We start from the raw sequence: 113749 nt of genomic DNA, 5'->3' as shown, positions 1-113749 counted from the left end.
CACGCATGTTTTCATGGAACGTTCATCTTTATACATTTGAATTCAACAATAGAAAATTGACTCTATTTTTCAAAGTTAACCTGCAGTAAACATATGTCACTCATTCAAACCAGCTTGAATATATTAAGATTGACACAGTCAATGCACGAACTGGAGATTTTATTTTTTTAGGCGAAAGAGTGAATGACAATGAATATTTATTTTGTGTGCCATTAATTGAGAACCTCAACTCATCAGTTTATGGGGGGAAGAGAACAGTTGAGGTAGTTATCTAACTAAACAAGACGAGTGGACTTTGCTCATTTAATTCTTTACTAATCACGAGCTTTGGAACCATCAAACTTGGCCAAAGCCATCGCACTGAACTTGTGTTTCAAGTCAGAGAAGTGATTACTCAAAGGTTCTGGTCAGACAATAATACACCCTTCTATCAACTTGTTGTAGGGAAAAATAATACACTTTAATTCGAAGAAAATCTTCACCTAAATCCTCCAAACCTATTTAATTGAAGTGAACCAGAAGTACCGGACGCAGTCAAGCCGACCACGGCAATGACTTTGCTTGGCGTACTCTGCATGTCCAGCAAATTCTTTTTAATTGCAGCCATCCAAGGCTTCTTATAACAAGATGTATGATGTACTGCAATAGCATATGATAACAACTGATTAAAAAAGCTGCCTGGAGACGGAGAAACCTAAAACCAAATCTATGTACAGAGACTCTAGACCGTTTTTGAGTGCTTTGCGTGAAACATTGTAGTTCAGCATCATGGGGCATTAACCCTCATGCATGAACATCTCTTTCAATCGTTTCACTCGTTTCAAGACTAAAACTTCATTAGTTTTTATCATTTCTCCTACTCGATGGATTGTCTTGGGAGAATGAATGGAGTTCCTCTCTTGCATTCTCTCGTGCTAATTAGGGTTTCTTTCCTTTTTTTTAACTTGTAACTGTATACTGGGTACGTACAGTTATCGGGAAAATTATCCAAAAAATCCTAAACCTATTATACGGCGGTCAATTCAATCCTAAACCTTTCAATTTTGCCAATTCAGTCCTAAACCTTTAAAAAGTTGTCAATTTAGTCATAAACCTTTCAATCGTGCCAATTTAGTCCTAAACCTATTGACTATTTATCAATTTAGTCCTAAACCTTTTAACTAATTGCTAATTTAGTCATTCCGCCTAATTTTGTCAGGAAATCGCTGACGTGACGGTCCAGTCGACGCCGGCCATCCTACGTGGCATTGACTTGGATAATTTTCTATTTTTAAAAAAATAGAATTTTTATTGATTTTTATTGATTATTTTACTTTTATTCTTTTTTTTTTCCTTTCTTCTTCTTCGTTGAGCTCGTCGGATAAGCGCCAGCGGAGGTGGCCAGCCACTAGGCAAGGGCCGGCAACCCCCGCCGGCCCGGGGGCGAGGGCAACGAAGCCTTTGCCGGTCGTGGGCGAGGGCCATGGCGCCTTCGCCAGATCTGGCAAGGCGAGGGCATCGCGGCCCTCGCCCAGGCCGTCGCTGGCCACAGCAAGGCGGGTGAGGGCTCATGACGCCCTCGTCGGCCGCAATGAAGACTCGCAAGCCCTCGCCCAGGCTATCGCCGACCGCAGCGAGGGCGAGCGAGGGCCATGATGCCCTCGCCCACGGCCGGCGAGGGCTTGGGCAAGGGCTCGCGACACCCTCTCCGGCAGCCCTCGCCCAGGGGTTGGCAGGGGTCTCCAACTGTCGCCCAGTGGCCGACCACCTCCGCCAGCCCTCGTCGCCGGCTCAATGAAGAAGAAAGGGAAAAAAAAAGAATAAAAATAAAATAATCAACAAAAATCAATAAAAAATTTGACTTTTTTTTTAAATAGAAAATTATCCACGTAGGACGGCCGACGCCGACTAGACCACCACGTCAGCGATTTCTGGGCAAAATTAGCCGGAATGACTAAATTAGCAATTCGTTAAAAGGTTTAGGACTAAATTGGCAAAGAGTCAATAGATTTATGACTAAATTGGCACGATTGAAAGATTTAAGACTGAATTGGCAACTTTTTAAAAGGTTTAGAACTGAATTGGTCTCCATACAATAGATTTAGGACTTTTTGGACAATTTTCCCAACATTTATCTTTCCCCTTTCTTTTTGCCTCCGTAAGTGGTAAAACTTCGAGGACACAGGTTTTGAACTCCGCAATTGCACAAGGATGGATCTATATAAGATCAAGAACATTACAGTTTATTGTGATCGATAACCTTTGTCGGATTTTCTTCACCAAACTAGGGCTTCACTGAAGTGGAAACAAAGAATTCAGTTACCTAAGCTCGCACGTATACATGGACTGCAACTGAGACAAAAGGTATCTTGTGATGAGAATATAATCAACTCATACTCAACAAACTTTATGAAAAGTTTAAGTCGGCCCCGACAATACAGTAATAAATAAGCTGATAAATATACAACAAACAACCTGAGTACAATCTGAATAGAGTTTCTGTTGGGGAACCGAAAGATGAAATCGGGAGTGAATGAAATTGGTTGTGTGACTTTGAGATGTGTAGGATCACTGTTTAAAAAAATCATAAAATCTACAAATTCACCAAGTCATAAGAGAAACCAAACACTTGTGATTTCCTTTTGAACTTCTCGACTTTTATGAAAAGTTGAAGATGAGAGAAAATTTGGAAATCGGTGAAGAGCGATAGATCAAGTGTTAAAACATTAATCCATTGCTCATATGACAATTCTATTCCGTGCAAGAGTTACCCATGAGTGAAGAAAACGATCTTTCCACTCAAAGAAACCTTATCGAATGGGATTCGATGACTTACTTTCGTTAGAGTTGGATTTTGAACATCTGAGTATTATTTTAGATGTGCCAAAATGAGCAATTACCACTAAGCAATTTGTTCATTATCGAATTCATCGGCACTAACTATCGACACAAATCCGTGCATCTTTTGTCTTTCTTTGTGTTCATATTCAGTGTATTTTCATTAGCCAATCTGTTGATTTGGTGTGTATAAACATTTTCCTTCTCTTCCGTCGACCTAACATTACATAAATAGGAAACCCTGTGTATGTGTATATGCAAACTAATGAGATCTCGTGCGTGCATGTTCTAATTTTGTGGCCAGTTACCACTTATTTTTCGCCGGCAAGTAGCGTTGACATCTGACCAATGGACCTGTCTTTTTTTTTATTTTAATGAAAAGGTTGATTTTCCTTTTTTGTCTATTTAAGTATGTGTTCCTTGTGGCTACGGCTCTTCATGTAATTGACCCTTGAATACTCCTAATGGTCGGCTTTCGGTCCACGTCCAAACCGCTTATTGAACTCTCAAGTTATGGATTTGAACTTTTGACATATCTATTTTGTTCACCGTCCATGTTAAGATCTAATTGTGTGTTCATTTGAGATTCAATTACTGTATTTATGTATGAATGAATTTTAATTGCACGCATAGTCAGGTCTTGAGATCGCGTGTGTAAAAGTTATCTTTTTTCCTATTCGACAGTGGATAAAAAATAGATAGTGATTATTATATTACTAAGTGGTTGCCTTGATACTAAATTAGGGTCCCGACCACAACAATGATGTGGATGGCAATAAGTCCACGAATTTAATAATGTTCAATATCATCTCCACATCACTGTCATGTATTAAGTTTTCATAAAACGTAAATGACTTTCCAAGGGGAAACAAGGTACCAGACAAGGATTGTCGAACTAATCCTGCCTTAAAGTTTTTACAAGAGAGAATGTGGAAAACTATTATTTATTATCTGAACATGACATGTAAAAATCTTTTTGGCTATGTATGTAAAAAAAATCAAACTCTAGCTTTCAGGGTTATGCTAAATAACATATATATATATATAGGAAGCACTTGCAACATCTCATTGATATTCCAATTACTTTCTTGATTGTCCTCAGAAGCTACCACGACTGATTGGAACGTTAATTAGGGATATAAAGTTCTAAACACATAATGATATGGAGAGTTGATTAGACTTTAGTCAACGAATTGGTAATCATGTAATTAATTATTATTATTTTGCTTATCAAAGATAAACAGAGAAAAAGAAACCCTTGAGGATATAGATGAATTTCGCTGGCAAAATAATGGGGACAATGGGGGTGGAAGTATCACAAGTACAGCAAGTCATTGCTCGGTCTAGACAAGGTCATAATCATCTTGTCCCTCGAGCCGTGCCCCAAATTACGGACACTAATCAGAATCAAATCAAAAGGGGAATAATTATTCAGTCAAGTATGCCCAAAAGACACCCAGGTGGGCAAATGGAGTTACAGGTCATTCCCTAATATCAGAGAAATATATTATTCTTTTTCTCACTTTAAAAAAAAACTACTATATGTGCATACCGAAATGAAGTTACAATGGATTATTGAATCAGCCAACATGATATAGCCACAAGCATGGCCATGGACTCGATTTCCTCTTTTGAAAATTAATGCCGGCTAACATCGATATGGTGATAGTGAGATCTTATAAAGTGTCACAAACCTATGGCACAATCCCAATGCTTTATGGAGCCCATAGACACCAACATCTTGAGATGAAATAACAATTTAAGGATGAAGAGACACATATGTACTAACAGATTAGACATCTGATACACAATCGATTCTCATGTTTTCAAACGCTAGGATTTGCTTGTTTGAACTACTTGCTCGAGCTTCGACTTACATCTTATATGATTTAAGAGATTAATCTCATACAAAGTCAACTTCCTCGTCATAGTTTAATAAAAAAAAATGGGGAGTTGACAAAGTAATTGACAAAATTATAACTGGTGATGTCCCCTTCTATTGAAGTCACCAACTGCGGCCTTGCTTGAGCCCTCGAATCATGCCTACAAATCAGTGTATCCCGTTTAGTAATATGCAGCACGTTCCACACCTTTCGCGGAAAAGCCTGCCCGATCGATCTTTCTGTCTTAGTCAACGGCTTGGGTTGGGGGGCTACCAGATGTTGCCACGTCAGCTTGATGAATGGTAGTCGGCAGAGGTTTGAATTACAAGACAACCACATCACATTCATACAAAAGAATAATAAAGTGAGAGGATGTAATTGCCAATTGGGTGTGTACTTGACTTTAATCATAATGATTATAGTTTAATAGAAGCGGCAGCTTTTTTGACAACTTTTGTTATGCACTGATTAGATTAAAATTAGAAACCCAATTTAAGAGGGCAAGATAAGGAAAAATTGCAATACTTAGCTCGTCGGGGGTTAGATATAGAAATTTTATATGAAATTTGATAGATTATAGCACATATTGCATGAGAATATCACTGAAACATCAATAGGCTAGACGGTGATGAGCCTTGCCGGCCTCATGAGAGTAATGTCATAATCATTGGATCAAGGCTAGGTGTTAGCTAAGGCAAGTATCGTTGAAAATCATAAAAGTTCCATTAAATTGTGCCTTTGATGTTAATCTTTGATCTAGTACTTAAAGACAATGTTAAAATTAGTATCCTTACCAAAAAAAAAAAAAGACAATGTTAAAATTAGTGGGTGTTAGCTGTTTTTGGACACGCTTATGTTGTTAATCATTGCATAGATCAAAGTTTCATGGATAGGAAATTGAATGTTAACTATATACAAGGCACTTAAGTTAGGAGTCTCCTCCACTGGAAATACAAAAGAATAAGCATGACAAGCATACCCTACCTTTAGGTTTACCTGGAGAAGACAAAGCTACATCTAAAAGTAGAAAGTGGAAATATATAAATAAAAATAAAATGAAAAACTAGGCTGAAGTGTCCCAGGTGGCAGAAGGGCATACGTAATATCGTTGAATTGAAAAATAGAAAATAAGTCAAAATTAGGAAAACGAGATGCATCACTACCTGAAGATGAGTGCTTGTGTTGTGAATTACCAGTTTTGAAGACCTTCCTCCTTGCAAGCATTGACTTTTGGGTCATTAAAATAAAGGGTCACCGTCCCACACCTTACCCCTGATCCAACGGTTGCCTTTTGACAAAGAGTTTTTTTTTTATTTTATAAAATAAAAAATAACAGACAAATATTGTGTAGAGTTGACAATTCAGATGGATCCTAGATGGCGGGAGTGCAATATAAATGGAGACCTGCACATCTCTGTTTGCTGCATCAGAAACAAGCTTCATTTCACCATCAGAAAGCAAGTAGCTTGAGCAGCCCTCTTAGAGTTCTCTGTTACTTGTTTTCATTCACATATAAACTTCAAGAAATATTTACACGTCAAATGGCGATTCCGGTGATTGATTTCTCGAAGCTCAGCGGCGAGGAAAGGGCCAAGACAATGGCGCAGATTGCCAATGGCTGTGAAGAATGGGGATTCTTCCAGGTACAACATTTCATCCCATATTCATCTTCACTTGAGACTTTGATTGAGGGAAGGAAAGTCGTCAGTTTGATTTTCTTTCTGAGTGCATGTAGGCGCGCGCCAGTATATCTTTTTGGGTTAAGTTCAGCAATGTTCACCCAGATCTTGGTTCGGAACTTTTAAGTGTGTCCCTGAAAAATGAAAATGCCCTGATTTGAATGGTTTCTCAATCATTGAAGGAAATGTTTTGTTCTTACTTTTTCAAACCTTCTACATCTTTATCATTATTTTCTTGTTCCCAGTTCCAATAGGACAACTATCCAATAGGGTAAATTATTCCCCTCTAAAACATATGTTCTAATGGTCGTCTCTCAACTGTCGAGAAACGAGGCAATTATGATATGACATGATAGGTAGACAAAAATCCTGGTAAGACGTACTAGAAGATACTAGGTGGCTTCATTAGAGAAAAACTGCGAGATACGTAGTCTGATTGCATGTGTGCTCAATGAACTAAAATATGATGATCTAATTTCACTTGAAACCTACATGATCTAATGGCTCCTGTAAAAGATACATGCATTACTTTACGCTAAAAAAATATCCAGAGCTAATGATTCTGATCGTGTGAATTGATGATTATGTAATGATGAATGCAGTTGGTGAACCATGGAATACCAGAGGAGCTGCTTGAGAGAGTGAAGAGAGTTTCCACTGAGTTCTACAAGTTGGAGAGAGAAGAGAACTTCAACGAGTCAACCCCTGTGAAGCTGTTGAATGACAGTGATGGTGAAAAAGTAGAGAACGTGGACTGGGAGGATGTTATCACTCTCCTTGATGACAATGAATGGCCTTCCAACACTCCCGGTTTCAAGTAATTTTCATCTCTCTCTCTCTCTCTCTCTCTCTCTCTCTCTCTCTCTCTCTCTCTCTCTCTCTCTCTCTCTCTCATTAGGTTAATTAAGTGCAACAACATATAAGTACGTTCACTAAATGACTGCACCCTTTTTATAAAAGGATTTGTTAATAATTTGCATGAGTAACTTAACAGGGAAACAATGGCGGAGTATCGGGCAAAACTGAAGAAGCTTGCCGAGAAGGTCATGGAAGTCATGGACGAGAATTTGGGCTTGCCAAAGGGCTATATCAAAAGCGCCTTCAACGGTGGCAATGACGACAGCGGCGACAGCAACAACAACAAGGCCTTCTTCGGGACTAAAGTGAGCCACTACCCGCCCTGCTCGCAACCTGAGCGGATCAACGGCCTCCGAGCCCACACCGATGCGGGCGGCGTGATCCTACTCTTCCAGGATGACGTCATTGGGGGCCTCCAGATACTCAAGGGAGGTGAGTGGATCAATGTGCAGCCACTCCCCAATGCCATCGTCATCAACACGGGGGACCAGATCGAGGTCCTGAGTAACGGCAAGTACAAGAGCATCTGGCACCGCGTCCTCGCCATCCCAGATGGCAACCGGCGCTCCATCGCCTCATTCTACAACCCGTCCCTTGCTGCCACCATTGCCCCTGCGCCGCAGCTGGTGGAGCAAGCTCGTGCTTACCCCAAGTTTGTGTTTGGGGATTACATGTCGGTCTATGCTGAGCAGAAGTTCCTCCCCAAAGAGCCTAGGTTCCAAGCTGTGAAAGCCATGTAATAATGTACGAAGAAATATTTCTTTGTATATTATTAGAAGAGAAAAGCATAATTCTCTCTTTTTTAGGGTTGTGCAACAACTATGGCCTTTTCTTCTCTCAACTGCTGCTTGTGTGGAGGAGAAGTAAATGCAAGTTGTTTTCTGAACTCTGAAGTGTGCGCGCTTTAGGTTTGTAATAACATGTGACCATGAGATGCCATGAAATGCACCCTGGTCTTTGTTTTATGTTGTAATAGTATTTGCACTTGTCTACAGTCTCTTATCTTTAATTTCTCTTCTTTTCCCCTTAGATGTGACCACTCATTGAAAGCTGTGGAACTTACCCAGTCTACTAATAAGGGAAAAATTCGAGCTTCCATCTACGTCGAATGTTGAGGTTTAGTAGTTAGTAGTACTACGTTTTTGAAAGTGAGGTCGGGTGGCATGGAAACACCGGACTTCTCCAAGGGTAGACAGTTTGTAAGTTTTCCTAAAGTTTTGGAAACAATTCGAATGCGTAATATGAGTAGTGGCATCGAATTGTGTGATAACCCATTTTGATTTTCCAACCCCATGAACATACTCTCGGTCACCGTTCGACAATCTCAAAGAGAGAGTTCAAAGACACGTCATTGATATATGTACTGTTATCTTGTTAGAGTCGTGTTAGTAAGTGGATTAGAGATAGAGAAAAGGTTTCGCTTTCCAGAGAATAAGGACGCATCTCACAAAGCAAGTCCAGTAAATTGAGAATTGAAAACGATCTGTAATGATAACCACAACTGCTGTCCAGGGACATCTGGAGTTAGGAAAGTCCGAGAAAATGAAATGAAATACTCTGATACCCCCGCTAGAACAAGCCAACAGGTTAGATCTTCATTCTCGCCCAAAAAAAAGACTTGTTTTATACAAAAATTTAATTCCCTTATAAAAAAGGAAGAAGAAGGAAATGAGTAAAAGAAAATGGCACCCCAAATCAATGGGCAGCCTATATGGTGTAAATTAATAGTATGTAGCTTTGGTAAGTAGGATTTTGTACTACCAGTTTAACTTATATCATGTACAGATGTGTACATTTACCAAACTCGATGGGTCTTGAATGTAGTAGCTTTCTCCTTGCTTTCCAAAAACTGAAGGAGCTTCAATCATGCCTTACATTCCAGTTCAAGCATCGTATTTATCAACCAAATATAATATTATTGGTTTTGGAACCCTATCTTTGAAATAGAAAGTTTTATATTTTATGTATTTCTTTCTTGCAAGTCAAGTCTTCTAGAATGTTTTGACCAAAAAAAAAGTCTTCTTAGATGTAGTCTTGGGTATATAAATACCCACCTAAGCTTAATGGAAAAACATAACAATTTCTATCTCAATAGCTACAATGACTCCATCACCTTGCACCTATATGACAAGGTTTTATTTGTGATTGATGGAACAAAGAAATCAGTTCACTACATAACAAGTTTCGTATTCCATTCTTTCCTGTTTAGAAGCACAAAATTTCCTGTTCCATTTTGATATGAAGTCCGCTTCATGTTTCTACATGACGTTTACCATATATGTTGGTGCTCAGAAGTTTCGACTAAGATAAATAGAGTCTTGTCAGTGGGAAGAAAATGTAACTAGACATGTTGCCCAAGTTAAGACCAAAATGTTAATATCCTTTCTCCCTCCTTTCTTCTTTTGGAGAATGAGTTCACTGACTCACCTTTGTAATAAGGGCGCGCATGGTAACGTTTTTGTTCCCCGGATGAGTTTCTGAGCAAAAAATACGCATTTGATAACGACACAAAATTTCTGTTTCCGAAATGAAAATTCGTTTGATAACGACACAAAATTTCTCCCTTCCGAGCGGTGGGCAGAGGACAGTGGATGGCGGCGGGGGGCGAAGGACGGTGGCCAGTGGTGGGAGGCTGCCGGCCGGCCACGGTGGAGGACGGCGGCAGGCGGCAGGAGGCGGTCGACGACGGCCGGCGGCAGGAGGCGGGAGGCGGGAGGCGGGAAGCGGCCGACGGCGGGAGGCAGGAGGCGGCCGACGGCGGGAGGCAGGAGGCGGCCGACGGCGGGAGGCGGCCGACGGTGGGAGGCAGCCGACGGTGGGAGGCGGCCAACGGTGGCAGGAGGCGGCCGAAGGCAAGGGGATGGCCAACTAGTAGCGAGGGCGAGCGATGAGAAGAGTTTTTATTTCTCATTTCTGCTCCAGAAATAGAAAACTAGATTTTTTTTTTTTTACTTCTGATTTCTGTTCCAAACCTATTTCTGGAGTAGAAATTTGTTCTAGAAATAGATATATAAAATTGCGTTATCAAACGGATTTTTGTTTCAAATCTGTTCCTGAAAATAGAAAATAGAGAAACAGAAATGATTTCATGCGCTGCTTAAGTCTGTCGTGTTCATAGCATTCTACCTTTGAAAGGTGTGGATCAGAACCCCGATCGACAACCTCATTTAGGACATCAAATACTTTGACAGCCATGGCTTTACTATTTTGGAAGATTTCACAACGCAGACGCATTTTAGGAGTTATATGAAACATCATTAACTGTATTATTCCTTCAAAAAAAAAAAACCTATATTATTCCCATGAATGACCTGCCTCAGATTGTGTCTACAATCATCAAACCGCATCAAAAAAGAAATAATGATTTAAAATGAAAAGAAAAATCCTGCTGACACAATAAGAAGAAAATTGAATTGAAGAGCTTTCCTTGTGGGACGTGAGAAATCCATGAGACCCAATACTGAAGGATACACCAGGGGGACAGCATCCCTGAATAAGTTTGATGCATGTAATATAACTCCATCTCCTCCCAAGCAAGCCACGAAATCAACCCTCTCATGAAGATCACTAGATAAAAACACCACAAGGCGATCAAATTACATAAGTCAAAATTACAGTGAAAAATATTGAAAGTCTGCCTGAAAGTTCTTTCACTGCAACGGCAACTACCTGGTATCATGACTACAAAATGTTTGAACAAACCCAAAACCCGGGATTTAGGCAAATACGTCGTGCACGTCAGGTTCAACAAGAAATTTCATCTTCTGTTGCTAATACAAGAAAGACACAACCTGTATATGAGGTAACAAATCATGAAATTTTGACTATGCGCAGTAATATAACAATACAGCAGCTATTATGATAAGTACACCGATACCCTAACAGATCGAAAATGGCATTAGGCAGAATGGCAGCAGCAACTAATGAGCCGCTTCCTATCAAATGACAGAGCTCCTATGAGAGCTCTTAGCTGTTGCGGCGTCCTAGCTCAATATCCTCCTTTGGTGTCAATGGACTTGAAATCCTCATCAAGTCATTGTGCTTGCGTCAGCAAACTTGTGTCTCAAGTTGCAAGCACTTTAATTAAGTCCGAACAAGATCTTGCTTTTTACTTGTATCAGAAACTGCAGGTGGGAAAAACAAAGGCGCACACTAGATGCTAAATAGCTAGTTCTAGTTGTTCCTAGATTTCTGTAAAATTATAAATCTGCTTCCACACATAAAGTTTCGTGCATGTGAATGAAGATGATGCCCATGCAGATGCTAAGAGAACTGTTAATTAACATGCTTGTTCCTTGGTCCTAGCCCAGAAGAGTATAATCAGTGCTGGCAAATCTGGCATAGCATTTCTCAAACAGTGAAGCTGTATCATTATGTCAAGAAAATATATCTACCCTTTAGCTTCTTCCATGAGTTCTAGCCTCGGCTTTTTCAGTAACAGAACAGTTTTTGGGGGTAGTTTTCCACATAAACATCTTTCGCTGCGTATTAGGGTGAGAAAAAGCCAACGAAGATTCAGTAACTTTCTCTCTGGTACGGGAGAAACCATCTGTACGAACTAAAAACATCTCCGCTTTCTGTCTTGACTGCACCCGCACAACACCAGTGGCCGAAGCACACATATTCCCCTCATCTTCCGTGTCATTATCACCATTAACTAAGTATGATTTAACATTTCTTTTACGGTCTCCCCACAGTAGTTTCTGGTTTAATAAAAATTAGGTACAGGGAATATGAGAACACAAATAGTTTGTGAACGATTTTATGGCAGCAATTGTTTTCATGGCATACTAATCTTAATACATTTGAATCTACGAGATAGAAAATTGATTCTATTATTATACTCATCCAAACCACTTCAAATATGTTAATTTCTATCTTCTGTGCCATTAATTGAGAACCCCAACTCATCACTTCATGGGAGGAAGAGAACAGTTGAGGTAGTTATCTAACTAAACAAAATGATTGGGACTTTGCTCATCTAATTCTTTACGAATCATGAGCTTTGGAGCAATCAAACTTGGTCAAAGTCATCACATTAAATGACTGCAAAGCGAAATGAACTTGTGTTTCGTGTCTAAGAAATAATTAGTCAAAGAATCTGGTCAGACAATAACACACCCTTTCACCTTGTTATAGGGAAAAATAATACACTTAATTCGAAGAAAATCTTCACCTAAATCCTCCAAACCTATTTAATTGAAGCGAACCAGGAGTACCGGACGCAGTCAAGCCGACCATGGCAATGACTATGCTTGGCGTACTCTACATGTCCAGCAAATTCTTTTTAATTGCAGCCATCCAAGGCTTCTTATAACAAGATGTATAATGTACTGCAATAACATATGATAACAATTGATTAAAAAAGTTGCGTTGAGACAGAGAAACCTAAAACCAAATCTATGTACAGAGACTCTAGACCATTCTGAGTGCCTTGCGTGAAACATTGTAGTTCAGCATCATGTGGCATTAATCGTCATGCATGAACATCTCTGCAATCGTTTCACTCTTTTCAAGACTAAAACTTCATTGTTTTTTATTGTTTCTCCAATTCGATGGAGTGTCTTGGGGGAATGAATGGAGTTCCTCTCTTGCATTCTCTTGTGCTAATTAGGGTTTCTTTCCTTTTTTTTACTTGTAAGTATACTTGGTACGTACGATTGTTTCTCCCTCTTCTTTTTTTTTTCTTTTGCCTCCATAAGTGGTAAAATTTTGAGGATATAGATTTTGAACTCCGCACTTGGACAAGGATGGGTCTATATAAGATCAAGAACATTACCAGGCTTGATCAATAACCTTTGTCAGTTTTAATTCACCAAACTAGGGCTTTACTGAAGTAGAAACAAAGAATTCGGGTACCTAAACTTGCATGTATACAAGGAGTAAGAGTAGAGAGGAATTCTCTAAGTTTTGATGGACTGTAATTGAAAAACAAAGGTATCTTGTAATGAAACTGTAATCAACTCATACTCAACAAACTCCATGAAAAAGTTCAACTTGGATCTGGCAATACAGGGATATATAAACTGATAAATAAACAACAAACAATCTAAATAGAGTTATTGTTGGGGAACCGAAAGATGAGTTTGGGAGTGAATGAAATCGGTTGACTTTGAGACGCGTAGAATCACTTTTTTTAAAATCCATAGTTGCCCCAGATAAAATCTACAAATTCACCAAGTCATTATACCGTTGTAATTTCCTTTTGAACTTCTCTTAACTTTCATGAAAGGTTGAAGATGAGAGAAAGTTTGGAAATTGGTGAAGAGCGATCAATCAAGTGCTAAGACACTTATCCATTGCTCATATAATCATTCTATTTCGTGTAAGAGCTATCCATGAGTGAAGAAGACAATCTTTTCACTCTGTTAGAGATATATTTAGGAGATTTGTATATTTCCATTAATTGGTCATTACTAATTTTAATTGTTTTGTTTCTACTTTAGAGGCTCATGTATTCTTCATTTGGTAATGTACATAATATTACACTCTCTTTTCCATCTGAATTCTCAACTAGGCATCATAGCCATCATTGTTACCTAACGAGTGCACATCGAGTTTGTTTCATAACTATGTTAGCCCCATCGGTCACCTTTCTAAACGGTGGTCATCACGATGACAGCTACATCACTCTTGTTTCTTCACCAAGTCTACAATTTCAGCTGCTGTTCGAGACTCTTTCATTGCTCATTTCAAAAAACAGACACCACCATCAAACTTGCCGCCCTCATACGATCTAGATCCTAAAATTCTGATGATGACAACCTCCTGCGCGACGACAGCTTCCTACCGTGCAGCCTGCACAACAGCCACGTAAGTAACGACATCAACGTCAGCTGATTCTCTCTCTAGCACACCGAATTGCTTCGGCGATCCACTAAGAAACTTGTGCATTATATATACATTCGACATCTGGCATCCGTCCAACAAAGTTTGTCAATTGTGTCAAGCATTATATGGCTTGAAATGGGCTTCTCAAGCGTGGTATTCCAAGTTTAGCTCAACCATGAAATCTCTTGGCTTCAAATCTAGTCCCAATGACCATCTCTTTTTGTTCAACCCATATTTCGTCGGTACATCCTACTACTCTTATATGTGGAAGACATGTTTTTTATTGGCAATGATCATATTGACATTTCAAAACTCAAGCAATAGTTTAGTCAAATATTTGAAATGAAAGATCTCGGGCGACTCATCTACTTTTTAGGCTTGGAGGTTAATTCGGATTCGTCTCATTGTTATCTTTTACAAGAAAAATATGCAACTGATCTTATTTCTCAAGTCGGACTCACTAACAACAAGGTCACTACAACTCATATTGAGATCAATGCCAAGACACGTCCACCTAGACTTTTATGGATCTTTTCTCCAAACTCAAGTTAACCTCCTTCAAATCGCCTCAAGTTTAAGGGGATGTTAAAGATATATTTAGAAGATTCTATATATTCCCCTTAATTTGTTCCGATTGATTGTAATTGTTATTTTACAACTTAGATTATCATCATGTAAAGCCTATAAATATGCTCATGTACTCTAATGTAAAGAATGTTACACTCTCTTTAGCATCTTAATTCTCAACTCCCTCAAAGAAACCTAATTGAATGGGGATTCGATGGTTCATTATCGTCAGAGTTGGATTTCGAACATCCGAGTATTATTTTCGATGTGTAAAATGTGCAGTGACCACTAATCACTTTGGTCCTATTCAAATTCATCAGCATCAACGATCTACCTTATCAGTCATTGACGAATCTGTATATCTTATGTCTTTCTTTGTATTCAGTGTGTTTTAATTAGCCAATCTATTGATTCGGTGACCATACACATTTTCCTTCTCTTTCGTCGACCTTAACATCACATAAATAGTAAATTCTCCATGTCTACGTGTATATGCAAACTAATGAGATCTCGTGCGTCTATACTCTAATTTGGGGGCCAGTTAACACTTATTTTTCGCTGGCAAGTTGCGTTGACATCTGACCAAAGGACCTGTCTTTTTTTTAATGTAAAGGTTGACTTTCCTTTTTTGTCTTTTTAAGTATGTGTTCCTTGTGGCTACAGCTCTTCATGTAATTGATCCTTGAAACTCCTAATGGTCGGCTTTCGGTCCACGTCCAAACCACTTATTGAACTCTTAAGTTATCGATTTGTAGTTTTGACATATCTATTTTGTTCACCGTCCGTGCTAAGATCAAACTGTGTGTTCAATATTTGAGATTCGATTAGTGTACGAATGAATTCCAATTGCACGCATACTCGAATCTTGAGATCACATGTGTGAAAGTTATCTTTTCCAATCCAAGAGTGGATAAAAATAAAAACTGATTAGTATATTTACGATAGAGATTAACTAATCGGTTGCTTTAATACTAAATTAGGGTTCGGACCACAATAAGGATGTGGATGGCAATTAGTCAACGAATTTAAAAAAGGTCAACATCACTGTCATCTATTAAGTTTTCAGAAAACGTCAATGGCATTCGAGGGAAAAAAAAAAGGTATCAGACATGGATTATCGAATTAATCCTGCATTAAAGTTTACAAGAGAGAATGTGGAAAATAATTATTTATTATCTGAATATGACATGTAAAAATCTTTTTGGCTCTATATGCGAAGAATGTGAGGCTCTAGCTTTCACGGTTATGCTAAAAAAACATATACAAGAAGCACTTGCATCATCACATTGATAGTCCAATTACTTTGGTTGATTGTGCCCTGAAGTTACCACTATTGATTGGAATGTGATTATAAAGTTCTAAAGACATAATAATCTGGACAGTTGGATTAGACTTTAGTCAACGAATTGGTAATCTTGTAATTAATTATATTTTAATTTTTGCTTGTCAAAAATAAACAGATAAAAAGAATCATTGAGATATAAATGGATTTCCCTCACAAAATTATGGGGAAAATGGTCGTGGAAGTACCACAAGTACAGCGAGTCATTCCTTTATCAGACAAGGCATAGTCATCCGGTCCCTCGAACCGTGGCCAAAATTTCGGACAGTAATCAGAATCAAATCATCCACCAAAAAAAAAATCAGAATCAAATCAAATCAAAAGGGGAATAATTATTCAGTCAAGTATGCCCAAAAGCCACTCAGGAGGGAAAATGGTGTCATTGATCATTCCCTACTATCCAGAAACATATTATTCTTATTCTCAATTTAAGAAAAACACATAATATTCATTTATACCAATGTTAAGTAATAGCGACAAGCATGGTCATGGCTTCGATTTCCCCTTATGGAAATGCTCCAATGCCTCCATCTGGTTATAATGAAACCGACCAAGTGTCCTAATGACACTGTTTCGCCGGGAATGGCTTCACGCGACATTATACCTTTCATTGAAGGTTGCATCTTCCATTTTTTATTTTAGTCGGGTTACATGGCAGTTTGGACAGGAAGTGTTAAGCGTAACCAAGAACAAGAACTATAACTAATTACTCTAAAACAAAATAAATGAAGAAACTGGAAAGTTAATATCCAAACTAGAAGTTACAACCGAATATCAATGATTTTCGGCTCCATGATCACGCCCCATAGCCGCATGTTCATCTTATTAGTAAGAGGTTACAACTCTTCAGCTGTCACTGGGCTCAACTACATGTTTGCAATTTCAGGCTCCATGATTGCACGTCAATCATCTCAACGAACTGTTTATAATACCTCAATTGGCATCTTTATCATCTTTAGTTTTTCCTTCAACACTTAGCTAAATCTATTCTAAGTGTTAGTCATCGACCAATCATCACCATATGTTGATAATAGTATTTGGTCATCGATACTCATGATTATCGACAAGCTCTTCTGCCATTGATATCCTCTCAATAGTCAAATCACTCGACACCGAGCTTTTATATCCGCCTTATGTCCATTCATGGACGAGCTTCTCTACCGTTAATTGTAATCATTCAACATCAAGCTCTATATCGGTGTCATATCAATTAAAAAGATTTGGTCATTTTTGGGTGTCAACAGACACGATCCCAATGCTTTGTGACGCTAATTGATACCAACAGCTAGAAAAGAAATAACAAACTTATAGAATTGACTTAACTACGAAGAGACATATGTAGTAGTAGATTAGACCCACAATACACGGTCTATTTTCATGTTATCAAGCGCCAGGAAATGCATGTTTGAACTATTTACTTGAGCTTCCACCTACATCTTATATTATTTAAGAGATTAATATATCTAACACAAGGTCAACTTCCTCGCCATAGTTTCTTTAAAAATTGGGGAGTTGACAAAGTAATTGACAAGATTGTAATTGGTGATGTCCCTTTGTATTGAAGTCACCAACTACGGCATTGCTTTAGCCCTCGAATCATGCCTACAAATCAGTGTATCCTGCTTAGTAGTATGCAGCACGTACCACACCTTTCACGGAAAAGCCTGCCCGATTGATCATTCTCGGTCAAAGGCTTGGGTTGGAGGGTCACCAGATGTTGCCACGTCAGCTTGATGAATGATAGTCGGCAGGGGTTTGAATTGCAAGCAATACAACAGACACCCACATCAATTTCATTCCAAAGAATAATAAAAGGTAAAAAAAGATGTGATTGCCAATTGGGTGTGTACTTAACTTTAATCATTTTAAGTATAGTATATAGAAGCAGCAACTATTTAACAACTGTTGCATGCACTGACTAAACTTAAAAATCAGAAACCTAATTAAAAGAGGGCAAGATAAGGAAAAATTGCAATACTTAGCTCATCGGGGGTTTGATATAGAAATTGTATAGGAAATTTGATAGATTATAGCACGTATTGCATGAGAATTGCACCGAAACACCAATAAGCTAGACGGGTGATGAGCCTCTCTGGCCCCCATTCGATCCATCGTTATGAGAGTCATGTTTATAATCATTGGATCAAGGCTAGGTGTTAGCTAAGGCGTGTATAGTTGAAAATCATAAAAATTTGATTAAACTATGCCTTTGATGTTAATCTTTGATCTAGTACTTAAAGACAACGTTAAAATTGATATGGGTGTTAGATGTTTTTTAACACACTTATGCTGTTAATCATTGCATGGATCAAAGTTTCGTGGATAGGAAATTGAACGTTTAACTATATAAGGCAATTGAGTTGGGAGTCTCCTCCACTGGGAAAATACAAAAGAACAAGCATGACAAGCATACCCTAGGTTTAGGTTTACCTGGTGAAGACAAAGCTACATCTAGAAGTGGAAAAAGGAAAATAAAAATAGATTTAAATAAATAAAAAAATAGGCTAAAGTTGCCAGGTGGCAGCAGGGCATACGTAATATCATTGAATGGAAAAATAGAAAATAAGTGAAAATTAGGAAAACAAGATGCATCGCCACCTGAAGATGAGTGCTTGTGTTGTGGGTTACCAGTTTTAAAGGCCCTCCTCCTTGCAAGCATTGACTTTTGGGTCATTAAAATAAAGGGTCGCCGTCCCACACCTTACCCCTGATCCAACGGCTGCCTTTTGACAAAGAATTTTTTTAATTTTATAAAATAAAAAAGAACAAACAAATATTGTGTAGAGTTGACAGTTCAGGTCGATCCTAGATGGCGGGAGCGCAATATAAATAGAGACCCTGCACATCTCTATTTGCTGCATCAGAAACAAGTTCGGTTTCAACATAAAGAAGCAAGTAGCTTTGAGTAGTCCTCTCAGAGTTCTCCGTTACTTGTTTCCATCCACATATAAACTTCAAGAAGTAGTTGCGCGTCAAATGGCGATTCCGGTGATCGATTTCTCGCAGCTCAGTGGCGAGGAGAGGGTCAAGACAATGGCTCAGATTGCCAATGGCTGTGAAGAATGGGGTTTCTTTCAGGTACAACATTCCATCCTCTATTCATCTTCGCTTGAGTCTTCGGTTGAGGGAAGGAAAGTCTTGAGTTGGATTCTCTTTTTGTGTGTGTATGCGCGCGTGAGTATACCTTTTTGGCTCAAGTTCAGGAGTGTTCACCTGGATCTTGGTAATTTACGAACTGTTGAGTGTCTCTGAATTATGAAAACGCCCTAATATAAATGATTTCTAAATCATTGAACGAAAATATTTTGTTCACTTTTTCAAGCTTTTTACATTTTTATCTTATTCTTGTGTTCCCAGTTCTAACAGGACAATTATCCAATAGGGTAAATTCTTTCCCTCTCTAAATCCATGAAATTGCAAATGGTTATCCGTCAACTGTCAAGAAACGAATTATGACATGGCATGATAGGTAGACAAAATCCTCAATTAGATGATACCATTAGGAGGTACTAGGTGGCTTTATACGAGAAAAGAGTTGCATCATGCATCGTCTGAGTAAATGTGTGCTCAATATATGTCAACACTAAAATGTGATGGACTAAATTCACGTAAAACCCACTTGATTTAATGACTCCAGTTAAGAATACATGCTCTACTTTACACCAAGAAATAACAAGACCTAATTATTATGATCATGTGATTGATGATGATGGAATCTGAATGCAGCTGGTGAACCATGGGATACCAGAGGAGCTGCTGGAGAGAGTGAAGAGAGTGTGTAATGAGTTCTACAAGTTGGAGAGAGAAGAGAACTTCAACAAGTCAACCCCTATGAAGCTGTTGAATGAGAGCAACGGTGAAAAAGTAGAGAACGTGGACTGGGAGGATGCTATCAATCTCCATGATGACAATGAATGGCCGAACAACACTCCTGGTTTCAAGTAATTTTCATCTCTCAGCTCTCTCTCTCTCTCTCTCTCTCTCTCTCTCTCTCTCTCTCTCTCTCTCTCTCTCTCTCTCTCTCTCTCTCTCTCTCTCTCTCTCTCTCTCTCGCAAAACTTCGGAGGTGGAAATATATTTGTAATGTCCAAAAGAGAAATGCGAACAAGTTCTACTAGATTCACATCATATAAAATAATAGGTTTTGAAATTCCTACATTGCTCCTTCACAAGTATAACATTATATAGATCCACTCTCTCATCGGACAGTTTAATACAGAGATAGTAATATTTCCCGTCCTGTGAATATTTAAAAATTTCTCATTTCCAATATTCTTGTGAGGTTAGCTAAATGCAACTATATATACGGACGTTCACGAATCGATTATATGATTTTAATAGAAGGATCTGTTAATAATTTGCGTGTGTAACTCGACAGGGAAACGATGGTGGAATACCGCGCAGAAGTGAAGAAGCTTGCTGAGAAGGTCATGGAAGTCATGGATGAGAACTTGGGCTTGCCAAAGGGCTACATCAAAAGCGCCTTTAACAGCGGCAACAACGAGAACAGCAAGGCCTACTTTGGGACCAAAGTGAGCCATTACCCGCCCTGCCCGCAACCGGAGCTGGTCAACGGCCTCCGGGCCCACACCGATGCGGGTGGGGTGATCCTACTCTTCCAGGACGATGCTGTCAGGGGCCTCCAGATACTCAAGGGTGGAGATTGGGTCGATGTGCAGCCGCTCCCCAACGCCATTGTCATCAACACGGGGGACCAGATTGAGGTTCTGAGCAATGGCAAGTACAAGAGTGTCTGGCACCGCGTCCTCGCCATCCCGGACGGCAACCGGCGCTCCATCGCCTCATTCTACAACCCGTCCCTCGCTGCCACCATCGCCCCCGCACCGCAGCTGGTGGAGCAAGCTGGTTCTTACCCCAAGTTTGTGTTTGGGGATTACATGTCGGTCTACGCGGAGCAGAAGTTCCTCCCCAAAGAGCCCAGGTTCCAAGCTGTGAAGATCATGTAATACTGCATGAAAAGAAATTTCTGTGTGAATTACTCCAAGGGAATAGCATAATTATCTCTCTTCTTTAGGGTTATGCAACAACTGTGGCTTTTTCTTCTCTCAACTGCTGCTTGTGTGGAGGAGATGGGTGTGCAAGTTGTCTTTGAACTCTGAAGTGTGTGCGCTTTAGGTTTGTAATGATTTGTGACCACGAGATGCTATGAAATGCACCCTGGTCTTTGTTTTATGTTGTAACAGTGTTTGCACTTGTATACAGTCTTTCATTTTTGTTTTTTCTTCTCTTTCCCCTTGGATATGATTGCTCATTTCAACGCTGAAAGTTGTGGAACTTACTTAGTTCACTGATAAGGGACAAGATCAAGCTTCCATCAATGTCGAATGTTTGAGGTTTTGCAGTGCTACATTTTTTAGAGGGAGGGTGGGTGACATGGTAACACCGGACTCCCGTCCATGGGTAGATAGTTTGTAAGTTATCCTAAGTTTTAGGAAACAATTTGAATGTCTAATATGGGGTTGAATGAAATTTCATGTAGGTCTGATCGATGCTTGACTATCAACCTCAAGCCGATTCACATTTATCTAGCCCAATGACTACTTAGTAGATCGCAAACCAGATTAATATCTTCACTGTTTCCCCTATAGGAAAACATGAGGGAAGAAACACGTTTCCTAATTTATTTTTTTTGGTCAGAAACATGTTTCCTAATTTAATGAGTTCACTTCTAGGGAGTTTTTTTTTTTTTTGTGGGAGCATAAACTTTAATTTACAATTTGAGGTGTTTAAGCCTAATAGGAGATGGTAAGCGTCACCCTCTAGAGTGTTAAGCGAAATCCTCGAAGAGTTTCCAAGGGGTTCTGACACAATGCAAGGACGTTTGTCGTGAGTTACAAAAATTGTGATAAAAACCCACTTTAATTCACCGACCCCACGAACGTAACTCTTGATCACTGTTCGACAAAATGTCTAGTAAATTGAGCAATGAAATCGAATTGGAATGACAACACCAACAGCTGTCCAACGTCCAAGGACTCCTGAAGTTAGGAGAGTCCGAGAAAATGAAACGAAATATCTGATAATCACGGCTAGAAGAAGCCACCGGGTTAGATCTTCATTCCCTCAAAAAGAATATTTCTATACACCAATTCAATTCCCATTAAAACAAAAATTGAAAAGGGAAACGAGGAAAAGAGAATGGCACCCCAATTCCATGGGCAACCTATATGGTGTGAATTATTATTAGTATGTAGCTTTGTTAAGTGGGATTTTGTATGAACTGTTCGACTTATATACTGTACAGATATGTACATTAACCAGACTCGATGGGTCTTGAATGTAGTAACTTTCTCCTCGCTTCCGAAACCTTCAAAGAGCTTTCTGATCAAGCCTCTCATTCCAATTCAAGCATCTTATTAAGCTACGGAACCAGTCTCCAGTCTGGTCACACTTGTTGACCGTTGGGAGCGGATGCTGGCTCATAGATATTCGAACGGAGTCTCCTCTCGAGAGTTGCTGCCTTCTCTTCCCATCAAAAGAAACCCATGCATTGCTTCGCGCATCTTCCGGAATCTGTTTGTTCACCAGAATGGTTTAAATACTTGAGAAAAAGCTCTATTTTGTAATACGATTATGCATGTAAAGAGCTACTTAGAAATTGCTCTACGTTGTAATATGATGATGCACGTAAAGAGCTACTTCTATGATAGAGAAATCCTCAAGATGACACCATGACAAGACATGCCCTATTATTTTCTTGTTGGCTCCTCAGAGTCATACATGAGTCCGGTTGGGCGAAAGTGATGGTTCGATGGGGAAAATTTGAAAGAAACTTCGAAATCTTCTCGAACATACAGCCCCTAACATGCCAAAGTCAACAAATTAACCATTCTTTCGAGGCTCCAGTTTTTGCCAAGCATTTCTCCACTTCGTCACACACAAACACATCATTTTGCAGGAACTTAAGAACTGAAGTAAGCCCCTACGAGCTGAAGAGCAACATGGCAGCATGAAAGACACTTATATTGAAAAGAGTTTTTTCACTTTCCATTATGCACAATATACAGCATCACTCGACATATATTAAAATCTGCAAAGGCAACGCTAGTAAAGCAATTGAAGCAAAAGTTGCACCTAGATTTTAGCAGCGAGGCTCATAAAATGAGGAATAATATTGTTAAAATTTCAACAGCATAGTGAATTCACCTTTAACTCAAGCCTAGCAGAGTCAGGGAGTATGACAGGCCTGAAGGAAAGAGAGTGTGGGCAGATCGGAGTAAACAACATGCAAGGAACACTTGGATGCACCTGCAGTCAGGAGATGTCACTATCAGAAAACCAGCGAAAGTAGAAAGGTAACAACTTCTAATTCTTTTGGCGGACTTTTTTTTTTGGTTGAAATTTCAGCAGACTTCTCTTGGCATTTTTCTAATTGACATACCAGATTCATACAAAACCCGGGTCGACATGCGCATGCGTGCGTGCATGTTTGTGCGTGCGCTCATGTGAGAGAGAGAGAGAGAGAGAGAGAGAGAGAGAGAGAGAGAGAGAGAAGAGTAAAACAAGTGCATATCTCCATCAGCTTCTGTGTTTGAAGCAAATATGCTATCATTTTGGTCCAGCGAGTGTATATGTGGTTTTTTTTTTCTGGGGGCGGACAAAGAAAGATGTAAACATATATGCCTAAAGATGCATGTATTTCCGGAAATATCAAATATGTAAATAAAGGACCAATTATAAAGTTTTAAGCTTTATTCCTTATGGATACAACATCCACAAATAGACAAGGGAAATGTACTACACAAGCTCAAAAAAAAATTTACCATAGAACCTCCTGCAGCAGTTGAATAAGCTGTACTTCCTGTGGGTGTGGCTACAATGACTCCATCACCTTGCACCTATATGACAAAGTTTTACTTGTAATTTGACGCAACAAAGAAATCAGTTCACTGCATAACAAATTTCGGGTTCCATTTTTTCCTGTTGAGAAGCACAAAATATCGTGTTCCATTTTGACATGAAGACTTCATGTTTCTCTATGACATGTATTAGTGCTCAAAAAGTTTTGACTAAGATAAATAGACTCTTGTCAGCAGGAGGAAAATGTGACTAGACATGTTGCCCCAACAAGAGCAAAATTTTAATAACTTTTCTCCCTCTTTTTTACTTTTGGAGAATGAGTTCACTGACTCACCTTTGTAATAAGCCGATCATGCTCATAACATTCTATCTTTGAAAGGTACGGATTAGAACCCCGATCAACAACAACCTCATTTAGGACATCAAATATTTTGCCAGGCATGGATTTCCCGTTTCGGAAGATTTCACAGCGCAGACGCAATCTAAGAGTTATATAAACACCATCAACTGTATCATTCCCATGAATGACCTGCCTCAAATCCAGTCTATAATCATCAAACTGCACCAAAAGAGAAATAATGAGTTAAAATTTTAAAAACAAATCCTGCTGAAACAATGAGAGGAAAATTAAATTGAAGAGCTTACCTTGTGGGACGTGAGAAATCCAAGAGACCCAAGATTGAAGGATACAACAGGGGGGACAGCATCCCTGAATAAGTTTGATGCATGTAATATTACTCCATCTCCTCCCAAGCAAGCCACAAAATCAACCCTCTCATGAAGATCACTAGATAAAAACACCACCAGATGATCAAATTGCATAAGAAGTCAAATTACAGTGGAAAATAATGAAATTCTGCCTGAGAGTTTTTTCACTGCAACTGCAACTACCTGGTATCTTGACTGTAAAATGTTTGAACAAATCCAAAACCAGGGATTCTAGCAAATACGTCGTGCACGTCAGGTTCAACGAGGACATTCATCTTCTCTTGGTAATACAAGAAAGACGCAACCTGTATATGAGGTAACAAATCCTGAAAACTTGACTACGCACGGTACTATAACAATACAGCAGCTATTATGATAACTACAATTTCATTAGATTACACCGGCACCCTAACAGACCAAAAATGGCATTAGGCAGAAAGAAAGCAGCAACCAATGAGTTGCTTCCTATCAAATGATACAGATTCTATTAAAGCTCTTGAGCTGTCTTTGCATACTTGCTCAATATCCTTCTTTGGTGTCAATGGACTTGAAATCCTTCATATAAATGTTCACATCAAGCCATTGAGCTTGCATCAGCATATTTGCGTCTCAAGTTGCAAGCACTTTCAAAATCTTGCTTTTTACTCATATGAAAAAGTGTAGGTGGGAAAAATAAAGGTGCACACTAGATGCTACATAGCTAATTCCAATTGATACCTGATTTCTAAATAAAAAATACAAATCTGCTTCCACACATAGAGTTTTGTCCATGTCAATGAGGATGATGCCCATGCAGATGCTAAGAGAAATGATAATTAACATGCTCGTTCCTTGGTCCTAGCCCAATAGAGTAGTAACAGTGCTGGCAAATCTGGCATATAATTGCTCACACAGTGAAGCTCTATTATTATGTCAAGGAAAAATCTACCTCTTTAGCTTCTTCCATGAGCTCTGGCCCCAGCTTTTTCAGTAACAGAGCAGTTTTTGGGGTAGATTTCCACATAAGCATCTGTTGTTGTGTACTAGGGTGAGTAAATGCCAACGAAGATTCAGTAACTTTCTCTCTGGTACAAGAGAAACCATCTGTACGAACTAAAAACATCTCTGCTTTCTTTCTTGACTGCACCCGTACAACACCAGTGGCCGAAGCACACATATTCCCCTCAACTTCCGTGCCATTATCACCACTAACTAAGGATGATTCAGCATTTCTTTTACGATCCTCCACAATAGTTTCAGTCATAAGATTCTCATCTACATTAGTTTTCACACCGACGGTGGTATACACAAAAGATGGACCAGTAGAATCTAAATCGTCGTCTATGGCACTCATCCTGTCATAAGCTGGTGCTTTCTGGGGCTTTTGGGAGGGGCTCTTGCCATTAAGGGAACCATTGGGACTTCCTGAATCTGCAAAACTTGAGACTGGACTTCCCTTAGCAGATTCGTCTGTCTGCGCTCTCCAATCAAGTGCTTCTCTTGAAGCTGGGGTTGTTTCCAACTTCTTCGGTTGATTAATGAAATAAGTAGGAGGTGAGATCTTTTTTCTATTGAGGAACCTCGACATCTCTGTTTTAGAGAATATGTTGGTAGGAGGGAATTGAGACTTAAGAGGATCGATGTTAATGAACGAGTTATTTGAAGATTCTGCATGTTTAATGTCTGTTTCTAATGATTTCACAATGTCGCTAGAGCAGAGGGGACCATGTGTCCCATTGACATCCTCTTTGCTATTATCCTCATTGGGAAGGAGTTTCCACTGAGAAGCTCCATTTGAACTGTATGCCATTTCCAAGCTTTTCCTCAATGATTCATCTTCATTTCCAAAGAATATCCCCTCTTCACCCACGAGAGGTTCATGATAATCTCCAATGCCATTCGTTGCTTCAGAAGCTGCATCCTTAGAAGAGGCGGAATTGGCCTTGAATCGGCTCATGTACTGTCTCCATCTAGAAACCATAGCAGAAGTTCTCCAAACCCCTTCTTTACTGTGGAGATAAATAGGCTTTTTGCCACAATCTGATAGCATCGATGCAAATTTTTCCACCTGATCCATTGTAGGTGCAGTCCCCACTTCAACTGGAATTTTGATCAGTTCGATGTTCCCAGACGAAACAGCCTCATCTAGGGCCAATTGATAAAGGTTATCCTTTATCGTCTCTGCCCTTAGATCAACAATAGTTTTAAATCCATTCTCAATCAACCATTTTAGACCCTCATCAGTCACCTGACCGCCCTTCCAAAATGCAACCTCAGAATCTAGGTCCTCTCTGGAAGGGGACAAATAAACAGGATTCCAGTTAGCAAACAGCAGGTGAGAAGGATAGCCATCCCCACGAGGGAAGCCCGAGTCGTAACAAACATTCTTCAGCCTTTGTAATTTCCTCCAGACATCCAGGCTTTGGTCATCATCAGGTGTCACAATATTTTCAAGAGCAACATGAAGACTCTCACAACATCGCTTCATCTCACTTCTGAACATAGCGAGGGGAGGAAGCTCATCATCCTCCATCATGCTCACATCCCGAAATGAGTTCATGATAGAAGACCTTCCAGAAAGAACATCTTCTCTCCCCTTGTTCAAGAGAGATAACACACAACCGAGGACAGAGACTATTTTATCTTCCAAAAGCGGTTTTTCCTCCACCGCGAAATCGTAAGGAACAGTACATTCTCCGGTCAACGGATTGCACAGCGTGTCCATCAGCGCGGCATGAAGCCGCTCGGCAGCTCTGAAGATTCTGCAATACGCTTCGATTTCCGCGATATCCCCAGGAACAGGGCCTATCCACGGCAACTGCGACGTGTCCTGAGAGTGGCCAATCTTCTGCCAAAAGAAACAAATCTCAGTCTATGATGCACCCAGACACCAACTCAAGTGCCATCGATTCAGTACTCTTCCAATCGTGCTAAAAAAAAAAAGCCGGTACTTTACTAGCGACGAAGCAAAACGCAACCTTTCTATTCTCCAACACAAAGGGTGATAAGAAATTTGAAAAGCTAAAGCACTACCATAACGAAGCCGAAACAACCTTCACTACACACAGAAATAACTCTTTCACTAGGATTCAAAGCAATCCCTGCTACTTTTCATGCTACGAAATGATAATAGAAACTTCAAAAAGAAAACAGAAAATCGCAACTCTCTCGTACATATCGACCAGCGCCGAACCCGTTCTCCCCAAAGAATCAACTAGGCGAGTTCGCCACTCACCTGCGAGTCGAAACCAAAACCGGGCGAGAAGCCGCTCCGAATCTCAGCGCACACGCAGAACCCGAAGCGCCGCTTGAACCGGACCTTCCCCCGCGGCGAGGACCCGCATCCCAGCAGCCCGGAGCTCCGATTGCCCAGCAGCGCCGCCCGGCACGGGCTCAGCTGCAGGGGCCGAAGGCGCGGGGGCGAGTGGGGAGGGGCCCCACCCGCGGCGAGCGGGAGCGGCGGAGGGGAGGGGCGCACCTCGGCGGCGATCGCCAGGCGGCACGCGTGGTGGGGGCAGCGCGCCATGGGGAGCGACGGGGAACGGAGGAGAGTTCCAGGGTGGAGGATGATTGAAATCGATGGTGTTTTGAACCGTTGGATTGAAATGAAGGGCGCGATGATGAATCGGGCGATGTCGATGTGGATAATATCGGCGGGGGAATCGTTGGCGGGTAGCGGCGGCAATTTGGGTGGCTTCAGTTTCTTGGTGTTGTCGCTTCTTGTTTTCTCTTTTGCTGTTTTGCTTTGCCTTGAACAGTTTGCTTGATTCGGACAGGGCAGTTTTGGTTTGATCTTCTGATGTGATGTTGTTGTTTATATATATATATTTGGATGGATTGTGGAACATGTTTTTTTCTTTCCCCCTCATTTTCTTTTATTTATATATTTACCCTTTTTTTCGTTATTTTCTCTTTTTTCTTTTTGTGTAGCGGAAAGTGTGGGAAAAATTCTGGCACAGGCTTGATTCGCTTGGACTCGAGTCCGGTTTGGGACTTTCCAAGACTCATCGTTTTACTGAACTGTTGAAAGTAATATTTTCAAGGGAAAGTTAATAAGCACGTAAGAATTTTACTAATGATTCACCCATTTTTATACTTACTTAGGAGCACCTCTTCTAATTTCTTATATAAAAATGTTGCTAAATCTTTTTTTTATTAACTCGCTTTTAACACTTACGAAATTACTCTTTACATTGAAAAATCACTAAACCCCCAGATCAACTCGCTTTCTTTAGCTTTAGAAAGTTACCAGCCTCCTTTCTATTAGGAGGGAATGGAGAGGGAAAATTTCTTCACCAATATTATCTTGTTTAGTATGAGTAATTAAGATCAAATGTACAGACTGAAATAAGAAAATGTCTAGTTTAAAATTCGCATCAAGAAAAAAATATATTAGAGACGACATCAAAGAAATTAATAAATGTACAAACACGAGCAACTGATATTTTTACAAAAAAGATTACCATCTCAAATTTGAATATTTTTTCTTAAATCCCCTCAAACCCATGCTAATTCTCAAGAATTTGGAGGGGTTTGGATCAATTAAGACAGCTGCAAGAACACTTTAATCGTTCTCTCATCGATGCCCCTTAGTTTGCCGGTAATATTAGAAATTTAGAATTAGATTCCTCTTCATTCTTTGCTCTTCCCTAACCAAACTTGGAAGAACCAAGTTCCCTTCTTTTCCTGTCTTTTCTTCTCTTTACGTCATCATCAGAATCCCTTTCATTTCCTTATAGTCAATCCATCCAAACAAAATGTGAGTGTCACGATTTGGCTATACTTTGCATCCACAGACGACAAAGCCTTGACCTGATAATCAATATTTTAGTAACACAATTTCTTACTGAGGGTGACCTTTTGAAAATAAAGTCACAAGATCCAGGGAACACAAATTGCCGGCCTGGCAAGATTGTAACAAAAGCATTCCACAGAAAACAGCACCAGTTTCTCGCAAATCAGACCGTCTTTCGATGGTTGTACAGAAATGCTGAGCTTCATCTTCGCAGTAGCCTAGAATGGTTACATGATGTAACATACTATACAGTTGATCTCATCAGAAAAAAGCTTCTATGTCTAGTGCATACAGATCATTTATTTTACAAATCTATACCATATTAGGCACTAATAGCTTATTACAAAAGCATTAATGTGTGAAAGTTAAATGTCTCATTTTTCTTTATGGGGGCAGCCCGCCATCCACATCTCATGATCTGCTCATCTCTCTAGGACAATCACAATGCATAAGTGTATTCTGGCCTCGCATTAGCCATAAATGGCCTCAGTTTAGTATAGCCTTGTCCTTTCACTGTATCAACTATCACCTCTTAAATTGATCCATTACACAAATTCGGCCATGCTTAGCTCATACTGCTTTGTGTTCGAACTCGATCTATAATCATTTGCCGACCTGACAAATCTTCCTCATAACCAACTACCTGCAATTGATGCATCATGCTCAAATATAATTACCATAAAGCTAATGGTGCTAAAATAGATTTGAGCACATGACTGACGGCTTTCGACAAAAAGTAAATAAAACATTGCTAAAGAGAAGTAACAGCAGCAGAATGAGTTGAGAGGAAACCTGAGAATCAGTCTGTGTCTCACTAAAACCATCAAAGGTGTTTGCATTTCCAGAAGGTTTGCAGATATTCTCATTCTTCTGGCTCCTGAAAAGATCACAAGCTCACAGCTAAAACGACGACAAGAAACAAGATGTCCACGTATGTCTTCTCTCATTCTGGAACTCTCTTTCCATTTATAGACGAAAATAAAATTGGCCTTTGCATAATCTAGTGGGCTTGAAACATTCCAGGATAAAGGAAATATAATTATGGCTTCAGTTATTTATGATCCAGCACCATACTTTATGACTACAAAAATGTTGCTGCTATCACGGTAGTATGAAAACTTGGACCACATCACCTTTTTATTCATGCTTAAGCAACTTCCAATTAGAAAGATAAAGAAAGGGTTATACTAATAGTCATTATTTGAGTGTCAAAACCAAGAGTCACAAGTTAAACATAAGGTCCTTGAGTCGTGTTCATTTACCTGTTACTAGCAAACCTTAAATTCATTAACTCCATTTTGTATGTTTATATGCCGATCTACAATTTGCAGAATTCAGTCTTGAAATTAGAGGATGCCATGAAAAATTGAAGCCCATAAGCTAAGTGAGAAATGCACCAGTCCACCACTGTCTAACCAATAGAGGAGCAATCGGCTAATATTTCTGCATTTATACCCTAAACTTTCTTCTCAATTCAACTCAGATAGAGAAGAGAAACTACTTTTCTTCAAAACACTAATAATAATATTAACTCAAAAATAATCTGGATATACAACTTGAGCATGTGATTCAGTCATTCTTGCAGGCGTATATCCCAACAAAAAATAAGCTATGAAAAATGCAGGAAAACAAAAATCTCAGTGATGCAATTCAGATGCATTACAAAGTTCACCTGTTTATCCAATGCTTGGACAACCCAACTACTGCAGGAGGCTCTGGATGCTCTTGGCCTAGAAATGAACAATGAGATGAGAAAAGTTGTTCCATAGTCAAGGATCCATACTAACAGAAAAAATCCCTATGTAGAGCTAAAGAAAGACCTGATAGAAAGGAGATGCTTCTATCACACACAATCCTCACTGGAGACTTCAGATCGTGAATCTTGCAGAAAAAGAAGGTGATTAATTCAACAAATGAAAAGTCGTGTCCAAATGATCTAAAAAATGAATATAATCTCTTACCCTACTTGTCTGCTCCAGCAAATCCTCAATGGCTGCAGCAACATCAGGAACAGCATCTGCACCTTCCCCAGAATTATTCAATTTCTCTCCTTTACTGCAATCACTATTGCTGGTAGGGTAACTAACATGTTCCCTAGATGAGCAAAAATCTTTGGGGGCATCGTCTGGAGTGACTCTTGCCTTTTTACTAGAACTTGAGTAGTTCTTTTCTTCCCAAGAGAACTTGTGTATGTTCTGATTCTGGGTAATTTTCGAGTCTTGAGATTGACTTGGAAACTGTGATGGATGATCTCCAGATATTGTTTGGATAATCTGTGAAGGAAACTGGGTCATAGCACATAATCCTGCTTCTTGTTCAGAAACTTCTTTTGGGCAAAATTGATCAGAAGGAACAAGCTTGTTCTGCGAAGAAACAGATTATATTAGGATCTTCCATAATTTATCATAATTCACATTTACACATGCATGAGACAGCACCATACATACCTGCCTGACACACTCATATATCCAATCACATGTAACTGACTTTATACCCCATTTACACGCTGCCTCATACTTTGGCCCATTTCTGAACTTGCACAGTAGATGTGTGACTTTTCTAGTCAGCTTTAACACAAACTTAGCTCCCAAAGTAAAACACAAATTTCTTAGTAAAAGTCGATCTTTCTCTTCATACTGGGAAACACAAAAGCGGAAACTCTCGAACCCTGGAAGAGGAACCCGACAAGGAAGTGGAGAATAGAGGATGTGACTATCAACATCCAGCAAACATCCACCCTTCAAAAACAAGATTCACTTGCATTAGCATTCAGTGCAAAACGCATCGCAACAGGTATCTCTATATAAAATTGGCTGATTCTAGACGAAGTGTTGAAAATGAAAGAAATTAAGAGACAACCAAATATTCAATCAACTGCAGGTGAACCACTAAAATAGAATTCTCTAAAGAACAACACTGAATCTGACAAGAACACAATGCTTCTCATTATAATCGAGAAATTTTCTTAATGGGTAAAGATCTGTTCTAGATCATGATTATATGACGCCATATAAACAAAATCAAAGGAGAAATACATGAACTTCATCATGTTTTAATTCCTTCCTTCTTCCTTTTTTTTCCTGTAAGAGGGATCCACGCTATGATAAAAGATTTGAGCTCAATCCATGGACATGTGTCCTCGGTTGGGGTGGGGAGAGAGAGAGAGTGAGAGGAAAAGATATTGCATGCCCTCAGAACGGAATAGCTAGTGCTGCATTCAAAAGCATCATGAGTTAAAAACATATTCACCAAATTTTAAGATCATCTTTCAATCAATAAGGGTGCTCAATATCTGTTCTCTTTCCATGTCTGCTTGTGACATGGTTATGTCACAAACCTGATAGCCTAAATAACATTGCTCCAAGTCAAAGATTTATACTTCTCATCCATCCCCAAAAACAAAACAGACAAAATACTGAAACACTTGGACTTTGTTAACCGTTCAATGGATGCATAAAAGATTCGAAGTTACTCGCAAGAAAGCCCTCTTCTTTCCTCTGTTTGACGAACAAGCAAGGACAGAATTTAAAGAACTATTTATTCGACTGTCTCGGCATTGAATAAGCCATGTCGTGAAGAATGATAGAGGCTATAGCATTACGGGTTTAAAATTTTGAATTCATGAATATGTGTCAGTAAAGTATATAACTTCTTTCATTGCAAATATATGACAATGACACAAGATATAGGAAAAAAAACTCCATGCTAAAAATTAAAAGAAAAGCTGCACAAACCAAATTGTCAAGCATACCTCTAAACAACACCGAATCCAGTGGCTGGATACACAAATAGTTCGGGTGATATCGTCTTTGGGCTTTACGCCGTGACACTCAATGATGAAATGAACATCCTGTGTTTCATGATCACCCACCACCACACCTCCTCCTTGATTTACCCATTCAATAATTTCATCACGCTGGATAGGGAAAGCATTCCAAGATTTACAACAGTAAGAAAAATGTAGACATGTAATATACAAACAGAATAGACAATCAGTTTCAGATTCATCGGAAAAATTAAACAGGCAACTTGAAGAGAGAATGCTCTATCAGAGGAAAAAAATAAAATACTGCTAAATAGACGTAAAGCAAGAAATTCCAAGGAATTAATAGTTAGATCAAGGTGACTAATCCAAAAGGGAGCGGTTGCGAATCGATCTTGTTACGCACAATAAAAAATCAATGACAGTGGCGGGGTCCTCTCTGTAACAGGCAAGACCAAATATAGATAACTAGTCTAGATTAGCAACTACATTGAAAAGCAACCCAATGGCACAAAATGGGCATGTATAATACAATTAGAGAAATTTGTAAACTATCGACGCTAGAAATTGGCGCTTCAGCAAGCATTGAATAGAAACTTAGACATTAAGAAGTAGGACCGCTCAACTTAGTGGCATGCATCAAGGCCCATGCACCACAAAGAAAATATCTAACCATGCAGCCTTTCAATGGTTCCTTCATATAGAAATTCAAAACTCAAAATCAAATGCTTATGAATTCACACGCCAGTTAATACATAAACCAAAAATGGTAAAGGCTCTCTGCAGAGAGGCACTACTTAGATCACTTATGTGAAGAAGAGAATCCAGGTCAGAAAGGTTTCTGAACTCCTTTCAGGGGTCAATATGTAGACCAAAGGGCTTAAAGGGGGAATCAACCAGACGCAACAATAATCTGCTCTAGGGTATGAAATTTTAGTTCCATCCTTTAGCCATGTCGGAAAACTATGTTGAATATTCATAAGCTACAACTGGCACTTTGGAGAAAGTCGGACCACTTTAATCTATTGCTTAATAATTTTAAGAAAAGTCCAGCTCTGTAACTCACCCTATCTTCAGGAAAGGTTTTGGAGAAATGAAAAGTTCTCCCCTTAAACATGCCAGATGACTTCCCATCCTGAGTAAGACAGTTACTCCACGTCTTCTTAAGGACTTTATCCTCATTACTTACAGGAAGAGAGACGTTTAGCTCCAATAGTTTTGCTACTCCTTCAAGACTGGTTCTGCCGTTGGTAATTCGCTCCTGCTCATGTTTATCAAGCGATACTCTAACTTCACCGTTAGAATTACTCAACAGCTGATCAGCAGGAATTCTAGGCGGAGCACAGTTGCTGTTTCCCTGGTTCATGCCAATTGTGTTGATGGCAGGTCCCTTGCTGAAGCACATAGATCCTGTGAATTGAGGTGTGTTGGAAATAAGTTATCGAGTGTAAATCAACACTCCTTTACAATTCAGTACTAGCTGAAAACATAACTCAAAAAGTATAATAAAAAACAATTAGCAAACCTTTTGGGACGAGTAAATCAAGGGCAATGTGCTTCTGCAGGACAGGAAGTTCCTTCTTTTCACGGTCGCAGTCTTCAAGCCAGCCTCTTTGCACCACATTAATAAGACCCAGTGAGGCAACGCTTCTTACCTCCTTTTTCTCACTAAAGAAATCATATGAGCAAAATAGACTAAGCTTCAGTACAAAAAGCAATTAAGAAATCACAAGTAAGATGCCCAAGGAAGGTGCATCATTGTACTAGTGACCTCAAGCTGACATAGCCAGACACTATGTGCTCTTAGCATGCAAACCACATTAAAAAGGCCCACTCAAACTAAGTGCCAAAAAATCCGGAGTTTGTTTTCTCAAAGGATGCTATAAAATTAACTCACCTTTCTGAAGGAGATCCAACTACAATGTGCGTCAATCTTTCATTTAGAGTTGTATACCGGGAGGCTCCACCTCTCCGCACCATATTGACTAGATTACGCAATTCAGAAGACTCAAAACCAACAAGCGTTAACCTACATTCTGACAAATACAGGTCATTGTCTTCATTTTCAGAGTCTTCAGCAACACAACCATGAGGATTCACTTCACCATTGGATTGCACAGCTGGCACTTCACTATGATCCTCTTTTGCAAGGAAATGGGGATCCGCAAACATTGAAGACACATTCTGTGAGAGAGTGGTTTCTAAATCTGGATCGGTATGGTCAGTAGCTGAAATGGAATGGAAGTCCCGATCTCCAACCGTTGAAGAGGGGAGAGACTGTGAACTTCTTATGACTCTGTCCTGATTATGCTGACTACTTGCAGTTTTCATTGAAGACATGGAACTACCCTGAACAGGATAGGACTCCTCATTAAGACATGCTAGTCAGCAAAAGCAGACAAAATTAGAGTCAGACAACTAGATGGCTCAAAACGAACATAATGTTCCTACAGTTGACAGCAACAAGGTATATTAGTAACTGAAATATCACCTTTCCTGGAAGCTGATTGATCAAACCATTTGCGATTCACAATATGAATGTGACCCCATCTTTTAGCGACCTTGTATTTATCACCTTCTGGAGCTTACAGCCAGTCAAGGGCACAACACAATCTAAAGAACGTAGAAGCATCATAGTGGGATTCACAGTGCTACAAAGCATCATCTATGAGGCCAAGAAAAAGATTCAACGGTAATAACATTGCTGAGCAATGTGCTTTGAACAACCAACAGGCAGTCCTAACTGACACTGGAAAAGCAAGAACTTGAAACAGAAACCGAAGAAATTGAGGATCTTTTAACATTTGGCGGTTCAAAGTGTACGTTGTTTAACACCTTGTGTCCTTGAAACACAGAACACAATTCTTTAGAACTGACTTAGAAATCAAAGTCGATATATTCTCATGCCAGGAAGATTCACTGTTTCTCATCTGAGTAATCAAATTCCCAAGTAAAAGGATATTACCAAAAACCAGGATAAAATCAAGTATAGCTATTTCCCATTTCAAACGTCAATTGACAGTAAACCTTGAAATGATACAGATTTTCTTTTCAAACTCCTAAAAGTGTTTTCATAAGCAAAGACAAGATAAAGATATGTGCATTTTCACATGGCGATCAGATATCAAAGGGAAAATATGCAAGCAAATCACTGGACCTTAATCTTGAAGAAGAAAAGGATATTTCCGCAATTAAATGAGTGCACTTCCTGGTCAATTCTGCAGAATATTTCCCACCATTTTGTGTAATATGCTTTTGAATCTCCTTCCGCCCATCTGAGATAATGTAGGACATACAAATTGAAGAACTGATTGACAACCAAGAGCAGCAGCTATATCAAATAATCAGTACCTGCAGGCATTCCGGTTACGCATATCGTCAATCCAGAAAATGGAAGAACTCTGTAAGACTCCTGAGGTACAACGCGGTGCTCATTACGGCATTGGTATAACCAATTGATGGTGACAACAGGTTTCTTCAGAACATTTAAAGCCCACTGCACGATGACAACATCAATTGATAAATACAATTAATCTCTCGAGGATGGGATTCATAAAAGAATTTGCACAAAGGATATTCAGAAAAATATGGATGGAACCCTTCCTCTATTCAGCCAACTCAAGCAGAGTGCTGCCCACGATGCTTCCCATACTTAGCGAGAAAACATAAAGGATCTCGTTTAAAGTGATTTAACCTTAATAATATACGACAAATTTGATACTCTTAAACTAAATTCAAAGTTCCAACCCAAAAAAAAAAAAACTAAATTCAAAGTATTAACTCCAAGACTCAAACCTTGTATTTTGCAGCCAAAACATTCTTCGCAATTACAAAGCTAACATCCGCTGAAGTTTTAGTCTGTAGAACTCCCCCCATTGAAGTTACCAATTTCTCGATCTCAGCCTGCAGATTCATGGAAATGGTGAAACAATAAGAGAGTTCAGACAAAAGCATGTCTGAAGGCAAAAGAATCAAGGGGTCACATAGAAGGACACAGGGGTAGAGGATAACTGACAAGCCACACTAAATTTGAGAGACGAGTAACAACAAAGATTACACCCTAAAAAATTATACAGGGCCAGGCCTATCTAGGAACAGGCATACCTTCTCGTCCATCTCAAATCCAGATGCAAGGACTTTGACACCATCCATTGCAAGACAACAAGTGTACCCTTTTTGAGGTAGAGGTCTCCGTTCTTTCGCACACGAAACCACACACTGCGGACCTGCCAAGAAACAGATATAACTTCCATCAATGGATGCGTTTGTCTCGCAGAAAATGAATGGTTTGGAAAACATTGTCTTAAAAGCTTATATCGCTTACAAAAATGATCGAACGAAAAATATTTTCAGCATCCATGTAAATGTTTAGACAAAAATTGCTGCCGATAACAAAGACATCCTTCATTAACTAATTAATTCGAGCGACACAAGTAATCATTTTTAGGAAAACATTTTTCAAATCATTTGTTTTCAGCGAAACAAAGGGAGCTAAAATCGACATTTTTCCCCAAGCAGAAGAATTACTCTCCACTTGCTCATCCAGTGCATTGACCCTCAACGCTTCCGCTTTCATTTCTCAACCCCAAGTCGGGCGCGCTTAGCATTTCGCAGCTTCGAGTGAAAACCAGAAAACGAAAACCAGGACGAGAGCAAGATCTTTTTACCCACTAGCTTACACCCTTTGGCCCGGAGATCCTCGAACTTCTCCTGCGAAAAACAACAAAAACCAACCTCAATCCCCCCCAATCCCTCGAAAAACTTTTCAACCCCGACATCCGAAATGCCCCCGAATCCCCAAACGCAAACTCACGTGGTCGGGGGAGGAGATGACGTGGAAATCGGAGGCCCCGTTCCTGGAAGGATCGCAGCAGAGGAAGACCTCCGCTCCGTTCAGCTTGAGCGCGTCGTGCAGCGTGTCGAACAGCTCGGGAGGCACCAGGCTCCTGGACACGAACACGCTCGCCCCCTGGAACGGCCTCGCCTTCATCATTTCCTCTTCCCTTCCCTTCCCTTCCCTTCCCTTCACTTCCTCCGGCGGCGGCGGCGATTTCTTCCAGCAGACGATCGGTCTCGCTGCCGAGATCTCGCGAAATCCCAAGCGCGTGCGCGCGAGGGGCGACGATGAAGGCGGAGGAACGAATCGAAGGTCGGAAGAGGGATGATGGAGGAGGAGGAGGAGGAGCGAATTGGGGAAATTTGAGTGGGAGTGGAGCTCTCTGAGTTCTTCCCCCAAAATTGGGGGTGATTCCTGATTAGGGCGTGAGAAAGCGCGGGAAAGGGTTTCTTCTTGGGTTCTTTTTCGGATTTTCCCTTTTCGATTTCCTTTTTCACTATTAATTTTGTGGGTAATTTCTCAAAACCACCCCCCCCCCTTTTTCTCGTACGGTTTGCTCCCGAACTTTGAGAAAGTTGCGGTCCATGTTCGCGGCCGGCGAAGGGCAGAAGAAAAATAAAATGGAATAATTAAAAAAGTGGGAAAAATTGCAAACATTATACATCCACGTGAGCAATTTCATATTAGAATTGGCCGGAAAGTCTACACTAGCAAATTATCAAAAGGTTTGGGATTGCATAGAACAAATTTAAAAATTTATGACTGAATTGGCAGCCGTAAAATAAATTTGGGACTCTATTGGCAATTTTACTTGAGAAATCAGATACATGTCTAGATGGAAAAATATTTACATGAAAAGTTTAGCATTGACCCATAACTGTAGAAAAATTTATAGAGTTCGACTAGAGATTATATGACCAACCAAAAATTTTTAAGACACAATTACAACGCAAGTCCTAAATTTTATCCTTACCAAAAAAAAAGTCCTAAATTTTATTATGATAACACACTTGAGTGCCAAAACTTTCATCTCATTCCATCTTATTTGAGTCCTATTAATCTCGATAGTTTTAAGTGGACGGAAAGTAAATTTAGGGCTTAGATACCCGAGAAAGTTTTAGGATTCAAATCCATTATCATGACCTTTGTTAGGTTGACTTACAAATTCAACAATGAGGATACATGTCACCAAACACCGACAGAAAATTATGATCTACCTGTCCATAACACAACTTCGGAAATACACTTGCTATGTCTGGTTTGGTCCGTACATTGAACGTTGGGACAAAAGTACAATAAATCCGAAAATCCAGTGAATCAGCGCGTGGCACCTCGGGTCGCACTTGAGTATCGCGAAATCGGATAGCATATTATAGGCCCGGTCAAACTTTCAGTATTACAAAACGAAATAGTGAGAGCAGCAGTAGTAGACGTACAATTAGATCCGATCTATACTTTGGGACTTTGGAACCTGTAAACGAGTACTTGGAACCCCTAAATTCCAACGCACCCTCATACAGAAAAATATTTGGAATGAGCCATCAGGTCGCACATAAGAAATGAACAGCTATCATGAACGATGACAAAGTTAAACCAACCAATTCAGTAGGATCCCCACATTTCATTATTCATGCTATCATGATTATCATCAAAATGTTTACTTGAAAACATTCGACTTCGCAGAGGCCCGCCGCAGCCATTTCAAAAAGGCAGGTTTGCTCTGTCCACTCTTTGAATTAGATATTGATTCTGAACAAAGGGAAAGGAAGGTTATGGGGCTTGCATAATTTCAACAGAAATGCATACGCAAATCACAAGCACACACCGCGCGGGAAACCCACGTCAGGAAAATTGACACCATGTTTGACCACTGTATGAACATGCTTGCACCGTGACCATAGAAAATCTTATAGATCAGCACTGAAATGAAGTATCCGCGTCCAGATAATATTACCTGCAAACTATGGCCATATACACAATCATGATGGTTTTTTGTAAACACTCCGCAAAGATGAAGCACCAAGAATGCAACGTGTCTATAACAGCCAGACAGCAATAAGAAAAGTAATCTTTAGTATTTGGGGCAAGGCAAGTAGTACTTGGCCCGTGTCCTCATCGAGACAGTGAAAACATGAAGTCAACTCGACAACCGAGATTAAAAGTAGCTTTGTAAAGCATGTATGCAATATAAAAATGCAGAAGAAATATGCACATCAAATAACGGTCATAGTAGAGATCACAAATCTTGTTCTCCATTGCAACATCCATATGCAATATAAAAATTCAGTTAGTCACGTGATCATTCAATTTTGCCTGGTCATGTGCACCAGCAGTGAAACCCATGAAAACAAGAGGGCAGTGAGGGGCAAGAAATAACTGAGCTTTCATAGCTGATTAGATCCCAAGAAATATTCTGACACAGTGTCAATCTCCTCCTACCCCCTTGTGTCCCGCCCAACAAAAAAATGACACAAAAACCCAAATCCCATAAATAGAACAGCAAGAAATTGGAGAGAAGAGAAGGGAGGACACAAGAAAATGAAAAAAAGCATACAGATTAACGCTTCATATGAGAACCAGAACGAGGCAACAAGGTAGAATACAACATCTCATGTTAAAACAAAGCAAATGTGAAATTCAAATCGAACATCCAAATGTGGCATTTAGGAAATATGGTCACTGAAATAGCTACATGTAAGGGAAAAGTCTATGATGCAAATCAAACACGAAAAACAATGTCAAGTTATGAAGAAAAGTACGTAACACGACTGATGAGGACCTTCAATTGTCAAAGGCTAGATCTTGTGAAGTTTCATTTTCTTTTGCATGCACACAGGCGCATATGTTCGCTTGCGGTGGTGGAGCGGGTGGGTATGCATTGTGGATGGGTTGGTGGGAGGAAACATTAAGCGAAAAGGTTCAACACAATGTGAACCTTAAAAGCCTAGCCCCTCTAGCAAGGTGGGATCAGCGAGATGAAATCTGCAGCCTTAACACCCCTTGAGTCTATCACAAGAGAAACACCACTCTTTTAACAAGAAACCCACAGAAAGTCTACATCAGTTGAATGAAAGATGTTTGCATGTTCAAAGTCAATAGCACTTCTCTCCAGTATACACCTAGTGTGCGCAAGCGCATGAGAGAGAGAGAGAGAGAGAGAGAGAGTGAGAGGATTCAAACATACCTTAGTTTCCAAAGAGAAAATGTGCATTCGAACCATATGAGCAACTTCCTTCCTAATCAGAAAAGCATTTCCAAAGGGAAAGAGCCAAGATTTTTTCAACAAATAACTGCAAACAACACGAGAATGAACCTACATCACAATATTCTGAATTTTTACATGAAACAGAGACCAGTTTCCCTCAAAAGGTTCAAACTTCATACCAAGCAGCTATTACAAAAGGAGTGCAAAATGGATCAACTAATACTCAAGTCAACATTATCAGAAGGCTTCTCAAGCATTGTACTATTTGGCCTAAAAAATGGAACCAACCTTCCTGTGTGAATGTGAAGGCTTCTGCCGAATAGGACAGACAGAATAAGGCAACTAAAAGGTAGCACATCAAGCACCTGGACTGTGTGAAACAGAATAAGATATGCTGATATACATAAGCTATTCTGCATATAATTTAATTGATGATTTTCTGGCTTTCAACACTCAAAAGAAATAGATGAAAAGAGTAGAGAACTTACTGATATTTCAATCGCGTTTCCATTGATTCCAAGGAGAACTTTATCGATAAGGTCTTAAAATAAAGCAACTCCAAACAAGCAAAGCAAATTCCTAAGGCAAGACTTAGGAATATCAAGTATGAAGAGTTATGACCATTGACAACAAAGAATTCAATTTCAAGTCATCGTAATAACATCACAACAAGAAACAGACAGAAAAAAGTGAACAACAAGTTTAAGTCCTTTGTATCAGCGTGTGGTCCATAGCTCAAAAGAAAAAACATGATACAAAGCCTAAGAAATGGAAGAAGATACAAACAGTTCAAAATACTGACAAGACACATAATCATGACAATGTTTTGCTTGTGAGCAAATTCCCCTTTGCGATCCTCACTCATTCCTCCGGTGGTGAACTGACTGTGATCACCAAAATCGCACCGTGGAAGCAAGTGGTGCCTCCTGAAGGACGAGTAATAATAGCTAGATGCGCAGCTACACGCCTCTCGTGCACTAAAACTGGAAACGCTCCTCAGTAGTTGCCCTTTCGCGATTCTCAATCATTCCACTGGTGCTTAACTGACTGTGATCGTCAAAATCGCACCGTCGAAGCAAGACGTAGCAGCGCCGCCTTGGCAATAGGGTACCTTGTCCGGTGCCTTACATGCCACGAGGGATCCCGACGACTCTTCCAACATCCTCAGTCCCTTCGGACATTTGCTCAGGGGTATATCACAGCTAACAGGCGGGCACTTACCATCAGCACTCAGGAATTCTGCTCTAACTGCAAAATTATACCCAAATGGCCCACTGGCGGTTACAGTGCCGTTGTCATAATAAATCATCGTGGCCACGGGATTATCCACCGAAGTGCAGCCTTCATTAGGGCAATTGCCGCTGCTACACTCAATCAGACGACCCGACTCGTCCTGGGAACAGTCAGTGGCAAAAAATAGACAGAAATGGCTGTCCCGTTTGAAGGAAAGGCGGACGCTGCCCTTCGGGGGTACTGCCGCGAAATCCATGGTTGGACCGCCGGAACCTGCACCAACCACCCGAGGGAATATCGTATAGTTTGTTGTATTCACAACAACAAAAGTCACGTTATCAGCCAAAGACAGTGCTTCATCTGCATCACAAGCAGCTCGATATTTAGTTCAGGTTAAAAATTCAAATTCTAACAATAAAAAGCTTTCATTTCCTAATGGGTGCAGAAAAATATGTTCTTTTTCTCTAGAAGAGGTCTCCAAATCGATCTAAAAACGAATCGAACACGAGAAACAAAGAAAGATCTGGTGAATTGCCGATACCAGATGATTTCAGAGCCCGTCAATCATGGTAGTAGAGCCGACGCGCGACAACAAGCAGCACAAATTCGAAAAGCATTTCAGCAATTTCCAACCGACCATCTGATCAGCGGCGGAGAAGAAGAATCGAGGAGCGCAACAAAAAAGACCTACAAAATCCGACGAGAACGACAAGCAGTGGCAAAGCCATCATCGGCGATGCATTTCTTAATGGGTGCAGAAAAATATGTTCTTTTTCTCTAGAAGAGCTCTCAAAATCGATCCAAAAACGAATCGAACCCGAGAAACAAAGAAAGATCTCGTGAATCGCCGATACCAGATGATTTCAGAGCCCGTCAATCGTGGCAGTAGAGCCGACGCGCGACAACAAACAACACGAAAAGCATTTCAGCAATTTCCAACCGACCATCTGATCAGCGACAGAGAAGAAGAATCGAGAAGCGCAACAAAAAAGACTTACAAAATAGCACAAGAACGACGAGCAGTAGCAAAGGCATCATCGCCGTCATCGCCGATCGCCGTAGCCCCCTCATGATCCGCGCGAAAGGGCCACGGGCGTCGGAGAAATCGGCCGTTCTTCACCAGGGGTATTCGCAGGAAGAGGAGGAAGGCGTGAGCAGAGAAGCGTATAGATGAAGCTACTGTTTAGGCTTTCGGGGGTGAGAGAAGGTTTATATATTGGGTAGGAACCGCAGAAGCAAGAGTTGAAGGATGAAGAGCAATGTGTTTGGGGTGGTGGGCTCCGGCCCATCAATGGGTTCTCATCGATTCCCCCCCCCCCTGCTCTACGAATTTTCTGTTTTTTGGAAATCAATCCTTTTAGTCGGGTTAATTGGTTGGTGCTTTTATTTTAGGTTTCGGAAGTTGCGTTTGTCACTGAGGCCCAGCCCACCGCTGGGCCTCAATGACGGCTACGGCCCACAACCGTGGCCGTTCGCCCAGGCCCAATGACAGGCGGAAGAGGAAGAAGGAAAAGCAAAAATGAAAAGGAATAAAAGAAAAGGAATAAAATAAAAGGAAATATTAAGTATTAAAAATTCAAGAGAAGTAATTCCGGAAAGTGCTTTCAGCTTCTAAGATAGAAATTCACTTTCCTAATTATAAATTATACATGAACATATAAGAGAAAAAATAATAATAATAAAGTATTAAAATTTCGAGAAAAGTAATTTTGAAAAGTGTTTTCACCTTCTTGGATTCAAATACGTTCCACTCACCAACCGCAAAAACCCAACTTAATTCTACAGTCATGGTTACCTATTGTTTCTTGGGTCTGTTTATTTTTTTACCATAGTTTCGTTCCACTACTTCTTGTCCTAATTTTAATAAAACAAGAAATTGCGTTTTACTAACTCTAATAAAATCCATAAAAGAAATTAATGTAACTATTAATATATTTATTGCATCCGGTACATATGGTTTGTTTATAAGAAAAATACTTTTCGGAAAATTATTTTTCAAGAAAATATTTTTTCCTTTTCGGGTTAGGGAATTTATTTTCCTAACTTTAATCATCTATATTCTATTTGACCATAAATATCTTTCCGTTGACTGATTATTTTCAACAAACCAAATGCGTAAAAATCCGAAAAACTTATCCGTGAAAAATTCTTTTGTTAAACAAACACACCTTTAGGCTCCATTTATTTCACGAAAAATGAATAATTTGGAAAATGTTTCTTTAAAAATCATCGCCTATATTGCGTACATAAATGTTTTTCCCTCTCTATTTTTATTTCTTTCTTTTTTTTTTATCCGTGGAGTCCCCAAGATAAGAGCGTGGAAATGGAATGTGAAAGCTTATCAATTGTGCAGTTCATTTCAGGTGAAAGCCAAAGCCCATGGGCCTTGCAAAATTGTGATTGAAAACTGCCGAACGTAGTTAGCCCAAACCAAAGAAGTGAGCGTGCATCATTGCCCACGCGGGGCCAACCAGCTAGCTGATTGGGTTGCCAAAGCCCATCGCAAGAAATCCCTCCCTTCTAATTGGTCGTGTCATCCCCCCTTCGCCTCTCTGGAATATGTTGTGTTCCGAGACTCATCCATCATGTTTCGATGTTTTGCGACAATGAATGAAATAGTCTTTTCGACCCCCCCAAAAAAAGTTATTTCAGGTGATACGAGTGGTCTTTTTAGAAAAGCTTTCGACAGACTATTCATTCTTCGCGAAATAAAAATAGTCTTAATTCAAACACCGATGCTCGTGGGATTGATAAAGAACAAATTCCATGAGAGTTATAAGAGAGGAGGAGCATGCCGAACGGAGTACCTAATTATTGTTCCTCGGAAAGTCCATGAAAGACCGGAGTTGTAGTGCAGATGTTCCAAGCGATGCCGTTGGCCTTTCTAATTTGGTTCTCAAACCTGTAAAAGAAAACGGGACTATGGATGAATCTACCATGCAACCAGGAACTGTATTATTAAATTATTAATAATACGACCGAAATAACAATTATTTAGATAAATACAAAATGACTAGTGAAATTAGTGTGAGATTTGATGGGATCACTGCCAACTGTTCTAAAAGCTTAAGCTATTAGATAAATGCGTGGTTTAATATTTAACTATTCTAACACTCCCATTCACGCTTAGTCCGATCTTTTTGCCCAGTACTAAACATGAACATATTTAATTGGGGAAGGTAAATAGGTCCTGGAAAGATTTGAACTCAAAACCACCTGCTTTGATACCATGTGACATTTGGTGGGACCACTGCCAACTGTTCTAAAAGCTTAAACTGTGTTTACAACATCGTGAATAAAGCTATACATGATTATGAAGTTTTACATAATGATAATGAGACGAAGCAATTACTCCTATGCTAATTATTATTTCACGTATATTTAGAATAAAGCAAAAAGCATATATTATCAAGTCACTATAATTCATTACATCAGCTATTCATTTATATGATAGTAATTTACTTACGATTTTGATGAACTACAATAACGACGCATGTGATTATGTAAAGAATAGATACCATTACTTATGGACCGTTTTTATACACCTTATTCAAATATATATATAAAAGAGGCGGTCAATAGCACAAATAATCCCAAACCGGTACACACATACCACAATTAAATCTCAAACTAATGTACTCGTGCCGCTTTTACCCAAAACTAATTTTCTTATCACAAATCCAAAATCGGTACACTTGTGACAAATCTATCCTCCATTAGCTTTCGTCTAATATCCATGTTAGTTTGATAACACAGAAAGACACGTGGCAAATAAACTGCTTGTGGAAGTCAGATCTTAAAAAAAATGAATTGAGGTTGGAAAATTTGCTATCTTTTACCTAAAGCTCCCTTACGTTCCAAGAATCATCCAACCTCCCTAACTTTGCCTCGATTTGCGCTAAAACATTGGTGGATCTGTCGCGGAAATTAATTTTGGGATAAATATGACACAAATATACTAGTTTTGGGTTATTTGTGGTAATAACCATGCATCTCTAGAAAATTAAGTGAGATTGAAAATTTTGCTAAAACCGAATATGGTAATATTAGCAGAAGAAAAACCACGGTGAGATGCACGTAAAGGAGAATGGAACCCCAGCCTCCAACATGAAGCAAGCAAACAAGACACTCAGCTCAGGACCGAAAAAAAAAACACAAGACACTCAGCTGATAAGACATTACTAACCATAAAACAAAAAACGAACAGGCAGCTAACAAATGGTGCGGTTGAAGCCACAGTTTAAGGCAGAAGCTCCTGTTCTCTTATCTTTCACGTGCGGAATCTGTACGAATGCCGTTTTTGGTCGTCGGAGTGCTGGAGTCTGCTGCTGCTGGCTGCTTGCTGCTCTTCCTCCTCCAATACTACTCCTTCCATCCCTATACGGAATCTCCGATTCGATTTGCTCTCGCGACCGAGGAGGGATGTTAACGTGAAAGATACAGAGGCGATCCAGAGGAAGGAGAAAAATAATGCATAGGCCGGCCCCTCCACTTCACCGTGAGGCCGGCGGTTCTGGGTCCTCTTCTCTCTATCCATTGAATCATTCGCTCCTCTCTCTCTCTCTCTCTCTCTCTCTCTCATTGAAGACGTCTGTGTCTTCTCCCTTCACTGTAAAGAACGAAAACTCTCTCCCTCGCGTGGCGCAGTTGAGCGCGAGGAGGAGGCGCTTTAGGGGTTTGCCCTGGGGGGGGGACCTTCCATGGTTTCCACCGTGACCAAGCTCTCGCTATCATCCCTTGCAGAAAAAATTACGTAGGAAAGGAGAGATGGAGTGCTTCGTTCTGGGCGCACGGTAGCTATGAGAGGAGACAGATGACGGAGAAATGCTTATGTTGTAAGCCAACAAAAAGAAATAATAAATAATTAAAAATTATTGTGGGGCCCATTCTTTTAAAAATTTATGGGACCACCTTTTTAATTGACGGAGTTATCAAGTCTTTTTCTGTCAGGGACACGCGAAATGAATTTTCTTTTTATTTTTTTTTGTGGGTCAATGCGAAGTTTGTTTTTTTATTTTTATTTTTTGGTTTAAAAAACGCGAAGTCGAGTAGCTGGGAATCATTCCCATTGGGCGCAACCGAAAGATGAAAAAGAACAACCACGGGAGCGCTAAGCACGCCATGTGAGGGCGACCCTGTGCCCGAGGCTACGCTCTGTCATCCGCGCGAGCTCTTCAAGGCAAAACATTGTGCTCACGTTCTCACACCTTGGCAAAGCTCACCTTCGACTCCAAATACGCATATATTCCAGCATCGACGAGTCTGTTGCGGAGGTTTGATCCGTGAAAGTTTTGTGAGTAGTTTTGCCGCCGAAGCTCAGGAACACGCCGTGATTGTTACTTTCCCATCGGAGCGGAGGACAAACGAGACGCTCCCGTACCATGTGCTTTTCGACGATTGCTCCTTTTGTTGTCCTCGACAAAATTGGATGGGAGCAGGGAGACGCGTTTTCCATTTTTTACTCTTTCAAATAACTCATGATTCTGGAACGGGTCTCTCTGTTAATTATGAATTGGGTCGCCCAAGAAGATGTCCTTGCAGAGTCCGAGTCTTTCGAGAAAATATTAAGCAAGTGAAATACTCCACGTCGGCAATGCATTGAACCATTTCGCGACCAAGAATCAAGTATGGAACGCCAAGGCCGACCGAGATCCGAGGTCACCACCAAGGCAGTCGCGACCTCAATCAGAGGGTCTCCATGTCCGAATGGCGACCTCGACGAGGTCGCCCATGGCGTCGGCGGCCTCGATCCCTCGTCGCGACGCAATGGGGCGACCTCGGATCGGATCGAGGCGCAAGTCGCGGTGGCGTGCCTTCGCGCGGGACAGAGAATTAATCGGCAAAGAGACGGAGCACAGCGAACCACTCCTTGGCCGGATTCCACCTTCCCAGTTTGATTTTTGTTTTCCCCTTTGTTAGTTTGTTGAAGATTTCGTCGTCTCCCTGAATTTTTGTTGAGCACGCAAAGTTAAGAAGAAGAACCTGTGGAGGTTTTGATTAGAGGACACTAGGAATTGGAGATCCTTCGTCAAATCCCGTAAATGAACGGAGAGCTGTGCTGCGGAGTCGAACTTGAGAGAGAGAGAGAGAGAGAGAGAGAGAGAGAGAGAGCGGGGCAAAAGAAGAGCAACGAGAGAGAGGGGGAGAGAAAACGGGGAAAGAGAAGAGAGAGAAGACAGTGGGCCCGGATTTTGCCACCTGTCATGCACTGAATGGCCCAATGCATTGACGGGAGTATCTCTCACGCCTAATATTTTCTCGTCGTTTTGAGCAGCTTTTACTTCAAGTTAACGCATCGATCAAGAGAAATGAAACGGGCAAACGAAAATAAAGAATGACCGGGAAGTATTCGTTGCGAAAAAGGCGGAATCAGACGTCGCACCCGGTGACACGCTACTATCCTTTTTTCCTGGTCGACAGCGTTTCTTTTGGTCGAGAAAGGGATGCCTTACTCTTTTTTTTCTTTTTTTTTGCGGTCAAAAGTGATACGTTGCTTAATTACCTACTCTTTGGTGAGAGAAAAAGACAGGCGGGCGGCCGTCCTTGCAAAAGTATGCAAAAAAGAGAGGAACGTCCCGTCGCGTTCCTGTCAATTTCACGCCAAAAAGGACGTCCCGTTGCGTTCCGGTCTTTGTCTTGTCAATTGTTTAGCTGGAAAGTGACGCAAACGGTCCGGAACTTTAACCCAATAAATGATATATTTTTAAAATTTTAAATTTATTTAATATAATTCATAAATTTTTTATGCGTGTTTAATATAATCCATAAATTATATGAAAATGTTCAATGTAGTCATTTCATTAATTCAAGTTCAGTAACTATATTTAATACGTACTAAAAATCCATGGATCATATTGAACAAAGTAAAAATTCATTAACCATATTGCATATTTGACTAAAATTTAGGACTCTTTGTGTCATTGTCCTTTGTTTAGCTCTTTCTCGTTGATATATTATAACTTTTTTTTGGGGCCACTCTTTACATTGTTTCACATATAAAAAGACCAAGTCTTATTATATTGTTTCAGGTCTTATTATCATTATTATTATTATTATATATATAAAGACCAAGTCTTATTATATATATTGTGTCAAGTTTTATTATATATATAATAAGACCAAATTGAAAATTCCAAGTCTTGTTATTTATATAATAAGAACCAAATTCAAAATTTCAAGTTGTGTTTATGGGCGCCAAACCCAACTAACTTTCCCCGTCTAACAATTCATTTACTTTTTAGAAAGTGGGAACTCCCTTTATCACTTGTCGTACCGGACATATAGCAGTATATTATAAGTGTTGCTTTTTTTCCTTAGCCTATAATTTTTTAGAGAAAGCAAGCCGTAGCGGGAAAAAAAATTAGAGTAATTTCAATTGATTATCATATTGGAATGTAGTTTTGGCATATATGTATTGACATGTGTATATTGGTGCTGGTGAAACTGCGAAACAATTGAATTGATTTAAGGTGATGGCGTGTTGCGCATTAAGAAAAAACTAGAATTTAACATTAAAAACAGATGATTTATATCGTACCCTCTTGACGTAAAAATGAAATTTTCGCATGCGGCTTTATCTACGCTTGATTCGATGGGCGGCATGAGAGTAAAAAATCTTCAAATCGAGGGTGGATAAGATCATTTGCGCGATATGTTTTTAAATCGACGATGCATACGATGACGTGTGCTCTAACTTTTCTTCAAAAATATTGTTGGGCCCGACAATGGTGCCGGGAAAAAAAGATGTTGGGGATCGAATTATAACTTTTTCAATACCCAACTCATGTGCGATAATTATTAAGACAAATGAATCCTTTTAACTTATAGCATGGACGGCGCAGCGTTAAAGAGCCTTCTATTGTTGTTCCATCGGTGCGATGTTAACAAGTGATGCGACTTTTGTCTCGTTCTCTGAACCTTACGTGCTAAGCTGCGTAGTGGTGAAGCGAATGCTTTGGCATCTTTTAATGAGCGATTTCAAATCAAAGAGATGCTTTAGCGTTCGATACGTCCGATGCCAGAGCTAACTACAGGGCGACCTAGCGACGAGGCCATCAAAATGATATCATATAGTCTTCTCGTAACGTTGCATCCGGACCGGTTGCTCGTCACGACGTGTCGAAATCTAAAAGGCGATGGAACTTACCCAAACGGCCACTCCCTCATTTGTCACGAGATTCCAAAGCCCCCTCCTTTCTCTCTCTCTCTCTCCCCCCTCCTTACTCTCTCTCTTCCTCCCCTCTCCCGTGACCTCTTTTGGTCCCCTCTCTCTCTCTCTCTCTTGCTAGGGTTCTGGGAAATGAGAAGTGAAGAGTGAAGAAGAAGAAGAAGCTGCCATCACACAGGGATAAAAACAAGCGAAGAAGTCAACGGAGACAGAACAACCGATCATTTCCATCTGTTCACATCAGTGAAATGGAGATAGAAACTCGATTAAGATGTCGATTCAAACGCGGGGCTTGGAAATGAGCCGAGAATTTTGGTTAACTTTGCTTTTTGATAAAGCTAGAGAGAGAGAGAGAGAGAGAGAGAGAGAGAGTAGCGTGCACTCCATAAATGATGATGAAGTCTAGTGGGGCCCATCAACCAAGAGAGGTAACGGGGAGAGTAACGGAGACCGAGTAACGGAGCGGAGAAGAGAGGAAGGAGGGGACTTTGGAATCTCCGGACAAGTCGGTCCCACAAAGTGGGAGTGCGCGCCTACCCAATATATTCTCACTCAAATGAAAGAGGATCCCAAAGAGTTGGGGAAAATTCAAAAGGACGTCCCGTTTCTTTAGTCGAGTTAGTCAAAGAATCCGATTGGGAAATTTATTGGGAAGCCACCTAACGACAGCTCAGGCGTTGGCCCCGACAAAGATGACCAAGCAACTTGACCAAGACTTTAAAGCTGGTCTTTAGTCGTTGCAGCGGGTCAGGATACTCGTTTTCCTCGATGTCCGTCCGAGCACCCTTCCCTGATACGCGCAACGCCAGACTTCATGCGCCAGTGTCCGTTTTTCTTATTAGAGGGTTGAATCCTCCCCGATGACTTCTTGTTGTCCGGGCTCTAGAGTCTTTAGATCATTTATGTCGTTGTAAAACTTCACGGGATCAACTAATTTTTTCCTTTCCAGTAACTATCTCGTGACGAAAATCTTGTCTTAACCTGACAATTGAGGAACAGCTCCCGTTGTCAAGATAATGATTTTAACACGCCGACGCCAGCACGCCCGGCTCCTAAGTTGAAAGAAAAGTTTTCTTCCCTCGTTTCAGGGTATGCCCCCGAATTTTACATTCTGGAGTGCAAACGAAGCGATTTGAACAACTTACTCAGGTCCGGCATGTCTCCCGTCATCAAGATAATGATTTTAGCCTTATAGTAGGGTTGGCCAACCACTAAAATGGCTAGAGGACCAGGCATTGGATTCGTCTGGCTTTCTCAAAGTACATCTCGGGTTTTGCGCAAGGACCGCGCATGAACATCCTATATTAATAATTGATTCGGTTTTATCTATAGAGTGAATACCAAGAGAAGTCATTTGGCATTCTCTGCGAAATTTCGGAAAGTGTCGTGCGGGATAGAGGAAGCTCTTTGTGTCTCTCTCATACTTATTCCCCCTCCTCTTTCTTGTTCTTGAATTCTCCACTTGGGGGAATCGGGATATAGTGAAACCGTCTCGTTCTTAGGCTTTGTTCGTCTTGCGGTCTAGAAAGTCGTTTTTTAAGAAAATTGCAATATTTTCTAATGTTTGACTAAAACTCGAAAATGAATTGGAAAATATTTTATGCCGTTTGATATGGATAATCGGATTTGATTTTCCTTCGTGCACTGATTTTAATAAAATTCATATTTTCTTTTTAAAAAAATTGACTTTTTAATTATTTTTCCCTTTTCTCTTTCTTTTTTTTATTTTTTCTATTTTCCCTTCTTCCCAAGCCCGTTGCCGACTATGGTGATGGCCGGCGGCCGGCCGTAGGCGAGCTCGAGCCTCACCATAGGCCAATGAGGCTCCACCTCGCCAGAGGTTAGCGAGGCACCAGATCGGCAAGTTCGAGCCTCACTGGCTAGGTGGCGAGGCTCGAGCTCACTTGTGGCAGGTCGTCAACTGTAGTCATGGCCGGCGATCGGTCGAAGAAGAAGGAAAAAAGCAAAGAAAAGAAAAGAACAAAAGAAAAAGAAAAAGAAAAGGAAAAAGAAAATAAATAATTAAAATTTTGACTTTTAAAAAAATAAAAACAGTAAAAAATAACTAAGATGAATGCACAAGGGAGAACATGCTTGGTCTGGGTGAAAGAAAGAGGAGGGAAATTGAAAAGAGGAAATCATTTTCTCCACTTTTAAAGGTGTTTTTTTCCATTGACGGAAAATGTTTTCTTTGACTCATTTATTTTCTGTAAACTGAACGCCGAGAAATCCGGAAAATATTTTTCTAAAAGATTTTTTTCACGAGACAAACGGAGCCTAAATGTTTCAAAGTCATCTCGGCAATGCTCATTTGAACAAATGAAATACATATTTCACTTTTCGATTTACATCATGTTGAGTTGCGTCCTGCGCGATTTTACTTGAATATCAAGCTAACAACCAACTCAACTCATTCCAATGCATGCGAGTGGGGCAGGTATTGGTGGTTTACTTACTGTAATATTTGGTATTTTATTAAGTGTCGGTTGTTTGGGATTCAAATTGGATTCGGTTTAATGTAATCAGCGTTTGGTCAACTCGAGTTGGTTCAGATCGATTTTCGGGGACAGACCGATTTCTTCGAGTCTGAATTTGTCACGTTCGATCTTAATATGAAATTACTAGACATACCATGTGAATTGCTCGGTTATTGTAAATTATTTTTGAATGAGAAATTTGGGTTTCAAATGAGTTAGTCGAGTCAAAGAAGAAACATTGAAAATTGAATCACCGATTTTCCTCGTGGAACTTTCTTTCCAAGTGTCTTTGTGGAAATTTGATCCCTTTCCCGTTTCTTCTTCTTGCTGAATTCACCCCTTTCCCCGTTTCACAATTCTCTAATCTCCAAATCACTTGTGTGACCACAATATTTCCAAGAAAAAACTGATGAAGGTGTCAACACTCGGGTATATGAGATTTTTTTATAATGAACCTTCAAGTATATTTGTTGAGTAACTAATGACAAAATTTTTTAACGACCTATGTGTTTAGAAATAAGTAAAAACATGAGGTATTTGTTTACTTTCTGGTCAAAATTTCAAGTATTATCCAAATCTCAAAAAATTATGAAGTAAATATATGTAAATTTACGTATCAATATTTATAAGTTGGGAAAGTTCTGGGCGTTTTACATTAGAAAAACACAAACTGCCTCTTGTTGTAAAATTTAGATTAAGCAAAAAGCATAAACCTATCCAAACACACTCTAAGATTACTGAAATTGAACTATTCCATGTAATATGTCCTTATCTAGTATTCCAACGCCCATTAATATGAACCAAATTGTAATAATGCCGTATTACAATTTAATGGAGCCGAAACAAGTATGTCTTAAATCAACGGTAATCAAACAAAAGAATCTTCCGTTCGGGAAGGAAAGAGCAAAAGATTCTTCGGCAAGACGTCAAATCCAAAATTAGTGGTCAACAAGGAGAAAGTGTTAGGAGTTATGTTAGGAGTTTGCACATTATAGGCAATAACAAAGAATGATAAATAAACGACCCCATCTTATAAACTAATAGAAGTAAAATAATCGGTGTGTGCTTCCGGACACTCGTCGTATTGAAAAGTCATGAATGTGTAGTCATTAATGAGGAATTGCACCGAGGGGACTTACAACAAACTTCTAGTCAGTAACGGGTTCAATCACTCTCTGAGATCGATCATTTTCTTTTTTCTAGGGTGTTTGCATGCATTATAATTCAACAGCATAGGGGTATAGACCCGGCTCCTTGGAGTCATATAGAATACTATGGAAGCCCTGTAAGCCGACTATATCCAGGCTTTTAGCCTATACACGTGATCTTGATACAAAACAGTTTACACGTAGAGTGACTTCTAATTCCCATTGTCTACCCTTGCGCTGAGTTTGGTGGTCCAGATTGGATAATTTGTTATCTTGTCCAGTGTTTGGGGACATCTTCCAGTCCAGATAAAATGACGAACAAGAAATCCGGGATAGGGAGTGAAATAAGTCCGAATTGGATAAGGAAAATATATGAAGGGAGAACTTAACAAAATGAGAAGAACGAGCTGTTGGTTGTTGCTTGTGAAGATCAATTGATGAGCAATTTGCAATACAAATTAGGTAAAGGAACAACAGTCGTATGTATATGCTACTTTTGGGAATGACAATCCACAATGTAAGGCCATTTCACATCATAAAAGAACTAGAATGTCCAAACAAACCTCAACTTTACGCAAGTTTGCAATAGAACATGCCATCTAGCCTTATGTGCTTCTCAGAAGACTCGTCACTCGAGCAACAGCACTAGCACATAAAAGCGTAGGGAAGCACCGCCAATGCGCGACAAGCGATATGGTCTAGGGGCAGTCTACATCCTCGTGAAGATATTTGCTCCATTCACCTGAAACTCCCCAGCCCCCTCTCTCGATCGCAGTCTCAAATCTTCGAATCAGTTTCGCTGTGCAGAGGAGACGCTGGGGGTCATCGTCTTCGATCGTGGCTACCTCTGTAGGTGGCCATAATTCCTAGATCTAGGGTTTTCCTTTTCGGTTCTTTAATTTAATTGATTATTCTAATTTTCAAATTTTTAATAATTTAATTTTTATTTAGTTTTCAATCTTATCTTGAACTGTACCAAACACTCGATAGGATTATATATGTCCAGGAGAATTACCAAGAAAGTCTTAAATATATTGTAATTGTGCCAATTCAGTCCTAAATATTTTTCAATTTAGTCCAAAACTTTTTGCATTTGTATCAATTCAGTCCATCTGGCTAAAATCGCCGACATGGACGCCGGCCGTACTATGTGTTGCGGTCGGTGCTGACGTAGATAATTTTTTATAATATTTTAATATTTCTTTCGAATTTTTTTTCCTATTTAAAATTTTATTTCTCTTTTCTTTTTCTTCCCTTTTTCCTCTGGCTTGCAAGGGCGACCTCGCTCGCCCTTGGCAAGGCTCGCTAGATCTGGCAAGGTCGAGCCTTGCTGGCTAGAGGAAGAAGGGAAGAAAAAAGAAAGAGAAAGGAAAGAAAAAAAAGAAAAAAAGAAAAAAATAATTTGAAAAAATATTAAAATATTATTTAAAATTATCCTTGTCAGTGTTGCCCGCACCACGTAGCATGACTGACGTCCATGATAATAATATCTGGCCAAAATTAGCCAGATGAACTGAATTGACATAAATGCAAAAGATTTAAGAATCAATTGGCAAAAAAAAGGGTTGATGACTGAATTGGCTTAATTGCAATAGATTTATGACTTTTTTGGTAATTTTTCTGATATGTCCACATTCACTATCCGTAGGATTTTTTATCTTATTTTATCCTATAGCATCCCAATCCTTGTCCCAATGATCAAAAGCGGCCTTGGATTTTCCTTTATCAAAGTATCTAAACTGCTCCATTATAGGGCCTTTTGGAACAGTTGTGGCTAGACTATGGCTGTGCTATGTTGTGCTGAGAAATAGTGTGATTTGTGTTTTTGATGATACATGTTTTAAAGTTGCAAAACCTAAAAGTTAGATGGGGCATCTTCTTAAAGCTGATGGAATTTTGCTTTTGCTATGGAGGTGTTGCGGCTATAAGATACTTGTCAAACAGCTTATAAGTGTCGCAACATTCTTTTTCAAAGGTTAACATGTTACAAGAAAATTGTACCAAATACACACGCGGTAGTGTTGGAGAAAATTGATTTGCGGGTATATAAAAAAAAAAAAATTGACGAAAATTCGTGTATGTCAAGACAATTTGAAATTCAGATGATTGGGGAGTGGCTTTGATCATTCTTTGGTTCCTACTCGAGCATAAAATGCATGAATGGGGTTTGGATGAGTGCAAATTCTATGAATCTAAGTGTGACGAAAAGTAAGCATATAAAAGAAAATTACAAGGAATTGACAAGAAGTAAAGGGGAAAAATATCAAAAAAATCATAAACCTATTATATTAGTATCAATTTAGTTTTAAACATTTTTACATTGGTACTAATTGAGTCTATCCGGTCAATTTAGGCCGGAAATTGTTAACGTGGATGCCGAGCTTCCTAAGTGGCACAACTAACGCTGACATTGATAGTTTTTTTAATTGTTTTTAATTTTTATTAATTTTTTCCTTCTCTTCCCTTTGGTTTGTAGCCAATACTCAGCCATGGCCAGTGACAAAGGGTTGGTGAGGGCATCGTGGCCATAGGCGAGGCCGGCCCTCACCGAATTTGGCGAGGGGTGTCCTCACCCAGCCCTTGTCAGCCCTCTCATTGGCGATGGTGGCGAGGGGACCCTGTGGCAAGGGTCCCCTGCCGGATCTGGTAAGGGGCAGCCTTGCCCAGCCCTCACCAGTCCTTGCCCTCCTCAGCGATCTTCGCCGGCTGGTGACTAGTGACAGGAAATAAGGAAAAAAGGAAAAAAGAAAGAAAAAAAGAAAAGAAGGAAAAGAGAAGGAAAAAAAGAGGAAAAAATTAATAAAAAAATTTGAACAAAGTATTTAAAAATTAAACAAAATTTCCGCGTCAGTGCTAGTCGTGACACATAGGGCAGTTACAGTCCAAATCAGTAATTTCCAACCTAAATTGGTCGGATGGACTGAATTGGTACCAATGTGAAAATGCTTAGGATTAAATTGGTCTAATTGAAAAATTTACGACTGAATTGGTGCCAATGAAACGGGATTAAAACTTTTTTGGTACATTTTCAAAAAGTAATGTGTATAAAAAAGAAAATTACAAGGAATTGAAATGCATCAAAAGGAAAAGTGAATGGAAGTAAAAAGGTTTAAGAAATGGAAAGGTCCAAGATGTGTTCCTGTGTTTTTCTCTCAATAGAAATTCTATTTATGTACTTGCTGCCAGATGAAGAATTTGAGGATTTGCCTTACCAAAAAAAAAAAAAGAATTTGAGGATTTGCATGCGAGGCAAGCGCGAAAACCATCCCTCACTTCTCGCCACATCACTCGCACGTTGCACACCGCTTCCACTTCGGGCAAATTACCATTTCCCACCCTGTTTTCTCAGTGTTGTTGCAATTTATCCCCCCAATATTTCAAATTTATTGCAAACCATCCTGATGTTTTCAACTCGATCTCAATGTGCCCCTAGCATTGCTCTGGCTACATCATCACGCGACCCATCATCGGTGAGAACTTGAGGGCAAAATCATCCTTCCAGAACGAGAATTAGAATTATATATTTCACCTAAGGTCAACTTGGGCTATGCCACCCCCAAAAATGACTGATCCCTCCCTTGCTCAACACAACTATGGGCCCGTTTGGTTCGGCTTTTCAAATGCTATTTGGGGGAATGCAAATACATTTAAGTGAAAGTCACTTGGGGAAATGCAAGTGGCGTTTGGTAAAAAAAAATTTGTTAAGCTACTTTGGCCTAAGTAGTGTTTGGTAAATTTTTTTTTGCAAAGGGCTTTGGTAATTTTTATTTTTAATATTTCTGTTTTGCCCTTGTTACCGTTCATCTTCTTCACCAAAATGTGACCGGCGAGGGCGGATCTGGTCAGCGAGAGCGGATCTAGGCGGCGAAGTGCCAGTGAGGGGCCGGCAAGGTTGCCCTACCCCAGGCGACGGCACCTTGGCGGTCGCCCGACCCCAGGTGGCCTTCGCTTGGGGCGGGCGACCTCGCCGGCCCCTCGCTAGCACTTCGCCGCCCAGATCCGCCCTCGCCGGCCCTTCATCGACCATCCTCGCGGTGAAGAAGATGAACAGTAACAAGGGCATAATCGGAATATTGAAATTTGAGTGAGGGCAATTTGGGAAGAGAAAAAAAGGTTTCAGCATTTGTGGAATGCCAAAAGCCCAAAGCTGGTCTTGCTAGCTTTCGACTTTATGGACTCGAAAAGCTGAACCAAACAGGGCCTATCTCTTTGGCTTGACAGTAGTGTTCCAGAAAAAAAGAATATACGAATCATTGACGATTGCTAAAACGACTGTCACTTCACCTAACATAGCAATATTGTCAATTACCATCGGCCATCACCACCCACTCCTCTCTCTCTCTCTCTCTCTCTCTCTCTCTCTCTCTCTCTCTCTCTCTCTCTCTCTCTCTCTCTCTCTCTCTCTCTCCATTAGTCCTTAGATAATGCTTCAAATTGATTTACAAATAACCTCAATGTCATTTCCTTTAAATAAGTCTACTAGAGTTACAATATATATGGATGATTCTCCTCTAGTATCAGAAGGGAGAGATGGGTTTCGTATATAATAGAGTAAGGATCTATTCAAAAAGAATTTGCATAATGTCTGATCGTTAGAAATGTATCGTTTCATTTCCTTGTGTCATTTCATTTTTCGGTAATTTCAGCTAAGTTATCATTTTACAATATTGCAGGGGAAGATCATAACAAAGTTCAAAACGTTAAGGGACACATTGCAAATATTTTACACATCAGCGGTCAATTTGTTAGTATATGGAAAATCTAAGAGCAAAATAAAATTCTCCCAAAATTTATTGTACATTTGTGTGCCCCTCAAGTGAGGACCGTCTAGTCACTTGAGAGCACGTGGTTGACATTTTGACAAGAATTTGGTGGAAGGCAATGTCGTATACATTGGAATCGATTTGAAAAGATCATGGGGATTTATACCAAATTGACATACTGGTGGGTAAGTTTTTTTTCTTTATCAGAAAAAGGACTTCTCATTAAACTAGTTCAAAGTTGGAAAGGTCCAAGAGATAGGCGTCATTACATAATAACTCCCAAAGAGCAAGGGGAGGGGAAGGAAACCCAATCCGGAGGTAATGCATTTTTCCGGTGGGTTTTAGCGACCCAGTCGGCAACCGAGTTGGCCTCTCTAGGGCAATACAAAATATGAACTTTAGAGAGAGTGAGCAAAATTTCCTTACATTTCCCAAGTGGCACATTGGCTTCCCAAGTGAGTTGGTGAGGGCACGTGAGAGCGTGGACCAAGACCAGGAAATCAGTCTCCACTTCAATCGTGTCTTGCAGCGGAGAGAACAAGCCATTGCAATGACCCTAAAAACCTGTGAGGCGAATAGTAATTTTTCGCTTCCACTTCTCACAACATCTCATTACTTCTTGCAACTCCTTTAAACTTCTCGACCCTTTATCCTCTTGTCTTGCCACTTATCTTGCAATTTTTCCTTGCTTCTACGACTCAAAGTTTGTTTGGTAAAGCTGTAACCGTGATGTGGCTGTACTATGCTATGATGCATAGAAATGCATGTGTTTGGCAAAGCATCTTTTAAATGTAGAATGCTGTGACTACGATTAACTAATGCATTTGACAAAAACTGTTATGGATTGCTGCATCTATCCAAATCACAGTAAAAAAAAAAAAAAAAACCCTACTATGTTGTCGTAGAGTTGTTACTAACGTTTATGTCTGTATTTTTTTTTTGGTCGGAAGTTTATGTCTGTATTATTAAGACTTTTTCCTGTACCATTTTCACCGGCCACATAATGATAATAATAGCAGCGATATAATATTAGTGATAATGCCGTTTATTGTTTAATATAATTATCATTTTATATGTTTTGTCGTTATTATTGTTGTTGTTATAAGATTAACACGGTAATGAGGTATTCAAAAATGTATTTGACGACAAGAGAAAAAAAGTAGGGTTTTTGCATGAGTATTTTTGTCATAATAAAACGTTTTTTAAAAGGTGTAAAAGTCCCAACACTTCAAAACTGCTAAAGACAAGTTTGTGGAGACTGCTGAAAAAAACCTTCGGTTGCGAGGGCGATGTAGCTGCGAGATTCTTGCTTCTCCGAAAGTCAAAGCATCTCGTTTAACAACCTGTGAAGTTACCGAAAATATTGTATGAACAAGTCAGAATTCTTTAAGGTCTCTTGGTCCAAAGGGACGTTTCCAACCACTACCTTTGGTCCAATCTATCAAACTGAGAATATTGATTCCGTTTGATTTGATCAGGTCCAGCTTTGTACTGCTCACCATTTTCTTTCTGACAGGCCCCTCCTACATGAATATTGGATTATGAAACTTTGACTTCTGCCTATAAAAAAAGTTGAATCAACGTCCAATACAGTGACATCTCTTGGGAGAGATTCCTCGAAGGCACGAAAACAGCGGAGAATGACGAGACATCGTTCGGATTTCCCAATTAGAACCCTCCTAATTGTCAACATTTTTTTGTTTATGCGAACTTCAACAACCCAAAATTTAGATCCATATGCATACGTCCCTGGTTTTGGTTAAGCCATCTATGTCATGGCAACTTCGGCCCATGCATGACTATTCAACGCAAGTCACATCGGGCGTCATCATTTCGCATGCAGTTCTAGAGTGACTGATGCAAGAACAACCACGTAAGCATTTGTCAAACTTCTAGTCCTGCGTTGTTAAATAAAGCCCTGTTGGCTAGCAGCTCGCAAGTCATCAGAAACTTGTTATTTTCTAACGATATATGCCATAAACGAGAAGATGCAAGCTCTTTCTGCTTGGTAAAAAACATAAATCGATCCATTTCTATTCTCGAGGTTAATTCCCAGAAGCAAGTAACGTGTAATGATAATTTCAGGTTGGACGAAAGGTGTTCTATTACTTAACAATGACCTCTGCAACATTTCATGGCTCATCCATCTGTAGGATTATCTATAGTATTTTGTGGAACAATCGCCTCTTGCAATTTTCCAATATTATAGACAAATGCCATGTTGCGTTTCACGCTCGAAGATCCTGAAGGTGATTTAATTTCGACTCATCAACAACGAATCACATGCTTGGAATGAGCACAGTTGACAAAGACAAGGATAAATAGCTTATCGGTCTCTTCAAGATCATACGAGGTTGCAGAAAACTAAGGAGGAATTTCCTAGTTATTGCAGATCAATGTCTCAACCAGTAAAGAGAAATCTTCAACAAAGACCTGCTAGTCCATGAAAAATCTCTAAAATTTTAACCTGACACTTTCCAAACACCGGTATATAAGCCATCTCCGCCGAATGTTGATACTGCAGCCAGCATATGCATTTCACTCTAAATAAAAATGGAATGCTCCATAGGATCTTGTCTGATTATCCTGTTTTTGTTCCCTTTCCTCATTCGAATACAAGCCCTCAACTCACAGTTTTTCTCTCCTTCCTCTCTAAGGGCAGCAGCGCCCTGTCGTCCTGATCAGATGTCTGACCTGCTTCAGTTCATGAACGCAATGGTGCCGAATAATTCGACATCCTTCTTCTGTCAAACGGATGGCATTTGGCTCAGCAAACCAACGATGCTTTCCTGGAATGCTGACACGGATTGTTGCTCGTGGGCCGGAGTCACATGCGATCAGATGACAGGTCATGTGATTCGCCTTGAACTTGGCTGCCACCCCCCGAACTTTAGCTGCTACTCTTCTGCTGGGTCTTCAAACAGCACTGAACTATCTACATTGGGTCCGCTCACTCTTTCTTCGTCTCACAAAGCAGAAAGACCATCAGGTTCGAATTCAAACACGCTGCTTCAAAATTTGACCAAGTTAAGAGTCCTCACTCTCGATGGGTTAAACATGTCTGGCATTGACGTGAGTCACTTAATGAATCTCTCTCCATCTCTGGAAGTCCTCAGCCTCAGTTCCTGTAAATTGCGTGGCATGTTAGCAGCAAAAATTTTCCTTTTGCCAAAGCTGACATGCCTCGATTTATCAGGCAACAAGGAGCTCGCGGGTTACTTACCCGAATCAACTTGGAATAACTCTTTGAAGATTTTGGACTTGTCCTCCACAGGCTCCTCTGGAGTGTTACCAGAGTCCATGGGCGACCTGCATTCTCTGGAGATCCTCTGTCTACACCAGTGTAATTTCACTGGCTCTATTCCATCGTCACTCGGTAACCTAACACGACTCACTAGATTGGAACTCTCATTCAATGAGCTTAGTGGTCAGGTTCCTCCAACTCTGTCAAACCTTGATCAGCTCACGCTGCTCGATCTCTCCTCCAATAATCTCATAGGTCCAATACCTGATGTCTTCGACAACAAGACACAACTTCAAAAACTGCTTTTCTCGCATAACCTCTTCGCAGGCATTATTCCTCTGAGCATAAAGAATCTTTCCCAACTAGCCCAACTTGACATTTCCAATAACCTCATTGGTGGATCTATACCATCATCACTGTTCTCTCTTTCATCCTTGAAGAGCCTAGACCTCAGTAACAATAGGCTCAGTGGTCAAATCGGCGAGTTCCTCGGTGCACCCTCATTAGTCCATGTTGACCTGAGTGGTAATCAGTTGTGTGGCTCAATCCCGAGCTCGATTTTTCAGCTTGGGAACCTCACTGACTTGAGTATCTCAGCAAATAACCTGACCGGCGTTTTAGACCTACAATTGCTCTCAAGACTCAAAAGTCTCACGAATCTCGATCTTTCAGACAACAATTTGTCAATGAGCAATAGCAAATATGTCGAGCATGACATGCCAAACCTCTCAAAGGTCAGACTTTCTGGTTGCAAAATTACTGAAATCCCTGCATTCTTGAGAAATTCAACCAGCGTGAAATATATAGACCTGTCGCACAACCTCCTCACTAGCTTCGAACAGGTTCCATGGAAAATTCTTATAATCCTTGACCTGCATTCAAACTTGATCCAAGGGCCGCTTACACCTCCATCACTCCCAAACTCTCTTCTCGTCTTCTCGCTAGCTAGCAATCAATTGACTGGTTATATCCCTGGTTCTATTTGTGAAATGAAGGACCTCCAAATTCTTGACCTCTCTCGTAACAATTTCGTTGGAATGATCCCTCAATGTCTAGGGAACATTAGCAATGGCCTCTCAGTGTTGGATCTGCAAGAAAATGGACTTTCCGGCACAATCTCACTCACATTTGGCGAATATGCTGTCCTGAAAAGTCTTCACCTCAATGGAAACAAATTAGAAGACCGGTTGCCGCGCTCTCTAATCAATTGCAAGCAACTTGAAGTGCTGGATCTCGGCAGAAACAAGTTGAACGACACTTTCCCAATATGGTTGGAAACACTTCCTAGCCTGCGGGTCTTGGTCTTGCGATCGAACAAACTTCACGGCTCCATAGGCAACCCCGGCACCGAATTTCCCTTTCTGCAGTTGCGGATTCTCGACCTTTCCTCCAATGAGCTCACCGGTCCTTTGCCCAGCGCCTACTTTGTAAACCTGAAAGCGATGATGTCGACTGATCAGGATGGACCGGGGTTGCGATACATGGACCAAGCTTACTACCAGGATTCCCTGATTGTGACGATGAAAGGACAAGACCTGCATTACGAGAGAATCCTTGCAATCCTGAGTACCATTGATCTATCAAGCAACAAGTTCGAGGGAATGATTCCTGATGTAATAGGAGAGCTAGGATCACTCAAGGGGCTCAACCTTTCTCATAATAATCTCAAAGGCCATATACCATCATCTTTGGGGAACCTTTCCGAGCTTGAATCGTTGGATCTTTCTTCAAATGAGCTTAGCAGGACGATACCAAGCAAATTGACGGCTCTCACATTTCTAGTAGTCCTAAATGTCTCTTCCAATCAACTAACAGGACCGATTCCTCGGGGCAACCAATTCAACACGTTTCCACCCGAATCATACGGTGGGAACCCAAGATTGTGCGGGTTTCCATTGTCCAAAACTTGTACTAGTTCCTGGGCGCCGGGGGCGCTTCCTGTCCTGCCTAAAGGCGGGGTTCACTCGTTCTTTGCAGATTTTGTCGAGCCAGAGGCCGTGGAAATAGGATTAGTATGTGGCATAGTGCTCGGAATGGTCATGAGTAACTTGCGATATCTTAGATCTTTTCGGCGAGCAAGAGGGAAGTCAGCTAGGAAACATAGTTCTCCAATGGGGCCTCGAAACTGCACGACATAACAGCTGTGGCAGCTGACTAGTGTTGCAGTAAAAAAAAGATTAAAAGTGCAAAGCAGTGTTGCTCGATCGTGTGAATCGTTCACACGAATCGTGAATCGTAGGACTCTGTAAAAAGTCGTGGAATAACTCCAAAAATTAATATTTTATGCAAAAAAAGTTAGTTATCTGTAGCAAAAACACATGAAAAAAATGATAACCGTAAACCCCATCCAAGCCGTGGCGATGAGCCTGCATCGTCGTCGCTCACCGGAAAAATCAATACCGGTGACTCAGTTCAAGCGGAAGAGCAACGTTAGAGACATAAACAGGTGTCGTCGTACACATAATTCGCGAGGCTATTTCACAAATTACAAGTTATAGAGACTCAAAAGTTAAGGGAAAAGTGCCAAAAAAGTCCTAAACCTTTTGTATTGGTGCCAATTTAGTCCTAAACTTTTTTTTAGTGCCAATTCAGTCCTAAACCTTTTGCATTTGTGTCAATTTAGTCCTAAACCTTTTTTTTATGCCAATTGAGTCCTAAACCTTTTACATTTGTACCAATTCAGTCCTAAACCTTTTGTCTTTGTGCGAATTTAGTCCTTCCGGTCAATTTTGGCCGGATTTTGCTGACGTGGACGCCGACTGGCCGGTCACCGGCGCTGACGTGAACAACTTTAATAATATTTTAATATTTTTTTTTGAATTTTTATTAATTTTTTTCTTTTTTTTTCTCTCCCCTCCTTCCAGCCGGTCGCCGGGCCGGTGGCCAGAGGCTAGAGGCCGGCGCCGGCGAGGCTCGCCCACGCCGGCCACCGGCGAGGGCGGCCTCGCCGCCGCGGCGAGGCTCGCCCTCACCAAAGAACGGCGAAGGCGAGCCTCGCCATGGCCGGGCCGTGCCCGACCTCGCTAGATCCGGCGAGGTCGTGCCTTGCCCACTCGGCCGGCAAGGGCGGCCTCGCGCGGGCGAGGCTCGCCTCGCCATCGCTGGGCGAGGGCGAGGCACAACCTCGCCGGATCCGGCGAGGTCGGGCCTCGCCCAGCGCGAGGCCGCCCTCGCCAGTGGCCGGCGAGGGCGAACCTCGCCGGCGCCAGCCTCTAGCCACCGGCCGGTCGCCGGTCCGGCGACCGGCTGGAAGGAGGGGAGAGAAAAAAAAAAGAAAAAAAAAAAAGAAACAAATTAATAAAAATTCAAAAAAAATATTAAAATATTATTAAAGTTGTCCACGTCAGCGCCGACCAACCGGCTGATCGGCGTCGACGTCAGCAAAATCCGTCCAAAATTGACCGAAAGGACTGAATTGGCACAAAGACAAAAGGTTTAGGGCTGAATTGGCACCAATACAAAAGGTTTAGGACTCAATTGGCACAAAAAAAAGATTTAGGACTAAATTGGCACCAATGCAAAAGGTTTAGGACTGAATTGACACTAAAAAAATGTTTATGACTAAATTGACATCAATGCAAAAAGTTTAGGACTTTTTTGGCATTTTTCCCCAAAAGTTATCATGGACAGTGGATGCACCATCCAAAAAGGGACGTTAACAAATTAGGTACCGTATCCGATTGGTGAATAGCTCAATGGTTTTAATTTTTTTTTTTCCTTGAAGGTTGCTTCTAATGGATATATATATATATATGAGATAATAGGTTCTAGCTAGGTTCTAACTTGGATTCTCTTTTCTCTTTTTTGATGATTTTTCTTAAATAAAGGTATTGAAAAGATTAGATATATGAGTATATAACCCAATTAAATGGACAACGCCAAGGGAAATGATATTACCAGACTGAATAAAATCAAAGAGGAATGGTTAATGAGTTGTAAATTATCGAGGATGCGTGTTGCTATTGCATGGCATAAAATTTTTGGCTCACACTCACTCACGTGGAAAATGATAAAAAGCTAATACACATGCATGCAAGTTGGCCAAAATGTGATGACCCATTCGGGCCGATTACATGGATCCTAATGCTGCTTTCGGTGGGAAAATTGCAATCCTGCCAATTCAGCACTAAAATTTTTTGTGTGCCAATTCAGTTTTAAACATTTTGCATTTGTGCCAATTCAATCTATTTGGCTAATTTTGCCGGCCAGCGTTGACGTGGACAATTTTTAATAATTTTTTCTAATTTTTTAATTATCTTTTCATTTTTTCATTTGTTATTTTCTTTCTCTTTCTTTTTTTTTTCCCTTCCTTCTTCTTCTGGCCAGTCAACTCGGTCCGACGACCGGTGAGGGAAAAAATAAAATAACAAAAAGAATTAAAAAATTTGCAGAAATTGTCAATATCAGCGTCAGCCGTGTCGCCTAAGACAATTCGCATCCACGTTGTCAAAATATTTAGGACTGCATTGGATAAATTAATAGATTTAGGATTGAATTGGCATTCGTAAAATATGTTTGGATTTTTCTGGCAATTTTCCTTAAGAAGTCATATACTTGTCCGGATCGAATCTTTCCATGAAGTGTTTAGTGTGGACCCATATAAATGTAGAAAAATTACATTGGATCATAGATAACACTTTGGATCATGTTTTAATAGCAACCAAAGTTGGGGCTTCTCGGCGATAAATTTTTTATGGAGTTCGACTGGAGATTATATGACCAACCAAAAAATTTTCAAACACAATTACAGAACAAGTCCTAAAATTTATCATAATAATACACGCGAATGTCAAAACTTTCATTTCATATATTTGAATCCCAAAATTAGAGATAAGTGCACTGGAAGTTCTAAAATTTATCACGAAAGTGTAATTGACTCATAAAACTTTCAAAAAATATAATTAAATCCTAAAACTTGTCAAGTTGGTTCGATCAAGTCATTCCGTTAACTCCATCTAACTAAGCTAACGGAAAATGCTAACTTGAATTTTATGTATTATTTTCTTAGGACACGTGGTGACGATGTGGCGCCCATCAAGCGTCATTAAAAATAAATATAAACTAAACTAGATAAAAAAAAAAAGGGAAAAGCTAAAAAAACATGCACACACACACGAACTTAAAAAAAAAGACAAACTGAGGCCCTCACCGGCTATTGCCCCCACCAATCGCTGGAAATGGCCGACGGAGGTTGCCTAGGCCTCTCAATGGCTGGCGGCGACCCTCACCGACCATGGGCAAGGCCTTGACGGCCCCCGGCAAGGGCTCGGGGACCCAAATCTGGGAGAGGGCGTGACCCTTGCTAGCTTGAGGCTAGTGAGGGTCGCCGGGCTTTGGAAAGGCCTAGGTGACCTCCGACAGCCCTTTCCGGCAATGGGCGGCAGCGGCCACCGACGAGGCTTGTTCCTTCGGTTTTTTTTTTTTGGTACTTTGGCTTTTAAAAAAAAATTATCCTTTTTAATTGATTTAATCTAATTTAAGCAAAATAATAATAATAATAAAAAATGTCACGTTGGAGAGAGAGAGTAATAAAAAAATATCACGTCAATATTTTCCATTAGTCCAGTTAGACAAAGTTAACTAAAGAACTTGATTAAACCAATTTGACAAGTTTTATAATTTGATTGTAATTTTTGAAAGTTTTAGGATTTAATTGCACTTTCGCGATAAGTTTAAAAAGTTATGATGCACTTATCCCCAAAATTTATAACTCCGATGTATTTGAGTCCTTTTGTTAACTTCGACAATCCTAAGTGGATGAAAAATACTTAGTAACTTTTTCTAGCCACGGGGCCTTTTCCGTCCACTAAAACCTAATAGAACTCACTGACGTGGACCACTACAACAAATTGAGGGGTCGTGCTCTTTCCACTCCCATTGTAGTTAAAACACTTCCTATCGCGGTGTTTTGATCATATTAACCTTTATGGGTCCCACCTCTTTTGAAGTATCCTTTTTTTTGCTTGTGGTATCCCGTTTGTTCTCTTCTTTATTTTGTCGTTAGTTCCGTTTTCCCCCTCCTCCTTTACTTCTCTACATTTCCTCTTAATTCTGATCATGGATCAAGCCTTGGTACTGTTTGTTAAAAAAGAACACTCTCTTTTGTGGTCTGTATTTATCACTTGTTATCCAGATCACGTTGCACTCATCAGTTTTTGAATCTTTAATCGGAGTTTGATACCTAGAAACATAATAGAAACACCTCTTCAGCCTTCTCAATTGATGGCGATGGTGGCTCGGCGACTGAGATTGACACAAGTCGTGCACCCAACAAAGCAGATTGCATTAGCAAATAGTTGGTGTTTATTAAAAAAAACAACAAGCAATCCACTTATGTAGCAAGTTAAAATGCAGTAGAGAATTTTATACGAAATTCGCTAAAATTAAAGATCTCGTCACACCATGTTCAAACTTCAAGTCTAACGAACAAAGAAACCAAGTGTAGAAAATAGAGGTATGAGATGCAAAGAAAATCTTAATGATCGACTCTCACTTTTTCTCAATAACAATTAAACTCAAACTACAATTTCAAAATTTCAATTCCGCTTGCATAGCTCCTTGCATAAAAAACTATCTATTATTGGCATGAGAGTGGTGTTCTAGAATGAGAGAGAATAGAGGGAGAAATAAATGAGAAGAAGGAAAGTGGGACAAAAAAAAAGAAGAAAAGTAAAAGAATGCTTAAAAAAAGTGGGACCCACAAGATTAAGATTGTCAAAATATTACCATATGTAGTGTTTTAGTTATAGCGGGAGTGAAAAAAGCATGACCCTAAATTGAAGGATTTTGATGCACGAAATTAAAGTTTTAGAACTCAAATGCATCCATCATGACATGTTTTAAGTTGACTTATAGAGTCAATAATGGAGATACATGTAACCCACACTTACACAACTTATGATCGACCTCTTCACAACTCAACTTCGGAAATACACTTGCTATGTGTGGTTTGGTCCATACATTGAACGTTGGGACAAAAGTACGATATATCCGAAAATCCAATGAATCAGTACTTGGCGTCTCGGGTGGCACTTGAGAATTGCGAAATTGGATAGGTATAACGGTTGATGTGATATTCGTTCCTTCAATTAACTCTGCAGCTAAATCACGTTGAGCTTATGACACCATGCTTCTTGAAGTACCTTACGATAAGTACACTGTTCATCAGAAATATATATCGGGCTCAGTTATTGAACAAATTTGTATTAAGGACTCTTGAGCGGGAGTGCTAAACTGATTCATCTGTACGCCCATGGTCAGCCTTAATACAGGAGCTCGATCAAACTCATCTCTTAATCCAATGGCAATCAACCGGACTCCATGCGATCAGACAGCGAAACACCAAAAAGTTTCAGGAAATCTCGATTTGTTTGCCTCGCCGCTCCCGACTTGCGTACCATGTAAGGTACTTCATTACAGAACGACCAAGAGTACCTCGTCGATCAAGAGGAAAACTGACTGGTAACTGCCACTGGTCGCTTTTCTATATTGATGACATAGAAGACAATCTTCCAAATAAACTCAAAAAAACAAGGCAACTAATTTTCAGTCAAATAGGAATTTACAGCTCTTGCCCCGAAGAAATCACTGCTAGAGATATGAGGGCATCCCACAATGCCAGTTAACTACAAAGGCGGTGACGACCAGTCAGTCAAATGAATTCAAATAGCTATTGAAAAGATCAGCAAAAGGAAATGAACTTATGTTGCAAGGGACATCTTAAAGGTGTGTGCTTTCTAATTCTCGCTATGTAGCATTAACTCGACTGTTCAAAACTCGGTGCTGCAGTTGGTTGAAGGTTTATTTTAGGGGGAAGAGCGGGATTGGGTTTGGTAGATACGAGTCTTTCCTCTCCGAACTTCTCTGAATGGAAAGGCATTTCATTCAAATCCACCTCCGGTTTTCTCTTAACCTTTTTCTTAGGCAATATGGCCTCTCCCTGTCTCGCATCTTCCGAGAAGCTGCTTGAAGTTACCTTGGTTTTCTCTTGCTTAATTCTATCTGAGGAGACATTTGCTGAAGGACTGGGAACCCTAGCAGTTGCTGCTGTTGGGCTGTGAATAGGTCTGCTAGCAGAAGTTGAACCATGAATGCCTGAATCAATAGACAATCTCTCTGGCAATTGTTGTGGCTGAGCAACTGAAAGACCCTCAACTCGAACTGTCTCCTCTATTTTAGGTGCCAACATCTTTTTCCGCCTCATTTTCTCTTGATCCTCCTATAAAAAGATGATAAGAACGGCATAAGCTACCATTTAGTGGCATATATCTACTTATGCGTCGCACTAGGAAGAAATTCACATACAGGAGTAAACAAGAAAGATGCTACTCTCCATTCTCAAGAAAAGCGAAACTGCAGATACTCGTACCCCTACGAGCTCTCCAAATTCATAAATTACACCGCTCAAGGCACATACATTAATTATACTATCAATGTCTAATCTATCCTGTAAAGCAGACAACCAATTTGATTTCTTTGTAACTCGGGAATCACCATTCCTCCATTCACATGAAATATTAAAGCCGTATTATGTAGCAATTACCCATAAAGCATGTCAAAGCAATAGGTGGAATAAGCAAAGACAAATATAATCACTTTGAAGGAAAACTATGTTATAAGTCAGGTGGCAAGCAGGTAAAATACAAAAAAAAATTGGCGTTCTCCCTTTTGACCAAGCACTACATGTTCTCTTTCAGTTCGTGGAAAAGAAAGTTGGCAGAAGAAAGTAGAAATAATCACCTTGTGTCTGCTGTAAAGTGCCCTTCGCCTCTCTTTGGCCCTACAAATTGCACGCTTAATACCATGATTGTCCATAAAACCATTTGGCCACAACTCTGCAAGCTGTACCAAGTCTCCAAAAAGTCAAGACATTACACTGACAAAAGCCTCAGAACCGACTAGTGGATGCAGGTAAAAACCTAGGTAATAAATAAACAGAGATCATATAAGATAGCAAGTCAAGCCAACCAATTCAGTGGGTTCCCAGCATTTCATCATGCATGCTATCACGATTATCATCAAAATGTTTACTTGAAACGACTTCACAGAGGTCTAAAGTTGAGAACCGCAGCCCTTTCAAAAGGCAGGTTGCACTGTCCACTCATGGATTAGTTATTAATTCAGAACAAGGTAAAGGCAGATTTGCTGCTAGCATAATTTCATAAAAATGCATAAATAAATCATAAACTAACACTGCGTGTGAAACCCACATCAGAAAAATCATCACCATGTCTGACCACTATATGAACATGCTTGCAACTGTGACCATAAAATATCTCAAAGACCAGCACGTAAATGCAGTTGATCCCACATCCAGCTATTATTTCCTGCAAACTATGGCAATATACACAATCATGATGGTTTTGTGAACATTTCACAAGGATGAACCGTCAAAACAAGATTGCAACATGTCTATAGCAGCTAGACAGCAGTACGAAGAGCAATTTTTAGTTTTTGGGGCAAGTGGTACCTCAGCATATAATTTTCTGACTTGCGGACCGGTGTCCTCATCAAGACCCTGAAAGCATGAAATCAAATAGACAATTACGATTATAAGTAGCTTTCTAAAGCATGTTTCAACTTGAAAAAGGCAGTATAAAAAATGCAGACGAAATATGTACATCAACAAAAAGGTCATAGAGATCACAAATCTTGTCCTCCATTGCAGCATCCATATCATATTGTCTTTTAGGGACTGTTTTTTCTTCCGATTCCTGAAAATCATCCGATGCTCCAGACTGATGCTGTAGAGCCTGAATATTTGACGGAGAATGATAACTTTGGTAAGCAATGCAATAAAATAAACCACAATTAAGGAACCAACAAAAAGCAAATTCTTCTCAACCCTTTGCATCAAACATTGATAACATCTGGTAAAAAAGCCATTAACAAGTCAGCCACGTCACCCAAAGAAACCGTTAAAGATGACAAATCATTCAATTTTGCCTGGTCATATGCACCATCAGTGAAAGCCGTGAAAAGAAGGGGGCAGTGAGGGACAGGAAATAACTCTGAGCTTCATAGCTGATAAGATTCAAAGAAATCATCTGACACAGTGTCACTCTCCTCCCATCAACCGAACCCAACAAAAAAAAAAGAACAATAAAAACAGAAGGAATTAGAGAGAAGAGAAGGGGGGACCCAAGCTCAGATTAATGCTTCATAAGAGAGCCTGGCAACAAGGTAATATACAGCATCTCATGTTGAAACAAAGCCTATGTGAAATTGAAATCCAAGATCTAAATGCGGCTTTGAGAAAATACGATTGCTGAAATAGCTATGTGTCAGGGAAAAGTCTTCAATGCAAATCAAATATGTCAAGTTATGAAGAAAATTATGTGACACGACCGATGAGGCCCTTCAATTGGCGAAGGCTAAAACATGTCATTTCAATTTTCTTTTGTGTGGAGCATGTGTTTGATTATATGGTGGTGGAGTGGGTGGGTGTGCATTGGGGGTTTTGTTGAGGAAACATGAAGCAAAAAGGTTCAACACAATGTGAACCTTAAAAGCCGCCCCTCTAACCCAGTGGAATCAGCAAGAAAAATTCTTCAGCCTTAACACGCCTTGAGTCTATCCCAAGCAAAGGTGGCAAAATGGGTCTTCAACCCATTTTTTAACTCATACTTTAGTAGGCTGGGTATTATCTGTATTGGTAAAAATTTTAAGAACAGGTTGTTATGGCTTTAGAGTAGCAAAGCCCAACTAGATATGGGTTTTAATGAGTCTAACATACCCACTTTCAACCCATATTCCGCACTTGGGCGGTTGCTCCGCATCAAACGAGCCGTCCACGCTCTTCATCATGGCCCTATCTCCTGCTTCATTGTGATGACTGATGAGAGAGACAAATAATTGTTGACAAGTTTTTTCTTTCTGCGTTAAAATTTGCATTCATTAATTGGGTTTTAATATGGTCCTATGATCCTTACTAAATACACTTGAAAAGTTATTAACTCGATATATAAATTTGCCCCACAATAATTTATTAATCCTTGTTTAAAAAATTACGAACACATTGGAATTATTATTACATAGGACTTCCGATGAACATGACTTGCCCTCACCCCAGCAATTTGGGCCAATCCTATATGCAACTAACCGAACTTCCTTTCCTCGTAATGCTCAAGAGTTCGTAATTGACGTTTTTCATCATTTCCACGATTAAAGTCCTTTTTTTACAGACTCCATTGCACAAACATTCCTCAATGAGAAAGTTTTCTTTTCCTATATAAGTGATGCACATTGATTTGAGGTATATTTAGATCTTTCAAAATACAATTCCTTAAATAACTCACATTAACATAAAAGATAAAGAAAAAGGTTAGTTTCAAACTTCTAGCACCAGGAGAAATAACAAGAGATGTGTTTTAGTAGCTTGATTTGACAATTATTTTAGTAATTTCTCATTTGTTATTTCTGTTTATATGTAATTTGTTTTAACTGGTTAGTTTTTTTTAGTATGCTAATTTCCATATTTAAGGGAGAAAATTTGCGAAGAATTGGAGCACAGATTGGGTTGCGAACGGGTGGGGTCCAGTGGTATCAGGTATGGGTTGCTGAAATATATTTCATAGAATATTCAATATGGATTGAATGGGTCAATTTGGGTCGAACCCATTTTTGATCCACTGAAACCCATCAGACCTACCTGTTTGACAGGTCTACCACAGGAGAAATACCACTCTTTTAAGGTAACCCCCAAAAAGTTTATAAGACTTGAATGCGAGATGTTTCCATGTTCAAACTGTCAGTGGAGAAATATCACTCTTTAAAGGTAGACCCCCAAAAAGTTTATAAGACTTGAATGAAAGATGTTTACATGTTCAACCTTCACATTCACTGAAGCATTCAAAATCAAAGGCACTCCTCTACAGTATGCACCTTGTGCGAGCAAGCACATGAGAGAGAGAGAGAGAGAGAGAGAGAGAGACTCAAACAAACATACCTTAGTTTCCAAAGAGGGAATACGCATGCGAACCATATCAGCAACTTCCTTCTTAATCTGCTGGAACCTATTCTCTTTATCCTGCTTTGCTGACAAACCCATAGTGACCATGACTTTCAAGTTTCTCTGAACCAACAAAATGCATCAGTAACAGAGTTATGAGAGGCATAACATAAACAGGAAACAGTAAATGCGCCAAAAAATATCAAAATATCAAAGCAATGAGATGACAATTTAAGAATTCACTGACAGCTGGCAACAAAATATATGATAGAATATGAAGCCAATGACCTTCTTTCCAGGCAAATTCCAGCAGAATATTATCAGATTAATGAACGTAATATTAATAATGGCAACAGCAGAATAATGGTCCTTAGATGAAAGAGATGATACTCAATATAGTGACATATGAATCAGAACTGGCAAACAAACCAGTCATGAGACATTTTGCAATTTAAGCAGCTCAACCAATTTAATTGCCAAATCTTCCATAGTTGGTAAATGTAAATGATCTTCACCTGATAACCATTGGTTTTCAGCTTCGATTCATTCGGTTTTGTACAACCAAAACAAGTTTCCCCTTCATCCCAGGAATCCTCTCTCTCTCTCTCTCTCTCTCTCTCTGTGATTGTGTGCCGGGCGCGCTCGTGGGGATATCTTCCTTTTCTCTTCTTATCATTCCTTCTCTACCTTCTCTCTAGCAAAAATCATACAAACAAAACCCAACTGCCTCTCAATATTTTCTCTTTCATTCAATAAACTAATTGTGAAGGTTTGGTATTGGATTTGATTGATTCTCATGACTGCTGAACTGATGATGGAGATGAAGAACACAACTAGGGATGCTCGCATTGCAAGATCACTTCGGGTTGTCCCAGAATAGGTCATTTGGAGTGGTTGAGAAAAGGTGAGGATACTTCCCATCCAGTTGTTGATCAGCCAGGTTAGGACGAATACGGAGCAGACATCAAAAACATCCAGTTAAACCAACCAGTACATTCGGATTTCCAAACTGGTAGGAACCCATACATGCTCAAGGCCATAACACCAAACAATTTGCATCTTGAATTGAAAATACTTGCCATATCAATAATCATGGCCAATTAAACAAAAAGATTCATTGAGTCGAAGCAATGACATATTGTAAATCAAACTACTGGACCAGATAGCCCACAAAAGGTTCGTCCTAAAAGAAACTCAAGCCAGTTTCATGTGATTATATAAATGGCATAGTAGTTCGCATGCTATTCTCTTTGTACTATGGCTGCAATTAAAGAGCTAAACCCATACCTTATTGCCCTGTGACATATAATACCACTGTGAAACAGACAACTATACATTGGGATACTTATACTTGATAGCTCATCCATCATGGATTGACAAATTGATTTTTAAATTAAAATTACTGGCCAAAATTTCTTATGTGTCCTGTAATTGCACCCTATAAAATGCTGTGATGTGATGCAAGAGTGTCATTCCAAAGACTGGACGATATTACAAAATCAGAAAAGTATTTTCAGAGGGTAAGAGTCAAGAATTTCAACAAATAGCTGCAAACAACATGAGAATGCACCCATGTCAATAATCCAAACGTTACATGAGACAGAGACTGGTTTCTCTCAAAAGGTTCAAACTTCGTACCAAACAGATATCTGAATTACAAAAAGAGGAGCCAAAAATGGATCATACAATGCTCAAGTCAAGATTATCAGAATTCCCTGCTGCTTTAGTGAGAGTCACAAACATTCTCATAATACTGGCAACATGAGATTATCTACCTTTAGTGTTCTAAGCTGTACCAAATGGCCAAGAATGCTCATTAGGCGATTTATTAGCTCCTTGGATATTTTTCCATGACTTGACTGCTGCAATAATGAAAAATGATGGCATCAATTCATAGTCAAGCAAAAAAGTCAACAAGAAGTCTATGCAACTTCCCTTGTCAGTGGGGTGCAGAAAAGATATAAAATAGGATTCAAGTCATGTAGGTTTTCATTTGTACCGCCAGCCTAGCAACTTTAGCAAGCTTCAGCTTTACTTCGGTTGGTAATCTCCTCTTCACCCCCTGGGATGAAATATCGGCATCCTGATTCTCTGCAGCAGGTGGCCTAGCTGTATTGTTAAAACAAAGGAGGTGCTTAATGGAGTAAATAAAGTGACATCTTCAAAATAGAGAAATTAGTTCACGTTTTCAATGCTTACATTCTGCAACTATCTTCTCCAAATCCCTAATGGCCTTCTCAAGCATTGAGCTTTTTGGCCTAAAACTGGAACCATCCTTCCTGTGTGAATGTGAAGGTTTCTGCCAAATAAGACATACAGAATCAGGCAACTAAAAAGTAGTATGTCAAGCACCTTGACTGTGTTTAAGAAACAGAAAAAGATATAGACGTATCCATTCTGCATATATTTTAGTCGAAAATTTTCTGACTTCGAACACTCAGGAGAAAACAATGAAAAGAGTAAAGAACCTACAGAAATTTCAATAGCATGTCTGCCATCGGGCATATTCAAGTCAGGCACTTCACGAATATTGCTCTTTTCCTTAGACCTATTTGATGCTTCCAGGTCATCAACATTTTTCAATTGTCTTCCAGATTGCTGCAAAAATCCACTTTTGTCGTGGTGTCTATGAGGCAAAACATCTGAGGGTCCGCTGGGGTCTTTCAACTTGCCACTGTGGTTCTTAGACTGGAGGTTTCCCATATTGTGCTTGTCAATATCCTTGGTATCTGTTAGAGATGCTGAGGTATCACCATTCACAACTTTTGCTGATGGAGCCGGATCTACTATCACCTTAGAGTCAGCCGATTTCTTCCTTGAACTGCTTCCAGATAAATACTGGTTTTGTGATTTCACATTCTCATTAGGCTCACTGACCAAACTTTGGGAAGGATTGGAAGAATGCTTCCCAGCCAATGTAGCAGCTTTTACAGGACCAGGCTTGTCCACTTTAACATGTTTATTTGGTACAAAACCATCACCTTTCTCTCCATTACTCTTAGCAAAATCTCTTCTTCGCCTTTTCTTTGGTTGCTGATTAGGTGGTACGGTGGGTTTGTTTCTGGTGAAACAGAAGGCCAAAAGAAAGTGAAGCGAGTTTTTTGAAGCACTTTACGTGGGGTTCAGCAATAGCATAGGAATATTTGTTATACAATCCCACAATAAAATCTAAATGACATCATATATAAGGGCTGAATGAGTAAAAGCAGAACCTTAATTCCTCATGCAAGAAACCAAAAACTAATCATTCCAAACTTCAGTGAAGTAAAATATATTGGCCTCTAAATTTAGGAATTAAACATATAAAGGACTGCCACATCAATTTGAAGATGATTAGAAAGAGTAATTTTTTGACAAACAGGTCTTAGAATGAAGTGATTCCAAATAAGCAAAGCGATTCCTAAGGCAAGAGTCAGGGCCCATATACACATTCCACCTTCTCAGTGTCTGATATGCTATGTTCGGAAAATTTGCAGGTTCAAAATTGAATTTTTTGTCAGAATATTGGCATATTTCGTTGTTTGACGGTCCAAACTAGAACTGTGCTTCTATCTCAAGTATGAAGAGTTATGACCATTGACCAAAAAAGAATTCAATTTCAATTATAAAAATAACATCTCAACAAGAAACAGACAAAAAAAAGTGAAAGGCGAGTTTAAGCTAAAGGGGAAAAAGTATATCGATACCAGGGGGAAAAAGAAAACTCACATGCATTCCAACTTCCCTCTATTGACGAAGAAACCATCGTACTTTATATCTGCATTTTCTACTTCAAAATATTCATCCTGAAGAGATAAAAGTTATTTGCTCGTGCTGTTGACAAGAAGATTTCAAGAAGAAGAAAGCAACATGCAAGGTAAACTATTCAAAACCAACCAATTCAGCATCATCAATAAAAGAATCCTCTGTGTCATATTGGTCCTCGTCAGGAATATCATTTAAATCTTCATCATCACTGCTGTCTTTACCCTGAAATGAACCATTCCAGTATTAGCATGTACACCAATTTGGCAGGAAAAAATCACTTTCAAGCAATCCGATAAAAGTGGCCATTCCAGTAATACCAACAAATGCATGGTTTGCCCTACTATTTACAAGAGAGGGCAAGAGCACTACATACCATGTAAAGCCGCTCTATCTTTTCAATTACAGCGCTGAAACTATTTAACGGAGCAGCTTCTTTTGTTTCGCGTTCCACTGGCTGTCCCTGTAGACATTTAAAATCCAATTTGTACTGGACAACATGCTAACAGTGCTATTTCATGTAAAATGTACGCTGACAATAGATTCAAAAGCCAATCGATCGAGACAGAGTTGTGGAGCTACAAAGAGGAATCGAAATATAGAACTTGACTCAAATTACCTTATTTAGATTAAACATATCTACCAGATGAAAGCATTTCCCACTTAATCAAGACAAAAATTCTGGGCTTACTTTTTGCAAAGCATTTTAAAAAACTACCGTATGAATTTTGTCAAAAAGTAGTCATCCTACCAAAAGTTCATTCCAGGTTAGCAGATCTCACGATAAAGAACTATGCAACAACTTGTGTTAACCACAGATCCTCCTTATGCAGATGCTATAACTATCCACAGATATATAGCTATTGGAGCTAGACCAACAATCATCTGTGAGAATCTAAGTCGATGCAAAAGTCACAGGAAGGACTTGGTATATATCTGTCTCGTCATTTGGCGTGTCGGGCCGTTGACCTCATACATATAGATAACTTCAGGTCTAAGTTAACATATCCACGGGGGTCAATCAATGCGACCCATCACAGAATGCAGACAATATGGCACTAGAACACCTATTAAGTGGTCAGTAGGCAACAAGGGAGTCCTCCAAGTAGCAGGACTTTTCCTTAAGCTCGTGGACCAGCACAAGCCACGCATTCCGCTAGGACTACTTGTTGAAGCCTATCCATGCCTATCCATCAGCAAAATCCGCAGCTAATTCTTACTCCGAATTCAGTACCGGTTTCAACCTGCCCGAAATCCAGCTAACTGTACACTGCGACCAATAGACTTCTGTTTACCCATTGCATCAGAAGTTCAGAACCCCAAACTTTCAGACTAAGTACGCACTGCAAATACAGAAGTACGCCATTTCTGTTGGACGCTGCCAAATTGGGGCACAAGCAAAATGAGCTCCATTTTACAACAAAACAACTCCGACTCGAACGCAGGCTCAATCAAGACAATCACACGCACCCCTACTCCGAATACACTCGCGGCACCAAAAGGACAGAAACCCCAAACACGTTCTCACCCCAAGTCGCACCAATCGAATTGCACCAGAAACGCACGGGAAAGAAAAGAAAAGGAAGGTTTACCGGGACGACGCGAGGCTCGAGAGCCGCGTGGGCGGCGGAGGAAGGAGCGGCGCCGGCGCCGGCGCCCGCCGCGGGGACCTCGGCCGGCGCGGCCGACGAAGAGGATCCGTTGTCGGACTTATTGGCGTCCTTGACGAGCTTCTTCCAGGACACAATCGTGGTCTCGCCGGGCCGGAGCTCCACCGAGAACACCTGCCGGTCGCCGGACCTGACGAACGACGACATAACCCTAGAATTGGAATCGCCGCCGCCGCCGCCGCCGCCGGCTGCATCGGCCTTCTGGAGCTCCATGGATTGCGATGGAGGTCCGACGCGAAATTGAAGGGCGAGCGAGGGTTCGCGAGAATCGAGACGTGGAGGGGGTTGCGCGGGATGCAACCGGTGACCGGTGATTTTTGGGTTTATTTAGTTGCCGAAGAATTTTAGTGAAACCAAAAAACCTGCCAAAACTTCGGGGAGTTTCGAACCGGTATGGTTCGACTCGGTGAACCCGACCCGTTGAGCTCCGACCCGGCTAAAAAACTGAAACTCCCAGGAAAATAAAAACAAGCATTAATACCATAAAAAATTCTAAACTAATATATCTGCGAAAAATTTACTATAAACTAATTTTTGACTATCAAAAACTCCAAAATGGTACACCTGCAATAAATTTACCATCCGCTAGTTTCCGTTAAATTTTTTAGTTAAATTGCCGAGTTGGATGACACGTCGCAATTGACGGTTGTACCGTTTGAGGTTTTACCCTTCGTTTATGATAGATATACAAATTTATGATTTTTCGTGGTATTAATCAAATTTAACGGAAAATAACGGAGGGTAAATTTGTCACGAATGTATCGGTTTAGGGTTTTTGATTGTCAAAAAATTAGTTTTGGGTAAATTTGTCACAGATGTACCGTTTGAGGTTTTTCGTAGTACTAACCCAATAATGAAATGTCACTTTCACTTGTCCCTAAATAAAATTACCTGTACGTATCTAAATTCTTTTATGGCTTCTAATGCATGTAACACGTGTGTGTATATATATCTATGTATATGCTCACTATCCACTTCTAGCTACAACTTTGTAGACACCAATCTGAAAAATGTTAAAGTGGAGGCATTTATGAAATGTTGTGGCAGGCCCATCAAAATCGAATGAAGACACGAGATTTTGGAAATGGGGTGTTCTTAAAATCGTCTCACCTATAGATGCCATCTAAACCTAATCGATGGGGGAGCCCGATGATTAAGCCCAAAGGTCTTTACTTAGGTCCACCCAACATTATATTGGCTACATCGAACGATTAAGCTTGGGGAGCTTGATTAGGCCTAAGGGATGGACTTAACCCTAGGAAGGAGTGCAATTGCACAAACCCACCGAAATTGTGCTTCAAGCCTAGGCGAGCTTGACGAATCCTCGGATCGGTGATCGAGTTTAATACCTAGACCTAAACACGGTCCCCGTGACCGGGTACATTGCCTAGACATTGCTCGAGCCACGAGAGCATGAAAGACGTTTTTTTATTTTTTTGCGAACTTGGATAAGCGCAAACAATGTGAAAGTCCGACCTAATTTGGTTGGATCGGAGCTAAATTCGATTTTGCAAAAAAAATCTACACACGAAAATTTATTATAAGCGGACTTTGACAAAAGTTTAGGCTCAATCCGAGTCTGCGTAATGATTGCCTTTTTTTTTTTTCTGTAAATGACTGCCTTCACTAGTTTTATTTTCGCACAACTACATTTGCCCAAGAAGATAGAAATAATAATGTACCTATCTTACTTCTTCTTTTAATTGTGCTCCATCATCACCATATAATAATCGCCCCTAGGTTCCAAATCCTGTACAATTTTCTTCTTTTGAAAAGATAAAAGGGGCACTCATAAAATCGTTTATGTTTGACACTCTAAAATTATTTGCAATCTTTCATCCTGAAAAAAAAAAAATCTCCTATTAAGGCTCCGTTTGTTTCGCGAAAAATATCACATTTTTGAAAAATATATTTTGGAAAGTCATTTTCCGATGTATGACTTAAACTTGAAAATGAACCGAAAAATATTTTCCGTCAACTAAATAAATATGTACTATTCAGGTGTTAATGACTTGTGTATGGGTAGCCAAGGATCCTAGCATAGACATCGAGGTCTCGAGCTCGGATCCCCAGCTCTTGGGCACGAGCACAAGCATAGGTCTTGGTTCCACCAAAGCCCAACTCGAGAACTCAGTGCTTGTGCCCGGCTCTCTAGCTCTTCGGCCTAGGTCCACAAAGGCCTGGCCTAAGTCCCTGGAGCCCGGCCTCGGGTCCATTGAGGCTCGGCTTGAGACATCTGGAATTTTCTGTGTTCAATAATAATGCTTAGACTGTAAAGTTAAGTATTATTTAGCTTGTAATTCGGGTTGACATGTAGAAATCTCGGTGGACCGTTAATCTTGCAAAGTACGAGAATGTGGAGGATGATTTCCCGCGAACGTACTTGTCTAGAGTCTGACGTGTTGAAATTAAATTGATAAACGTTGACGTATACGATGATGGTTAGAGTGTTGTCAATTAATTTACCGTCATCTTAATTGTTGATGGGGATGGATATTTTTTGAATTATATTTTTAATGATCATCGAGTTTTTTTTTTTGGTCTGTAATGATCATCGAGTTTGAATTTAATAAATTGATAGTATTTGAGCATTTGGTATGATTTACTAATTATTTTGGTAAATTCAAGTGTCATGAATTATTAATTTTTAACCTTAGTTAATTAATACTAATCACAATTTACTTATATTAACAAAGACCCACCTATTTGGCCGAAGGTGAAGGATTTCATTCCTCGCCATGATCACTCTCAACCTTCCTTTATTAAGACACGTGTTAGCCTCTTGTCCTTTAAAAGAATTTTATGTTAAGCCTTTTGTTCTCTTAAGTTTGGACACATAATGCTCACTTGTTATTTTAAGAATACATGCAGAGCCATATGTCTCTTTCAAAGTGAGACCATCATGCTAATGTGACACCTAAAACCAAGCAATCATTTCCTTAACACATTAGTCATCAACTTATACTCCACATGGCCATGGATTAAGTAAGATATTGCCACACGTAGACTTATGCTAATTCAGACTCACTTTCACCTTGGCCATATCACTTTACCTTCAATCTTCAAAAGAAAATTTCTTCTACTTTTGATCTTGGATTTTATCTTTCAAGAGTCACAAGGTGGTTCGAGGTAAGTGAAAACTTTAGGTGTTAGCTAGATGTACTTAGGGCTCTTGACTTGGTTGCTTATTGTGTGCAAATTTGGGTCTTGGGTTAAATCTGACGTTAAGTCTGAGTATGTGCAATAGTAGTGTCAAGATGTTGTGACTATTGGATTTATCTCGTTGATTTCGTTCATTAAATGTGTTTGATCACTTTTCTTAATGTGTAGTAACATGTCATTTAGGGGTAATCGGTTTCAGGGTGGGTAGGTTCCAGACCTGGAACCTGAAACTGACCATGTTATAACCGGTTCCTAGTTTTTAGAATCTGGAACCTACCCTATTTGCCCTGAAACCCGTTTTAGAACCTATCCTATTTTTCCGGTCCGGTTTCATGGTCAACCCAAGAACCTATTTTTCTTTTATTCCTTTTTTCTGGTTTCATTTTCTCCGGCAAAATAATATGAGTAGCAATGAAACGATTCAAAGTAAAATATGAATAACAAAAATCACTATCCGCCAAAAGCAACAATCCCTAAGATGAGCAATAAAAATTACTATCCATCAAAAGCAATAATCCAAAATATAGTAATAGTATGATCTATGGTTTTTTTTTTAAACAAGCTAAAACTAGTTCCAAAATCGGTCCGGGTGGGTCTTCACTTGGAACCAAGAACCAGACAAGTTCCAACCGGTTCCCAAAAAATGGAACCAGTTTCCGGACCAGTTCAAACAGGAACCGGTTCCCAAACTTGTTTTTCGGGTGGTCCGATCCGGTTCCTGGATAAACCCGGTTCAATTGCATACCCTTATGTCATATGTAAAAATGATGAATTTGAACTTGGAAGTGTTATTTCTGTAATTTCATATTCAACCGTTGTTGGTAATATCCATCTTATATTCGTTGATTAGATTCACTTCAATCGGATTCATTTCCTGAATATATTCACTTATCTGAACATATTCGTTTGTTTGACCAGATTCACTTTCTGAATAATTTAGTTTGATCAGATTCACTTCTTGAATATATTCACTTACGGAGTATATTTATTTGTTTGATCATAGTCACTTTCTAAATATATTCAGTTTTATCAGATTCACTTCCTGAATGTATTCACTTACTAAATATATTTACTTGTCTCAACATATTCATTTGTTTGATCGGATTCACTTCCTGAAAGATTAGATTCACTTCATGAATGTATTCACTTACTGAGTATATTAATTTGTGTGATCATATTCACTTTCGGAATGTACTCACTTGCTAAGTACATTTATTAGTTTGATTAGATTTACTTCTTGAATGTATTCACTTACCGAATATAATCATTTGTATGATCAGATTCACTTCCTGAATGTATTCATTTATTGAGTAAATTCATTAGTCCGAATATATTCATTTGCTTGATTAGATTTACTTCCTAAATATATTCACGTACTTGCTTATATACAATAACCACTAATGTATATATCCAGCTTATGAGTATAACCATCTATTGAGTATAATCACGTGTTGCTTCTTACTTGTTTGTTTGACTAATGCATTTAATTGTTTTGAGGAATATGTGATGAAACAATAAGGTGACTATATGTATTGAAATGCATGTAAATACTTATTTATCATGGCTTGTATGAGAACAATATGTTTTTCGTCGCCCATAAATTAATGTTGACGATGCCCCGTGTGTCAGGATGTCCCAGAGGGTGTATCGGGATGCCTTAGAGTGGAGATATCCCGTGTGTTAGGATATCCTAGGAGTATTTGGAAAGAGAAGTAAAATACCAAATGCATGTTTATGTGCATATATAAATACATATAGGCACTCACATCAATGAACGAACTAATTGGTGGTTACCTTACATCAAAATATGTTATGTCATCCGCATGTACATGAGAGAAATGATAATATGCAATGTTGTCATATTACTTGAGCATATCATTATAAGGAAAGGTAAAACATTACATATGTACTCGGCATACATGCTTGCTTGTTACATGCTCACGTTATTTTGTACCAGGTTGAGTGGTAATATGATCCTTTAACTTTAACCTAGAAATTTCATTTACTAGGCTTTGGGTCACTTCTTATTTTTCAAATTTGTTAGATGGTTCCCCTTGGACATGACGATGAAGGGGATGAGATGAAGACAAAAGGCCATCAACCCTTGAGTTGGATGGTAGCTTGGTTAATATTTAGGCATGCTTTTTAGATAATATAGGAGTAATGGTGTTGGTTGACCCAATTTTTTTTCCAATACTTTTGTATTTTGTAATTTGTTTGGACGATGTAGTAGAATTGGGAACTGATGTTTTATATAAATAAAGAAGCATAAGTATATTAATTAAACTCGTGCGATTTTTGTGTACGGGATTTTGTTGAGGAAATTTTGTTTAGCTTCTGCATGCAAATAATAAGTAAAGACTGCGTTTGGTAGATTCCGGATAGGATAACAAATAATCCTATTCGATGTTTGGGGAAGTCCTCCGGACCGGATAAACCAGGATACATCCAGATAAAATGGCGGATAAAAAGTCTAGGGTAGGAGGTGGGATACACCCTAATTGGATAAGAAAATATGAAAAAAAAAATTGAGAAGAACGACAACGACAAGTTGTTGCTTTCTACTGTGATCATTGGCGCCACCATTGTTGTCGATAGCGGTGCAGCCCTTTGTCTCCGGCGAGTGAATTGTGCCGATGGAAAGAGTTCATCGGAATCCGGCTCGTTGGACTCCACCGCGATGGTTGATTTCTAATCGAAATATTGCCAATCACTTTGATTTCTTTGAGCCAGACCAGTGAAACGACTGTGCAGAGGTTAGCCTGAGATTCCCTCACCCCGTCTCTCTGTTTCCGTCTCAGATCTATATGGTGAGTCGCATTCCACAAGCGATGCCGCGATCTCCCCAGTTTGCCACCACCACCACCACGATTCCTCAATCTGGTGTGTTTTGGCTGCAGTTCACGTGCACACTAGTGAAATATTTGTTTGTAATTCCTGAAGTCATCCTTTTTTCCATGAGTGATTGTTTAAGCATTCTTGATAAAAGGAAGTGACGGCGAGATCAGACCACGTGGGTTCCTGGGTCCTCTTTTATTTTGCCATTGATTGGTGGGTTCTTCAATGTTCATGATGTCAATCGACTGCTTTAGGGAAGAGCTTGGCAAGAAGGTTTTAGGTGGAGATGGAGACTTCATACAGCACCGTCGGAGATGGAGACTTCGTGATGGGTCACAATATCGGTGGTTGTGTGATAGTGCCGCCGCCACCCAACCCTTCATCCCTTCGCCTTCTGCAACTCCGCCCTTTGTCGACCCTAATTCTTCTTCCGACAGGCCTTTTTTTTTTTTAAAGGGTTGCAATTTTTGTTTTCTAATTTTCAATTTTCAATTTAATTAAATTTTGCATTAATTTTCAATCTTATCTTTATACCAAACACTTGATAGGATTGGATATGTCCACCTTTACTATCTGGAGAATATTTTATCCTACTTTCTGTTTATGTGCCTTATGACACAATTCTTATCCTAGTATCACAACGTGCTTGTGCTTCTACATTCTCTTGCAATTTCTCCGGCTCTCACCTCAAGAATCTTCACAAGATCCCATCTAACATGTTCAGAAAGAAGGCAAATATAAGATTCCACGTATGAGCTCGAGAGTCACAAGCCAATTCAGGCGACGAACATGCAGTATAATAAGAACAAAAATGGGGAAATATGAGGTGAGGGGTGATTCCATGACCATACGTATTCGAGGTTGACACCCATTTTTCCGATCTATCTAGGAAAAAAAACACGAAACCTGACCCGATTTGACCCGTCTCTTGGGGTATGCAAGGTCTCGGGTCGGGTCGGGTATCATAAAAACCCAACCCGACCCATTGACACTCCTATCCCAATTCTTCTCTTGATGACCAAACACAGCCAAAAAGTTATAATCCAAAAGGAAAAGTGTCGCGTGTGATGTTTTGGGGTGTCACACGGCCCAGACCTTGGCACTTGGGAATAGGACCCTGGGTTTGGATTCATCAAGGCTGGGCTCTGGCACCAACCCAAGACTCTAGTGCTAGTGCCCACGCTTGGGTCATCGAGGCCGTGGCCCATACCTCAACACTTTGGGCTCGAGACTACGATGCTCTTGCTCGTGCCCGAATCCATTAAGGCTAGGCCTTGGACCCTGGTGCTTAGGCTTAGATCCATTGAGACCAATCCCCAGACCTTAGTGCCGTTGCTCAGGTCCCCAATATTCATGCCTGGGTCCATCGAGGCCAAGCTCTGGTCCTGGAGCCCAGTCCCGTGTCCATTGAGGTCGTGTCCATACTCGGGACCCCGATGCCAATCCCTCGGATCCCTAGTGCTCATACTTGAGTCCTTCAAGGTCGAGCCAAGGTCCATCTAGGGCAGTCCTTGGTGCCTAAGCTTGAGTCATTGAAATCCAGGTTCGGGCACAGGCATTGGGATCCTAAACTTGGTCTCTGTGGACTCGAACGCGGGCGCCGGGGTCTCGGGCTCGAGTGCCAAGGTCCCGCGCTTGGCCTCCATGGACCACAGCCCATTGTCCTAGGCAAGGGCACTAGCACCGAGGTCTTGGGCTCGGTCTCAATGGACCAAAGCAAGGTCACCAAGGTCTTAGGCATGGCCTCGATGGACCTAGGTCTTGCCACTGAGGACTTGGTTGTGGGCACCAATGTCCAAGGCTAGCCTTGCTCGGTCTCAATGGACCAAAGCAAGGTCACCAAGGTCTTAGGCATGGCCTCGATGGACCTAGGTCTTGCCACTGAGGACTTGGTTGTGGGCACCAATGTCCAAGGCTAGCCTTGATAGACTCTAGTGCTGGCACCGAAGTCCAGTGCCTGACATCGATGGACCTAGGTTTGGTCATTAGGAATCTAGTCCCAAGCACCATGGTTCGGGCCCAGCCTCTATAGATCGAGACATGGTTGGCCAAGGTCCCGGGCACGACCTTGATGGACCCATGCTAGGAGTCATGGATCAGGGTGCGGGTGCGTCTTAACCGAGCAAGGGCATGGGAGTCCCGAGTCCTGGCCTTGATGGAGCTAGGCACAACCGCTAGGGTTCAAGGCATGGCCTAGGGTCGGGTTGCCGGGGTCCCAAGCACAGGAGTCCCGAGCCTAGCCTTGATGGACTCAAGCCTAAGCGTGAGGCACTGGTGTCCCGAGCATGGGCGCCATGGTCTCGAGCACAAGCACCAGGGTCTTGGGCTTGTCTCAATGGGTCTGGACTTGCCCTCGGTGGACCCCGGTAGACCCAACCCTGCTACTAATAGCTCGATTATGAGGATTGGGTTTCCGTGTTCAAGCGTTGATAGCTAGTTATATTTTAGAAAATCTTAATTTAAGTATTGATTTTCCGTTGACTAAGAAAATCTTTTTCGTTAATTCATTTTTCTAAGTCATCCAAATGCCAGAAAATGAGAAAAGTATTTTCCGCAAAATAAACTCTCGTCCTCTAGCAACTTGTGAATGATGGTGACTCATTTATGATCTGGTGAGTAGAACATTTATAGAAAATCGTTTTGACATGTACGACATGTCCCCTTGTTTAGATAAGATATTGTCAGGTGACAATTAACGTCTATTGTCACACATTCTCAAGAGTTTTATTTTAAATCAAATGCTTTAACCTCCTCGGTTCGTCCTATTCAATCCTCTAAGTTTTATTTTACGCAACTAAGTCCTCCAAACTCTTTCGATTTACGCAATAAAACCCTTCGATCTAAACGACGCGATAGACGCTCGTTTTAATTCATCTTTCCGCGGCCAAGGTAGCGAATGATAACCATTCTGTTCCGGAATGAGTTCCTGAACCAGAAATAGATTTTTCTATTTCTGGTTCCTGGATGAGTTTCTGAGAAAAAAAACCCGTTTAATAATGACAAAAAATTTCTATTTCTAGAACAGAAACCCGTTTGATAACAGCACAAAATTTCTATTTCCTGAAATAAAAACCCGTTTGATAAACAACAGAAAATTCTATTTCCAGTAACAAAAATCCATTTTTTTAGAAATGGAATAAAAATAATAAAAAATCCGAAAAATTCATAAAAATCTTTAAAAAAATTTAGAAAATCCCAAAAATTTGAAAAATTCCAGAAAAAATCATCAAAATGTCGAGAAAATAAAAAAAATTTAGATTTCGGGAAAATAGGAAATTTGTTGAATTTTTTCAAAAAAAATCAAGAAATCAAAAATTTCAAAACTTCACAGAATTGCTTAGAATACATGTGGCCACCCACTTTTAGTGAAATTTAAATTTTTTTAGGTGCCCAAAAAAAATCAAAAAATCAAAAATTTCAAAACTTCACAGAATAGTTTAGAATACATGTGGCCACCCACTTTGAGTGAAATTTAAATTTTTTAAGGTGCCCAAAAAAAATTCAAAAACTCAAAAATTTCAAAACTTTACAGAATGGCTTAGAATACCTGTGGCCACCCACTTTGAGTGAAATTTTAATTTTTGGAGGTGAAAAAAAAAGCAAAAAAAAATTTCAAAACTTCACAGAATGACTTAGAATACATGTGGCCATCCACTTTGAGTTAAATTTAAATTTTTTTAGGTGAAAAAAAACATAAAAAATCAAAAATTTCAAAACTTCACAGAATGACTTACAATACCTCTAGCCACCCGCTTTGAGTAAAATTTAATTTTTTTTAGATGCCCAAATGGTATTATTTATTTATTTTTTATTTTTTTTGGTTCCTAAAGAAAATTAAATTTCACTCAAAGTGGATGGCCACATCTATTCTAAGCCACTCTGTGAAGTTTTGAAAATTTTTCTTTTTTGCTTATTTTTATTTTTTTTTCGACACCTAAAAAAAATTAAATTTCACTCAAAGTGGGTGGCCACAGGTATTCTAAGCAATTATGTGAAGTTTTTTATTTTTTATTTTTTTATTTTTTTCCGCACCTAAAAAAATAAAATTTCGCTCAAAGTGGGTGGCCACAGGTATTTTAAGCCATTCTGTAAAGTTTTGAAATTTTTACTTTTTTGCTTATTTTTATTTTTTTGGCATATAAAAAAATTTAAATTTCACTCAAAGTGGGTGGCCACAGGTATTTTAAGCTATTCTGTGAAGTTTTGAAATTTTTTATTTTTTTTATTTTTTTCGGCACCTAAAAAAATTTAAATTTCACTCAAAGTGGATGGCCACAAGTATTCTAAGCCATTCTGTGAAGTTTTGAAATTTTTGATTTTTTGCTTTTTTTTATTTTTTTCGGCACCTAAAAAAATAAAATTTCGCTCAAATTGGGTGGCCACAGGTATTCTAAGATATTCTGTGAAGTTTTTAAATTTTAGAATTTTTTATTTTTTTTGGCAACTAAAAAAATTAAATTTTGCTCAAAGTGGGTGGCCATAGGTTTTCTAAGCCATTTTGTGAAATTTTTTATTTTTTATTTTTATTTATTTTTTTTCTAAAAAATTTAAATTTCACGAAAGTGGGTAGCCACAGATTCTAAACCATTCTGTTAAGTTTTGAAATTTTTGATTTTTTGCTTTTTTTTCTCACCTCAAAGATCGTGACTTCCATATGAATATGTGTGTTGAAGAAAATGAATTCCTCAGAAATGGTTCTCACTTTTGTTCCAGAAATGAAAAACCAACTTTTTTTTGGTTCTCATTTCTGGTTTCAGAATCAGTTTTGGAAGCAAACTTGTCCCGAAAATAGAAAAATGAAATTGCGTTACCAAACGGGTTTCTGGTCCAAAACTGATTCTGGGAACAAAAAATCAGTTCTGGACAGAACCAGAATGGTTTTCATGCGGCACCCAAACGGGCGGGTCAACCGCCGGCTTATACCTCAGCAAGGCGATTCATCGGTTCATTTGGGCCCAGTAAGCCCATCAAGCGCTCTTCGCTCCGTTGCTTTCGTGGGCCCGAGTCCAAAAAGCCCAGCCCACGCGAGATCGGCGACGTTGCCGCTTCCCACGTTTCCTTCTTCCTCGGTCTATTGAATCGATTCTCTCTCGTGCTCCAGTTTCGTCAAACAAGAAGAAGAACCACAAAAAAAAAAAAAAAAATTTCCCCTCGCGGTCTAGGGTTTGCAGACGCGCGCGCGAGACTTTCTTCTCCTCCCTCTCTCTCTCTCTCTCTCTCGCTCTCGCTCTCTCGTTTTGATGGCCATTGAAGATTCCAGGCGCATTTCGACGTTCGCGGCGAGCACAACGGCACCGTGATTGATTGCCCGATTTTTCCTCCCCCCGCCCCCCCGCCCCCTTCGGTCTTCGCGTATGCCGGTCGCTCGGAACGCCTAAGCTCGCGTTCCAGATCGCCGGCGACCCGCGATCTGGAACGTCCGGTCTCCAGCGGCTCGGCGCTCGAGGCGGGGGGTTGGTATTCGACGACGCGGCGAGGCCCTCCGCGTATGAAGCTGAGCGAGGTGCGCGCGGGGGGTTCGAGCGGCGGCGTGATGGAGGAGGCGAACCGCGATTGTGCCGATTCGGCCAATTGTCTCATTGCGGGGAAGGACGCGGATGCGGTCGGTGCGGGCGACGGTTTGGCCGGCGTGGAGACCGAGCCAGGCGGCGGTTTGTTGGTTTCGCAGGGCGGTGGAAGCGGCGTCGGTTCGTTTCATGAAGCTATCACGACCGGCTGTTCTTACGTGGAGGATGGAGAGGTGGATGGTGATAATGTGGCCGGTCTTCGCGATGAAAAAGTCGAGGGCTTAAGGGAAGCGAAGCGGCGTATCGACGATGGTATGGATCCGATGACCCTGGGAAAAGAAGATAGTAGTCGTGACAAAAACGTATCGTTGGTGGGTTGTGAAATTGCCTCGGAAGAAGTCACTGGAATCGTGGATAATTCCACGGCACCGGACGAGAGTTGTGCCTTCTCTCTATCGGAGAAGTCGACGGTCTCAATGGTTGAGAAAGATGGCGATTCAGTTATACCGGAGGATTATACGCCAAGCAGAATCTCCTTATGTTCAGAAGCTGGTGTCATGAGCAAGGCTGGTTCATTGGATCATTTGGACCTGAAGGATGGCCAAGGCGTGAACAGTAATGCTGCTGTTCTCTCGAGTGAAATAGGGGATACCGCTGCCGCTACCTGCACCCGGCTATCGCCTTCAAAAAGTTTCCCCGAAACGTTGGAACCTTCATGTTCTGATGATTTTCCATTTAGTTTTGTCGCAGAGAATAGGCAGAATACAAATGCTTGCGGGCCTTCTCTGGAGGTGGTTTCGGATTATAGGGAAGAGAGAGTTGATTTTTTGGGTCAGATGGATGTGAAGTTAGGCAATCAGATTTCCCCTTCAACTGGTAGTGCGATGTCTTGGAAAGAAAAACCTGCGGACACTTTGTTTCCTTGTGAGGGAAGGAGTGAGGATAGGGATATGGACGTTATTGGTGATCCTGAAACATTTTATTATTCAAGCATTGAGATACCTGATTACGTCATTGCTTTTGCAGAAGATGATGCAGAGCTCACAGAAGAGAAATTTATAATTTCACGTGAATGTGATGGTCAATTGGACGAAAGTGCTGGCAGCAGTTTAGGGAAAGGAGCATCTGAATTTGCTTCTCAGCTCACTGTTGCGGAACCGTATCTTCTGCAGTCATGTCTGCCATCTTTGACATATGAAAACCGCTCTTTGAAGCTGAAAAATGTGCCAGAGATTTCAACTGGGGTTATAATTCCAAGCTCTAAGGTTGACAATTTTGAGGATGGCACAGATTATAGAAAATGTTCTACTCAGTCAGATCATAGCTCTGAGACTAGAGGCCCCAAAATTGTTTCGTCATCCTCCCAGAAGAGCAGCCGATTAAGTAAATCAGGCAGGAAGACTCAGGCTAAAAGGGCAGCGAGGAACTCGAGGAATGCAAACAAAGTAGCATGCCTTCTTGAAACTCGAGAATTTGTTAGTGAGGCTTCAAAAAAGAAGAGGACCTCACTCTCCAAAACAGCCCGTTCTTCCCCCTGGGGTGCACTCCAAAATGTTTCACAACTGTTTGAGCAGGTAAATGGGCTGGGGTTCAGGCAAATGAAAAGCCAAAGGCAAAGTAAAGCTAGGACTGGCCGAGAAAGTGATAAAAAGATGAAGAATCAGCAAGTTGAGAACCAAAATTTGTCCAGTGGAACACGTGGTTCATCCACACGTATCAGGTTGAAGGTAAAACTGGGCAAAGGACCAATTCAGAGTAGTTCAAATGTAATAGAGGTTGTTTCTGCCCCATCCGTCAGCATTGTTGCCAATACTGGTATGACCACATCATCCAAGGGAACCTGTGCTGAGGTTCCCAAAATGGACGGTGATGGTGAATACAAATCGAGGGTAGAGGGATGTCCAGGCAAGAGCAGTTCAAAGGAAAAACTTCTTTCTGCTGATCCTCGCTTAAGTTCCGGTTTGGAAACTGAAAACTCAGACACCGGTACGGTTTTAGAAAGGTCCACTGGAAATGTCAGAGAAGATTGTCTTGGGATTCCTGATTGTGCGGCGATTGAGACAGCAGGAGGAACAGCTGATGGCGGCTATTTGGATCCTGAAACTTCTCCTGATTCAGAAGTAATTAATTTAGTTCCAGAAGCCCAAGACGGTGAAGGGTTTAGGGGAGACATCGATGAAGCTGTTTTACATTGTGCTCAAGAATATGCCATTTGTGAAGATGTTGACGGCTCCAAAAGAGGAAAAAAGAAAATTAAGGTGCCTCGTCGAGGTAATCATGCTTTGAAAGATGGTTTATCTGGTTCAACACACACACTCAAGGATAAGTCTTCAAAGAAACGTGGTGGCAGACAGAATCTGAGCGATTGCCATTTATCTAAAGAGGACTTTACTGTATCAACCATGGTCAATGCTTCAATTGAATGCTTTAGCCATAGTGAATTGTTACCTTCACCAGTAGAGGCTGGGTTTGCAGTGGCTAGAGCTTCGCGGGAAGTGGATAATGCTGATAGGACATTTTCTGAGGTAGATGCGAGTCTTGGACTATCTGAATCTGAAAATACTTGTGGATTAAATTGCTCCACCAAGAGTTCGGGACGTAAACTTTCTCAAAATGCAAAATCTAGCAGAGTGTATAAGCGGGGCTCTAAAAGCTCCAATACTTCAAAGAGCAGGAAGGAAAACCAGCTAAGTCCCTTGGGAAAGAACAAGGTAAAGGCCGAAGACATTGATAATCAGGCCCTCTCTCAAGTGAAAATTCCCATGGAAGCAGGTATTTAGCTTGTAATAGTTGTTGCTTTCGCTCTTATCTAAACTTGAACCCGTAGTGAAAGATCCATTGTCTTGATTGGAAGAAAATATATCATTTTTGTAATGTTGAATGTAACTCCTTTGGTAGCCTTGGTAGATAGAGTAGGCTACTCAAGATATTTGAATTTCTGATTCTTCAAAATTGGCATTGTAGACTGTGATATAGCCGGTGACCAGGGTAACAAAATCGACTCTCATTCTGACGCTGGTTTAGTCCCTCTAAGTATCCCTGGATCAGGGACAATGTCAGGAGATCCAGGGGAGCAACATTTACTGTTGCGTAATGCTTGGGTTCGTTGTGATGATTGCTACAAATGGAGAAGGATACCAGCTGCACTTGCAGATTCTATTGAAGATACAAATAGCAATTGGTACACTAATGTTCTTTCTTTTGTTCATCATATTGACGATAGTCTGGCTCTAGAATTGTTTTAGTTTCAGATTTTGCAAAATATTCTAGCATTGCATGATCTAATTTCAGGGTGAAACAATCAGCCTATACATATGCATCATCTTTAGAAATGCCTCCAGTGAAAAGGATCGAGTTTTGTCCGTATTGGCTCTATGTTGGTTCTTGTCATAAAGTGTGACAGCTGTACAGGCCTCACTAATATATATTTTACTTTTGAGGCTGGAGATAAACTCAATAGTATTATAGTTACATTGCTATTAGTTGCTTTTTCTAGGACATGAAGGTAACACCACCTCCGTTTAATGGTTGTTAAATTGCTGCTCCTTTTTGGTGATAAATTGGTGCCTTTGAAGAACTTTATGTTCTTCAGTTTTTGGCCTTATGAGGTCTAATTTCATAATATTTTGTGAGTTGAAATTACCACAGAATAATTATTTGCCTCTCGCATGGAACATATGTATCTAAATGTCTACATTGACCAGATTTCTAGCAGCAATGTTCTGCATGATTTGCCTTGGTAAACTACTATGGTTTCTATGTCATTGCTTAGTAGCTTCCACCGATTCTTTTTGTAGGACCTGTAAAGACAACATGGACGTATCTTTCGCTGATTGTTCAATCCCTCAAGAGAAGTCAAATGCAGATATAAATGCTGAGTTGGACATATCAGATGCTTCTTGTGAAGAAGACGAGGGCACTGCTCATCCCAATTATAAAGAATTGGGTTTGAGCCGCTTGACAGGTTTTCTTAATGTCATTGCTAGATATATACAATAATTTTACTGGGTCAGTCTGCATTTTCTCTTACAGCTGCTGGCTGATCATCCCTTCTTAGTGGAATCCCCAAGTTATTAAAATATGGCTTGCAAAGCTTTGTCTTTATCCCCTGATTGTAGTATTTTATTAAATTATAAAGATGAGCTCAGAAAGACCGCTTGTTGAAGAATCGACATAAACATGGTACTGACAATCTGACAAATCAGAGTTTGCGAGAGAAAATAAACTTGCAAGCTAATTGGTCTGCATAATTTATTGCTTTGGAGTTTTGTATGTGGTCCACGGTACATTATCAGAAAAAAAAATGTATGTGATGCATATGGAATTTACTGAGGAGGTGGGGCTTTTCTTAGGGTGGGGGGCAGTTTCAGTTAATTATAGGTTTGTCTGTGTAGTGCCTGTAGTTGCATTTTCACTTTAAATTGAGGGTGGTTTTTAGCTTTCTGATTCTTTTACTGTACTTGACTTTATATATCTACATTGCAGTCCCCCAGAAATCATCTTTTGTTCGGATAGAATCAAATAAGTTTCTGCACCGGAGCAGGAGAAGTCAAACAATTGATGAGGTCAACATCTGATTCTTGTCATTTGTGCTTGAACTTGGTTGCTTGAGTTGATTTATAATTTGCCTGGTTTTAGCATTGTGCTAGCTGCGCCTTCATGATTGATGTCTTGTATTCTGAACCTTTTTGAAAATCTTACATGTCAGGGTTGTTAAGATTTTTACTAGTGGTTCTGACTTGCGAATCCTGGCTACTGCTTCTGATTAATTCTACGTTTTACCTCTATTATGTGTAGCATTTGTTTCTCTTCATACTTGATTAAATACTCTGGATTCAGTTCCAAGGGATGATTTGGCTGATTCTCTTGGCCAGTTGCCTGGTTTTGATTGTTTCTTTGTAGTGTTATTTATATTCTTTCTGCTATGAGGCACATGAAGTTTGTGGTCATTCATGTCAGCTTGATTTGTCATCGTTGTTGTGCTTGTTTCCAGATAATGGTTTGCCACTGCAAACCACCTTCAAATGGCAAGTTGGGATGTGGAGACGAATGCCTGAATCGAATGCTGAATATTGAATGTGTTCAAGGTACCTGCCCTTGTGGGGACCTCTGTTCAAATCAACAGGTACTGTACTTTGCCAAGGAAGGGACAGTGCATCTTGCTATTATTTTGTTTTCAGAGTTATATCTGAAATTATGGGTTCATCCACAGTTCCAGAAACGCAAGTATGCCAAAATGCAATGGCTTCGATGCGGAAAGAAGGGTTATGGGCTGCAGGTGCTAGAGGATGTATCCAAGGGAGGATTTATAATTGAATATGTAGGAGAGGTAATGTTGGAGTTCGAATGCACGCGAGTTTTATTTTGTTCTGCTGTCTGATTTATTAGGCTTGCATTCATGAGACTTTATTTTTGACTGACAGCCCGTAAGATTTATTAAATAAATAGAATTTAACTACTTATGCATTCTATTAGGGATAAGTATCTTTGGGAGTTTAACTCATGCTGGTAATTGAGGTGATCCTGTTGACTTTATTTTGCAAAATTTGATTGGTAGAACTTTTTCTGCCTTCTGTAGACATGTGCTCTTAGAAAAGGACATGGTGGTTGGTCGTTTATTCTTTTGGCCAAATGTAGTTTTTACACAGTTTCCTCTACTTATTGATTTTTCTCCCTGTAATTGAAAGGACCGAAGTTTAAGATCAAGATTTGATTCTTGGGTCTGTTCTATGGAAAATTCGGCCTTTCAGTTTTAACAACTGTTGTAGTTGATTGTTAGAGAAAAGTGTTTGTTGTTTGCCAGAGAGATAATTTTGTTGAAATGGCACTTTTATTAGTAAGTTTTATGTTTTTGATGCGCCACTTTAGTTTGATGTTTGACTTGTGCCTTGATCTTTTCTATTTTGCTTTTTTGTTTTGGCATACTTGTTTCGATGTTCTAGCTTTATACTTGCAAGAGTAAAAAGTTCTTGGTTAATGCTTTATTGCTTTCAGTATGAGCATGATGTTTTAGGTTCTTTGTTAGTTCTGGTGCACCTGCAATCCATCTGTTGCTGACTTTTTTGCGATACATCCAGGTGCTTGATATGCCTGCGTATAAGGCACGACAAAGGGAGTATGCTTCCCAGGGTCATAAGCATTTCTATTTTATGACACTGAATGGCAGCGAGGTATGCACCTATCCCATTTTGACTGTATAATAGTAACGATACAAATTGCAAAATGGCACTGGGTTGTTCTTAGTAGTACGAATTTTGAAGCCTTAATGATTTCTTCTATAATTTGAGTAGATTGTGTACTGGGGGGCTGCTCTCTTTTTAAGGCCAGGTGGCATAAAATTGATTGAATAGGATTATGGCTCTCAAGTTAGTTATTAATCTTGAGAAGTAAAATCTAATATTTTCCCTATTTTGGTGGATGTTTCTTAAATCTTCAGTCTAGATGGGCTTTTCAAAGAAAACTACCTTAATGGAAAGGCTGTAAACAGTGCTTAGAAAATGTGAGAAGTATCTTTGATGTTATTAACTGTTCTGAGAACTGAGTATGTGTGCTTCTTTGCTTTAATAGAAACAGAAACTTTTTGCTCACCGCTTAAGTTTCTCCCTGCACAGGGGAGGCTTCCCCTTGTGCCTTATTTATTAGACCTTCCTCTGCTGGTCTGCCCACCCCAAAAAAAGTCTCGAGTACATTCCCACTGGAGTGAGATGGATCAAAATAATGAAGAAAATTAATTTCCAAGATATTTTCTTGGATTTTTATAGTTATGCATTATTCTTGGAAGTATTTTATCCTCTGGATACATCAAGTTGATCTTTCATCTTATTTTTTTCCCTCATTTGTACTTTCAAATCACAAAGTTGAGCATGAGTTGTTTTCGGTTCCCACTGCTCTTAGAAACTTTAGAATGAGAATCCCAATCAGAATTAAAAATGGTTCCTGCTTCATAGGCATGCTATCATGCTTCTGCATTTGGGCTTCTCCGTGATGGAACCCTTGTAGAGATTTCATGTGTTTTTTTAACTTGATGAACTTGTCATTGACTTTAAAGTTCTGTGTTTTTAAGCACTTGTGAAGATTGGGTGTTTGTGTTTCTTTCTCCGTTCAGTGGAATCATTCCTGTAACTTTTTACTTCGAAGCAAGATGTCTTCAGTAATGATTGGTCTATCTTTTGTTACAGTTACATCTTGAAGGTTACTTCATTATTTGCCTTTCTGTTTACCTTTCATGACATTCCTTTCAATCCATGACTCCTTTCCACCCTTTCAGGTTATCGATGCGTGTGCCAAAGGGAACTTGGGGCGGTTCATCAACCACAGCTGTGATCCCAATTGCCGAACAGAGAAGGTGACCTTTCAATCCACCTTAATGCTTTTTCTGTACTTATTAATCTTTAAACATTGTCTTGGCACTGCATATTTTTTATCTGTGTCACAAATTATTTAAATGATCTTCCTTCTCTATCCCCTACAAGTCTACAACCCAACCCCCACAATAGAACACACCCCTCTGTCTGTCCATCATTTATTTTTCTCGGTCATACTAAACACTGTTAGAACTGCAAGTCCTTCAGTTTCAGTGAGTGTAACCGTGAGTATATTTCTCTTGTCCAAGTACCATGGAGTTGTTAGAATTGATCTGCACATTTATGAAGGCCTTTTTATTTACCGGGACTTTGGCCTCTTTTGGAGGTTTTTGTAACCTCCGGTAAACTTTATTATGAAGGCCGTTAAGCAAAGAAAAAAACTCTCTCTGATGTCTCTCCTTTCTGAGATGAGATGTAGATGAGATGGGTTTTGTTTTTTTGTGGCAGAAAAAAATTCTTAATAATGACGACTACTCTGATATGTTGACCTCATTCAGATGACTTGAAAACTAATCAGAGTGTTGATATCATAAACATAGCTTATAGCCATTCAACCTGTTCATATTGTGCATCTTCTTGCTTATGGGTAGCTAAATGTTCCTCTTTCTGAATTCTCACGAACAACTTATTGGCTACTATTATTGGTTTTCATTCTCTTGTTGACCTTTCTTTTTTCTTTCTTTTCTCAACATTGGAAACTGATTTCTGAGCGACAGCTTGTGATTCTGGAGGTGGTCCTGCCAATGGTGCTGCTAACATGAATTCACCATAAAGTTGGCCTAAAAGTATACTTTTTGGGTGTTTAAGCCTCGTGCATCTATCTGTGGGAGACGGTTGGCTGAAAAGTTTTAGAAATATCCAGAAAGATACTAGGCTCTAAATAATTAACTTTTGTTTGGGTGATGTTGAGCAATATCTGCTTTCTGTCCTGGAAAGGACCAGAATTAGTTTGCTGAGTTGGCCTCATGCTCCTGATTTGCTTTGTTTTTTTCTGTTAAAGCTTGCTTATCGGCAACTTCTCTATTATTTCTGTTCTTTTCTGCCGAGAGTTACTGCTATTGTTGATTTTTGCATTCTTTATTCCCATAATAGTCTTGTTTTCACTGGACTAAGCTCTGTCCATGAATTTTTTTATGAATCTAGTGTTGACTTGTAAATCTTTGGAAACAGTGGATGGTGAATGGAGAAATTTGCATTGGACTGTTTGCTATAAGGGATATTAAGAAGGTAAGAAGTGCTGCCGATATTGTTGCGTTTACTACGAAAAATTCATGAGAGCACAATTATTGTGTTTGACTTGCTGGTTTTCATGTATGTCCACCTGTGTAGTGTGTTTGCTATTAGTAGACATTTTCGAATGCTGTTGAGTTCCTACTAGGGATAATCTGTTATATGTTGATGTATCAATGCTTTTATTCTTTATAAATTTTTGAAAAAATCAGTTTAATCAAGAAAGTTTTTATATCCTCATTAAGTGCTGAAGAATAAAATTACAATGCTCAATTTACTGCAGTGCCTTTGACAAGCACTCCACACATAGAACTTTGTCAATCAACTTCAGCTGTTAAGTCACTTTTGATTTCATCACTATGGATCTCATTTTTCTAAAGTTGGCTAGGAAGCAAAGAAATGAAAATAAATGAGAGGCTATTGAAGGAAAACTCGCAAAGAAAGGTTAAAGAGGATAGAAATGAAAGTGTTGCTTTTCTTTTTTCAATGAGGAGGAAAAAAAAGGTGTTGCTTATCTATGTCAACTGTCTGCTAGCTGGATGTCGTCACTTATGCAACTACAATTTCTATGCCTATCAATACGTTGTTTTTTCCGTTTTGCAGGGGGAAGAGGCTACGTTTGATTACAACTATGTAAGGGTGTTCGGTGCTGCAGCTAAAAAATGCGTTTGTGGTTCACCACAATGTAGAGGTTACATAGGTGGCGATCCACAAAATACTGAAGCAATCGTTCAGGGTGATTCAGATGATGAATATCCAGAACCCATTATGCTTTATGAGGATGGTGGCATGGTTCATCCATTGAATCAATTGGGCGGGATAATCACCTCAGGGTATGAGAGCTCAATGGATCAGTCTGCTGCTGATATTAGGAAGTCACGAACATCAGTAGATAATGGGGATCCAAACACAAAAGTCCCTACTTCCGATCTGCCTGTTGATATTATTCCACAAATAAAGGATGATGGAAGTATATCTGTGTCCGCAACTCAGCAAGAAATTGTTGCTGAGGAGGTTCGGGATGCTAGTGAGAAATCTGAAATCTCTTCTCCAAGCAAGCCGCTTAGCAAATTACATGATGATGATGCAAACAGGAGCAGGACAAAGAAGTTCGATACAATTGATAAGAGGTTACATCCTCTTGTGAAACAATCTAGATCATCAGGCTCTATCAAGAAAAGTAAAGACAGCAGTAGTTCAATTAACATGGACAAAGTTCAGGGGATGGCCCACAAGTCCCAGATGGTTTTCAGCAAACACAGAAAAGCAGTTGAAGGATCTTCTGGTGGCCGCTTTGAGGCAGGTTGGAGAATTTCTAATTTGCCACTCATGTCAGAGCTTATTCATGGGGAGAGGTATCTAACATTATCTGCTTTTGTTGTTCGCAGTCGAAGAGAAACTTAATGAGTTGTTGGATTCTGATGGTGGGATAAGCAAAAGGAAAGTGAGTACCAAGTAACTTTAGAGCCTATTTGTTTGAACATTTTAAGAGTATTCATAAACTTTCTGCTAAAAGAAATAATTTAAAAAAATTAGAAAACTTTCACGGGACTTTAAATGAAAATATTAGCGTTAAATTTGTGATCTTCTTTTATTAGCTTAATAATTTCAATATGTATGCCTTTCCATGATATATACTTCCTCCAAGTGCTACACACCATAGCCTACTGAATTAGTACCTAAGACCATTTCCGGATGTTGTGATTAATTTCCATCCTAGAACCTTCCACCATTGTTGGTTCCAATAGCCACCTGCAGGCACTTTATGCCTTCTAGATGTCTTATTGTCATTTCTGATCATATGGAGTTCTAAATGTGATTTTTTGTGTGGGAATGCTATTTTAATTTTAGCTGTTGATAATTTTCTTATTTTGCATATATACTGCTACTAAGCACAATTTTGGATTTGGCTTTTGTTTTCTTGTTATAACAGGATGCTCCTAGAGGTTACTTGAAGCTCCTATTTCTCACTGCAGCTTCAGGTGATAGAGGCAATGAAGCGATCCAGAGGTCTGCTATTTTTAGTGTGATTTTTGGTATTGGTATTTTCTTTTTTTGTTTTATCATTTTTCTGAGGAGTTATTGACTATCATTTACACTTTCCCGTTTCAGCAACCGAGATCTTTCAATGATCCTTGATGCGCTTCTGAAAACAAGATCCCGAGTCGTACTAGTTGATATTATAAGCAAAAATGGTACTTGTTCCCCTTTCTTTTTGTTGCATATTTGAAGCATTTATAGATCTTATTGGGGAATGAGGACTCATGCACACATTTCAGACTGGTTTCTGTATAGTGAGTGCAGTTTGGCTGTGTGTGGTGCTTAATGTCCTAATTGAGTCTTACAATTAGCTCTAGATTGTGTTAGCCTTGCCTATGTCTTTAAAAAATCCTTATTTGTCATTTCAGGTTTGCAGATGCTTCACAACATCATGAAACAATACAGGAGGGATTTTAAAAAGATCCCTATACTTCGGAAGCTTCTCAAGGTGCTCACACCAATAAGCTCTGTATTTTTTGAGTTATTATATTGTTTAATTGATCTGATCCCTGATGAATTCATGGGAGCATCCAATAGTCATTGTTTCACTTGTCTGTACCGTTTCACTGTTATTTTGTCCTCAATTGAGCCTATATTAACTTTTCCTCGGATATGTCCTTTTTAAATCCTATCCTTGCTGTTATTTAAGACACATCCAAATTTTGTTCTTAAAAGAACTTCTTTTTTTCTGGTCGGAAAAAGAACTTAAGTTGAAGTGTAAATTTTGCAACTACAAACATGGAATCCCTGGTCTAGTGAAGAGTAGGAAGTTTAAATTAGATGGAATTTATTATACAATATGTTGCTATGTGCATTTTATCTATACTTTTTCCATTGAAAGAAAGCATATAAGGATTGCTGAGCGAGCTTTCAAATGATCTTTGCAGGTTCTGGAGTATTTAGCAGTGAGGGAGGTCCTTACATTGGAGCACATTGCTAGTGGTCCGCCTTGTCTTGGAATGGAGAGGTTAGATGCATCTAACTTTATTCTCGTTGTGTTCCCATCTAGTTTTGATTGATTAGGCGAGACGAGAATTTTGTTTCCTCCCTTCCCCTCCCCTTCCTTTTGCCATCTCTCTCTCTCTCTCTCTCTCTCTCTCCTTTATTTTATGATGTATCTTTTGCTGTTATGTGAGCTTTTATGATATGAACATTTGCTAATTGATCTTTTGGCGCAAAATTGAAATCAATCTTTTGGTGATATAGAAGCCAAGTTTGTGCCGACTTATGTTTTTGATAAGTACTGAGATTCTGTTGCTAGTAATGGAGAAAAGGAACAAAGAAGAATCAATGAGGAAAAGGAGAGCTTTAGTTTGGCTGTTACCAATGTTATGAATATCAATATGATTTGCTGAACAAATAGTCCATACCTAATCCAATCGTGAACCACTTTCCTTTCTTCATCCTAATGGAATGCTCTGCATATAAAGTTCTATGATTCTGTCAACTGATTGGCTTGCAATTCTAGTGTTTCAATTATCCATTTCAGTTTATTTCTATAATGATTCTTTTTTCATCTCAAGGCAAATGTTTATCTCTTGGTTAATGGTGAGCGACATGATTTGGCTGCTTCAGCTCATTGATTCTAGCCTCCACATACTACTTTTGTCTGTACAGAAGCTGTTTTATGATTTATTTCCCAATTAAAGTGCCCTGAAATATTCTTTTATTGGGCTTCTACTGGGGATTGAACCTAATACCTAGGACAAAACAACACCACCCCCTTCACAGAAAGAAAGGGAACCCTTTGCCACCAGGCCGAGCACCTGATGGTGTACAGTGCCTTGCGTTTAGTAATTTTGACTATGGCAAATAAAAATATTAGTCAACTTGTCATCAGTAAATGAGAGTTGGCAAAGTTAAACGAAATAGCAATAGGAGAATGCAAGTTATTAAAGGAAGAGTGCCGCTGAATTTACCAGATCAAGATTACGCTAGCACCCATTAACTGTATGACTGTGAGATCTGGAAGTTGTCTGACCGACTTAGGTGGTTGGCCCGACTGTTTAACCCAGTTTTGTCTGGTTTTTGACTTATGCAATTCTAAGTGGTGTGGCCTATCTGCAAGTGGAATTGACTAGTCCAGTCTGGTTTGCACATATTGCTTACAACCAGCTTCTGAGGCGATGATTCTTTTCCTTCCATGCTAGACTGGTGCCATGAATAGAGTCTTTGTTCTTTCATTGACTTGTGAAGTATTGCTTGACTTCTACACAAGTAATTTGTTCAAAATATGGCAAAGCTCTCTAGTTTACAACTTTGTGAAACTCTAATGTTGCGTTTGGTACGATGGATAAGGGTTGAATGAGTCAATGAAATGGAATAGAATAAAATGAGAATTCTAGTCTTTTGTTTGGTAACTAGTGGAATTGAATGGAATGATGTTATTGTGTTTGGTTGTGATAAAAATGTTGTGGGATCGGGAGGGAATAATAAATTTCATATGGGATCTGCCTATAATTATATAATTTATATATAAAAAAGATTAGTAGTTGAAGATAATATTAGTCATTGTATGGAGAGTTAAAGTTATATCTTAGAATTTCGTGATGATTCGTAAAGAAATAAAAAGTAACCTCTGTGACTATACAATTTAATTGATTCAGTATTTTTTATGTTCTAATTTTTTATATATTAAATGAATTTCCTCGTCAAATAGATTTCTTTGATATTAGAAGTTCTTCCATGTGTGGATTATGATGTTATTGAATCCCTAGAGGACACTGGTTTGCCTCCATTCAATGTGTTCAGGAAGGCTATCACGTTTCATTGTCTTGTGATGCTTAGAATTTCTGCACTTTGCTCATCATTTATGTCTCGACAACATAAAAATCAAAATTAGTAGAGCTCAACAAATGCCTCGAGCCCCCTCAGTTTGCCAAACCCCTCATAAGACTGTTTTGAAGCTGGTTGTCTTGTTTTTAGCTGTTTTTATATGCTTACAGGTTTCTTCTTGGCAAGACCAGAACGACTGTTGTCTATAATATCTATAGAGTTTTTTTCATTTTGATTTCTTCGCTGTTATTTTCCTTCTCTTGTATGATACTGAAAGTATGCGTGCTTATCTTTTGCTGCAGCTTTAGGGAGTCAATTTTATCCCTGACGGAACATGATGACAAGCAGGTATACTTTATTATGTTTCCTTTCCATGAACCGCAAATGAATAAAATTAGTTATCTCGCATAGTTATCGTTCTTCTGGTTAGGAGCTCTTATTGGATCTCTTACTGTTCACTTCCTGCTTTCTAAAATGTTGCACTAAATTTCTACATGGGAAAGTTGTCTTAATTTTTCTCTTTTTTATGCAGGTTCATCAAATTGCAAGGAACTTTAGGGATAAATGGATTCCCAAACATATCAGGAAATTTGGCTTTGCTGACAGGGCTTCGGCATCACATAATGACTGGCGCGATCAGGGCGGGAGACCTACAGAAGCAATTGATTCCTTCAGGCAACCAATTCTTGCAACAGCTACGGTTGTCACTGTTAGTCAGGATAGTGGCAGAGCATCATGTGCTGAAGACAGCTCGGTTGATGGTAAAAGAATCCGCAAGCGCAAGAGCCGATGGGATCAGGATGCGGAGCCAAATACACATCCAAGGTTCTCACAGCATGAGGAACAAGTGTGTGAAGAAAAAAAGGATTGTCCTGGGTCTGTCAGCCTCGAGTCTTCTCTTGGGGAAACTGTTGTGGCCGATGGAAGGCATCAGAACAGCTGTGAAGATGTTCCTCCAGGATTTTCATCTCCCCCTGACACATCTAGATTTTCTTCTAATGCTTCATCAATGGTGATGGATGTCTCTCATGAGAATGTTTACCACTTGCACTGCCCTTTCAATGTGGTTGCAGGGAATCCACAGGGGAAGTTTATTTCCCGTTTGCCTGTCTCATATGGAATTCCCTTATATTTTCTGCAGCATTTGGGTAAACCCCAGGCTGAAAGTATGGAGAGCTGGATTGTTGCTCCTGGCATTCCCTTTCATCCTTTTCCTCCATTGCCCCAACTTCCTCGAGAGCGGAAGCGTCAGTCACCTGCACAAAATGTTGATTCTCAGAACACTGGCCACTCTGCTGACACAACACAGGTGGATGAGTGCAGTCAAGCTAGTTTTATTGATGACAGCAGCACTGGGACAAGCAGCTCTAACCTAGTAGATTCAGAGGTTGCATGTGCCAATAGCCAGCAAATGTTTAAGCGAGTGAAGATTTCCTCTCAGGATATGGGTAGGAGGTACTTCAGGCAACAGAAATGGAACAATACTAAAGTTCCCCCTTGGCTTCGGAAAAGAAACTGCTGGGGATACTCTGTAAACAACTCAAAAGGTGGAATGTGCAGCATAGGTTTAGGAAACGGTGTGAATGGGCAGAAGAATTGAGACTTTTCAGATGATTCAAATTGGAAAGTGTGGACGGATGACGGGAATTATGACTAGCATCTGCAGCACCAAAATCACTATCGATTTATTGGAAATATTTAAAGCTCTAATTTTCATTTTTTTTGTATACTTTGATGTATCTCAATTCTTTTACTTGTGGATTTCACTAAATGAAAATCTGATTCAGTTTTTAGAGTTTACAGCCCCTTCATCAGTTGAGTCTCACAATTTCTTCTTGGATATGTGGCTTTTTTCTGCAGTAAAGAAGGTAAGTTCATTATAATTCTACTACAGTGAAAATCAGGAGCCTGGTGACTGCGCACACATTCTTGTTCATGTTTTGATTGTCGTGTGTTTGCTGTAAGGTTACCTCTATGACCTATCGATGATTTTGGGGAAGTTATTACTTATATCACGTCTCGTGCATTTCACTTTCCCGATCGATTTCTTAATTATGATTTCTGACTAGGGCATACTTTTATGGAAGGTGTAAGAAAACCTGCGGAATTGACAGGACATGGTAGGTTCACATGAATACTAGAGAAAACAAGGTTCCAGGTTTCAACTTTCAATTGGAAGGATGGGGTAGGTTCCAAAGTGTGAATCATTCTAGAGAAAACAAGGTTCCGGGATCCAAATTTCAATTGGAAGGATGGGGTAGGTTCCAAAGTGTGAATCATTCCTAGCTTGTACCTTTTAACTTGATCTATATACATCGTTGCCAGTGGGAACAATTACTAATACATAAAATAGAAAAAAACAATCGATATACATCTATGCACTCATGGGAAATCTGATTGTTGAATTGGTAATCATTCTTCTTGCTCTTTTCCCACCGAGTTGAAAAGGCTAGCTGGTTCGAAGGATTCAGATGAAGGATATTAGATACTTTATTTTGGTTTTATGTTCCATATAGGTTATTTTTTGGTGAATTTGATTACTTTAATGACTTTATATTCTTATTACCAAATATTTTTTTAATAATTTAGTTGTCCTATCTTAAACATCAAATATGTTAGCAGCCGGTCTATGCAGTACAACATTTTATCCCCTGTTAGATGAAAAGAAATGGAAAAAAGTTGTGGTGTCCTGGCACTTGTAATCTACCCATTCCAGATTTTGCAACCCCCTTCATAAAATATTTTGTATGGAAGCAATGTCTTGTTATGAAGTTTCTGAAAGACTTCCAATCTGAAGGATTCGTTATTATTTACTTCTCTGTTAATGAAGCATAATGTAGTTGAGTCCAATTTGCCAGCCGCATTTTCCTTTTATTTCGCAAGTGCATGGTTGCCTAATCTTACCGCAACTCTGCAACCACCCTTTGTTGTGGTATACCCTTGCGACTAATTTCTGGTGGTAGTAATAGTGGAAGGCTGATCAATTTCAAGGGTTTATCCTGAAGAGCAATGTTTGATCTACTTATTAATTTGGAATGTCTGGGGTCTTGAATTCCATCCATGCCTGGTATCACAGGAGCCACCTTTATAGGGTCAGATCCACCCTGTAATTGCAGTGTAAGGGACACTGGTGACTTCGAGATTAGTTGGAATGCTCAAGAGTTTGAATTGCCCTTGTCATAAAGACGAAGATTAATCTAGTAATGCTGGAAGGAGTAATGTTATTGAAAGATATTTACATATTTTAGCTCTAATTGGTATCCAATTTGGAGGTATTAAATGCTTTCCTATGTGTATTTGCAGTTTCTTTTTTATAAAGAATGATTTGTAGGAAGTGTTATGACACTGAAGGGCATTACAATCACGGCCTACTGTAATTTCAGTCCTCTTTGCATTAGGCTATACTAGGATCGTACTTGTGTTGCTGTTATTATTTCCAATTTGGTTGGTCTTCTTTTCAAAATAAAAGTGACAATATGTTTGTCGGACATCCTTCTGCTTTTTGAATATTATGAATGCCAGCTCAGTCTAGAAAACTGGAATTCAATACATATTTTTTGGTGCTCCTCATACGAGGGAGGAGAGTGTCTGTGTGTTTATAGGTGTGGCTTTTGTTGTTGGGGGGGGGGGGGGGGGGGTGGGGTTTGTTAATGATTTGCAGAGGCTCTTTGCTTTTGATTATTCCTCGATTATACAATGCATGAGTGACGACATTCTTTTGCATGGATTCAATGTCTTGGACTAATTTCATGTAAGAGATGCTATTCACTTGCTGCACATTTGCCGAATTTTTTCTCTTACTCTCCTAGTACTTGGTTATTTGCATAGAGTTGGAGCTTAGTCTGAAATTCATGCTTGCTGAATGGCTTATTTTGGGACCAAACTAACGATATGAACACTCGGTAAGATGCCATCTCAAATATCTTTGGAATGAAATTTATGATGCCATGTCAAGCCTGGCAATAAGACGCCATAAAGCCTAAGTGAAATTTCCCTATTTTATCGTCGAGTGGACTTGATTCAGCTTTGTAGCGGAAAATAGGGATTACTTGACAGGAATATAGTGCTGGATTTACTGGACTACAAAAGACTGGGCAACGTTTCATCTGCACCATATGGTAGTATCTCATGCCCATCCTATATTTGTTGGAATCCTGAAAGAAAGATGAAATTCCGATTGTGGTTCTTGCTTCCTTTGGCTGAAGAGGAAATGTAGATTCTGTTTAGAAGCGAAGGAACAAAGATGTGACCGAAACGAAAACTTTTGCTCTCTCGAGTGACTCAACATGGAGAATTTGATTTCCATGTTCAGATGTCTTGTTGGAATGGGAATTGGTGTATTGTATTGTCTCTTGATTTACGAGACTAAATGGCATGCGGATTTGGATATGTTGATCCATTATGACGGGTTCAAATGGAAAAGAACGTAGCAAGCGCTTACATTGATCTTGCTATATTTTAGTGGTGTTCATATATATACTGTGGCGAGTGGAAGGAGGATTATCTTGGAGTATCCGGTAGCCACATCTTCACCTGAAGTCAGATAAGAACGGCATTCTTTCTTGTGCCATGTACGAAGAGGTTTCAATTTGTGCAATTCCTTGTGTCGATTGTGCCTTCAATTTTAAGAGTCTAGGAATCTGCAATTGAATTACTGTTCTTCTGTTATTGGGTTTTTTGTCGTTTTAATGTCGGTCATACATCGAAGCCGTTAACGTGATTATTATCAGCTGAAAGCCGCGATAATGAGGTTGGGCAGCTAGATGCTTTGTAGCGTTGAGCTAGTGGATGGTATCTGCTGCTGGTAATTCGCTCATGTTGATTTCTCTTGATCTTTGCAGTAACTTTTTCCGCTGCTTGTAAATTAAAGAGAACTACCATGAAAACTAAGAGATTACCCGGTTATTTACCGACCACGACCACCATTTGTCGTCTGAATCATGGAAATTTCGCTCATGGCAAACGTTTCTCGTGGAAATAGAACTTTTGATGGTTTCAGTAAAACTGCTTCCGAAGTATGTTTCTGATGCTAAATCAATGGTGCAGAGAATGAAAAGAAGTTCAAGTTCACAGCGAATGCGTACCTACCACATATGGATAACATTGGTTCAATTTATTTCGAACTATATTCTCCCGTAGCGTCGAATAAATTCAGGCAGAAATGTTCCTTTTTTCTTTTTCGACCAAAAAAAAAGAAGCGTTCCTTGTTATTATTATTTATTTTCATTAACAAGAAAAGTGTTTTTTCCCTTCACCACAAACAGAGTATGCATATCCCCGCCAATTGCGAGAAACCTTATCCACAAAATCAATGGATCACCAATTCTCCTTGTGCCTTGCCTGTACGATACCTCCAATCACTCCCACAGTCCTATTTTTCTTGCATATAATACAGTAAAACTTACTGCCAAAAGAAGAAAAAGAAGCTCAAGTTCCCAGAAATACTGCTCCTTGAAGAGCAACAATTCAAAGAATGGCAGCATCATCCTCTTACATGGCATCCGCGAAACTCTCCATGTTGGGCTGGCTCGGAAAAAGCAATAAATTCAGCAAAAGCAACGGCAGTCCATTCACCATTTCAGCTCAGCAACAGGCACAGGTCCAAGAACAAGAAGACATGAAGGCACAAGAAGCAGCCGCCCCGGGACAAGAAAAGGCGAAGCAGCCGGAAGGGACGAGACTGAGGCCGGTTGAGCCGCAAGTGAATGTCAAGAGCAAGAACATGAGCCGCGAATATGGGGGGCAGTGGCTGAGCAGCACGACGCGGCACGTGAGGATTTACGCTGCGTATATCGACCCGGTCACCTGCGAGTTCGACCAGACTCAGATGGACAAGCTCACCCTGATCCTAGACCCGAGCAATGAGTTCGTGTGGACCTCGGAGACCTGCAACAAGGTCTACGGCTACTTCCAGGAGCTTGTTGATCACTACGAGGTATTGTACTCTCTTTTCGATGAATGAAGCATTGCTTTTGCCCATGGGAGTAATTCACGTGGTGCTTTCTTGAATTTTCTCATTGTCATTGTTATGCAAATTCACATGAAATGGTAATGACAAAGCATACATGAGGTCTTTCCTTGCATGCATCGCTTTGCAGTTCGTGGTATTGCTTACACAACCGCTAGGACCTGTCGTTTATGATCTCATTTTTTGTGATTTTACGGGAGAGTAAAGGATGGTCCTGTTCATGTTGTATGGTGGCATATACTAGACTGCTACTAGTACTCGGTACATCATGCGACATTACGATCCGTAAGCACTTTTGGTGAATTTTAAACTGATGAAATTGCTGGGATTGCTGATGCCAGGGTGCGCCGCTGACGGAGTACACTCTTCGGCTGATTGGATCAGACATAGAGCACTACATAAGGAAGCTGTTGTACGATGGAGAGATCAAGTACAACATGAATGCCAGAGTGCTCAACTTCAGCATGGGAAAGCCCAGGATTATGTTCAACAATAACAACCTTGATGGCCAAATTCCTGAGGCACAATGAAAAACACACACACACACACAGTCTTACCTAAATTGCCTTTCCTCAATCTCCTATGGTTTTATGAAGACCTTTGTAAAAATAGGCATTTCATCGTAGCAAATGTTGAGGTTGTATCTGGAGTTTTCCCTTTCTCTGCACCAAAATCATTGTGAATGATTATACAATTTGAGGAGAACGGACACGAATGATTTTCCAAGCAACGACTCAACTACAGAAGCTATGGAAAACAAATAACGCCACTACGAATCTGTGAACTTTATATTGTTGGGATTTCAAATCGATCCATGAGTTATCATCACTTTGGATTAACAAGCCCTTGACCTTTTTTGAACAATATCCAATATCACCCTTCTGTTAAATTAATATGGCTCTCAGTTGTAATGCTTGGTCGAACATCAGGCTTCTAACTGGTGTAGCTGAGTCGCATGGATGGTATCACATGAAAAGAGAAGGAAATATGCTTGTTTTAAGTGGTAAATTTCTAAAAAAGTTGTGACTTATTATCGTATTTCATGTTGGTAAATTGCTAACATTGTCGGCGAATTACTATCAATGTGTTAAAACTGAATTTGTCCGTTAAACGATTTTTCTAACAAGTTTAGATCTTAATGACAGTACCGGAAAGTTAACCACGCACGGAAACTTGTTCCTTTTCGGTAGACAGAATAATAAAATCCTGCATAAAACAATAGCATTGCGAATGTATGTTAGGATGTATGTTTTCCGAGTTGGGACTAGCCAAACTCTCTCAATGACCAAGTTGTGATTAGTTAAACACCGTTTATGGCGTCTTCTTCCTCGAGCATTTGTTAGATTTCTTGAATGCGATTGCTTTGAATGGAGACTGATGAGGTGGTGATTCATTGATTGCCAGGGAGGCCATCTGGCCAGTCCCTTTGGAAATCGTTTGGCATTTTTGGTTATGCCCTCTTCCTTCAGCCAATGCGAATGACCTGCGATCCCCGTCTTGCTCTTGCTTCTGGATCCGAAAAATCGTCTGGGCTCGTGCTGACTAGCTGGCCGGATTCTTGGGATTTACTGATTCAACCCAAGTGGATCCGATAACCACCCGAAGGCGGCATAATCTCTCTTTCCTCCATCATGCCGACCGCCTTCATGTCCGGGTCGATCTCTTGACCATGTATAGCATTAGCATGGAACGTCGCTGTGGTCCCCCAGTGAACTGCCAATTCCAAGTTCTACCCTCGGTCCTGGAAACGGTTTACTGGGTTGTGAGAAGAGAATATTGCTGGTATTTCAAATCGATATCATCACTTTTGGATCAACAAGCCTTTAAACTTTCTCAATAATATTCAATATGGTCATTTCGTTACATTAATATATCTCTCAATCGGCTTTTGCTGACCAGGACAGTCGGAATGCTCAGCTGAACATCAGTGTTTTAGTTGATGAAGTTGAGTTGCGTGGACGATACTATGAAAACAGAAAAAAAAAAAGGGAAAATGACATAAACAGTCTCTGAATTTTGACTCAATGTACAATTTCGTCCCTAAACTTTTAATTTGTTCAATGTAGTCCCTGAACTTTAACCCAATGTTCAATATGGTCCCTGAACTTTCAATTTGTTCAATGTGGTCCCTGAACTTTTGGTACATGTTCAATATAGTCCCTGAACTTTATAAAAATGTTCAATGTAGTCCTTCCATTAATTCAAGTTCAGGGACTATATTGTATATTTTCATCATTTACTAAAAGTTCAGGGACCAAGTTGAACAAATTGAAAGTTCAGGGACCAAGTTGAACAAATTGAAAGTTCAGGGACCACATTGAATATTGGGTTAAAGTTCAGGGACTACATTGAATAAATTAAAAGTTCAGGGACCAAATTGCACATTGAGCTAAAGTTTAGGGACTGTTTGTGTCATTATCCAAAAAAAAAAATAGAAAAGGAAATTTGCTTGTTCCAAGACCACCGGTCCAAATAATACAATAACAAGTCTATTGTTCCATTTGCCAAATTGCGAAACTGAGTTCCGTGATGGCAAATTTTTAAAAAGCGCTAGGAAATCTCCACGATTGTTAGTAAGTAAAATTTGATTGACAGCATTTTTGTTTGATCGATTATTAGTAACTAACCAATAAAATAACGATTTTGTCATTCTTAAATCAAGTAGTAGTAGATTAAAAAGAGCTTCGATTCGACGTGCGGGTGTCAGTCAATTAGTTTGAAAATTAGCAACAAGATAACCATTTTATCGCACTCATATCCTGGAGTAGATATCCTAGAGTGTTAGAATTTTACAAGTAGAATTGTCAATTGATTAGTAATCTACAAAGAAAATGATGGTTTTAACATCCTCGAACCTAGTATCTACTAGTAGATTACCAGGTGCTATAAAATTTCGCAACTACGGTCAAATAGTTAGTAACTTATCAATGTAATTGTGACATTATCATCTCGTATCAAGTTGTAGTTACCAAGTACTTTAAAATTTTTATAAGCGGGCATGGTCATGTAATGAGAAAAGGACATCACAAATATCATAACTTTTGTATGGTGTACACTTTAGTATCAAAACGTTTTGAGCGATCACTTGAAAGCTATAACGGAAAAAAATAGATCATTTTTGTGCCTCCGGTGACATTTCGGTGATTCATCCTAAGTGAATTTTTTTAGTTATTGAATTTTAAGTCCGACGTGGGCATTTTGAACAAAAGTCGAAGTCCAACGTGGAAAAATATGGTAATGAATTTGGTGATTCTCTCTTTGAAGATGCATGCTTCTTGAATCTACAGTGGAGAACAATGGAGCCTCGACAAATCTGGTGGATGATCTCTGTGGTCGTCGTGATTTTGCTGGTCTATAGTCCTCATTCCACGAGAGTCAGAGATA

The 113749-nt window shown here is 39.9% G+C and overlaps 10 protein-coding genes across 15 annotated transcripts; 6 read left to right on the top strand and 4 right to left on the bottom strand.

The window, feature by feature from the left end:
* The first annotated feature begins 6241 nt into the window (after positions 1 to 6241).
* On the top strand, positions 6242 to 7977 carry LOC115665080 (1-aminocyclopropane-1-carboxylate oxidase 5-like). The gene is made up of 3 exons (XM_030586965.1): positions 6242 to 6343; positions 6982 to 7196; positions 7374 to 7977. Exons 1-3 carry the CDS (start codon positions 6242 to 6244, stop codon positions 7975 to 7977), a joined length of 921 nt encoding a protein of 306 aa, XP_030442825.1.
* Positions 7978 to 9828: 1851 nt separating this feature from the next.
* LOC130137524 (uncharacterized) lies at positions 9829 to 10128 on the top strand. The gene has a single exon (XM_056309035.1). It carries the CDS (start codon positions 9829 to 9831, stop codon positions 10126 to 10128), a length of 300 nt encoding a protein of 99 aa, XP_056165010.1.
* An 8749-nt stretch (positions 10129 to 18877) lies between these two features.
* On the top strand, positions 18878 to 21237 carry LOC115693610 (1-aminocyclopropane-1-carboxylate oxidase 5). The gene is made up of 3 exons (XM_030620632.2): positions 18878 to 19055; positions 19704 to 19918; positions 20356 to 21237. Exons 1-3 carry the CDS (start codon positions 18954 to 18956, stop codon positions 20942 to 20944), a joined length of 906 nt encoding a protein of 301 aa, XP_030476492.1. The 5' UTR covers positions 18878 to 18953; the 3' UTR covers positions 20945 to 21237.
* A 791-nt stretch (positions 21238 to 22028) lies between these two features.
* LOC115693608 (NAD kinase 2, chloroplastic) lies at positions 22029 to 28278 on the bottom strand. Of its 2 annotated transcripts, none has more exons than XM_056308622.1 (8): positions 27721 to 28278; positions 25435 to 27330; positions 24690 to 24811; positions 24444 to 24585; positions 24133 to 24357; positions 23762 to 23836; positions 23145 to 23246; positions 22029 to 22511 (listed from the first exon to the last, which is right to left on the bottom strand). In XM_056308622.1, the coding sequence occupies exons 1-8, from the start codon at positions 28009 to 28011 to the stop codon at positions 22308 to 22310; spliced, it is 3057 nt and encodes a 1018-aa protein (XP_056164597.1). In that variant the 5' UTR covers positions 28012 to 28278; the 3' UTR covers positions 22029 to 22307. The 2 variants fall into 2 exon arrangements, with proteins under 2 accessions (XP_056164597.1, XP_056164596.1); XM_056308621.1 differs by having other exon boundaries at positions 25435 to 27333; positions 27721 to 28277.
* Positions 28279 to 29268: 990 nt separating this feature from the next.
* Positions 29269 to 38335, bottom strand: LOC115693609 (uncharacterized). Its single transcript, XM_056308623.1, has 17 exons — positions 37857 to 38335; positions 37711 to 37753; positions 37148 to 37269; positions 36839 to 36946; positions 36395 to 36539; positions 36229 to 36318; positions 35535 to 35630; positions 34941 to 35424; positions 34569 to 34711; positions 34110 to 34453; positions 33032 to 33196; positions 31728 to 32018; positions 31242 to 31643; positions 31101 to 31161; positions 30953 to 31010; positions 30073 to 30157; positions 29269 to 29923 (listed from the first exon to the last, which is right to left on the bottom strand). The coding sequence occupies exons 1-17, from the start codon at positions 38034 to 38036 to the stop codon at positions 29846 to 29848; spliced, it is 2895 nt and encodes a 964-aa protein (XP_056164598.1). The 5' UTR covers positions 38037 to 38335; the 3' UTR covers positions 29269 to 29845.
* Positions 38336 to 39475: 1140 nt separating this feature from the next.
* Positions 39476 to 47044, bottom strand: LOC115693611 (uncharacterized). Of its 2 annotated transcripts, XR_008815856.1 has the most exons (4): positions 46505 to 47044; positions 45126 to 45220; positions 41065 to 42678; positions 39476 to 39834 (listed from the first exon to the last, which is right to left on the bottom strand). XR_008815856.1 is itself a non-coding variant. In XM_030620633.2 (2 exons), the coding sequence occupies exons 1-2, from the start codon at positions 43387 to 43389 to the stop codon at positions 42125 to 42127; spliced, it is 627 nt and encodes a 208-aa protein (XP_030476493.1). In that variant the 5' UTR covers positions 43390 to 43487; the 3' UTR covers positions 41776 to 42124. The 2 variants fall into 2 exon arrangements, 1 of the variants encoding a protein (XP_030476493.1); XM_030620633.2 differs by lacking the exons at positions 39476 to 39834; positions 45126 to 45220; positions 46505 to 47044 and adding an exon at positions 43317 to 43487 and having other exon boundaries at positions 41776 to 42678.
* Positions 47045 to 61588: 14544 nt separating this feature from the next.
* LOC115693614 (receptor-like protein 53) lies at positions 61589 to 64255 on the top strand. Its single transcript, XM_030620640.1, has one exon. The coding sequence runs from the start codon at positions 61589 to 61591 to the stop codon at positions 64253 to 64255; it is 2667 nt and encodes an 888-aa protein (XP_030476500.1).
* Positions 64256 to 69633: 5378 nt separating this feature from the next.
* Positions 69634 to 79804, bottom strand: LOC115693601 (ubinuclein-1). 2 transcript variants are annotated; one of them, XM_056308335.1, is made up of 13 exons: positions 79404 to 79804; positions 78188 to 78274; positions 77944 to 78036; positions 77776 to 77852; positions 76540 to 77128; positions 76267 to 76366; positions 76067 to 76176; positions 75843 to 75926; positions 74065 to 74190; positions 71738 to 71869; positions 71587 to 71634; positions 70857 to 70958; positions 69634 to 70335 (listed from the first exon to the last, which is right to left on the bottom strand). In XM_056308335.1, exons 1-13 carry the CDS (start codon positions 79692 to 79694, stop codon positions 69874 to 69876), a joined length of 2301 nt encoding a protein of 766 aa, XP_056164310.1. In that variant the 5' UTR covers positions 79695 to 79804; the 3' UTR covers positions 69634 to 69873. The 2 variants fall into 2 exon arrangements, with proteins under 2 accessions (XP_056164310.1, XP_056164309.1); XM_056308334.1 differs by having other exon boundaries at positions 75843 to 75929; positions 79404 to 79803.
* A 10785-nt stretch (positions 79805 to 90589) lies between these two features.
* LOC115693612 (histone-lysine N-methyltransferase ASHH2) lies at positions 90590 to 106197 on the top strand. Of its 3 annotated transcripts, none has more exons than XM_056308676.1 (17): positions 90590 to 93760; positions 94037 to 94169; positions 94786 to 94952; positions 95474 to 95553; positions 95982 to 96113; positions 96201 to 96317; positions 97066 to 97158; positions 98256 to 98333; positions 99523 to 99579; positions 100186 to 100885; positions 100971 to 101026; positions 101516 to 101592; positions 101695 to 101777; positions 101991 to 102070; positions 102510 to 102589; positions 104700 to 104745; positions 104930 to 106197. In XM_056308676.1, the coding sequence occupies exons 1-17, from the start codon at positions 90970 to 90972 to the stop codon at positions 105995 to 105997; spliced, it is 5838 nt and encodes a 1945-aa protein (XP_056164651.1). In that variant the 5' UTR covers positions 90590 to 90969; the 3' UTR covers positions 105998 to 106197. The 3 variants fall into 3 exon arrangements, with proteins under 3 accessions (XP_056164651.1, XP_056164650.1, XP_030476496.1); XM_056308675.1 differs by having other exon boundaries at positions 94013 to 94169; XM_030620636.2 differs by having other exon boundaries at positions 93953 to 94169.
* Positions 106198 to 109686: 3489 nt separating this feature from the next.
* Positions 109687 to 111091, top strand: LOC115693613 (NAD(P)H-quinone oxidoreductase subunit M, chloroplastic). The gene is made up of 2 exons (XM_030620639.2): positions 109687 to 110332; positions 110707 to 111091. Exons 1-2 carry the CDS (start codon positions 109871 to 109873, stop codon positions 110893 to 110895), a joined length of 651 nt encoding a protein of 216 aa, XP_030476499.1. The 5' UTR covers positions 109687 to 109870; the 3' UTR covers positions 110896 to 111091.
* Positions 111092 to 113749: the final 2658 nt, after the last annotated feature.

The sequence above is a fragment of the Syzygium oleosum genome, unplaced genomic scaffold, assembly GCF_021117445.2.
Source record: "Syzygium oleosum isolate NSW1041296 unplaced genomic scaffold, Sole_v2.1 Sole_v2.02, whole genome shotgun sequence".
Taxonomy (NCBI): Eukaryota; Viridiplantae; Streptophyta; class Magnoliopsida; order Myrtales; family Myrtaceae; genus Syzygium; species Syzygium oleosum.
The sequence above is the reverse complement of the archived record's forward strand: the minus strand, read 5'-3'. Positions and strand labels throughout refer to the sequence as shown.

What these genes read in the sequence shown, in the direction of transcription:
- LOC115693610 (XM_030620632.2), top strand. Translation starts at nt 18,954, where the DNA reads ATGGCGATTCCGGTGATCGATTTCTCGCAGCTCAGTGGCGAGGAGAGG. An exon ending in AAGAATGGGGTTTCTTTCAG is followed by an intron (nt 19,056 to 19,703) that starts GTACAACATTCC and finishes ATCTGAATGCAG; the next exon opens with CTGGTGAACCATGGGATACC. An exon ending in AACAACACTCCTGGTTTCAA is followed by an intron (nt 19,919 to 20,355) that starts GTAATTTTCATC and finishes GTAACTCGACAG; the next exon opens with GGAAACGATGGTGGAATACC.
- LOC115693612 (XM_030620636.2), top strand. Translation starts at nt 90,970, where the DNA reads ATGAAGCTGAGCGAGGTGCGCGCGGGGGGTTCGAGCGGCGGCGTGATG. An exon ending in GGGTTTGAGCCGCTTGACAG is followed by an intron (nt 94,953 to 95,473) that starts GTTTTCTTAATG and finishes TCTACATTGCAG; the next exon opens with TCCCCCAGAAATCATCTTTT. An exon ending in CCAATTGCCGAACAGAGAAG is followed by an intron (nt 98,334 to 99,522) that starts GTGACCTTTCAA and finishes CTTTGGAAACAG; the next exon opens with TGGATGGTGAATGGAGAAAT.
- LOC130137524 (XM_056309035.1), top strand. Translation starts at nt 9,829, where the DNA reads ATGGCGGCGGGGGGCGAAGGACGGTGGCCAGTGGTGGGAGGCTGCCGG.
- LOC115693614 (XM_030620640.1), top strand. Translation starts at nt 61,589, where the DNA reads ATGGTGCCGAATAATTCGACATCCTTCTTCTGTCAAACGGATGGCATT.
- LOC115693601 (XM_056308334.1), bottom strand. Translation starts at nt 79,694, where the DNA reads ATGGAGCTCCAGAAGGCCGATGCAGCCGGCGGCGGCGGCGGCGGCGGC. An exon ending in TTATTGATGATGCTGAATTG is followed by an intron (nt 77,853 to 77,943) that starts GTTGGTTTTGAA and finishes TTATCTCTTCAG; the next exon opens with GATGAATATTTTGAAGTAGA. An exon ending in TCTATGACCTTTTTGTTGAT is followed by an intron (nt 71,635 to 71,737) that starts GTACATATTTCG and finishes TCATGCTTTCAG; the next exon opens with GGTCTTGATGAGGACACCGG.
- LOC115665080 (XM_030586965.1), top strand. Translation starts at nt 6,242, where the DNA reads ATGGCGATTCCGGTGATTGATTTCTCGAAGCTCAGCGGCGAGGAAAGG. An exon ending in AAGAATGGGGATTCTTCCAG is followed by an intron (nt 6,344 to 6,981) that starts GTACAACATTTC and finishes TGATGAATGCAG; the next exon opens with TTGGTGAACCATGGAATACC. An exon ending in TCCAACACTCCCGGTTTCAA is followed by an intron (nt 7,197 to 7,373) that starts GTAATTTTCATC and finishes GTAACTTAACAG; the next exon opens with GGAAACAATGGCGGAGTATC.
- LOC115693613 (XM_030620639.2), top strand. Translation starts at nt 109,871, where the DNA reads ATGGCAGCATCATCCTCTTACATGGCATCCGCGAAACTCTCCATGTTG. An exon ending in AGCTTGTTGATCACTACGAG is followed by an intron (nt 110,333 to 110,706) that starts GTATTGTACTCT and finishes TGCTGATGCCAG; the next exon opens with GGTGCGCCGCTGACGGAGTA.
- LOC115693609 (XM_056308623.1), bottom strand. Translation starts at nt 38,036, where the DNA reads ATGATGAAGGCGAGGCCGTTCCAGGGGGCGAGCGTGTTCGTGTCCAGG. An exon ending in CGTAACCGGAATGCCTGCAG is followed by an intron (nt 36,319 to 36,394) that starts GTACTGATTATT and finishes ACATTATCTCAG; the next exon opens with ATGGGCGGAAGGAGATTCAA. An exon ending in AAACCTTTCCTGAAGATAGG is followed by an intron (nt 33,197 to 34,109) that starts GTGAGTTACAGA and finishes TTCCCTATCCAG; the next exon opens with CGTGATGAAATTATTGAATG.
- LOC115693611 (XM_030620633.2), bottom strand. Translation starts at nt 43,389, where the DNA reads ATGAGGGGGCTACGGCGATCGGCGATGACGGCGATGATGCCTTTGCTA. An exon ending in CGTCGTTCTTGTGCTATTTT is followed by an intron (nt 42,679 to 43,316) that starts GTAAGTCTTTTT and finishes CTTGTGATGCAG; the next exon opens with ATGAAGCACTGTCTTTGGCT.
- LOC115693608 (XM_056308621.1), bottom strand. Translation starts at nt 28,011, where the DNA reads ATGGCGCGCTGCCCCCACCACGCGTGCCGCCTGGCGATCGCCGCCGAG. An exon ending in GTTTTGGTTTCGACTCGCAG is followed by an intron (nt 27,334 to 27,720) that starts GTGAGTGGCGAA and finishes TTCTTTTGGCAG; the next exon opens with AAGATTGGCCACTCTCAGGA. An exon ending in TTTTACAGTCAAGATACCAG is followed by an intron (nt 24,586 to 24,689) that starts GTAGTTGCAGTT and finishes GTTTTTATCTAG; the next exon opens with TGATCTTCATGAGAGGGTTG.